The sequence below is a fragment of the Drosophila tropicalis genome, unplaced genomic scaffold (genome assembly GCF_018151085.1).
Source record: "Drosophila tropicalis isolate 14030-0801.00 unplaced genomic scaffold, ASM1815108v1 contig_573, whole genome shotgun sequence".
NCBI lineage: Eukaryota > Metazoa > Arthropoda > Insecta > Diptera > Drosophilidae > Drosophila > Drosophila tropicalis.
Window position 1 is genome coordinate 1,150,186 of NW_027173049.1, and position 139,558 is coordinate 1,289,743.

At 37.1% G+C, this 139,558-nt stretch overlaps 22 protein-coding genes and 2 long non-coding RNA genes across 29 annotated transcripts in view; 16 read left to right on the forward strand and 8 right to left on the reverse strand.

Annotated features, from left to right (window-relative positions):
* Positions 1-5,166: 5,166 nt before the first annotated feature.
* LOC137575400 (importin subunit alpha-like) lies at positions 5,167-6,729 on the forward strand. Its single transcript, XM_068287962.1, has one exon. The coding sequence runs from the start codon at positions 5,286-5,288 to the stop codon at positions 6,657-6,659; it is 1,374 nt and encodes a 457-aa protein (XP_068144063.1). The 5' UTR covers positions 5,167-5,285; the 3' UTR covers positions 6,660-6,729.
* A 2,498-nt stretch (positions 6,730-9,227) lies between these two features.
* Positions 9,228-10,601, forward strand: LOC137575467 (importin subunit alpha-like). The gene has a single exon (XM_068288047.1). It carries the CDS (start codon positions 9,228-9,230, stop codon positions 10,599-10,601), a length of 1,374 nt encoding a protein of 457 aa, XP_068144148.1.
* A 999-nt stretch (positions 10,602-11,600) lies between these two features.
* LOC137575316 (uncharacterized) lies at positions 11,601-13,489 on the forward strand. Of its 3 annotated transcripts, XR_011032144.1 has the most exons (7): positions 11,601-11,739; positions 11,823-12,314; positions 12,373-12,436; positions 12,667-12,821; positions 12,886-12,983; positions 13,044-13,107; positions 13,169-13,489. It is a non-coding gene; the product is annotated as an uncharacterized lncRNA (long non-coding RNA). The 3 variants fall into 3 exon arrangements; XR_011032143.1 differs by having other exon boundaries at positions 11,698-12,314; XR_011032145.1 differs by lacking the exons at positions 11,601-11,739; positions 11,823-12,314; positions 12,373-12,436 and adding an exon at positions 12,591-12,606.
* A 1,188-nt stretch (positions 13,490-14,677) lies between these two features.
* LOC137575354 (uncharacterized) lies at positions 14,678-15,273 on the forward strand. Its single transcript, XR_011032154.1, has 3 exons — positions 14,678-14,934; positions 14,992-15,033; positions 15,095-15,273. It is a non-coding gene; the product is annotated as an uncharacterized lncRNA (long non-coding RNA).
* Positions 15,274-16,134: 861 nt separating this feature from the next.
* Positions 16,135-59,602, reverse strand: apt (apontic). 4 transcript variants are annotated; one of them, XM_068287894.1, is made up of 5 exons: positions 59,449-59,602; positions 17,827-17,932; positions 17,494-17,754; positions 17,187-17,427; positions 16,135-17,121 (listed from the first exon to the last, which is right to left on the reverse strand). In XM_068287894.1, exons 1-5 carry the CDS (start codon positions 59,467-59,469, stop codon positions 16,287-16,289), a joined length of 1,464 nt encoding a protein of 487 aa, XP_068143995.1. In that variant the 5' UTR covers positions 59,470-59,602; the 3' UTR covers positions 16,135-16,286. The 4 variants fall into 4 exon arrangements, with proteins under 4 accessions (XP_068143995.1, XP_068143994.1, XP_068143997.1 ...); XM_068287893.1 differs by having other exon boundaries at positions 16,135-17,124; XM_068287896.1 differs by having other exon boundaries at positions 16,135-17,124; positions 59,467-59,485.
* Positions 59,603-59,820: 218 nt separating this feature from the next.
* Positions 59,821-61,991, reverse strand: Cog6 (conserved oligomeric Golgi complex subunit 6). Its single transcript, XM_068287719.1, has 3 exons — positions 61,214-61,991; positions 60,932-61,152; positions 59,821-60,859 (listed from the first exon to the last, which is right to left on the reverse strand). Exons 1-3 carry the CDS (start codon positions 61,939-61,941, stop codon positions 59,916-59,918), a joined length of 1,893 nt encoding a protein of 630 aa, XP_068143820.1. The 5' UTR covers positions 61,942-61,991; the 3' UTR covers positions 59,821-59,915.
* Positions 61,992-62,337: 346 nt separating this feature from the next.
* LOC137575468 (uncharacterized) lies at positions 62,338-63,042 on the reverse strand. The gene has a single exon (XM_068288048.1). It carries the CDS (start codon positions 63,040-63,042, stop codon positions 62,338-62,340), a length of 705 nt encoding a protein of 234 aa, XP_068144149.1.
* Pi3K59F (phosphatidylinositol 3-kinase 59F) lies at positions 62,973-66,437 on the reverse strand. Its single transcript, XM_068287642.1, has 6 exons — positions 66,284-66,437; positions 65,599-66,220; positions 65,446-65,541; positions 64,193-65,391; positions 63,768-64,129; positions 62,973-63,687 (listed from the first exon to the last, which is right to left on the reverse strand). The coding sequence occupies exons 1-6, from the start codon at positions 66,352-66,354 to the stop codon at positions 63,242-63,244; spliced, it is 2,796 nt and encodes a 931-aa protein (XP_068143743.1). The 5' UTR covers positions 66,355-66,437; the 3' UTR covers positions 62,973-63,241.
* A 754-nt stretch (positions 66,438-67,191) lies between these two features.
* On the forward strand, positions 67,192-68,692 carry Rrp4 (exosome complex component Rrp4). Its single transcript, XM_068287844.1, has 2 exons — positions 67,192-67,718; positions 67,785-68,692. The coding sequence occupies exons 1-2, from the start codon at positions 67,272-67,274 to the stop codon at positions 68,238-68,240; spliced, it is 903 nt and encodes a 300-aa protein (XP_068143945.1). The 5' UTR covers positions 67,192-67,271; the 3' UTR covers positions 68,241-68,692.
* A 382-nt stretch (positions 68,693-69,074) lies between these two features.
* Positions 69,075-75,001, forward strand: pita. Its single transcript, XM_068287555.1, has 3 exons — positions 69,075-69,303; positions 72,892-74,025; positions 74,088-75,001. Exons 1-3 carry the CDS (start codon positions 69,142-69,144, stop codon positions 74,883-74,885), a joined length of 2,094 nt encoding a protein of 697 aa, XP_068143656.1. The 5' UTR covers positions 69,075-69,141; the 3' UTR covers positions 74,886-75,001.
* Dcp-1 (Death caspase-1) lies at positions 69,753-72,151 on the reverse strand. Its single transcript, XM_068288008.1, has 3 exons — positions 71,652-72,151; positions 70,271-70,842; positions 69,753-70,211 (listed from the first exon to the last, which is right to left on the reverse strand). Exons 1-3 carry the CDS (start codon positions 71,825-71,827, stop codon positions 69,955-69,957), a joined length of 1,005 nt encoding a protein of 334 aa, XP_068144109.1. The 5' UTR covers positions 71,828-72,151; the 3' UTR covers positions 69,753-69,954.
* Positions 75,002-75,425: 424 nt separating the features above from the next.
* levy lies at positions 75,426-76,103 on the reverse strand. The gene is made up of 2 exons (XM_068287559.1): positions 75,930-76,103; positions 75,426-75,807 (listed from the first exon to the last, which is right to left on the reverse strand). Exons 1-2 carry the CDS (start codon positions 76,024-76,026, stop codon positions 75,575-75,577), a joined length of 330 nt encoding a protein of 109 aa, XP_068143660.1. The 5' UTR covers positions 76,027-76,103; the 3' UTR covers positions 75,426-75,574.
* A 399-nt stretch (positions 76,104-76,502) lies between these two features.
* LOC137575469 (coilin-like) lies at positions 76,503-81,321 on the forward strand. Its single transcript, XM_068288049.1, has 7 exons — positions 76,503-76,757; positions 76,817-76,902; positions 76,969-77,146; positions 79,990-80,133; positions 80,193-80,278; positions 80,345-81,025; positions 81,086-81,321. Exons 1-6 carry the CDS (start codon positions 76,623-76,625, stop codon positions 81,015-81,017), a joined length of 1,302 nt encoding a protein of 433 aa, XP_068144150.1. The 5' UTR covers positions 76,503-76,622; the 3' UTR covers positions 81,018-81,025; positions 81,086-81,321.
* Nup50 (nuclear pore complex protein Nup50) lies at positions 81,267-83,202 on the reverse strand. Its single transcript, XM_068287558.1, has 3 exons — positions 82,886-83,202; positions 81,767-82,830; positions 81,267-81,699 (listed from the first exon to the last, which is right to left on the reverse strand). Exons 1-3 carry the CDS (start codon positions 83,088-83,090, stop codon positions 81,361-81,363), a joined length of 1,608 nt encoding a protein of 535 aa, XP_068143659.1. The 5' UTR covers positions 83,091-83,202; the 3' UTR covers positions 81,267-81,360.
* A 1,379-nt stretch (positions 83,203-84,581) lies between these two features.
* On the forward strand, positions 84,582-85,728 carry Cpr49Ab (Cuticular protein 49Ab). Its single transcript, XM_068287803.1, has 3 exons — positions 84,582-84,726; positions 84,784-85,250; positions 85,317-85,728. Exons 1-3 carry the CDS (start codon positions 84,628-84,630, stop codon positions 85,570-85,572), a joined length of 822 nt encoding a protein of 273 aa, XP_068143904.1. The 5' UTR covers positions 84,582-84,627; the 3' UTR covers positions 85,573-85,728.
* A 3,677-nt stretch (positions 85,729-89,405) lies between these two features.
* LOC137575551 (microspherule protein 1-like) lies at positions 89,406-90,866 on the forward strand. The gene is made up of 2 exons (XM_068288137.1): positions 89,406-89,583; positions 89,636-90,866. Exon 2 carries the CDS (start codon positions 89,692-89,694, stop codon positions 90,766-90,768), a length of 1,077 nt encoding a protein of 358 aa, XP_068144238.1. The 5' UTR covers positions 89,406-89,583; positions 89,636-89,691; the 3' UTR covers positions 90,769-90,866.
* Positions 90,867-94,687: 3,821 nt separating this feature from the next.
* Cpr49Ac (Cuticular protein 49Ac) lies at positions 94,688-96,307 on the forward strand. Its single transcript, XM_068287930.1, has 4 exons — positions 94,688-94,930; positions 95,000-95,015; positions 95,334-95,497; positions 95,559-96,307. The coding sequence occupies exons 1-4, from the start codon at positions 94,755-94,757 to the stop codon at positions 96,019-96,021; spliced, it is 819 nt and encodes a 272-aa protein (XP_068144031.1). The 5' UTR covers positions 94,688-94,754; the 3' UTR covers positions 96,022-96,307.
* A 6,260-nt stretch (positions 96,308-102,567) lies between these two features.
* Positions 102,568-103,209, reverse strand: Cpr49Ad (Cuticular protein 49Ad). The gene is made up of 3 exons (XM_068288050.1): positions 103,195-103,209; positions 102,702-103,122; positions 102,568-102,638 (listed from the first exon to the last, which is right to left on the reverse strand). The coding sequence occupies exons 1-3, from the start codon at positions 103,207-103,209 to the stop codon at positions 102,568-102,570; spliced, it is 507 nt and encodes a 168-aa protein (XP_068144151.1).
* A 2,292-nt stretch (positions 103,210-105,501) lies between these two features.
* Or49a (Odorant receptor 49a) lies at positions 105,502-106,945 on the forward strand. The gene is made up of 4 exons (XM_068288051.1): positions 105,502-106,340; positions 106,402-106,603; positions 106,663-106,818; positions 106,889-106,945. Exons 1-4 carry the CDS (start codon positions 105,502-105,504, stop codon positions 106,943-106,945), a joined length of 1,254 nt encoding a protein of 417 aa, XP_068144152.1.
* Positions 106,946-109,587: 2,642 nt separating this feature from the next.
* Positions 109,588-111,484, forward strand: Cpr49Ae (Cuticular protein 49Ae). Its single transcript, XM_068287722.1, has 3 exons — positions 109,588-109,685; positions 110,159-110,286; positions 110,599-111,484. Exons 1-3 carry the CDS (start codon positions 109,677-109,679, stop codon positions 110,864-110,866), a joined length of 405 nt encoding a protein of 134 aa, XP_068143823.1. The 5' UTR covers positions 109,588-109,676; the 3' UTR covers positions 110,867-111,484.
* A 596-nt stretch (positions 111,485-112,080) lies between these two features.
* Cpr49Af (Cuticular protein 49Af) lies at positions 112,081-112,542 on the forward strand. Its single transcript, XM_068288052.1, has 2 exons — positions 112,081-112,217; positions 112,275-112,542. The coding sequence occupies exons 1-2, from the start codon at positions 112,081-112,083 to the stop codon at positions 112,540-112,542; spliced, it is 405 nt and encodes a 134-aa protein (XP_068144153.1).
* A 1,779-nt stretch (positions 112,543-114,321) lies between these two features.
* Positions 114,322-115,111, forward strand: Cpr49Ag (Cuticular protein 49Ag). The gene is made up of 2 exons (XM_068287889.1): positions 114,322-114,568; positions 114,637-115,111. Exons 1-2 carry the CDS (start codon positions 114,405-114,407, stop codon positions 114,872-114,874), a joined length of 402 nt encoding a protein of 133 aa, XP_068143990.1. The 5' UTR covers positions 114,322-114,404; the 3' UTR covers positions 114,875-115,111.
* Positions 115,112-115,480: 369 nt separating this feature from the next.
* LOC137575474 (uncharacterized) lies at positions 115,481-116,190 on the forward strand. Its single transcript, XM_068288054.1, has 3 exons — positions 115,481-115,555; positions 115,622-115,942; positions 116,008-116,190. The coding sequence occupies exons 1-3, from the start codon at positions 115,481-115,483 to the stop codon at positions 116,188-116,190; spliced, it is 579 nt and encodes a 192-aa protein (XP_068144155.1).
* Positions 116,191-131,023: 14,833 nt separating this feature from the next.
* LOC137575476 (uncharacterized) overlaps positions 131,024-139,558 on the forward strand; it is a 12,881-nt gene continuing 4,346 nt past the window's right edge. The window contains 3 exon segments of the mRNA XM_068288056.1: positions 131,024-131,066; positions 136,418-136,449; positions 136,452-136,845. Coding sequence (XP_068144157.1) covers positions 131,024-131,066; positions 136,418-136,449; positions 136,452-136,845 — 469 coding nt within the window.

The window sequence follows — 139,558 nt, forward strand, 5'->3', positions numbered from 1 at the left end:
ATAAATTCAGCTTGGAAAATTATTTTTAGGTAAGTTAAAGCCCAGAATGTGAGAAAATAGTACGAAATTCAGAATAAATTTACTTTTGCTCGATTTGAAAAACTTTTGCCTTGACAATGGCCTCAAAATCGTAAGCAGGACGAAAGCCTTAAACTTCCGAATATTCATCCCTGCAAGTCACATTCGGCGAGCCTGCGATTTGTGTTCTTGAACGATTTCAGGCCCTAGTCAAGGTAAAAAAAGATCATGTCGAACAAAAGTGAATAGATTCTGAATTTATTATTATTTTCAAACATTGGTGCTTCATATTAAGTAATTAAACCAATATAATAATAATTCCAACCTGGATTTATGGGACATGTGTTGAATTAAAATGGTTACAATTCTTGTGCCGGACTCTGTTACAATTCCTCCATTGACGATGGTATGGCACATATTGAAAAAGGGACAAACGATATGGTGTGCCAAAGCCATTCCCAATGGAATAAAAGGCAATGAGAGTGTTATTCACAGTCAATCCGGCACCGGAATCTCCTTTGCATGGACCGTACCATTCAAGCGAATCTCCTGCGTAAGTGCAGAGAAACATGATAGGGAAACATTCCTAAGTGAGCATATTCCCCCGCCAATGATGCCAACTGCTTCATTATCCTTGTCGCCTACACAGATAATGAGTAGCAGGCAAAGAGAAGGAACCACACTGTTATTTGACCACATGGAGAAAGTTGCCTGTAAGGACCACACCCAACAGATCGGGAATTTAATAAGTTACCTAACTGTAGTAAATTGTATTTCATTGGCGAATCTAAACTATTTGTAACCAGGAAATACAAATTGTGTAAAAATAAAACCTTACTTCTAATTATGAATGGTAGTTATTGGTTAAAATATTGCATAACCGGAACGCCGGGACTAACTACAGATCTTAATGAAATTCGGCACAGATAGTGCCCAAACTAGTTTGGGCACTATCTGTGCCGAATTTCATTAAGATTTGACAAATGTTTACTTTTATGAGAAAAGTTTAGATAATAACAATAAACGGCAATTTTATGGATAGCGATCCGATCCTGCAGTATTTCGAACCATAAATGCAAACATATACATAAATGCAGAAGATATATATTTATACCCTTGCAAAGAGGGTATATTAATTTTGGTCAGAAGTGTGCAACGCATAGAAGGAAGCATTTCCGACCATATTAAGTATATATATTCTTGATCAGCATGACGAAACGAGTTCATATAACCATGTCCGTCCATCCGTCCATGAGAGTTGATTATGCCTATAAACGACTGTGCCAAATTTGATCAAGATCGGTGACTACTATTTCATATAGCTCCCATAGGAACGAATTACACATTTATTAGTTTAGTATACCTGTTAATGACTGTGACGAATTTGATAAAGATCGGATGACTATATCAAATAGCACACATAGAAACGATCGGTGGAAAACAGTGACTTTGATCAATATCTTCGTTTTTTCCTATGCTAAGATTGTAGGCCATTCTACCGCAAAGATAAGCCTTTTTAGATGAAACGTTCTTCCACATTGATGGCTAATGGAAAAGAGTTAGCAAAAAAGTTGCAAGGGTATACAAACTTTGACGCGGTCGAAGTTAGCCCCGGTCCTCTGGTTCATTTTAAAATTAGTTACTTATTTCGTTTGAAAACATTTTGTTTGATTTTTTTCTAATTTTGCCCTAAGCTTTTTTCCATTTTAATGGGCTGAAATATATTTATAAATTTAAGAAGTTTAAAAATAAATTTATTTTATTTGAATATCCTAATCGTTTTAGTTGGTATAGATAGTAAGATAGTGTCCCATTTATCTGATATGAATAGTTCGATACATAGATATATTGTTTTTAATTTCTGCTCCGACTGGCGGATCTGGTAAACATATATGACTTAGAAATTAAAAAATAATAAACGATCATCACGAATACAAGTGAAGATCTTCCAAGTTGGCGATGCAATTTACTAGGTAAAAACAAAACCAACGAAAGCATAAGATAATTAACAAAACCATTTTGCATTATATGTATGTAAGTATCAATGTCTTTATATAAAATGTAAGAATCTATCTTGAATATTTTCTATTAAGAAGAATTCAATCAAAATTGGATGACAAGTTACTTTGTATTGACTTGTCCTTTGGCGTTCTTTCATACAAAACCATTAACTTTATTCTAAATGTATCACTTCTTTGTTTGGAAAAAAAGGTTGAACACAAAACGGGTTTGAGAAAAAGTTATTTTTGGAATTAATTACTTCAACTCAAAGCTGGCTCCAATTTTATGAGATTTTTGATTCGCAAAAATGTAAAGTTTACTTAAACAAAAAGAAATGAAATACCATATATTTAAAAATGGCCCAAATTACATAGAAATCCTCTAGTCGTATCAAAATCTTCCAATTCTTAACAATATTTCTCGCAACTTTTAGGCAAATCAGTTAGAAATTGATTGCCAATATCCTCAATCTAGCTTTAAATATTTTTTGTTGAGATGACGTTATATATTTGTAGGCAAAGGAGTGAATGCTAACAATTTAAAATATGTCATTTCTCTAAATTTTAAGATATTTTCATCTGCGTTAAAGTGTGATCAATTTTGGAAAATGTTAAGGCAATATTTTTCCATATTTAGTCTGAGAAAAATAATTATCAGTCGCGGTAATTATTAAGTTATCTTTTCAAACGATGCAATATTGTTTAAAATTATTCTTAAATATATTTGGTATTTGAGCTACTTGTATCACGGAGCAGATAAAGTATGAAAATTGTCAGGATCGGACCACTATATCTTATAGCTCTAGAAGGAACATTTTCATGAAAATTGGAGAATCCCCATGAAATTTACTACGGTGATAGTATTGGATATAAAAACTCAGATTCCAAAATTTGAATTTGAAATTTGAATCTGATCGGATAAATAGAACACAAGTTATAGTCAATATAAATCGGTTCAACCGCTGCCGGCATCGCTGCTTGCTGCCTACTACGTCATCATCAAAACAAAAAAGTACATGCATGCATACACACACAGACGCAACGCTACATGAACTGTATGTGTATGCGTGCCGTGCGTTGCTTAGGGAAAGATGGAAAAGGAAGAATAAATTTTAATAAAAATATCAAAGAAGTTAAATTCGGCTATGCCGAAGTTTATATACCCTTGCAGTCCTTGACAATAATAATTTCACATGTTCAAAATTTGTTTTCTGCAACTCAATTCATTAATATACAAACAAAACAATTTTACTCTTCATACTACATATGTACAATTTGTTCTTCTTCTTCCCTCATTCCCTAAGCAAAGCAACGCACGCATACACATACAGTTTATGTAGCGTTGCGTCTGTGTGTGTATGCATGTGCTCTGTTGATTTGATGATGACGTAGTAGGCAGCAAGCAGAGCTGCCGGCAGCGATTGAACCGATTTATATAGACTGTAACTTGTGTTCTATTTATCCGATCAGGGTCAAATTTTGGGATCTGAGATTTTATATCAAATTCTATTATATTGGTAAATTTCATGGGGATACTCCAATTTATGCAAAAATTTTTGTTCCAGAGTTATATGATATAGTAGTCCGATCCCAAAGATTTTCATACTTTATCTCACCCGGGTAAAAAAAAAGCTCCCAAAAAAAAATTTCATCCCGATAGCTCTTAAGATGGCTGAGTAAAACGCGTACGCACCGACGGACAGACGGACAGACGGACATGGCTATATCGACTTAGCTTCTCATGCTGATCAAGAATATATATACTTTATGGGGTCGGAAGCGTCTCCTTCTGTGCGTTACAAACATCTGACCAATTTTATAATACCCTCTGCAAGGGTATAAAAATAATAATGTTTTGTTAGTGTATTGATGAATTGAGTTGCAGGGAAAGAAATTTAAAAAAGTAAATTATTATTGCCAAGGACTGCAAGGGTATAAAAACTTCGGCCTAGCCGAGGTTAGCTTCTTTGATATTTTTAATCTGCATTTAAATCCAAAAAAAGTTTTTAATTTTTTTCATAAATCAGTTCGAAATTAACTAAATATTTTGAATATGCAAGTATTTGATGCTAAAGTACTAATTACTACTAATTACAATTCTAAATTGAGTAAATTCTTCTTCTAATCGGCTGGAAATATTGGATAAAAAATTTCAAAAATTTAGCCACGTCCGTTCGTCCGTCCATTCATCCAGCCGTCTGAATCGACCCGAACTCCTCCTAGACCGGAAGAGCTGCAGAGTTGAAATTTTGAATGTAGTCTTATATATACTGCACAGTTTGTATATCTCGGATCCAGACCGATCGGACCACTATATCATATAGCTCCTATACAAACGCCAAAGTCACGACCAGTGACTTTTCTCAATAACTTCGTTATTTTCTGAGCTATTGTCGAATATGATATTTAATTCTGGTGAATTTTTCACACCTACATACATATAAACGAGTGTGTCAATTTTGTTCAAGATCGTGTGACTATTTCTTATAGCTTCCATGGGAACGATCGATGGTAATCAGTGACTTTGATTTATAAGTTCGTTAGTTGCTATGCTATTTTTTATTTTTATCCGCTGAATATAGTTTGATTACAGTTCACAGAAAAAATATTGATGAAATTATCATCTTAGAGATAAAGGAATGCAATTGCAATTAGTTAGCCAGTTGAATTATATTTTATAAGCTAATTGTAAGATAACTTAGATAAAAGTATAGGACCTCTTTAAAGTTTGTTCTTATAGATTTATTTTATTTTGAAATCCGAAATGAATGCCAAAGCTAGGTTAGATTTATAAGGTGATGACAGAATTAAGCGTAGCTGGTTCTCTACGAAAAATGCGATTCATCCAGATCTTAGAGGAAACGCGCGGAATTTGAAAATTGTAGCAATCTACCCAATGCTAACGTCCAATGATGTCGCTTAGCGCGTTTGCCAATCCAACTCCCTTTCTAGTGTAAATTTAAAACTTTTCCCTCTCCTTCACGTGCTTCTAGGGCATTTCACTCCGTGGATGCATGGAATAAAGTTTGTTTTAGTGAATTTTTGTCGATAACTTTAGCTTTTAATCGAATGCTTCTGTGCGGGAAGGCTAACAGTAAGCTGTCATAGCTCAAAATAAATTCCGAAATATGAACTTCTAGTAGGTCTCCGATTTAAGATTCAGAGGGATTCTATTTATGTTTGATAGTTCGTTTAGTCGAGAACTGATTTGTGACGTCCGATTTCAGTTTCAAAATATAATTTATAGCGTAGAGAAATTCTACCAACATGGACAGTGAAAAGGACTCCGAAAAAGAATTGCAACCGTGGGAACGCTGTGTGATCAACATTACGTTGCGCAAGTCCAAAACCAAAGAAGAGATGGTCCAGCGTCGCACTGCCTTTTTTAAAGAAATGAAGCGTCAAACAACTGGTAAATCACTTTTAGACACGAAGATGGACGAAATGCTGGAGGCGATTAGCAGCAAAATTACAAAGAATCGGATCGAAGGCGTGCGAGGGATTCGCGAATTGTTGAGTGAAGATTCTGCGTCCATTGATTTAGTAATTAAACGCGGCATTGTGCCTATAATGATACATTTTTTGAACCACGGTAGCGATCCGGAACTGCAGCTTGAGGCCACCTCGGTGTTGTCCGAAATAGCGTTTGGTAATATATGGCAGACTGGCTGCATCATTGAACACGGAGCAATTCCTAAGCTGATTGCGTTGCTGCAGTCGAGAAAACCTAAAATTGCCGCGCAGCCTTCCGATGTCACGATTCCACCAGACACTGCTACGCCTCGACTACCATTGCTTCGCCAGTTGGTTAAGCTATTGATGAGTCTCTGTCGCTCTAAGAATCCTCCACCGCGGACTGTCGAGATGAATCGTTTGCTGCCGGTGCTAAGGCAACTCTTGTCGAACTCCGATGTTGAAGTGGTCTCGGATACATGCTGGGCCATCTTTCATCTGTCGGATGATTCCAGCTTCAAAATTCAAGCAGTGATTGAAGCCAATGCTGTGGGTTTGTTGGTGAATCTTTTGGAGAAGCAAGAAGATAGCATCCTCATTCCAGCACTGCGGTGTGTTGGAAACATTGCCGCAAGTACAGATGATCACACTGACGTGGTGCTTCTTAATGACGTCTTACCCAAGCTGGTTCGCTTGCTGCAGCACCCAAATAGCAACATTGTCAGGGAGGCCGCCTGGACAGTGAGCAACATTGCTGCTGGAAACAACATTCAGCTTGAGGCCCTTCTTCAAGCTAGAATATACCCTGAAATAAAGAAAGTACTGGAGACTGGACACTTCCGAGCTCAGAGGGAGGCCATCTGGGCAGTGGCCAATGCGATTGTTTCGGGAACTTCGCAGCAGACCGTGACGCTCGTTAAGGATAATAATCTACTGCCGCCGTTCCTGAATCATTTGAATGCAACTGACGCGAGTCCCAATAATGTGATCCTGGTCGGATTGGAACATTTGTTGTCGGCGGCTGACGAACATGGCATGTTGCACACTTTTTGCCAGACAATCGAGGAAATGGATGGATTGCAGAAACTGGAAGACCTTCAATACAATGACAATGCAGATGTCTCTGCCAAGGCCACCAAAATACTTGATAAATACTTCAACCACCACGATATTGAGGAGCCCCAATAGAAATGGACACAAAACCAATTCACACACAAACACAACCATAGCTATCGATCGATCCCCCCACTACACAAAACTCCCATCCTACTTTTTCATCTTCCTGGCCACAATGACTGGGAAATTGTGAAATAAATTGAAATTAAATTATGAGAATCACTGATCTCAAACAACAAGAAAATAACATTATTCGTCTTTATTCTTCTTCTATTTTGGGCAGAGATTTAAAGAATGGAAAATGTTTTCACTTGGTCCGATCTTTTCTAAACATTTGACAAATGTCAATGGGTCATAATTTTCACAGAAATGTCCTGAAAAATGTCTGAATAACTATAATTCTTATTTTAAAACTCGAAAATCATAAGTTATCTATAATTTTGAATTTTGTTAGTCCTATATTTATAAATATCTTTTGTTGAGAAGATCATAGAATTGATACTATACGATGGTCATCTCATCAGCAACAGCACACTATGGTCTGGATGTCGATTTTTTTGGCATAAAGTCCAAATTTTCATGAAAAGATTCGGTGGTTTTGGTAATTGATTATGAAAGTAGATACCCTGAGCATAAAATACCGAAAAAAAAATTTTTAATGGCATCCCTGCGTTCGTACCAGGGTCTCAAAGTCAGACGTGTGCTTTGTGCGTAATCGACATTTGGAAAGTAAAAAAAAACCTAAAGTTTAAAGTGCCACCATTTGTGGAATTTTGCACATAAAAATAATTTAAAATATGGAAAATATACGTCAAGGTATGTAGTTTTTAATGTATATATTTATTTTATGTGTAGTCCTAGGATTTAAGTGTTGTGTAATGTCCAATAAATGTGTATTTTTTTAGAAAATTGTTTTGCGTTCTCTGTGTTTCGTGGAATAGAACTAACGAGCTGACACCTGCTGACAAAAAGTAATGACACAAGTTGGTACCTATGTATATATGTATGTCGTCTTTGATCGCAAACTAATGCCTTCGCCCCGTTTTTCCCCCTTTTCCATTAATTTGATAATATTCATCAAGTTCGAATTTTGTCATAAAGAACTCATCGATATTTGGTGCAGCAACAATCGAGAAATAAAATCTGTATCAGAATGGATCTACAGTAAAGTCAACAATAACCATCTGGAATACGAAAAAATAAAAGAAATAGATAAAAAAAAAAAGTAATTTTGAATCATTCATTAAAATAACCTATTGAAATGCAACCAAATGTTGGAGCGATTTATGTCCAAGCATTCTAATTGGCTGGAATCTAAAATATCAATAGTTGTTAATGAAAATTGTAAAACACCAAAGACAACAGGACGTCCACCTTTATCTTATGCAAATGCAGGGGCACGATTTAAAAGGAAACTGGCTTGTGAGCTTGCAAATGAGACTAATCTCAACACGTATCTTCTTGTGCATGCAGCAGTTTCTGCTACCAAAGAATGCAGAAAGGATGCGGCTTTTGTTCTAAAAAAACTTTAACAACACCTGAATACTCAACTGAAACGAGAAACCGACGTCAAATGCAAGAACCCATTCCACTTACTCCAGATGAAGCTTTAGCTTAGCTCCTAGAAAATTCACTTAATAAACAGACGATCACATTCAAGGAAAGATAGTCGAGTCAATACAATGAGTGACATTTTTCATAGAGCCATGGATTCCTCGGATCCATTACTATAGAGTGTCTGTTTGAAGGAGAGGGAAAGGAAAAACCAAAAAAAAACCTCTTCCCAAAGAAGTTTTAAGTCTTCTGGAGTTACCGTCTACTGAAGATATAGATTTATCTGGAAATGAATCGGACTTACAATCTGATTGTGATTCTAATTCTGAGGAGAGCATTCACGACAAAGAGCTAGAAGAAGAAGACGATGCCAATGAAACACAACAAAAATTTTTTAAATCTATTTTCTTTATACCACTTTTCTACACTACCAAATATGAGACAAATAAAATTTTTAAACTATTTATTTTGTGCATGTTTATAATTATTAATTGGTCAAAACAGTTCCAAATATTTAAAAACGCAGCCTGAAAGTATGCAATCGGGTCAAATTTTATAGTTTTCGACAAATCGCGGTAAAGCCATGGTGCAATTCCAAAAAAAAAAAAAAATTGAAAATTTCTTTAAGTATTTCCAGCATGCTTGCAAAATTTCAACTCTCTAGCATTCAAACTGTAGTTTATGCCAAAAAAATCGAAATCCAGACCATAGTGCAATGCTAACGTCCAATGATGTCGCTTAGGGCGTTTGCCAATCCAACTCCCTTTCTAGTGTAAATTTAAAACTTTTTCCTCTCCTTCACGTGCTTCTAGGGCATTTCACTCCGTGGATGCATGGAATAAAGTTTGTTTTAGTGAATTTTTGTCGATAACTTTAGCTTTTAATCGAATGCTTCTGTGCGGGAAGGCTAACAGTAAGCTGTCATAGCTCAAAATAAATTCCGAAATATGAACTTCTAGTAGGTCTCCGATTTAAGATTCAGAGGGATTCTATTTATGTTTGATAGTTCGTTTAGTCGAGAACTGATTTGTGACGTCCGATTTCAGTTTCAAAATATAATTTATAGCGTAGAGAAATTCTACCAACATGGACAGTGAAAAGGACTCCGAAAAAGAATTGCAACCGTGGGAACGCTGTGTGATCAACATTACGTTGCGCAAGTCCAAAACCAAAGAAGAGATGGTCCAGCGTCGCACTGCCTTTTTTAAAGAAATGAAGCGTCAAACAACTGGTAAATCACTTTTAGACACGAAGATGGACGAAATGCTGGAGGCGATTAGCAGCAAAATTACAAAGAATCGGATCGAAGGCGTGCGAGGGATTCGCGAATTGTTGAGTGAAGATTCTGCGTCCATTGATTTAGTAATTAAACGCGGCATTGTGCCTATAATGATACATTTTTTGAACCACGGTAGCGATCCGGAACTGCAGCTTGAGGCCACCTCGGTGTTGTCCGAAATAGCGTTTGGTAATATATGGCAGACTGGCTGCATCATTGAACACGGAGCAATTCCTAAGCTGATTGCGTTGCTGCAGTCGAGAAAACCTAAAATTGCCGCGCAGCCTTCCGATGTCACGATTCCACCAGACACTGCTACGCCTCGACTACCATTGCTTCGCCAGTTGGTTAAGCTATTGATGAGTCTCTGTCGCTCTAAGAATCCTCCACCGCGGACTGTCGAGATGAATCGTTTGCTGCCGGTGCTAAGGCAACTCTTGTCGAACTCCGATGTTGAAGTGGTCTCGGATACATGCTGGGCCATCTTTCATCTGTCGGATGATTCCAGCTTCAAAATTCAAGCAGTGATTGAAGCCAATGCTGTGGGTTTGTTGGTGAATCTTTTGGAGAAGCAAGAAGATAGCATCCTCATTCCAGCACTGCGGTGTGTTGGAAACATTGCCGCAAGTACAGATGATCACACTGACGTGGTGCTTCTTAATGACGTCTTACCCAAGCTGGTTCGCTTGCTGCAGCACCCAAATAGCAACATTGTCAGGGAGGCCGCCTGGACAGTGAGCAACATTGCTGCTGGAAACAACATTCAGCTTGAGGCCCTTCTTCAAGCTAGAATATACCCTGAAATAAAGAAAGTACTGGAGACTGGACACTTCCGAGCTCAGAGGGAGGCCATCTGGGCAGTGGCCAATGCGATTGTTTCGGGAACTTCGCAGCAGACCGTGACGCTCGTTAAGGATAATAATCTACTACCGCCGTTCCTGAATCATTTGAATGCAACTGACGCGAGTCCCAATAATGTGATCCTGGTCGGATTGGAACATTTGTTGTCGGCGGCTGACGAACATGGCATGTTGCACACTTTTTGCCAGACAATCGAGGAAATGGATGGATTGCAGAAACTGGAAGACCTTCAATACAATGACAATGCAGATGTCTCTGCCAAGGCCACCAAAATACTTGATAAATACTTCAACCACCACGATATTGAGGAGCCCCAATAGAAATGGACACAAAACCAATTCACACACAAACACAACCATAGCTATCGATCGATCCCCCACTACACAAAACTCCCATCCTACTTTTTCATCTTCCTGGCCACAATGACTGGGAAATTGTGAAATAAATTGAAATTAAATTATGAGAATCACTGATCTCAAACAACAAGAAAATAACATTATTCTTCTATTTTGGGCAGAGATTTAAAGAATGGAAAATGTTTTCACTTGGTCCGATCTTTTCTAAACATTTGACAAATGTCAATGGGTCATAATTTTCACAGAAATGTCCTGAAAAATGTCTGAATAACTATAATTCTTATTTTAAAACTCGAAAATCAGAAGTTATATATAATTTTGAATTTTGTTAGTCCGATATTTATAAATATCTTTTGTTGATACTATACGATGGTCATCTCATCAGCAACAGCATAAGAGCATCTGTAACCACGAGTTCGACAGTTTTCAGTTTTTGCCGAAAAGTATGCAACGAATACTCAATTTTTGCAACACTGCCGTCCAGCTATTAAGTATACTGTTGGGTACGGCTGTTCACTTTACATTTCTCCCTGTCAATTGCTTTGCTAACAGTATCATTATTCAAAATTACGATTACAAATTGTTTTGTTTATATTTTTGTGAAAGTTTTCGTTTAGGCTTAATTTTTTGCGATGGGCCATCTCTTACGACGCTTTATGAATGAAGGCGTTACCATCTGGAAGTACTTCATCAAGAGCAGCATTAATATGCCAAAGGTGTTTCGCAGCGATTCTGGAAACATCGATGCATATTTAAAAGTGGAAGAGTTGCGCACGGTAAATGGGTGAGAATGGGGTTCAAGTTCGAAACTTGCTTACAAACAGTGCCTAGTTAACGCAGGAACGACAGGAGCTCGAAGCGCGTTCCAGGAAACTGTCCATACAGCAGACGAGTCTAGAAGTCATGATTACGGAATTGACCAGATGCATCAAGCAAATGGAGTTCGATAATAAACAGCCTGCGAATGCTGGAAGTGAATTGCTAGAGCAAGGGAAACCACACAAAGATGCGGCCAGGTCGGCGGCCGGCGAGGAGCAACGAAATACTATGTCAAGCAACAAATAATAATCAGCAGCAGCCCCTGAGAGAGAGCCGGTGTTTTGTAATATTTTCAATTGTTATTTAAAAACCTTATCGCTAAGACAACAAAATCCCAATCGGGGAACACCATTCTATACTCTATAGGGCGACTATAAATTGATGATTCTTGAGGGGGATTTCAATCAGTCGGAAACTGCACATCGAAGCTACATCATGAAACTACTGGCACTCTTTGGACTTCTACTGGCACTCTTTGGCCTGTCGGCGGCATCTCGGCATAGTGGACCACTCCAAGCTCCTGGAGGAAACCCCTTTAGACAGCCCCCCACCTCCACCGCGGCCATTTTACTATGATTCTCCACTGCCCAGACTGCCAAATCAACCTAGAACTATGTACGCTTAAATTTTGAATAAAATATTGAGAAAGAGAAAAAGAGAGAGAATATCAATACAATAAAATTTGTGTATACCTTTGAAGTTCATTTCAGTTTTTACTTTATCAAAATTAGCAATAGTCATTTGAAAAAAAAAAAAACAAAAACAAAGCAATATGTGTTCGGCTATATTCATTCCCGGTTCTTTGGTAACTCAAAAATTCTTGCAGGCTAATCATCTTTTTAATCGGCAATGCATACAGTAAGATAAGTGGGTATCTGATATTAAAAATGTTCTATAGTTCTAATCTCGCACTTAGTCGATTCTGTGAGAAGATTTACGGACGGGTGACGTATCAGGAGAACGTTCCTTTTTTGAAATTGGTTAGTTCGGTTAATTTGATTTTTATACCCTGCATCCATGGAGGAATATAGTTTTTTTAAACCGATATTGATCACCTTAAGATGTCAATTGTCATAGTGGAAAAGTTGACTACTGACCAAAGTAGGGTCAAATTAGTAGACTTAGTATACCTTTCCACCTGATGTGCAGGGTATTTCCCAATAAGAGCTGATAAATTCACGTTTATGTATATCATTTTTGGAAATTTCAGCAACGGGAACAATTGAAGAATTTGCGTTCAAAATATAAGGAGGAGAAGGATCTTATTAAGGCTAAACTAGATCGCTTGGACGGGGAAATTGTGGAAATACAGGAAAAACATTTTGAACCTGAGAATCGTAAAAAAAAATAGATGAAATCCATTTAGTAAGTTGCCTAGTATTTAGATGTCTATTCCTTTTTAAATTTGTCTTTACTTTTCGGCTTTAAGTACAATCAAAAAATGATTACTCGAGGATTTTTCTCAATGGGCTTAAGAGGCCTTAGATTATTGAAATCTGAGCCTCAATTGGTTCAGCTGGCAGTGACGTAAGTGATCCTCCTGAATTTTAAATGAAGATTATATTGTGACTGATTTCCAATTGACAGGCGCCACATGAAGGATATCTATGACAAGGGCAGGGGCGATGAGAAAATACATATCAATAAACTTGTATGTAATTCTTGATCTTAACTGGAATCTTTCACAGGGATATATACATCTTTCTTTTTAGCAAATAGAACAGCTTGACAAGCTTAGGAAAAAAAAGATTCAAGAACTGACAGCTGAAATTGATGCCATCAAACAAGAGATCAATGATTTAGTCAAGGAAAAGAGCGGCGATTATCACGAAAGAAAAAAAGGAACTAGAGCAAAAAATTCAGGAGATAATTAAAATTATCAATGACATCATGAAAATTTTGGGGGGAAAGAAACGCTAAAACAATCATATTCTTCAACAACTTGTTCGAAAAGTCTTCTCAAAATGTAAATCAAATCTATGCCGATTGGAAAAAACAATTTTTCGTCAATTAAATCAACCTATCTATACAGATTGTTTTCGTTTCTTTTTCAAAGTAGCTGTCAGAAATAGTTCAAAATATGTAGAAATCAAATCACCTGATTTGTCAGATATCGTTGCAAAATTTAATGTATAACTAGTAACTTTACTTTTTTCTTTAGGCCTAGAACTGTTGCCTTCAAAATTCCGTCTATTTATTCCCATCAAAATTATTTCATTGGCATGATGTCCCACAAACCAATCATTGTCTTGAAGCACCTGCGAACCTGCTATATGCAGGACTTTATGTGAGTTGGCATACATATACACAGTCCTTATCTACGACTAGCTAATCCTGATACCTAATGTACATTCCGCAGGAAATGTAGCATCAGTGAACGAGGCAGGGCTAAAGAGAACATGCACTTCTTGCAAATTGTTGGTATTTGGAGTTTTATTTAGTTTTCCGGTAACCACAAATCCTCGTCCTCTACTTTTTTCAGCAACGTGAACAGTTAGAGAATTTGAGAAAGAAAATGCTCCATGAAAAGCAACAGATTACCGACAAGATGGATGAAGTGGATGAAAAAATTGATAAACTCGTTAAAGTAGCAGATCCTGAACATAAATCTACAGTGGATAAAGCAAACAACAGCGATGAGGATGTGAGGAAGTGACATCCAATTGTTTTCCCAAAGTAATCGAGTCCCATAATCTGAGCCATAGACAACATTCCAATGGCCCTTGAATCACATTTTATTAGATTTACGACGGAAAGAAGGCTAAAAGAATAAAAACAAATTAACACTTTTATTTCGAAAATAATAAAGCAATCATTTGTCATACATGCTTGTTTAATCAATTTCCAATGGCTAAGGTGGAAAGGATCTGTATAGGAAGTTTCTAAAGGGTTCGCCAGGGTCTTTGTTTCGATGGGTGTCCTTTACTCTTTACTCCAAAACACATTGTCAATCCCTTTCAAAATACTTTTTAATATATATTTAGTTGATCGTTAAGAAACGTGAACCGTTCTTAAGAAAAAAACCCCAATAAATTATATACCAATACCCATAGGGTGAAATTATATATTTAATGCGCCGTAATGAACCCGGCAAAAAAAAACATTTCCGAACCGGTCATATATACATATTTCACAGGTGGTCCATACGGACGGAGTTAGCCATTTTGATATAAACATAGGGATTTGTCACTTGATTAAGAGTCAAAATGTAGTCAAACCCAATCAACTTAACCCTGACTAATTTAGATCTTTTCAAATTTCGTAATAGAGAGTAGTCGATTCTCTTGCTTTCATTAAGATTTCCGAATTTTACGAGAAACTCAAATTTAAGATAACAAATTTCTAATTCTTCATCATGTGGAAATGTGTTCGGCCAACACTTTTATATGACAAACGATGTGCAAAAGCGGTGAAATTATGTTTAATAAAGCGTCTGTTATCTGATAATGAAGACCCCACCAGGAGCAATAAAAATAAGGTAAAAGAAAGTCTTTAGAATGATTCGTCAGATCAATGTCCTTTTGCTTTTGTTTAGAATCGTTCTGGCTGGTCGCAGCAAATTCAAATGCTAGTCGAGGTAAGTATAGGCATAATTAGATCATTTAGCTTTATCTATGGCAATTGATTTTCCTTAAAAGAAACGCGAAAAACTGCAAGAGATGAGTTCCGACATTCAGAGGCAACAATCCGACATTGAGGTCCGATTACGTTTGAATGAGCAGCAATTGAAAAAAGCGACCGATGAATATAATAGGTTGAACCCAACTTCAGATAACTAAATTCCACAATAAATTGAATAGAAATTTTTTGAATTAAACTTTTTTTTTTTTTTTTTTATTTAAAATAATTTTGTATTTCTCTCATTTACACGCTTTACGATGAAGCTTTCTTCTTTAAATTAATAATTTTTCTTTTACATATACATATACATATGTATATATAGTTTGTATATATACTATATAGTAGTTTCATGTGTGTTTCTTTTTGTGTGTGTGGTAACAATTTTCTTGGGACGAAAAAAGAATAATTTGAAAATGGTTAGGTTTTTGTTTTCCTTTCCGTATGGCATTTAAACAAAACATTAACATAAAATCTGTACAAAGATAAATTATAAATACTGTCCTTTGTTTCGTTTTTTCAAATAAGTTTGTGACAGATTAATTGATAACTTAGGACTACAAAAAAGGGTTGTGTTTGTGTGTGTGTGTGTGTGTGTGTGTTAGTTAGAAGAACTCAAGTCAAGAACATATACATATGTATGTTTTGTTTTTATAAGTACGTAAAGTTTGAGCAACTTGGAGAGGTTTTTTTACTATTATAAGAACTAAGTGTAAGAACTAGTGATCTAAATATTGAATGCTGGACTGGCTGTCGATGCGAACTCTATCTATTTCCAAACGAACACTTGACTTGGTCAAGTGCATCCTCTACATCTTGTGTGTGAGAGTGTGTCTGTGTGTGTGGATGGTGTTTTTGTGTGAGGTAGCGGGAGTCTAGTAAAAAATAATATGGCATACTTTTGAGCGCCTCCTGGTCCTTTTCTCTTATGATCGATTTGTGTGCATTTACTTTTGCTTATAGATTTCCATTAAAAAATCAAAATAAAAAATACTGTTCAACAATGCCAGGAATGTTGTAGAGTATGCAACTCTCTCTCTCTCTCTTTCATAATCTCTCCTTTTCTATGTGTGTTTGTGTGTGTAAGTGTGTGCGTGTATATGTGGGTTTTGTATGTATGTAAGTGTTACTTAAATAATAACTATGTAAATCATCATTAAATTTAAAACATTAGCAACTAAAACAACATAAAACCAGTTTAAATTTGAGCCCCTAACTGGGCAAACGCTTAGTGGCCAATTCCTGAAGCTTTTGGAGTGCCAATGTTTTGTTAATCTCAACCAGATCTCGATTATGCTTGGCCGCCTGCAATTGTACTTCCAGAATTTTCATGCGCATCATGTGCTCCTTGCTCTGCATGTCCATAAACAGACGCAGCTCGAAGTTATTGTGGCCACTGCCTGCGGATGACGATGTGATTCCTGCTCCGTTACTGCTGCTGCCAGTGGTTGTGGATCGCTCCAAGGCCTGATTGTCCGATGAAGTGTGTACAATGGATGGGCTGACTACTGTGCTCAATGGAGTTGATTGCTCCTCGTTATTTAAGCTGCCGCTGCTGGTGCGCTGTCTCTTAGCCAATGGTTTGGGCAGATCATCGTCCTCCTCGTTGTTGTTGTTATTGTTATTATTGTTGTTGTTGTTGTTTTGATGGAGAGCCACTGCTTGAGCCTGCTGCTGCTGCTGTATGGCCACTGCCGCCGCTGCTGCGCTTGGAAATTGACCCGTTCTCAATGCATTCAGAGCCTCCAATGTGGCGGATATGTTGTTCATATTGAAATTCGCCTGAAAACCAGACATTTCGGCCCCGCTGGGTGTCAAAAATCCACCACCAGAGCTGGCATCACACAGCCCAGAGGCTGTCGACACAGTGGCAGGACTTTCCACCTCACGCATGCCATTGCGACTGTGATTGGGTGATACACTCAAACGTTCACCATTTGATACATCATGATGATGATGATGACTGTTAAATGCCTCATTGAAGGTCTCATTTGTCTCCTCTTCTTTAATATCGACATCACACAGCTCCTGGGGCGGCGTGCGGCTGCTGCTTAAAAGAACAAGAGCCAAGTTAGGTAAAATGAGTAAAGTGTAAACAAAAAGTAAACTTACTCATCCATATCATGCTCATCGGCTGTGTAATCGCCACGATACTCGAAATCTTCTTCCAATGCCAAGGGAATTTTGGAATAATCTATGCCATCCAATGCCTCAGATTTGCAGGCCTTTTTCGCCTCTTGCATGAAATCCCATACCTCAAAGGTAAATGGCGACGGCTTCTTGCGATCGGCCACCTCTGCCCCAAACCTGGCCAAACGATTATTATAGTCCAATATTTCATTACGTGTGCAAGCTGAGGGCGGGAAGAAAATAGATATAAAGAATGCACAAAAAATGTCATCTTGTATGTTGCACACACCTTTCATACGTCGCCATTGCTCCTTGAGGCGATTACAAGTACGATCTGTGCCAAATTGATTAGAGAACTTTTGATGGATTATTTTCCAAGCTTTATTCTTGACTGCCGTTAGTCCTGCATCCAAACGTTTGTTCTCTATAATCCTCATATCCTTGCGACACAAATCCAATAGGTACTTTTTCTCTTGATGATTCCAATTCTGAGTGCGTTCACGTTTCTTATACATGTTCATCGAGGGACTGTTCATGTATTGTGTCATTTCTACAAATCAAAAAAAAAAGTTTAAAATTTCATATTAGAAAAAACTTTTTCTATTAGTTTTGGATTACTTACCCGTCTTCAAGTCGACGCCCTCTAGCAAATTGTGATTGGAATTCTGCCAGTTGGCGGCGATCTTCATAAAGGTCTCCAGATCGTTGGCTGTATACTGTTTGTTGACCTGCATAAGTACAGAGAGAGAGATAGAGAAAGAGAGAGAGAGAGAATGGTTGATTAGTCTTTAAATTATATACAATATACAATAAATGAGCGTTATAATTCGCCTTTTTTATGGCTATGGTTATGGGGTTTCGGTTCTCTCTCTTTTTCTCGTCTTAATGTCTGAGCTACTTGATCATGCAAAACTTGTCCAACAGATTCCAAAATGAAATGAAATGTCTGGGATCTCTGATCCACACACTCACACAAACGCACACACATACTTGAGCATTCAATGAACCTGAGCTTCAATAACAACAAATACACCAAATGAATCGAATCGAAATTTCACATCAATTAATTTTTCGAAACAGAAGAGTCAGAAGAAAAAACAAAAGGATTTTTAAAGCCGACATGAGATGTGAGATATAAAACGGGCTATAGTATTAAATGTACATATAGAATGCAGTCACATTAATTGATTTTCAATTAGCCAATACAAGCAATAGCCGTTGAGTTGGCAACAAATGTTGCCAGACCTTATCGAAATGGGCTAAGAAATTATGAATAACAATCAAATAAATTGCACACACACACACATTCAAACATAAAGAGCGCGATTTAATTTATAAATTAACAAACAAACACACACACACACACACAACAGCTGCCGACATTTTGTTTTGCCTTAAGTGTGTCTGTGTGCTTGAGTGTGTGTCTGTGTGTGTGAAGTGAGGCGATCAAACGTCGCTTTGACAGCCAATTATAGCAAGATCAGAAATACACTCACCAAAAACTTGAAAATACATATATACCTACATATATATTTATTCTTCCAGCATATAAAGCAAATTATATACATATACACATATTAAAGACTTAATACAGTAGAACATGACTAAAGATGAAGGAGCTTTTTAGGCATATTTGTTGAAATGTTATTGGAAATTAGGCGATTAATATGTCTTAAATGCTTAACATACAATTTTTTGTTTGATTTAAACAATAATAAAAATAGTGAAGAAAAAAGGACATGAAAATTGCCTTTTATTCTCAAAAGCTTCTAATTGCGGTTTCGCCATTTTACAAGGATTTCCATTGTTGTTGTTAAAAATTTGTAAGGTTTCTTGAAATACTTTTATATTCAACACTCTTAAAACCAAGTTTATGACTGAATCTACAAACATTTCATTAGTTATATACCCAACAGGCAGCACGATTTGATGATACACTCATATCATACAAATTTAACCAGATTTGTCGCAGGATATTTTGTAGATTTCTATGCATTTTTTAAAATGCTGTCATTAGAATTCGTAAAAGTGTAGAATTTCAAATCGCCCAGGATCAACTACATTTACATTCCAAATACTGAGACATTTTCTAACTATGAAATTCAATTTTTTTTACTTATTAGAAGATCGAAATGAAACCTCCGCTCTTTAATTTGTGACCAAATTCCTATTCGATGATTTGTTCATTTTAGTGTGATCAAACTGTATATACATATATCGGGTTATTTGCTGTTGGCTCACTTAAAACTCTTTCATCTCGCCACTCACCCACCAACCCACCTCTTGGCCCTCACTTCTTGGGAGCAGTTCCACCAGTCGTTATCCATCTTTGAACACAACAAAAACAACACAATCGTCAGAGTCTTAAGTACATTTTATATGTGCTTTATTTCATTTCAATTTCTCAGTTGGCAACCTCCCCCCTTCTACTACTCTTCTTATCCCCGCCACCCCCCTTGCCAATACTCCCCCACAAGTCAAGCATCCACAAGCTGCGCCATGTGTTCAATATTTATGCCGTATCTGATTTACAATTTCTATATACAAACAACATATAAAAGTAAATATATTATGTCTATATGTATGTATGTGTATTTGTATGTATTTTTGTCGTCTATTTGCGAGTATTGAAAGGAAACTTTTTGACTCATTGGCAGAGGCAGAGGCGCGTGCGCTTATTATTATTACTTTTTTCCAGTTTATATTATTAACAATTAATAATAATTATTATATGGTAATGTTTAAATTTTAGTTATGAGCTGCAAAATGAGGTTCTAGAGACTCATTTAAATTCTAGACAAGTGGCAATTGGCTGCTATAAGGGTGTGGTTAAATAAGTGACTAATAATTCAGTTTCGGTTTTTGTTTTTAAAGGGGTAATCGAACTGAGGACGAGACGGAGTACCAAAAACCACAGACATACAGATTCGATCTATCGAACTTCTCTCCACATTTGACACTGAAAATCGTTGCGCGTCGCAAAACAACAATTTATTAAACAAAAAGAAATAATCACTCCAATCAATGTGACTTTAAGAAAACTGGTTTAGGTTTTTGGAAAGAAACTACTACCAAAAACCAAAATAATTACTGGTAGTAGTATGTATATATACATATGTACGTAGATATACTCATGCTATACTTTACAATTGTTGCGGCTGAACCTACACAAAAGTCCAACCTTGTGCCTTAAAATAAAGCGAAGGCATTGTGTTTTGCCCACATTGACGACTACGACGACCGACGTCAAGTTTGTAGTGCGACGAGACTGGAGACCAGAGACCACGGTGCTCGAAATATTTTTGAGTAATTACCACAAATTAACAACAACCAAACAACACACAAAAAACTTAGTACAGTGAACTATTTTTGGCCAGTTATGGAAGCGTCAGAGTACAGCTATGCCCTATGCTTCGAAATCGTTAAACTTTAGCCCATAACTATAGAATTAAATGTAGATTAAAAGTAGTTAATATATGTGAAGGTTTATGCAACGGAACTCCGTAAATCTTAGGGCACAAGTACTTGGAGATTTTGTACTTGAAAACAATTTGTTTAGTTTAAAATTGTTGAAAAATCGATTAGACAAATTTTAGGGATTGGTATTCCCTACTTGGGAACAGGAGTAGTACTTGGAAGGCCAAAGTACTCCAAGTCAACGTACGAGAATACCTCGTTTTGAGCCACTTGAAGTGATTTAACAAAAAACAAAAAATTCTTTTCTTAATTATTATTATTTTTCTTTTTCATTTTTTTTTGTTTCTACACTTTTCCCAAATTTATGTATTATAATAATTACACATAACGAAAGAGAAAGAGAAAAGGGTGCTGCTAAGGAGGAGGGAGAGAGAAACTAAAAACGAAATGTCATCGAACGTTGAAGTGGACGAAAAAGAGCTCTGACTTTGAATGCTACAATTGGTTTTCGGTTTGGTTTTGGTTTTGGGTTTGGGTTCGAGATTGGGTTTGGTTTTTAAAATTGGTTATGGAACTCGAGTGGCTCGGCAAGCAGTTAGGCATTGATTTGAATATGTTTTTTCATGCTTAAACAACAAAAAATATATATGTATATGTACAGATGTATGTGTGTTTATTGTTCTACCGTTTTGGGGGACTGAGGCAGGGGTGGAGTAGACGCACTCATAGTTGTTGCGCTTAAGTGGAGGAGCCGGAGTGTAAAATCCATGCTCGCGGCATAACTGCCGCCGCCTCCCATTAAAATACACTTATTTTCTACCATATGCCACATTTCCATACATTATTTGAACAATTTTGAAAATAATGTAAGGCAAGAGATTATATAAACTTCAATTAGGTTAGTAAGAAACATGTGGGTAAATTAAATTTAAATTTCACATTTCAAAACATCTATTAAAAAATTATAATAACTTTGCGGAATCACAAAACGCTTCTTAAAAAGTCTTAGATTAAATGAAAATGTTTTAGATTTCATAAAATTTCTGTTAATACCCATTATTAGTTCATATTTATCTACATTTTTTTGTATATACATATGTAGATACATATGTATGTATGTACATACTTATTCCTCTTGTGTTCTTTAGAAAATAAAGCTATTTGATTTGTTTAAAAAAAAAAAAACTGAAAATCAACCTATTAATATAGAAACTACACTCAAGTGATTAAAAAATAAAAATTATCCATGAATTTACATTAAGTAACCTACTCGGGTATGTCAATTTACAATACTTTTCCCCAAAACGACATAATTCATAAAGATTCCTTCAATTGACATACTTTAGTGAGTCCAAAAAGTATTGGTACCCTAGAGTTTTGAAACCATTTTTTTATCCATTTTTGGCTATGTTCACGATTTATTGTGCCTACTGTGTTGCATGAATCCCTACTGAAAGATGTCTTTCTTAAGAAATCTTTAGCTATTATTTCTGGTGTCCGCTATTGCCAGGCATCTCCTTTTATATTATGATAAGTCATTGGGAGTGCTTCCAATTATAAACATTTCAAGGGAATAGATAAAGAAAAGTATTAAGATTCATCCGATGTTTTACCTGGTTTCGTTCTATTTTTAAACCAGGTTTTATGTTCAGGGCCTAAACGATATTAGTCAGAGCATTTAAGTTTCGTTTATGCAAACAAACACATACAAACATACATTTATAGATAAATACTTATATTTGTACGTATTTTTGGCTTCGCGGCTATCGTGGTAGTTTGGGTTGAGGCTGAGGCGGAAATTGACTCATGACTGTTGGCAACGAATTATGCTCCAGGTGTGCATGACAGAAACAACAAATTTATTAGAAATTGCTAGCTGCACACACACACACACATAGAGGATAGACATACACGTGCATGCATACAATTACAAACACTCTCGCACATATTTATGCAAACAAATAAACTAATTTCATGACGCACAACGCTGCGCGCCTGCGCAGTTTGCCAAAGCTATGACTGTGTGTGTGTGTGTGTGTGCTACTTACCATTGTAACTAGCTAAAAAAAATAAAATAAGTGTAAGATTTTGTTGGTTTCCCGATTTTTGTCAAACGTGCCTACACCCAAAAAAAAAAAAGAAGTAAAATAAAGATTCATTATACTCAAAATTGAAGTCGACTTGCCAATACCCTCGATCAGGTAGGATAACGAAATTGCCATTGTCTCTTTGAGAGCTGAGACAAAGTTTGACACAATCAGGCAGTTGGTGAGAAATAACCATCCCACTTTCACCCTCTCTCCTCTCAATAAGCAAACTCTTTATTCCCATCGCAAAGTACAGGGTATGCAAGCCCGAAAACAAAGAGTGTAATGGCTAGACAACAAGAGAGTGATAGAGAAAGAGAGTTCATCGACTTTGAGACAAATTGCGTTTGTGACAATTGCCAAGCATTTGGCATCGCCATCGCCATCGACATCGACTTCGGCATCTCACTCGCTCACACTCTTTAAGCTGCTGCTGCTGCTTCTCACTCAGGCTCTGGCTGCTTATGCGTAGGTACTAAATTATTGTTGTATTTTCATTAGTCAGCAGCGACGCCGGCCGCAAAGGCAGCCCACAAAAATACAAACCCCCGAAAATCCAGGTTAGGTATAGAGCGCAGCTGCGCATAGTTTTTACTGCTATTATTATTGTTGTATTTGTTGATGTTGTTGTTGTTGTTGTTGTTCTTGTCGTGTGTGTGTGTGACAGTTACCCAAAAGATATCAGCAAGTAGTCGTCCGACTGGCACAAAATGGATTACCTTTAGCTCTACTTGGTCTACTAGTGGGAAAAAACAAATGGAGCAAAGCCAAAGACAATTTCGATATACTTGGATTTCCTTCTCTACATGTATCTGTATCTGTATCTGTGGCTTTCTTAAGACAGCAAGAGAGCCCACACCCTAAAATCGTTATGACTGACAACAAGTTCATTACACTACTCTCCTTCCTCCCCCCCATTCCTTCCGCACTCCCACCACAAAGAGACACATACATACATATGTACATAGATACATACATATGTACGTACATGTGTTCCTACGTAGATCACAAATTGTGGCCTCTCCCAATATGGTCATATTTGATTGTTATTGTTTTATGATCTTGATGATGATGATTCAAATGTATCTTACCACACACACACACACACAAAGAAATACAACTCTGTTAGTGAGCAATTTGAATCGTTAAATAGGTAATTAAAGGAAACGAATTACACATCAAAAGTTATGCTTAGTCAAGAATATCGAGAGATTTATGGAAATTACCTAAAATTTTATGAGCCAACAATATCGGTGATCAACCAGGATTTTCGGACCCATGTCTGCTCTACCCCGAAATCAGCTAAGATCGACCAAAAACTAGAGCTGTAGCTTGGTATTTTGGGATTACTCTTATAAAATCTTGTTAGTCCATAGTCGGCCCTTCCTGTTTCAGCAACTACACAGTCAAAAACATCAAGGGAAAACAGTGAAATCTATCCCGATTATAATAATACATATGTACATTCCATTTTATGCACGAATTAAAAGTCAAAATAGTCAAGTAAGAAATATAAACTTTGGCGGCCAAATTCTTTGCAAATTTGATTTAGTCACTCGAACTTTTAAAAAGTCCTAATCGATGCCCTTTCTCCTGTTTCTTGCCGGCTTCCTTATGGATTTTCCCTGGGTTTCCTTTGCTCCTTATAAATAACTCATTTGCCATGACATTTTGTGTCGTCCTATTTAAATTTTCAATTTTTGTTTCATTTTGCTTCACAAAAAGTTTTCTTAATTGTATGAAACTAATACATGCATACATACATATGTATATATACATACATATGTGTGTGTGTGAGTGACTACTTTGAGATATTTTTTCTTGATGTGGGTTAACAGCCATTTGGGGTCTTGTGTCTCCTACTCTTAAGCATTTCACTTGGTTTTCAAACTTTTGATTGTTATTATTATTATTATAACTCTTACCCAGTCCCAAAAAAAACACATAATAATAAAAAAAAAAAAGAGGAAAACAACAAGATATACACACAATTCTAAGCACTCGCCGCATTTTTGGTTTAGTCATTTTCAAAAAAAAAAAAAAAAAAAATTAAAATTCATTTGAATATGGTTATATGAATGTATACATATGAATGTGATGTGTTGTATTAAGTGTATGTGTGTCTGTGTGTGTATCTAATTTCTATTTCTATTTCTATTGAGCATTATATTTCTTTGGTTTTATAATCGCATCAAGTCATGATTGTGCCACAACTTTGACTTCTTTTTTTCCATCATCCATCTCACTCTCTCTCTTTCCCTCTCTATCCCTGAGATATTTCTCGTTTTTATTTTCTGTAGCACTTGAAGGCGTTCAAAATAATTTCTGGTTCCATTTAACTTGGTCTTAAAATGAAAAAAGAAAAAAATTTATAAAAACCCAAAACGAAACGAAACTCTTCCACTTGAAGTAAGTAAAAAGAAAGCCTCATCTCATGTCTCGTCCCGGCTCAAAGTTATTTTTTTTATTTTTTCGAGTATTTGGCTTTAATTGTTCCCCAAGCTGAGAATCTAAGATTGATTGAAGGGAGATGGAGAGAAGGAGAGGGCAGAGAAGAGTTGAACGAACTTTACAATTTAAATCGAAATCTAAGCAAATGTAAATTATGGCCCAGTGATTATCATTAGATTGAAGGGGAGTGAGTAGGAATGGGGAGCATATCTCGTCGCTACATTTAGAATGATTTGTGAGCCAATGGCAAGGCAAATATCGTATGCCAAAGCCACGCCCCAAAAAGCAGTAGCAATCCAAGACACCGCCACACCGCTACACCGCCACCGCCGCCCTGTCATGTCGCAATGCGCAATAATAATTACAAATGATCAGATGTCAATTTTTTTTATATTTTTTTGTAGCAATATTATTTTACAGGCTGCTTGTCTCTCCGCCACTTCCATCTCTCTTACATACGCTTCTTGTCTCGCCTCACACCCTGTTGCTCCCTTTGGGGCATAAACTTTTTTAAACAAATGAAATTTATTGTTAACGGTTAGTGACCCGAATTACACGTATCGCTTATTTATATCTACGGGGCCAGACCATACCGCCGGCTCGCCGCCGATCGAAGCGTAGCTCTGATGCGTGAATGTAGTAGTATGAGTACGAATATGTGGCATGTATCTTTAAGTAGCAAAAGCCAAAGAGTCAGACCCATCGACTGGCTCAATCGAATCGAATCGACGAAGCGCGCTCAAAAGCACTTTTAATTGCGCTCCCATCGCCATCCGCCTACAATATGGTACTATATACTATCTTTGTATCTGATCTTAATGTGCGCACACACACACACACACTCTCACACACTGAGATAGTCTTTATAGACTAGAACGAAACAATAGTTTTATTTAATGTTTTAATCACAAAATATTTCAAATACGAAAAATATCAATCGAATATCTTTCAAGATGGAATTTCTTGTCCTTTTCAATTTCAAGTTAAGTTCCTCTCAATGAGCTACTTACATTTCATTGAATTGGCATTTCAGTTATGCGCCATGGCATTAATTAACATGAATGTTTGTTCAGAGCAAAAAAAAAAATTGCTCATATGAAAATGTAGCCACGCAGATTGCTTGAGCTTGTCAGCAAGACAAAACTTATGTGTATCTGTCAGATCTCAGTATCTACATATATCTGTGTATCTCTCTCTCTTTCTCTCTCACGGTCTGTCTCCGTGCATGCGTCCAAGTCTTTGTACTTGGTTCTTGGTTCGCATTGTACAAATATACATACATACATATATAAATGTGGATATGGCATATCTGTAAATCACGTTGCTGTACCATATGTTTCCCCTTCTTCTCTTCTTTTTTTTTTCTCTCATTCAATTCGTATATCTATCTTTCAGATACATTTTTTGGGTTAACTCTTAAATTATTAATCCTTTTTGCCAATGTCATGTCACATTGTGGGAATCATTAGTAGAATTAGATCACACACACACACACACACACACACACACACAACAAATAAATGCAGCTGGGATTTTAATTTCTTTTACGTTCTTTTTTTTTTATTTTCTTGTTAACCATTCATTGTAATCTTCCTTATCGTTATATATTTTGCATTTTGCAATCGGCAATTTAAATGTTTACTTAGGCGTGTTTTTATGAGCTTATCATCTTTAGGTCGCCAGCTTGTTCGTTCAGTTGGTTGGTCGGTCGGTAAGTCGGCTAAAGCCAAAGGAGAAAGAAATTAAATTAAATGCGCATAACGTATAACAAATTGTTTAATTATGCCCTCAGTAAGAACAACAAAAGTGTTAACTTATTCGCTGATAAAAGAAAAGAAATAACAAGAGAGAAACCAAACGAAACGAAACGAACAAAAAAACGCACCCAAAGACATTTGCCTGCTCCGGTGTGGTCTGGCCTAGCCTGGTGACGCCTTCTTTGTATAGTTTATAACTCTTTCCCGTTGTAGTTTTACGTATAGTTTAAAAAAATTGAAAACTAGGAGCGGATGTATGTACTTAGGCTTAGTGATGGTAACGTGACCCAAGTTAATTAAGTCATGTCATAAAGAATTCCGCCAAAACTTATGAAAAATGTTCGATTCTTGAGTTTAAAACTATTCGGAATTGATTTTTTGTAAAGCTGTAAGACCCATAACATGGGAGTAATGCACTGATATAAATTTTAAGCTCAAATTTGGATATAATTTCATTGTTTGAAAATCAAAAAATTCAACATTTTCTATGGATTTCAAGTCGAATGAACTCAAAATTTAGAACTAATGAGTTACAATTATTAGATTTTAAAGAAATTTTGGATTAATATTAAATGCTTCGAACTATCAAACAGACATCACTTGAGTAACTAATTTTATACTAATCAGGATTACATGAAATACATATCCAAAAGTCATGCCATGAAATGACTAATTTTAGGCTAGTCGTAAGTCTATATAAACAACTTTATGGTATTATCTTTAAGATAGTGAATTAGGGGTCGGCACTTTTTAATATAAAGTTTCGTATTTATATGCCGCCTTAAGCAGCATTTACATATGTACATATGTATAGAGACAAGATTTAAGTTTTAATTAGCCACGAAAATTAAATTGGTATCAGTGACGAAGTTAAGTAAATTTACACAAGAAAGTCGCCCCCAATTGATGGCCTCATATAGTATCTACATAAGTTTGTCAATGTGTATGGCTGTGTGTGTGTGTTTGTAAGTTTAGGTGTAGTCATAAGTATTTTCACCATTATACAATAATTACCTTTTTGCCGCTGCCTTATCGAACTAAATAAATATTAAATTGTAATTAAAGTCATGGGAGTGATTTTCGTTTCTATGTCTGTTAAATCAACAACAAATTGTTAAGGCTACATAATTTGTGTGTGGATGTGTGTGTGGATGTGGATGTGTGTGTGTGAATGTTGAGCTCTTTTGTTTATCTACTCGACGCACCTTGTGTCTATATAATTGATAAATAAGTCAACTGACTTTACTTTGCATTAAATTGAACTGAAATTTAATTGCTAATTGCATCGTTTAGAGGGGCTTATAAAATTTTAACTTTAAGAACTACTATGTAGGGTAAGAGACATGTGATAGATGGCGCTAATTAAGTTGTCTTTGTTGTTGTTGTTGGTTTTTCTTTTTCTGGCTGCCTGCCTTTTGGCTGGAAGGTGGGTGACAAATGCCCAAGGCACTCGGTCAAATCGCTAAACAACAAAAAAAAAAAAGTAAAAAAAATAGTCCAACAACTATTTCAGATACATATTTCTATAAATACATACGGACATATCTTTTGTATGATTTTGAACACAGCTTGCACATTTTTTTCCATACATATGTTTGTCTCTATGTAACTGTGTATATAGTGCACACCTGGACGCAACGGTGGGTATCTAGAATCTAGACCCGGCAACAACAATAAGCCCCCAAAACGCCAGCAGCAGCCAAAGCCAAGCCAACCGGCCAAAACCAAGACCTCTGATATCAACTGGACCACAAAATCAGCAACTGCTGCGCCTGCGCCGACGTCTGGCATTCCTCCCTCCTCCGCTATCCTTCTCCTCCCGCAACTATGATGCATGACTCATATAGAGCGAGATATTCGTTTAGACAACATATACATGCATAAATTTATTATTAAGCTTAAGCATTAAATTATTCATAAATTAATAACGGCGACTATTCAATAAAATAAAAAAATTCTGATCATTTAATCTGTCTGAGTAAATTTACAATTGGAAGGAAAATATTTTTATAAGTTCATTTCGCATAAAATGGAAAAAATATCTTCTATCTATCTATAATTACAACAAATGAATGTGCAATTGAATCGGAATGGAAGATCTAGGAATAAATCGATGTATGTATGTATATATTTTGGTGGGTAAATTTGCACATTTTAGGGGGGAAAGTCTTGGATATTGAAATACTCTCAGCTTTATAAGTAAAATATCATTCTTGGGGAAGGAATTTTCCATTATTTTCTCCCCATTGATAAATACATTTTTTGATTACTTTTAAAAACCAAAATTGTTTATCGGTGAACTTTACAAAATTCACATAAATCTATGAATATACATACATACATACATCCTATTTATTATGACAATTTGAAGTGGTTCTGATAATGTATCAAGGTCTAGTCAAAGATGGGTCAAATTTTAGGTCAACGAATCGACTTTGCTGTTTGACTTAGCAGAAGTATCTAGGGATAAAAAAAGAGACTTTAAGGACACGGGTTCCATTTGAGTGAAAATTGACCAAAGAGAGCGTTATGTCACAGAACCCGCTTCCCTAAATAAAATTCGCTGCAGAAAAAGAAAAACTTCGATAAATTGTGTATACGCAAATGTATGATAATTTCTTTCTTTGATAATTTGCCAACCCCTTCTCCTGAAGGGCTCTAGAATAAGTATTTTGTATTTTTGATGTTAACGCATCTGGGTTAAATATAACCAGTTATTGAAATAATGACAGTGCGCGCAGCTGTGTGATATGCTCGACTCGACTCGGCTTGGTTTGTCTTGGCTTAGCTCACATGAAGGCCATTTGTCCTTTTTTGTTTGTATGGGGAGCATTTTAATTCGCAGTTTGATGTCTTTTGTCATATGGCATGGGCATGTGTATATCTGTGAGATACTTTCTGTTGTGAGGAGGCATCATAACTTATGCATCAACGCGTAACTTGAGCATAAATCGCGCGTTGTCACCCCGTTGCAGAGAGAGAGAGAGGGAGAACTCTCTGCTTCAACTTCTACTCCTCTCTGACTGCCTTTTGTCATCCATGTCTTGTCCGTCATCATCGTGATGATCGTCGGTTATAGTGATCGTTTGTCGTTCGTCTTTCTTCGTTGACTTGCCCCCCTCCCCTAGCTCACCTCTTCTCTTGTCTTTTCATTCATTTTGATTGTTTTTTTTTCTCTTTTTTTTGTCGTTAAAATATTTTTGGGTGTGTTCTGTATTTTAATAGCTCGAAACGCTTGCGCATTGCTGCCTGCCACCACTTCCTTTCGTATCGCACTCACACACACATACACCTAGCACACCCTCTTGCCCCCTACCATAATCTACCGCTGCTATATTTTAGCTTGTTTAATTTCTTTCGAATTTGTCAAAAAGAAGAAGTAGAAAAAGAAGAAGAAGGAGTTGGGGGGAAAAAAACGTAACATGATTTCAGTTTTTACTTAAAGTACGCACACTCTCGCATTAGACTCGTTCCAACGCCGCCGACGACGACGACGACGACAGCTAATCCCCTTCGTTTAACAGATCTCACAGAGAGCGAAAGAGAGAGAGAGCGTGTGTGTGTGTGAGCGAGAGGAGTAGCAGATACTCACTTTGAATTATTAAATCCTAATCTTGATTGTACATTTTCAGTTAGAGTTTCGTTCTTCTTTTGGAGTTTTGTGTTTTTGCTTTGGCTTAATATGCCTTCCCAATGCGATCGCACGAACTCGTCGATAATAAAAGGCAGACGATTCCAGAGATTCATTCAGGTAAAACTCCCCCACCTAGCGACGATGACGATGACGACGAAGATGATGATGATGATGACTGGGCACAGATTTCCTGTGTGTGTCTTTGATTTTAGTCTCGATTTTAGAGGATCAACGAAATGTCGTCAGCTTTTTTTATACCGAATTCGCATTGATTTCGTATTTGTATCTTTTAACTCACTCACTCACACACACACACACCCAGCTAAGATTCAGCTCTTAATTCTTGACAAATGATTTGGGTTATGCGATTAAGCAGCAAACTAATAATGTTTGTTCATTCACTCATTTCGAAGAAACTTAAAACAGAAAACAAAAAAAACCCAAAAACAACGATAACTTCAAATTTATGATATAAAATACCTACCGTATACATTTTTTGTATACTTATACTTTTTTTTGGTAATTAAGTTCTCAGTTAAATTCCAAGCAAGTTAGAAAACTGCGTTTCAATTATTCGATGGTTGCTTTAAATTTCTATTTAAAACCCATCTACACATAGAGGCACTTCCCTTGGCATCAAATTGCGCAGTTGTCGACGGAGAGATAGACACTAAAAAGATGCTATCGTCGACACAATGGCACTTTGAAATATTAATCCTATATTATTAGAGTGCACGGAGCCCAACCCCAAATCCAAAAAATACGAGAAAAAAAGTTGTCAAGGCCCAAACCGAGGGTAGAAGTATAAATTGTTTTCTTTGCATTGAATTCATTTTTGTTGCCATCTGACCGACTAACAGGATTCTGTATACATAGAACCCTTACAAACTCACTTTTACCCCCTTACGCAAATCTCGGTATTAATTAAATCACAAATTTCTATATCTCTTATTTGAGACTGCGATATATGCAAATTTGAAGCAACATTTTGATCTGATTAAAGAAAATGCATTTTTTTTTTTTTTTGGAAATATTATACACAAGAAAATGGACGACTTTGAGGAGTGAGATTATTGCCAGGTAGTTCTAAAGTTTTTAAGTCTTTTTGAATTTTAATGAATGAATAATTCACAAGGGATTTTAGTTAAAATGTTTTAGCCATGAATAATAGGTATTTCCTTAGTAAAAAGACATTATGATCAGTTTTTTTCTTTATTTAAATAGTATCAATTCCGCAATATTAAAAGATTGTCTTTAAAAATTGTTGGCAAATGAATAATTTCTGTTTTAAAAACCTTTCTCTTCGTTTTGGCAATGATTAATTGTGAAAATGAGTTATTTTGTTCTGTTCTTGGGTCGGGCAGAGGCGACGACAACTTGGGGCGTTACCAGGTGGAGCTACCTGAGATCCATGGGATTCATAAAGCTGTCATAATTTATGACTTGAAGACGAGAAACAAGAAATAGTTCTTATTAATTGATAGAAGTCCAAACTGAAGAAAAATGTAAAGAAAATGCGTTTTTCCCCCTTCATTTGGTTGGATTTTGTTTTTATTTTATTGTGACTAATTGCGATTGGTTGTCAATTGGTTTGCATGTTGCAGACAAATAAATTAATGGGCTTTTTATTTTATTTTCGGGGGAGAGGGCGGCAGATCGTGGAATACTCATTGTTGTTGTTTCTGTTGACTGACGGACTGACAGTAGGACGGAATCGGTTATGAGGCCCGCATCTGCAGCCATTTGTCGGTTAAAATAAACATTAGAAAGAAATGGAAAAAAAATAAATGTTCCCTAATTTTAGTTGGCGTGAAAAACTTTACCCCAATTATTTGTGTGCGTGTGTGTGTGTGTGGAGTTTGGTTGTTGTTTTTGTTAATTTGGTAGCAAGAGCGGGTTAAGGTCTTTCTATAAGGCAATTGTCACATGAGCTAAGCCTAAGGGTACCCCTATATACACATACATACATACATATGTATGTACATATGTGGATATGTCTAAACTAAATGCTATTAATTCGTTACTTAATTGCTGCCGTTGCCGTTCTTATCGCGCGGGTCTTATGTTAGTTTGTGCGCCTTGAAAGTTGCTCGCTCCCCATTGAAAATAATTAAAATTAATTAAGACATTTTTGTTATGTATTGTATATAGATATATATGTACATATGTATGTACATACATACATATATAGTATGGCCTCCGCCTTTCTCTCAGTCACTGTCTTACTCCGCCCCCCTCATTTTCCATATATTTATTATTATTATTTCTGTTGCATTGGCCAATCGTGTATCTATAAATTTAAATCGTCTTTAATTGAAGCGACTTCGAATGGGTTGTTTTTGGGTGACGACTGACCGTCCGTCGGTCTCCCTGTCCGTCCGTCTATTTCTCTGATGTATACATAACCAATTGGTCTATACATATGTACATATGAAATTGGGGTCTTTTGCCCAATTTTTTTATTTATTTTTTATTTACATTCTGGTGTTGTATTGTAGACATTCTCTTGTTAGATCTAAAAAACACCAAGTACTAAGCTGACTGATTTGTCAAGTTTTTGGGGTCGGCATTATCAAAATAAAAAGTATAAGAAAAAACCATTTGATTGATGGTCAGTTTATTGTTTCGGCTTAAAATCAAATAAGGATGCAATGACTCAAGCCATTTGGCTGACTGACTGACTGACTGATAGATGGACACATGCATTCATTGTCTATGCTTTTCTTTAGAGTTTCCACTAAAAGACTGACTGAAAAGAGTGATGGAACGAATTAGCATACAATATTTATAACCAGAGAATATGGAGTGCATACACATTTGTACATATGTATGTTTATATTCTCGATCTTTATTAAGACCTTATTCATTGGGGTGTGACTTTTAATTCATACGGGAGTAACGCCAAATATAGTTGTCATAAATTTACATTTGAATCTAGTAATTAAAGCCTTATCTAGGTTATTAGTCCTTGAAAAGGATAGTCAAGTGGCTCTAATTTACGAGCTTTGACTGTATCAGCAATACACTGGGTATGTGTGGAGTAGATCGTCTTACATTATAGACAGGGAGACTCAATCGAACATAAACAGAATCCCAAATACCTTTCAGCATTGAGTACTTTAGGTCTCCCATTTTGGCCACACTGTCCCCCGCCTTTTTCTCTCTCTCTCTCTCACTCACTCTGTCGGCAATTGAATGCCAATAAATAAACCTAATTGTTTATTTCATTTAAAGCTCTTTTCTTTTTAAATATTTATAAGCATTGGCTATAATAAATAAGCCAAACTGATTTTCAACGCCATAGAAAATGTGATTGGGTCTACATATTTTTATGGCACTTGGAAATTAAGTAGTCACATTCACCCAGCCACACAGACAATCAGTCGGTCCGGTCCGCCAGATGGTGAAATGAGAGAAACGAATGGGATGATGATAGTGACAAAAGAGGAAGCAAAAGAAGCGCAAAGAAGATGCACATACCATAAAGAAAAATTGTTATATTCAAATAATTGCCATTTGAATAAATTTATTCTTTTTAGGTATACATATATGGCAAATAGCTAGTGACTAATTTAACGAGAAACATATAGATCAGCATTATTCATTCAATATGCACCATGGATTTCTATTATGGTAACAAGTATTTGCCCTTTGAATCCCCAACTCAATGAAAACCTATAAAGCAAAATAGTCATTTTATCGACCCTCTTGTGCTTGCAACTGATATCAAATCAATTTTAAGTTACTAAGTAAAAAGTTATTACATCCAAGAAGTTGACACTTCAGTATTTAGTTGTAAACTTTATCTTCGGAAGTATTTTGAGCGTTAAAAGAATGCAAAGAATGTTTATTCGACCATATGTACATAAATTTTTTGCATATCAAAACGAAAAACTCTTATTACAAAGATTAAATGCTCACATGCCATTTAGATATTTGTATTAAGCGGTCTTCTGATTACAGCATATTTTCTTATCATTGTAATAAATATCGGAATGCCATTTAGCAAAAGATTGTATGAATCACCAAGCAGTAAAGTTAAATGTTGACACCCACACATAGATAGGTATATGTACATATATGTATGTATTTCGGAAGTAAATTGAAAAATAATTTTGGTTTTCTTATAAAAGAAATCAATATTTTTCAAGTTTCAAATGAAACTGCAAACATTTTTCAATGAATAATGTCATCTAAAGTGACCTTGTCTCAGGGCTAAATCCATTGAAACTCAAATATTTGATGATTAAGAATTATTATTTATAATCTATGCCACGATTACCGATCATACATATGTATGTATGTATTCATCTCGATATCGTGTTAACTATAACCAATTAATAAAACAAATGTGGCTATTTTGCATTTTGGGGAAAACTGAAATCGGTATTGGTAATGGGAAATTGGCCTGAGTTCGTTGAGTTAAAACATACTTTGCTTTTAATTATAAGTACAACAACAGCAACAACATTGGACCACATTTCATTTTTCTCAATGAACAACAAAAAAAAAAAAAAAAAAAAAAAAAAAAAGAAGAAAAAGAAAACACAACATTTTCAAACGAATGAAATGAAAAATCAAGCTGAAAGAGACGCAAGAGACGCGCCCAAGGAAAACACGGGAAAATTATGAGAAGGAAGGGAGAGAAAATATGATTTGTGTAAAAGTTTCGACGCTACTCGGCAATATCGGGCATTCAGCTGTGATTAAGCACTTTAAGTGTAATTTCCAATTGCATTTGTATTGGTGGATTGCACTTAAAAATAGCCAGAAACGGGCGTTCTCATAAAGGCGAATCGAGTGGAGCACATGCTAAACCATAACTAAAATCTTTATGGCCAAAACAGATCTATCTGAACGATATCTGGGCATACGGGGGGACCGACGACGACTGTGGTCGGCATTCATATACATATACACATGACATACATACATACATATGTATATTTCTATATCTATCTAGAAATATGTATGGCGGCGGCTGTTTTAAGTCAATTTTTGAATAATTATGAATCGTTTTTCGCTTTCGTTGTTCTCTAATTATAACAACATCATAATCATAATTTCAGTATTCGAGTATTTCTCATTTTCCCCAAAACACTTTTGTGATGTTCTTAATGTGCCAAAATTCACGAATCACACACACGCACACACACACACATAGAAACTAGAATGAATAGAAATTGCAATATGTAAATGTATATGTACATCCCATATGGTAAAAGAATTTTGGTCTATATAAAATTTATACAATTGCACTTTCAAGACGATTAATTTAAGTACGCCTTAAGACATGTAAAACTATCGAGATGTTTCTTTAGTTTCATTTTGATCTGCAAGAACAGTTCATAAAGGAAATGAAACAGAATATTGTAGCAAAATATTATCAGAACTTAATTGGATTGTCCTTTTCAATGGATAAATGTTTATAAGGAAACACTGTTAGTGTCCTTGGTAACTAATATTTAACTAATTTTTGGGCAAAATTTAAATAAAATCCCAAATTCTATCCCATAGGAATGGAATTATTTCAACCAAATTTCCTTTTTTTGCAAGAGAATTGAAAATTTATCAAGGTTTGTGTTGCGTTTCCTTATATTTTGGGCCGGGATATCACCAGTCGAGTTAGGCACTTAAGGGACCTATATTGTGTGGTTAAAAATCAAAGACCCCGGAGATCATTTATGTACATATAGTTTTTAAGTGTTCTAGTGTTTGCATGTGTTTCCTCAATTATATCCGCATAAGTCCAAGCGGAAATTCTATATCAGATTAATGTAGTTTGATTTTATGTGGTGCTAAATTACAAATCTAAGCTCCTTTTAAGGGTCTAAAAACGTATTCTCCGGATATTGTTAGATGCCAATAAATATAATGAATAAAAATCAATTAATATTCAAGAATAAGCAATAGAGATTAAGACAAATTTATATGTATAGTACGTCACTGCAACAAGCAACGAGCAACGTTCGTTCTATGGTCGTTGAATGCGTGCCATAAAAAAAAAAAAATCACAAACACACTCAAATCTTTATAATATGCAATCGTAATATATAGTTTGCATTCTTCTTCTTCTACTTTTTTCTATTTCCAAATGGTTGTTGGTTTTTTTTTTAATGACTAAGACTAAGGAGCGGTCGAACACAACAAAAATTAGCTCATAAAATAGAAATTAGCTAAATGATCCGCTGAATCATATGAATGTACATATATTATTCTATATATGAATATGTACCTATCTACATATATCTAGATTCTAGATATATGTATGTACATATGTATCTGTGAAATTCACAAGGGTTTTTAAAAGTATTTACCATTTTGTTTTGAGGTTTTGATTATCCTTTATTTTTGTTTTGTCGGTGCAAAAGTTTGTTTTGTTGTTGTTGTTGTTCCTGTTGTTGGTTTTTGCTTTTAATCCCAAAGAGTTGCAAAAGTTTTCGATTTTTGTTGTTATTGTTGTTTTCTTTTTTGTTAACACATATTCAAATGTTTAGAGAGAAGTTTTTGCAAAAGTTTTGCAAATTCAATTTAGTGGGTTCTTTTCTTCTTCTTGTCAAGCACTTTGTTAGTTTTGTTGGACGCGTGCAGATTCCGTGTTAAAAAAGGAAATTAACTCTCACACACAAATAAACACAATTGTTGTTGTTGTTGTTAAGACGGAAGACTTTGTTCCGTTTATTACTAAATAATATTAACAAAATATATATTTCCTATTTATTTTTCATTCGCCGCTGCGCGCGTTCGCACTGCTGCACGTTTAGTCAATGACTAAGGGCGGGCAATTCAAAAAAAATGTATTCGCCCAGCCATAGTGAATATTCTCGCCCAGCCATAGTGAATTCGTCGGCAACGACAGCGACGCCAGCGTCGACAGCAGCAAACACACAACAAAAACCAAAAACTAATAAAATCAATTACAAACGCACACACGCCGAAACATGCTACGGAGATTCGTATAAAACCCGAACTGTTTTAGCCCGAAGGCTCAACCAACACGACGAAGTGCTACAAAAGAGAGGCAGAGAGTGCGAGAACATTTAGCCGTCTTTATGCTCTCTCTTATGTTAAGGTATATTAGTGGCCACATATCTAGTATACCATGGTGATAAGACCCAACTATAAACTGAAGAAACTTTGTATCTCTTATCCAGTTAATATTTTTGGTTTTTCGCCTTGTAGATTATATGTACAAAAATACACCCATACTTTGCTTAGTGTTAAGTACCACGGTCAACAAGAAGACTACTTTTTCAAAAATAAATTGAAACAAGTAAACATTTAAAAAACAAACAGAAACTATTGAAGTATTTTATGAAAAATAAAATTACAACTATTTGCTCATTGATAAGCCTTGTGTGGTAAAATAGGCTTGTTTTTTTAAGCTGACTATCATTTACTATTTACATATACTATTTAAAACGATCAACGTCAAAATCGTCTTTTAAAAATATATCTATACATAGTAAAACTTAGTATAAATTAACCAGCCACGCAACTTCGAAAAAACGAAACGATACAAAGCGAGGTTAAGGTGTTTTTTAAGCAAAAGGGAAATAAATTTTAAAATCGAATTAATTAGCCGTAGGCTTTTACTTTTACATCACAAATATCAAACTGTCATTTAAAGTTATATTAATATTAGCAAAAATTGCTTTATTTTCTAATAATATAAGCAATAAAATAATATAAGCAAATAAAAATCCTCCTGTATAGCTGCGTGGTGTACTATTCTTGTGCCCACTATTGTTGGTTTGAATATGGGCCAAAAGTAATGACAATAGCGGCAATTGTTGTAATTGTTGTGCTCTTTTTAGCTCTCTTATTTAAACTCCCTCACGCTCTCTCGTTCTCTCTGGCTATCACTCTCATTTTGAGTGGGTGGGAGAGCATTTCTGTATGTCTGATTATATTTGTGTGTGTGTGTGTGTGTGTACGTTCGGTGCCAAATGAGCCAAGCAAAACAAAAAGGCAAAAAATGCTTATGCTCCACGGCTTGCCCCCCACAATAGAATGCTCTCCCCGCTGCCATCCACATATAATTCGCAAGCAATTCTGATGCATTTATTCTGCTATTTTTGTTTTTATTTGCTTTTCAGGAATACAGTTAGGAAATGTTGCAGCTGCATAGCATAGTTCGGGGAGCTACAATCCCACCCCAACCCTTTTTTACACATTTTTAAAAAATAAAATAAATATCCTTTTACCCTCATGTCAACGACCGTTATTTCGTCGATCTTCAATTGCCCTTCCCATCGTCATTATAATTACACACATACATTCCCGCTCACACGCATACACAATACATACATACATATATACATATATTGTACATAAATCGCAATTAATCAAGTGCAAGCCAATGCCAACTAGAGACACAACGAAAGGAAAAAAAAAACGTTTCTAACTCTCCTTCTAGCTGTTAACCCTGTGAATCGAAGCAGCAGCGGCAGCAGGAGCAACCCTCCTCATGTTCCTTTTCCTACCCAAAAACTAACTCAATCCAAAATCCCAACAACAAGTTGAAAACTCCGAGTTCTGTGAACAACAACAATTACAAGGCGAATTGTTTGGCTCTCACTCACACTCAGATTGCCTCTCCTGCTTCCTCTCATTCCATCTTCCTTCATATAAACGGAGAGCAGCTACTAAAAATGTAATCATTATGCTTTATCGTAATAATCAGCAGCCGCAGCAAAAGCAGCAAAGTTTTGAATACCCTTGGAAAAAGAAAATGTTTTCGAAGTAATCGAAGGGTATATTGGGATTGGTCAAAAGATTGAAACAAACGGAAACGAAGTACAAATGTACATTTGAATATGTTTTGAAACTGTGAAATCATACTCAGAAAAATCGAAGAGAACAATATAATCACGAATAAAAGATATTATGGTATTCACAAAGATGTTTCAACCTAAACCTAAATGAATCCCAAATATTAATATTGATCATATGCTCACATTGTCAACAAATGGGATAATTCTTCACTCTTTGCAGGGGCAAGCGACAAATTTCTATTTCGTTTACTTCCGAGTTTATTAACAATTTTTCCTGATGATATTGTTATAGAGAAAGTATGAAACCAATTACTGGGTATTTAATAGTCCTTTCAGCCCATCATTATTACTGCAATCATCTCACTTGTTTTCCAACTGCCACATAGACGACGTACTAATACAAATAAAGTACAAACGAAAGTCAGAGTTTGTATATATAGCATACTTACATATATACATAAGTATATGTATACTGGCTTACATATGTACATACATACAAATACATAGTAGAAATACTAGCCAACAAACAGGCAAACAAACAAACTAAATTACAACAATTCCAAAAATTTATAATTGTGCACACACACACAGAGCCAGAAAGAGTGAAAGGGCGAGTGGCAGAGTGTGTATGTGTGTTAGAAAGAGAGAATTTCAACCCACCACCCAAAAACAAGAGCCACCACCCCATCACAGCCATCATCATCATCATCATCATCGTCTCCTCGTTCGCTCTGGCTTTGGTTTGCCTTCTCGCCTTACAATTCGCCATGCCCAAACCCAAGCCCAAGCCCAAGCAAGGACGAGGAGCATACAAATTCAACAAAAAAAAAGGCAGTTAAGTTAAAATGTACTTGGAGTTTAAGCGTAACCCCGAAATCCCAATCCCAAACCGAACCCAAAAACGAGATTGTGTGTTTTAAGCGTTTTAGTTTGCCCTTCCTGCCGTCGTCTCCTGTCTTTATGCCTTCTCCTTTTTGTCCACCCCTCCAAGCCCTTCTCCTGTTTCAGTTGAGAGCATTGGCATTGGCAGCGCTGTCGCCGTCGAAGCCGACGCCGACGTTGACTTCATTGTCAGCCATCTTGGGCGGCGGTTATTAAATTTTATACAAATACTAAAAATGAAATCAAAATTTTCTTATTACAATGACTATTTTGAGACTCGGCCCGGCCCATCCACCTACCCTCCCCTTCCCACTCATCGCTACTCCACCTTCTCAATGGAATGGAACAGCTGTGCCTTGACTTGAGTCGGCTGGTATTGGGTTTGGGTCTGACTTTGAGTTTTACTTTGGTTTCAGAATGGTGTGGGATGGGGTGAGGTGGCTCGGGGTGGAGAGAAGCAAGGGGTACTTGCTGGGCTGCTGCTAGCGAAGCATTTCATTTCGTTTCATTTCTCATCGTCTGTATATTTGTTGAATGAATTGTACTTATGCCATACTTATCGACATTGCATTGTTGTTCCTCAGGACTCTAGAAAAAGTTTCGGTTCGTTTCGTTTTGGTTTGCTTTGCTTCGGTTTGGTTTGGTTTGGTTGGTTCTTTTTTTGTTCTTTTTGGGTGTTGGCAACTTCCAGAGCTGAACTGGACTGGAAGTCCTGCAAGTGTCTAGTTAAAATAAAGTTTTCCATAAATATTCCAGGCAGCCATGAAAATGATGAATAAATTGCAATTTAGAAATTGCAAAAAAAAACTTTGCCAATTAAACTCCAATTTATAGTTTTATTTTGTAAAAGAAAGAATAAATGTCGAGAATTGTGAAGAAGATGATCGATCGTACAATATTTAGAGATGTTTTATGGAGTCGGTTGTGGGTGGACAAATAACGCCTCTTAATTCAAAAGCTTCGACTTAACCAATGTTGATTATTTTTATTACCTATATAAAAAGGCGAACCAAAAAAGGGCAATATGCTAAATGTTGTGAAGGAACTTGAAATATCCATCTCTCGAAAGATTTTCCACTTTTTCGGCTCTCGTAGACCTCTTTAGTAAGTGTTCGAAATATACGTGTAAATTAAATACGCTTTGAAGTAGAAAAATTTTCCATTTTGATAATTTTTTGGTAATAACATTTCGGTATATACAGGAACCTCATGGGGGATTTAGGGCATTAATGAAAGTTAAAAAGTTGTGATTGCATAAAGACCGATATCCCATACAATCCGTTAGGGTCAATTGCTATTTACTTATTTTAGTTCAAAGGTAGGATATACATTTGTGACTTAGCCGATAAGTTTCGATAGCATAAAGTCAAGAACTCTCATTTGTTTTTCCCTATGGAAACGCATTTTATGACTTCCTGCCATAGGAAATAGTTTCCAATAACATAGAAATACGAATATCATGTATGTAGGTAAGTAAGTAAATAAGTATTTATTTTACCTACCAGAAGAAACTCATATCTTTACCTGTAGAGGCTACATACTTAAAATTTAAATTAAACATGCCACAAGCACTAAGAAACTGAAGAAAAAAAGGTACAAGTAGTATTTCAGAGCCTAAACAAATTTTAACTGATAAGCAGAGATTCCTAGGACAGGACAAGTAGTGATGAATAATACCAATCACGTAGACAGACAGAAAGCAAGAAAAAAGGGAGAGTAAGAGTGAGACAGGAATAAATTGTCGGGGGAGTAGTGTAGAGAGGTAGAATAGGGGCCACCTTCGTAGCCTAATCAAAAGAGCATTGTAAACTAAGCCAAGACAAGATTGGAATTCTAAAGGATCGACCAAGAAAAAAAAAACATAACAACCAAGCAATCTATAGAAAAGAAAGATCGGGCAAAGGTCGCTCGGTCGAACCTCTGCCTCTGCATATGGTAAAATGCGTAATCTCACACCAAAAATACTTTGTAGACAAATACAACAAATTAAGTGCCAACACACATGCACACACACACACACACACAGAACAGAGGGACTATATCTATATATCTTTGAAATGAAAACATTTTTCATGCGCAAGCGCAAAAGGCTGACGAGCAAGCCAAGAGACATTTGGACAGGCGGACAATTAGTTCAGACAGGCTTCCATCTCCCTTGCATCAACTAAAGAACTCTATCTCCATCTCTATCTCTGTCTTTGGCTCTCTGTCTTAGGCTCTGGGGTCTATGTTAAAAGGTCAGCCGACTGGTCTAGGCCTGGTCCGTGGTTCTTTTGATAGCATTGATCTATTGTGTGTGCATTGCTTTTTACATTTTATACGCTTCTCAATTCTCGGTTTTTGTGTTTTCTCTATTTCTATCTTACTTCTTCTTCCTAGAGACTAAGGTTCGTCAAAATGATTGATTTGTAGGTGATGAATTACAACAACATCAACTTGCATTCTAAGGTTGGTTTTTTCCTCTTTTTTTGGGTTTAGTTAAGAGCAAACCGACATACATACATATATGAGCATAGATATGTGTGAGAAAGGTACAGCCGTGTACCTAGTGAGGATTAAATTGAAATTCCATTTAGGAATCTTTCATTGTTGTTTGAATTCGTTTGCTCTTTTTCCATTTTGGTTTTTTGTTAGGGGTGCAGCTTAGAGAAAAAATAAAAACATTTTTTTAAAGATAAACTGATATCACGATTGGGGAAAATTAATTATTGTAAGTAAAGCCCATAGACAATGGAAAATACAACAACAAAAAGTCATGTGTGAGCAATGATTGTCATTTAGTTGATGGAATTTCATTGGAAGTGCAATGTGTGGGAAATTTTAATCAGTCGGCTTCGTCCTTTTTTGATTGTAGATCAATCAACTAGAGAAAAGACCAATCAGGATTTCATATATGTACAAATAAGTTCTCTTGTATCGGTATGATCTTAGTCCCAAAGAATGAATATCTACCAATGAATATCATGCAAATAAATTTGGCAATTCATTTTTATTACTTTACTTTAGACTAGTTTCTAATTTTCTGGATACCTGTTCAATAGATTTATGTTAGTATTTCATGTTGAACTAAAGAGACAAAACTGACAAATTAAAATTTTTTATGACTATTGAAAAAAGTTTGTGACTTTGCAGTTTGTTTGGAGCCATATAATATATCCGTGATCTGATCCGTCTAAATCCGAAATATACAAACCCTGCAATTTATAGAAGCTCACATGCAAAATTTTCTGTCTGTAGCTCTGGCGCCAATCCACACAGACGTACGGACAGACGGCTGGACATCGCTACCATTGAGAGACAATATAAAATATGTATCATCCATTAAATAAACGAGACAAACGACTTTTACCGTATCATAGCACATTTCGGTCGATTTCAATTTTAATTTCAGCAACGTCATAAATCTACTATAGCCGGAGTAATCGTCGCCCTGGCCCTGACTCAAAATCGAAACGCAGAAACTAAGAGACTAAACCCCCGAGCAAAAATCATTGACTACCTGGAATTCAATTTTTGGTACGTCACAAAGTTCCAAGTAAAAATTTTTGCGTCTTGTGCAAACACAAGCCATACACAGAGAGAACGAAGCAAAACAAAGGGAACACGTTATCCTTTTTTTCTTTAATGGTTCTGGTTTCCTTTCATGAATTGAGGAACGGAATAATAACAGCGCCTAATGCTGAAATCTATGCCAATCCTCGTCGGCTTCTTAAGCTAAATGCTAGGCATATAATCAACAAATGAAATGAAAAACTGTGTGGCAGGAAAGGAATTTGTAGGGAAAACTAAATGGTTCATTGTGTGTGAATCGCTCTCGCTCTCTCCTTCTCTATCTCGTTCTCACTCTTTTGGGTGTATATTTTCTAGTTCTGCTGGTTTTCCTTTTTATTATTATTTCTTCTCTCCTCCTCCTTCTTCCTTTGCTTCTTTTACTTATTTTTTGCGCAGCTGCTTTTGCCATTCGCCAACTATCTATAGATTGTCCTTTTGTTTGAAGATTATTCTACACACACACACACACTGTTACAAACAGATACATAGTCGGTATTTTTACGCATATTTATACATTTTAGAGTTCTTCAAAAATCTATCACGGAAACAGATCGAATTTCCATCATCATCGTCATCATCATCCGAATCAGGATGACAGGTGGCCGTCCGACAACCCCTAGATACCTCATCATCCTCTACCATTGTTTAAAACTTTCTTCCACACTAATAATGCAATCAAAGTTAAAACTGCAACCCCATCGACCCCCTTCGACCCTATCCAATTCCACTGGGTAACTATTAAAAAATCTGAATTCGGTCATACCGAAGTTAATATACTCTAAGCTGTTTATTCTTATGACAACAACGTCAAAAATTTCAAAATTGGAGAAATTTTATTGGACCTTTTGCCATATTTTGCAATCTATTGTTTTGTTTAAGTTTAAAGATTCTTTAAGAATTTTTTTTAAGATCTTATTCTCTTTGTCCGTTTTTAATGACCCCAATTCTTAATAGGTCAATTCTTCCAAAATTTACACTTTTTAATTGTTAGTCATTACGTATGTATTTAAGAAGTTACGTTTTTAAACTATACAATTGAATTATCAACTCAACCTACACAAGGTCATCTCTCTCACTCACATACAGCTCTTATGGAAGACTACAATTGATTCCTAGAAATCTTTTAATATGTATATTAATAAAATTTTTTAAAAAGCTTTGAAAAAATAAATTGAAATTGTGATCAAGAATAATTATACTTTACAAGGTTTCATATTCGATTCTTGATCAATCCTAATAATTTTAATAATACTTTGTTGAGGGTATAAAAAGCATTACTTCTCTCTCTCTCTCTCGCACTTTCTCGCTTTGACTCTGTGCAAATGTAAGGGTTTAAAGCTAGCAAACTATTATTAAACAAATTAAAATGTCTGCCAGAGTTTTTGAGGCGGCTATTGTTTTCTAAGCAAAAAGGGTGGCGGCACAAGCAGCAGCAGCGGTGGCAATGGGCAAAAATTATGAGCTAAAGTGAGGCAAAAGTATCTACGACAAATTCATATCTAGATTTAACAGCCAGCAACAAAGGAACTATTGGCTGACTGCCTAATGAAACTTGACTGTACCTAAAAAATATTTGAAATTCAAATCTAACTGTTGAGAGCGTCGTCGTCGTCATATTTGAATTTCCCTTTTGTGTGAAGTGAAGTGCTGATTGAACGAAACGATTTCAAAATCTAAAGTTAGGCAAATGTATTTACATTTTAGAGAGAAAGAGCAAGAAGGAAGAACGCAAGGGGACGCAAAAAAAAACGCACAAAGATACTTTTAGTGCAGGGTTGCACACACACACACACTCTCTAGTAGACAGACAAAGATAGAGCTCGAGTTAGATATTTACCCTGAGATATGAATACGTAACGTCACACAAAAAGGGGGAACCATCATTCTCAACTCTAAGGGATAGCTGCTAAGGCAATAATCATCATAATACACACAAACACAAATGTATGTACATATATACATATGTATGTATATATTATGTATACATTTATAGCCTACGTTTGTCCATCCATCCATCTATAGCAAAAATAATATTAATGAGCAAGTTTTTGATTACGCAGCCATTAGGCAGGCAAGCAGGCAGCCAGGCAGAGAGTTTGAATTTGAATTTTTAGCTTCGACTTCTGTTACGCTTATGGCGGCTCCTTGTTCGCCCTCTACATCTCCGGCTCCTCGTGCTCTTATTGTTTCATAAATACAATTTTGGTTTTATTGTCTACTTTTTTGTTACTTTTGTTACTCAGCCTGTGCCCGCGCAATATGGCACTGTCAGTGGGTTAAGTTAAGCCATAGAGCGAACGACCACCACCCTTTCCACTTCCTCAATATTTCCTCCATCTATCTATCAAATTTTTATTTCCAAGGTTCTCAAAGAGGGCTGTTGATTTGTCTGTACTTCAAGGGTTGTTATTTTAAAATTTCACATTACATTAAAACTCTGAAACACAAAGTGCTGAAAGATGTGCAAATTAGTTGCGCCCATTTGTTGGTGTTTTTTTTGGCCCATGGGAGAACTAGCAATCCACATTGGTAAATTGTGAAATTGGTGGACCCATTGAGATTTAACCAAACTACAACTACTCACTACATAGGGGATGCTAAAATCCATAGTTATTCAATTAAAAAGCATTCATTGTTTACGCTTTTAACAAAACATTTTCACGAATGTTATTCGTTCTTTTCAAGATGTATCCTTCTAAAATGTTTTCACTATTCCCAATATCGTGGGCTTGCTTTCTTCCAGAAATCATTACCAACTTGGAGCCTTTGTAACAGTGACGCACTTCAATTTCTTTTAAATTTGATTTATTTATTTGATTACCAAGATTTTCTGGAGAAGTTTAAATTTGATTGTTCTCTATTACTTCTTTCAACATCGCACTATTTCACCATCACTATTTCAACACTAAAACCAGTTGAGAATTAGAGCTTACTCCGCCAAAAACCATTCGTGCCTACTAAATCGAAAGAACTAAATAATATAGATTACAAATGTAAATGTTAAAGGCCCATCACGGTGTTTACAAAGCAAAGCATTGGAACATTGTTCCAAAAAATTTAACTTTGGAGTTGTCTAAGTCGGCTTTTTGGTGCAATAGTAAATAAATTTTATTATAGGCTAATACAAAATGAAAAGAACCAAAGAGAACCACATTCTATTATAATCAATATATATTAGGACGATATTTTAAAAGACTTTAAATATGATTACTTGTAATTCTTCAATAAGGAATAATTATCGAGCATTTTCTAGGGATTAAAATTAAAATTACGATCCCGTCCTTCCATCCTTTCTTACTCCCTCCTTGGCTATAACCACAGTCAACATGTGTTTTAGAAGATGCCAACTGTTGACACTCGGCTCTTTCAGTTGTTGTTGTTGTTGGTGGTGGTGGTGGTAGTAATGGTGGTCTTTATTTTTATCATGAAATGCCGATATGGTAAGTTCGGGGCAATGTTGTTGTGACACGCCACAACAGCTACAGCTAGGATAAGGTACCGGTAACCAGTTACCAGGCTAACACTGAACACATGGTCTCTTCTGTCACTCACACTATATAAAGGGAACGAAGGCGGGAGAAGGATACGAAGAGGAAGAAAGGACCACTACATTATATTGCATATTTAGTGGCATTTATTTAGCTACCAACCATGTCCTGGATAGGGCAAAAGAGTCTTGATCCCTGACCTATGCACATGTTGCCAAATGTGAAAAAGAATAGCCAAAACAAAAAAGAAGGAAAAACAACAACATCGAAACGAGGGGGAAATCGTCTTCTGTATGCATGAGTGTGCGTATATATGTATGTATGTGTGTGTGAGTTCACCTTGATACAGGGTTAAGGGACATAGAGCAAGCACACTCGTGTGTGTGTGTGTGTCTGTGCGTACTCCCAGCATGTGTCGAGTGAGTTTCGGTAACAACAACGACGACCTCGGCTGCTACTCTTCTCTCTCTGTCCCACCACCGTCTCTTTTGCCCATGGAGCACGTGAGCGAACGAACGAGTGAGTGAACTGCGTCGACGTTTGTTGTCCTTTTTTTGTCTTTTCCTTTGGGCGCGTGTCTGAGTGTGTGTTAGACAGAGAGAGGGGCAAAAGAGTAAGAAAGTGATGGGGAATACTGCGTGTGTAGCCTCAACAGGTGTTGTTTTGACTATTTTTGACCTGCTCATGATGTCCTATAAATGTATGTATGTATGTACATAACAATGTATGTATGTACATATGTGTGTGTATTTATTCGGGTGTGTGTCCTTGCCAATTCTCAATTCATTCATGGACGAGAACAGATGAGCAGAAGGAATAAGGCCAAACAGCGGAAACAAAAGAATTAAAAATGCAATTTTATCTTCTTTTACGTTCTTATATTTTTGGTCTACACGTTTTTATCAACTACAACAACAGCAGCAACAACCTCAATTTAAACTTGAATTTTCAAAAAACCAATGGCAAAGCTACAACAACAACAATAACAAACAACAATAACAACAAAAAGCTACAACAACAATTACACAAATCAAAATGGGCGCAAGAATAATGGAAAAAGTTACTCAGCCTCTCTCAAAAGTCTCAACAAGTCAGACAACTTTGAGCTATCTATACAAAAATATATACCGACTGTCATTTACATACATACAAATGAATACATACATACACACCTTGTTATATACATTCATTCCATTTATACAATCTATACAAAGATATGTACATACATACATATGTATATAAAATAAGTACCCAAAAAATGACTGGAGAACGAAACTGGCAGAAGCGAGAGAGTAAAAGACAAATTGTTTTCAAACGTCGTAATCAAGAAATGATTTCTTTAAAATATGCGTCGACTACTATTTGAATTTCTTTTGGCTTATTACAACAACAACAACAACAACAATAACATCAATGTAAAGAAAAAGGGGTTCAAGAGAGACAAAATTAGTCATGGACGACTTACAATATACCCTGATTCTAATCATCCTCAACTGATGTTAACTGGGTTTACTTTCTTTTATTCAGTAAAATTTTTAATCAATGCTTTGCAAATTATAATTTCAATTTTATCCTTAAAACTATCCCATAATTAGGAAACGAACATATCTTTTTTTTAAGAATAGGATTGCCCTATGCCCAAAGAATACCAACAGAATGGAAAGAATAATAATTTAAAAAGCTATTCTGAACTATGTTTTTGAATGGAAACTTGAAATTGATTATTGCGATAGCCAAATTTATATAAGGTTTCTCCAACTAGGCCAATAAAGAAACACAATCTTTAAATTGCTAAAATAAGAAAAAACTTAAAGTCCTTATAAAGCTATTCACGTCTAGTCCAATGAATCTTATAAAAAGTGTGACAAACTAGAATGTACAAATAAGCAAAAATTCTCCCCCAAGACGGCATAATTAATTGGACAATTTTCTCATACTTGTCAAACTTTTTGAATCATTTATCAATTCGACCACAAAAATCCATATATCCTTGCGTAAGGGTATTTAAAAACAATGAGAGCGAAAGAGAGTCAAGGCATCACAACAAACAGAAGCAAGATTTCGACATAAACTTTGAATCATCGTCATCGGCATTTTCGTCATTATCATCATTGTCATTGTCCTTTTTTCTGAGGGATGTTAGAGAAGAGGGATGGCCAAAATACATAGTTTGATATAAATCAGAGATAAAGAATAAGGAGTTTCAGCTGGTAAATACATACACACACACACACACACACACACACAAACAGAGACATATACAGACTTGTAGTATATTCTTACAAACAAATTTACAGCTCAAAGTACAGTTTGTTTTTTGAGATACTTGAACCAAATTAAAAGCGTCATTTTGCTTTAAATATCGATGCCGACAACGTCGACCCTAATGGAAATTAATAGAATATAGCAGTACATATGTATATACATACATATATGTATGTATATATGTATGTAGTTATATAAAATTTATGATTTGATTACATGCACCAGCTATGTGTGTGTGTATGTATGCATTTATATGTATGTATCTTTGTATGTGATCTCAAGTGTCGCAGTAAGTAGTCGACGATCATGCTGTGCATCTTGTGTTTTTAGATACATTTGCTAATGGTTTCTGTTTATTTCCGATTTTGACGAAAAGGCAGCTGGTTACAAGGGATTGAATTGAATTGAGTTGGATTGGTTTGCATTGGATTGATTGGTGTAATATTATTGCCCCAGCGCCCCCCGAAGCGGTTTCTCCTGCTGTGATTGCTCAAAAACTTCAGCTCAAATTGTAGGCACTTGACGAGTGGCCCCCCTCAAAAAAAAAAAAAATAAACAACGAAAATTGTCGCATTTTAAATGGTGTGCGCAGTGTTCCATTTTCCTTCTCCATATGTATGGGATGTAGGGCACCCGAAAGTGTTTCATTACATTTTCTATATATGTATATGTATTTACAAAATGATGAAACTTGAAATTCTTGTAATACAGTAAATCAAAAGGTTTTAAGGACGGGAAAATGCATAAGAGTTCTTTCTCGATTCGAGGCACGATCAAAATACAATCGTATTAGCATTCAAGTCATGTTCAAACGATCTTCGTCTACAGGAAATATTAGGATAATATTGCTAGAGGCATAGTCACCCTGTTTGTACTATGTACTAGTGATACCAGCTCGCTCGCACCTTTAAAAAACACTATATATTTGTTAGGCTCCACCCAAGTGTTTGTACTATATACACATATATCGCTTATATGACCAACCACTAACTGGTTTATTTAAATTAGCGAATAAAAATGTATTATTAATGCGAAAACATGTTTATAAAAGCTCGCATACACACACACATACACAAAAACATCGGTGTATTCACTCATACAAAGAACCATATTCTCGCAGAGCAAGCAAGAGGGGTTAGCCGGCACAGTCAGAAAAGTGCGAAAGAGAAGGCTCATCCATTTGTTAAAAAAAAAAAAAAAAAAACACAACCAAATAATTTTTTTGTACGTTTGTGTGTCGAGAGCTTAAGGCGGGGCACGAAACGTAGTCCAAAAAGAACAGAATGCTAAAAGAAACAAAAACAACAACAAAATCAAATTGTTAGCACTTATCTTAAAATGAAATTAATAAATTAGAATGGGCTGAGGACTTGAAAAGAAAGAAGGAGAGAGAAGGCACAAACGACGATACATATATTTGATATTCATTATAAACTTTTTTATTTTGTTTCTTGAATGGCAATATAATCACGTAGTCGCACCCAATATATTGCGGGGGATGCATATTTTATACTGAACGACTATATATCTATAGAAATAAATTCTTAATAAATAAATACAAATGTATTTACATAACGTCTTAAATATTAATCAAAAATTCGAACCAAAGGCAGATCAATCAGATTAATTAGAGATTCCTTAAATTCAAGCAATATACATTTAGTCCAAAATCAAATTCTAAAGAGAAGATTTATCCAACTTAAAGTAAAGAGTTTCTGGAAAAATGTTAAACGACTTCTGAAGATTATTTTATTGTATAGCCTGCATCTTAAACCGTTGCAACAACATTCGTTACACCATCGAAGACATCGAATTGGTCTGTACCCCATTTATGAGATATAGCAAATCAATATGAATTTATAAGTTGGGAATCATAATTTATATTTACTTCATCTAAAGTAAACCCTTTATCTGACAACTTTTCCCGTTAGGATGTAGTTCTTTTCTTATTGTTTTTAATTTTGGGCTCTTGTTTTTAGCAATTATGCTATTAAATGAACTACTTGAAGTAACATGAAACCCAAAATTTGCTCATAATAGACAACATTAAAACTAACATGAGCGGTTTTGGTAAAAAAAAAACTTTGTTTTCTATCTACAGTTCTACAAAAATATCGATACACCCATAGGGTGAAATGGTATGTATATTAAAGTCGCCAAAATGTATGTAACAGGCAGAAGGAATCTTCTCTGACCCCTTAAAGTATATATATTCTTGTCCAGGATCAACAGCCGAGTCGATCTAGCCTTGTCCGTCTATCCGTATGAAAACCTAGATCTCTGAGACTGTAAGAGCTAGAGCCACCAAATTTGGTATGTAGACTCGAGTAGTATGTAAATAGGTCGAGTTTATTTCAAATTTTTGACACGCCCCTTTCCGCCCCCAAAATTAAAAAAAAGCGTTTATCTAAAGAACTATTCTAGCTAGAGACACCATATTTGGTAAGTAAGTATATTTGGTTAGTAAATGCGCACATTATGTGTGTGTAAAGATTTTGCCACGCCCCTGTTCGCCGCCGTAATTTGAAAAAACTCGATTATATCCCGTGTTTTTCTACCTTGTGCAATCAAATTTGCCACATTTAAATTTGATACTAATATCCAGCAAAATACCAAATTTGATCAAAATCGCACATAAAATAGCCGAGTTATGCATATAAACGTGAAAATGCATTTGTTTAATAAAATTAAAATATTTGCTTTACTGGTGTATGGTATATCTAAGTCGGCGAGACGACTTACTTACTTCATTTCTAATAAAACTTAAACAACATATGCTTAGAACGCAGGTCAAATAATAAAATTATGTACAATGGGGATAAAATGTTTTCCAACCATTACACTGGTTCAACTAGCTTAAACTAAATTTTTACTGAGCTAAGTACTTGAGAGTTAAGAAAATCTGAATCAATCATTGAAAATGCCCTATGTGCTTAATTCTTGCAAAAAGGGTATATTAATTTTGGTCAGAAGTGTGCAACGCATAGAACGAAGCATCTCCGACCATACAAAGTATATATATTCTTGATCAGCACGACGAGACAAGTTCAAATAGCCATGTCAACGCAAACTCCCAGACAGTAAGAGCTACAGAGCTAAAATTGCAATGTAGGCTTGTATATACTGCAGGGGTTGTATATCTCGGATTCAGCCGGATCGGACCACTATATCATATAGCTCCCATACAAACCCCAAAGTCACGAACAGTGACTTTTCTCAATAGCTTCGTTATTTTCTGTGCTATTATCGTGCAACTTAATATTAAAGAGTTTATTACGCCTTTAAACGACTGTGCCAAATTTAATCAAGATCGGATGACTATATCGTATAGCTCTCATTGGAACGATCGGTCGAAAACAGTGACTTTTGTAAATAAGTTCGTTACTTTTAACGCGATTGCTTTCAAATTAAACATTTGTTAGTTTAATATATCTGTTAATGACTGTGCCGAATTTGATAAAGATCGGGTGACTATGTATATCATATAGCTCCCATAGACTATGACTATTTCCTACGATTGTAGGCCATTCTTTCGCGAGCATAAGCCTTTTTAGATAAAACGTTCTTCCACATTGATGGCTAATAGGCATGGATAGAGTTACCAAAAAAGTTGCAAGGGTATACAAACTTTGACGCGGTCGAAGTTAGCCCCGGCCCTCTGGTTTTTGTTTCAAATGTAGTTCAAACTTGTAATTTTGGTTACATAATAGTCTAAAAAGTAATGTTTCAAATATCCGTTAAGGCCATCTGAACAAAAATCTGTTATAAAGTTCTAAATAAAATTTGGAAATAAATCAGTTTTTCTCCTCTATGGTATAGACGGCATACATGTATAGAGTACAGTGAACATCCCTGTGAACGCCCAGTATTGAAAATTGTTGAAACGAAATTCAATGATTCTACACTAGTCGTTCAATTGTAATGGTCTCGAATTATATATTTTACAGAATGTATTTTAAGGAGTTTTCGGGGAAGAATTTAAATTTTGATAAAATGATAACCTCGTTACACTGAATCAGTTCACTGTATCGACAGACAACTGTAACAAGGAAGTAGTTCTATTACATACATATGTAATTCCGCAGTATACAGTATAGACATTTTTGAGCCACCATGGTAGAAACTAAGGTTAAAACCAAATTTTAAAAATTTAAAGAAAAAACTACGATTTTTATCCCATGCACCGTCTACGGGTATAATAAATGTACATATGTAAGGCAAAACAGATCGTCATTAGAATGATGATTTCTATCCATATAAATATACATACATATGTATATGTATGTACATACATACATATGTAAAGTCAGGAATGCTTATTGGAAATTTATAAATAATGTTTTAAAGAAAATTCCATTCTATGGATTTTTATTTCGGACTTAAAATATATTTCAAAAACCGCAATATGAATTGATCTACCGGAGTGATTTGGTCGTTTAATCTAATTGAAAAATATTGCATACTATTGCATACTATTCATAATTGTACATATATATGTACATACATACAAACCTACATACATATGTACATATGTAGATACATCATACATATATAGTAAGTAAAGCTAATACTTTTCGGTAAGTTTATGAAACTAATGGTTTTACTAATATGTATTTACAATTTATTTATAAACTGACTGAATTAGTACAACCTTTGAAATTTAGTGATTTTATATTTGGTTGATGTTTAAGCAAATGTGCTTAAAAACAAGAGTTTTTAGATTAACTATTTCAGTTTAATGCATTTTAAAGTGACTTGTATAGAATGGCAATTAAACATTTTGCTTAATTTAATTGGTGATTTCATTTAAACAAATAAACAAATAAATAATTATGAAAATATGGTAGTATTATTACTTATTTACCCTTTGTTAAGCAACTAACTTTTAACTTTATTTATAAAACCGATCTACCAATTGTTGAAGAGTCGAAAACTAAGCAAGACTGGATTGCATCCGCATTCGGGGTAAATTAATTTACACAATAAATATAACAAAAAAAACAATTTTTGATACTAAATCTTGCTTTTTGTTGTCATACTACAAAAATCAAAAACACCCAATATAGTAAGCAGATCGAAATGACATAACATTTGATCGCCATAATGTTTCGAAGAGTTTTTAACATAGCCAGCATTTTTGAAGATCAATAATGTATGCAAAAACTTGTATTTTTAAAGGAAATAGTAGTACATATAATTTCGGTTATCTAAAAGTCAAAGTCAACAGCGTTTGCTATTTTAATGGACAAAAAATTGATCACTCTATATCCTCGTACTGTTCAGAATTCCCTTCGCTTCGAAAAATCAAAAATCCACAATTTCGTCGTCAAAAACTAGTTTTGGGCTTTAATTTTTTTGGTTTTTTTTTTTTTTGAGTCGAGTTGTGAGTTGTGTGGTTTTTGTTGTTGTTCCTTTTTGGTCCCCATTTTTGCATAAAAAGGCAAACATTTTAATTTCAAGTGACGCACAAGCATTTTTGCCTACACATTGGGCACGTATCCACACACACACACACACACACACACACAAACACTCTCAAACACTCACACACCCAGAAGAGACTAAGATACAGATAGACATGTATCGTACCGATACAGAGAGTCAGACAATACATACCTTAGCCGCATACTTAACGCACTCGAGTGACAATAATTGAATTCATTATTACCACAGAAAAAAATAGACGAAAAAAACAAAACTAACAACTATTTTAAAAGGAGAGGGGGGCATTAACTGAGCTTGATTTGCTTTTGGTCTATAGGTAGGATTAACAATGGTTAGGTAATTAAACTGATATACATACATACACAGATATATCTGTGTGCATATGTATGTATGTACATAGATTGGCCTTGGACAAGACAAAAAAATAACTAGATTTCGACTTTGCGTTCCAACAGCGATTCTAATTTTCTTGTCACTCCATTTTAGCATAAGTTCTGTTACCATTTTTATTTGTTCTACGTGTGCGGTTTTACTTATGAGCCAAAGCTCTCATTTCCAAGTTGTGTTCTGTCGTTGCTTAATTACCATATAGTCAGTCCATCTCTCTCTAGGCATTCTTTCTATGGTACACACTACTTATCCGAGTGCGTTTTAGCCATAAAAACAAGAAACCAAAAAACCTTATTTCTTTTTATATTGACAAGATGATCTTCGTGCAAAAGTTAGCGGTCTTTATTTTCTGCAAAATCTTTATCAGACATCGGTTGGGGTCAACAAACCATACAAATGGGTATGCGTATAGCCGGTGTATGCTCTTTCTCTTTATCAGATAAAGAGGCGGGCGGGCGGGCGTCAAAAGACGTAATAATCCTCCACACTCTCCATGCTAAGAGTATGACTCAAGCATTATAAAGATAACTTGCTTTAGATGTAAAATTAAGCCACTTAAACACTGATTCTCGTGATTGCTTTTCAAGTTTAGACACTTAAAAGATATATACTTTGAAAGGGATATATCATGCCTAATATTGCTTCATTTTCAAAAGAAATTGAATATTCTTCGAAAGAAACTGGATCGAATTTCAAGAGCATTTAGTAAATATAAAATAAAATTTTTTGTATGTTTCTTTAATGTTTATTTATTCTAAATTTAAGTCAAATTCGGAGGTTCTTTCTCGTACTCCAGCAAGTACTGGGGCTAACTTGAACATTATTGGTATGCAGTTTATCTTAGATTACCTAGATCTACAACTTCATTGAAGAATTCACATGTCTAACCATAATATTAAATATTTTGAAGAGACTGGGCTAAACCATTGACCGAATATTGAAGGGGGCTTTTTGTTCAAACGCACCTGTAAAAAAACGTCAAAAGCTGACACGACAATAATCACGGATCATCATCTAAATACACTAACCAACAAATAACTGAACAAATTTATTCACTAAATTTCTTGGGAGCCGAGAAATTCAAATACAAAGTTAAAAAAAAAGGGGCTAACCTACTGACCACCACTGTATATCCACACAAAAATTATTCCTAGCTTCATATTGAGTTTAACTTATATTTAAATATGACACAAAATGGCGCATTTTCTTGATCCAGCATGCATTGAAATACCGGTAGAAAATTGCAAACAAATTTAACCAATCCAGATTTTCTTTTATAGGTACATATGTATATTGTATACAATCCCATGTGCCGGCTATTACGAAATCGGTTTAAAACATATGTACATATGTATGTATGTATGTACATGTTCTTCAAATCAAATTTCCGTAAGTGTTTTATAGTGAAACTTACCATAAAAATCTCATATATGTATGTAATTTGGAAAATTCTAACTTTTAAGTGCAGATTAGTTAATGTATACGATTAAACGTCCAACACCTTAAGGGAAAACATACTTTTTTTATTTGCGAAAGTTGTCGAACTATCACTCGAAGAGCACCGATTTGCACTGATCGCGGCCACTAGGAAGGATGGAATTTTTTTTGTCGATTTGTTTCTTTTCGGTATCCGAGACCTTAAAGAGCGTGCGCTGGTTCTCATAAACAATAAATAATATCTAAAATCATAAAATGAAAAACTGCAAAATCCAAACTAAACAAAAGTCTCTCATGTTGTTGTTGTTGTTCTTGCTACTGTAATATTTTGTTTTTATTTTACTCTCTTCTCCGCTCTTCCATTTGAAGAAATTTTTGCTGACAATTGCAATAGAATTGTGCTCCGACTAGGGTTGGATGGTGTTGGAGATGGTGGCGATTGAATGGATGTTGACGACGACGACGGAGTGTGGAGTGCTGTGCGGAGGAGGTGCTGCTGGTTACTTGTGGGTCTTATTTCAATTTACAACCAAGTGACGAAGTATCACAATTCAATGTTTAAAGTTTTTATCACGTTGTGTGGACGCCACACACACACACTCTCACTTCACTTTCAACCGTGTGTGTATGTATAGACTGAGCCAATACAAACAACTAAATATGGAGCAGAAAATGCAACCCGCGAACGCGAACTGTAACTGAGGGATGGCTACTGAGGAGTGAGGAGAGGGATGTGAGGGACAAGGGGGGGACCCTCTCTTTTGCACGGCTTGCGAAGGGGCTCTTGTGAGGCGACTCTGGTTAATATGGCGCGACAGTTCGCTGGCGTCGTTTGCCGTTCGCTTAGTCAGCCCGCTTGCTGGGCACTAAATGTTTAGTAACCCAACTGAAATAGTAGCACCCGTGTTAGTATGGGTTCATGAAAATAATAAAAATAACAAAAAACGAAAACCATTTCGGTTTACATAGAGTTTCGCATGTAGCTACACGACTTGCACTTGGATTTGAATATGCACACACACACACATACACATACGTAGATTTGGCGAAGGAGGAATAGGAGGAGAGGTTAGTGGGAACCAAAACGACGTCAGCGTAAACTGATTACCCCCGACGACGTCGACGACGACGACAATCTATGGAGCTGCACAAGCGGCACGTACATAACGTTTGGTTGAAAGCGCGCTATGGGAAACCTTCATTTTGGGAGTTTAATTCTCAAAAGTAAAACACAAACAAAAGAAACAACAACAAAAAAACCGTCATCAACGAATGACTACGACACAATTCTCGGACGACACCCAAGATAGTCAAGTTCTAAAAGTATTGCATACCCATACGAAATCTGTGTCATACTATAGGAAGTCAAAGTTAACACTAGAATTACATTAAAAGCATCGTATTTAATAGAATTGCAGTTCCTAGACTGGAAATTTGTTTAATTATTTAGAATTAAATGGGTTACATTACATTACTGAAAATTATTAGAAAGTTTTGCAATGACTATGATGTACATACATACATATGTATGTTTTGAATAAATTACAAACATAATTTCGTCACCTTATTTATAACATCAATTTTTTACAAACTCTATAAGAAAATAGGGGAAAAGCAATTTTCGAAATTAAAAGAATTAGTGAAAATGGAAGACCTTTTTGGTCAAAATGCATATAATTTGAGCTGTATTGCCAGACATTTACATTGATTTAATTTCATTATCTGAATAAATCAAAAGTTATCGTTTCTTATCAAAAGACAGAAAAACAATGACCGTTAAAAATTGCACGTAGTGAAATTTAGCTGCCAACTTTTTTACTTCTTTTGATCTGGTAAACACTTACACACACACATGTAACTCACAGTTACATACATACATACATACGTGTGTAGATTTGCACACACTCAACCGCGGTCTGCCTGCCACTCAACTTGGCATTCCAAGTGACTTTGCACGAAAATGAACACGTGCTGCAAGTTTGTGCCTGTCAGGACGAATCTGGAAGAGAAGGGCATGGCAGTGGAGAGCGTGGGGGAAAAACTCCTAAACTATAGTTTGGTATTACGTCGTCTCTGACGCCAGACAAACCGACAATAACAAAATGCAAAGCCCAAAAGTTGAATGCATTTTTGTTGTTGTAGGTGACTCACTCTCTCTGTTTTTTGTCTTCTCTTGCCGCATGCATTTGCCTGCTCTCTTGGTCCGTTAGAAGAGAGCGAAAGACAAAGAGAATAATACTAAGAGCACACTGCATTTATAAATTAGTAACAAAACTAGCAAAAATGCTTGTGCCAAGTTTTTGCCCCAAGTCCAATTCAGTTGTTATGGAGCTTTAGATCCTAACTCCGTCCTGCCCCCTTTTTTGGAATCTACAGGGACTGGCAAATGTAAAATTTGTGGTGGTGCGTCAAAACTTTAGTGGCCCCGGCTAACTTTTAGCAAAAACTTTTGATTTGAGTACCTGCCACTAACTAAGCAGGCACTCACACACACATACAAACATTTGTACATACATACATACAAATGTACATAAGGAAACAGTGAAGATAGGAATGGGCTGAAAAGTTTGCCGGCACAAAAACCACGCATTGAACTGCACTGTTATGGCAAAGAAAACTTTACAGACAGAAATTTAAACAAAGCGTACAATTTTAAACTTACCGCAGTGCTCGCCATTACCATTTAAAAAAGGAGAGTTAAACCCGAGACAACAAAAAAGTATGAAGGAACTGCTGTAGAGTCTTGTATAAATCACAAATTACAACTAAAACAATAGTCAGTTTTTTTCAAAATATTGCGGTACTTGCTGTCAAATGCCGTTTTCACGTCAGCAAACGTAAGCGCTGTCAGTATTGTCGTTATCGATAAATACTTTAACGTCATTGCTGATCGAATTCAAATTTTGTTCTTATGTGACTTGTTCATGATTAAGGAAATCGACGTGCCAGATTAAATGATTTGCAAACATATTGCACTGACTTTTCGACAAAGATTAAATATTATTCGATTCAAAAGAAACGCAGAATGATCAACTGCAATTGATTTACTTTCTTTTTATTTTATTTAAAATACGAATAATAGGTATGTACATGTTAATTATAATTTTCCCCACTTCTCCCCTTGTCACTTTATGGGCTCAGGAGTATGTGGGACACCTGTTCTGGGGTCTTTTGGAGCATCTGATCGGGTTGAAAACCATTGGCAGGATCGTGGACACGATCATAGATTTGTTTATAAATAGCAACAATTACATTGAATGCACGACGCTGGACAGTAGCTCGATGAGAACTTGACATAATGAGCTGTATTTGTGGCAGCAATAGCACATCGGGCAGCTCAAGGAATGCATCCATTTTTGACATAAATATCTTTAAAAGATTCGTTTCTATTTTAGTTTGATTACTTTGCAAAATGGTGTAAATGGGTCCCAAATTTAGATTTGCCACCAATGAAGATGCCTGCTCTGAGGTAAGGGTGTCCAACTGAGCATCCGACTGGGCTTGCAGACGTTCCACTCGTTCATCCATATACTCGTACACGGCCAGAGTAGATTGCATGTGGTAAAGACAATTCAGTAGGTAAACACCCATATCAATAGTGGGCAAGTGTGCAGCACTCTCTTGGACTGATTGCAGCAGAGGATCGATGACGCAGCTAACAATTTTGGTTATATCTGCCTGACGACCATCTACCATAGTGGCCACTGAAAGTATCTCCTTCAACATATTCAGCAATCGAGCAACACTTGCAGGCGGTACTAGGTCCCGCTGAGGAGGCTCCAATGCCAATGTAGATCCAGCAGGACGCTGCAAGACACTGCGCACCTGGCTCGCCAAAGCGTTCAGATAGATTTGCTCACTACTCTTCTGCAGATCAATGAGACACTGTTCCAAGCTGCCACCGAAGACCACTTGCTTCATGATTTGTTGATAGAAACGCAACAGGTTCGATATGGTAAACAAAATGATGGTGTCCTTCTCTGAGCTGAGAATTGTATCCACGCGCACTTTCAGCGGATGACATACGCCATCGACTATATAGCACAAAGCCTTTTGCATCTGGTCCGAGATATCTGCGTGGAATAAGAGAAAGGAAATGGGAATAATGTCTTATCCAACAGGGGATTTGGATGCCATCTACTTACCATGCTTATCACACTTCTTGAACAACATAGCCAAATTCTCTTTTTCGTTGGGTATGCTCTGATGAAGCCAAGCGAACATATCACCAATATATCGCTTAGGATCATGAGCATGCAGCTCTATTGGTCTGGGATTGCCGCCGGGTCCACCCTCGGTCAGAGCTTCAATAAATAGACGCACCAAAACTGCTCTCCGAGATATGGCGTATTCGTCTATGACATATCTAAATTATGGAATGGATTGTTATAAAGGAAAGCCAAAAAATTTGGTTCAATCAATCTTACTTAAAGAGCACTGGTCGATCCTGTAGACGACTCATTGCCTCCACAACTAGAGGACCAATTTCGTTATTTTCAAGACTTCGACAGTGATTTTGAGTCCATCGATATAGCCTTTCTAGTGCTCCCTCCTGATGCAGTGTCATCTCCTCCATGATATCCAAGGCAGCCGTTTGATAACCACATTGCATTAAAAGCCGACATTCTGCATGTATGGACTGCACCCGATCCAGAACTTTGAAGAACTCTGGCACAATTGGTGCATCCTTGGCCGTTCCGTAGAGCAATTGATGTTCAGGAACGCTCAGTTGAAATCTCGACAGGAAAGCCTGGGCTATCTGTTGGTGCACTTCCAGCCGCTCGCGTTCTTGCTGCATTGTGTTTGTTTGCTCAATGAGATCTTTAGTCAATGCTTTCGAAGTCTCCAAATCTGTTTTCATTGTCTGCACAGATGTAGCCATGGTATCCAAATCGTCGCAAACTGCATCCAAGGTCAGTTTTACTTCCCGAAATGCTTTAAGGAAGTTCTCATTGATGCCCACCGATCGATGTTCAATCTGGGATCGAAGATTTCGACGATTTTTCAAAGTGTTTTCGCCAAAGAAACTGGACAGGCCATTGAGGGCATCAAGCGTGTCTTTGTCCGACTCCAGACGAGTCTCGAGTATCTTATTGACACGTCTCTGTATCCTATCCTGGTCAGCATCCTGAGATTTCTCCTGTGCTGAAGTCATTTTGTCTATTTCAAAGAAATAATTTTTTTTTATTAACAGAACTGACACATTGACACAACTAACATAATGTTAACTTACAGTAGATGACAAAACTCCGCAGCCGATATTCTTTTAATCAATTAATTTTTTACCCGTACTTTATCATTTGCCTTAAAGACTATATTGAATGTTTTTTTTTAAATTTTTTTAATACTGTATTTAATTTTTGTACTTTTTATAGAGATTAAAAATTTGATGATGTAGTCATCACTTATTATCGATATTTATCGATACTTTCAAAGCAATTCAAATTTTTTTTTTGCAATTCGGTTTAATTAAATATTGTCATTTTATCCATAAATTTATTATTTCAAAATCAAACAAATGAGTTTTTAACATCCTCATAAAATCTATTTACTACACATGGGGGATAGATAGTTTTATATCCGCATTTTGAATAGTGTGGGTGGATTGCTGACGGCTTCTGAGCATATTGGCCGACATTAAATGGAACCATTTAAATCTTGATAAAAAATGTTCCACCCCAATACTAATGAAATACAATTTTAATGGTCGCTTACTCCTTTGCGGATGCTTCCTTATCAAATTAGAGGATCGATGAGTGTACATCAGGTCCAGGGCAAATGTGCAATGCAAATAGAATATAGCGGCCGTATATAAGGCTATTATGGCATTCTTTTTGCAGCAAATAAAGAACCCATGTTGATGTTCCTCTAGATTTTTAAGAAACATCAATTGAATATCATGCTCGGCCAGATACATATTCGCATAGACGGTGAGCATGTGAAGAGTACCCAGCAGACCACTCATTGCTGCCTCCAATTTCATCGTTGGCTTTTCGGCATAGAACATGCCAACTATGGATAAGGCACAAATAATGGCCGATCCTCCATAAGTGGCACACAGCAGAAATATATGCGGAGTTCCCTCGGCTTGAAAGCATCTAATATGAATGTAGCAGCCAACCCCACTGAGCATTAGCTCGAGCACCTTAAAAAGCAGCCATACTGGCTTTTTAGAAAGAGTGTGCATTGTTAGGGAATTTAAATTAATATAATCTCTAGGAATATGCACATACAGAATAAATATATACAACTTCATGACATACTACAACAGTTTAGAAATGTAATCTAAGATCTCATTCGATTTGCGCAAGACATCGTCAGATGAAATGAGTCAATAACCAGGGAAAGCGAAAGCAATTGTCAGGCAACTCATTATTATACAATTATTCACCCAAATTGCATTCCCTGCCTATCACATAATAAAAGAGTTATTCTTCTCTTCTCTCTTAAGATTTCTACTTTCTCCAGTATTGAGTAAATCGATGAATCTGCTCTACCAGTGCCGGCATTACAGCGGTGATAGATACATCAAGCAGGCTTTGTAAGTGTTGCACAGCTTCTTCATCTGTTAAACCCAACTGCAGATTCTCTTCCACCTTTTTAACGGCCTTATCCGGCTCCAGAGCTATATCTGGCACTGTGGCATCCACCATAAGGGAAAACAGATTTAACATCACATTGGCATGCCGACGAAGATGCAAATATGCCGTATAGCATTGCTTGCGAAACTCATGATGATGCTCCGAACTGATCCCGCCCATAGCTTCGACCATTTCCTTGCTTAGTTTCATGGGTGGTGGCATTGGTTTGGGATCCCGTCCCAATATATAACCAAAATCAATGTGAAAAAGTTTGCCGTTCGTTGTCAATAGAAGATTATCCAAATGCCTATCGCCAACGCCTGCAAGCAAAAATCAGAAATTGCACATATGTACATGTGCTCGGATCTACATTTATTTGGTTCGACGTGGAATTACTTACCCAGCAAATAGGTTATCACGCAGTACCCAGCACAGCTTTTTATATATGTGTCCATCACCTCAGCTGATATGCCATAAGGGCCATTATCGCAGGGATGATGACGTCTAAAAAAATTGTGTATGTTGCCTTCTCGGGCCAACACATCGGCCACAGTGCAGGAATCAATGTACTGAAGGAAGCCATGCTTTGAACTGGTGGCCAAAACTTTGTATGGGGTCAATTTAAGATCAAGATTTTCGCGACGTAACAGCTTATCCATTAGGGTTATCATTTGAAGGATTAGCTGATCCTGACGCAAATCATCCCCATGTTTAAAGATCGCCACATACTCATGATGAGCTATAGATGTCACAAACGAAAGCCTGTTAGAAGAGGGAAATATTGATGCATTAGATATCTCATTAATCCTTTGCTGTTTCACTTACTTGGCGGGCATTAATGCACTTTTAAAGAGCGACGTGCGCATCGGAACAATTTTGGTGATGCAAATCTCTGGATCTAGGGGAAATGGTATTGGCTCAAAGTTGGTAAAGTTCACCTTGAACATGTCCTGTTCGTTGAGAAGTTTTTGAAATTTCTCTGTCTTCTTATTCCGATTGCCTGGCTCCTTTGCCACCAGCTTCACCAATTTAACCAGTTCATCAATGAAACGGCGTTGCTTGCGGAGATTATAGAAAATTCCTCGTAAACTGAAATTTCCATTTTCCAGGACTTTAAGAAACATTTTGAGGACCATGGCATACATGTCATGGGCCCGTTCATCCTGTTTACGTACTGATTCCGCCACATCTTCCACTTCAATCGACAGATACCAATAGAAATAATTGGCTAGAGTTGGATTCATGCAGGCTCGCTGTATAAGGAATGTACACAGATTGGACGGAACAGTACCGATGCTGATACCCTCTGGTAGAATCAATGCATTCGATGTTGAATCAGAGGCTATGGAAGAGGCATCCCCAGTACCAGCTGCTGGACTCCCACGTCCTCCAGTGCCAGCCGGACTAACTCCAGTTGCCGATGCTCTCTGACTGGATGCAACAACCGAATTGTGCAATGCACTGCTTGCCCCACTCAATTCTGAAATGCTGCTCTGATCTAGCAGGGAGCCATTATCATCGAGTATAGAATGCACAACATCCCGCTCTGGAAAAATGCAATTGTGCAAATGAAGAATATTTCGCGGATCCTCATACTTTAGCGCTTGCACCAATTGCAGCAAATATAAGAGTAAATCCTCATCTGGTGCTTGAGCCAGACGACTTATGGCATACTTCCGAACCTGAGCATGGGTAAATTGTGGACTTAAAAGTTCCAAGGCATCCTCAACGTCGTTTGGTGCCCAATTCGCCAACATCCAAAGAGCTTGCGTTACCTCATCTTCAAGTTTCCAGTTGATGCACTTGAGAAATTTGGTCAAAGCCTTTTTGTGGGACGATAAATAAAAGCGGAATTTCCACACCAAATCCTGCTCCTCGCTGCTTAGGACATATGTAGGTGGCTGGCGATAGACAATGGTATGAAGTTGATCTCGAATATGAGCTGTTGGCTTGGCATCACGATCCGATATGCCAGAACGCTCTGAACGAGCCAAACGATGATGTTTCCGTTCCACAAGATTTTCCTAACAATGAAAAGTAAAATGAGATTAAACTCTTCCAATATAGTTAAAGTTTACCATTTGAATTTCTGAATCTGGTACAGAGACCAGTTTTGGTTTTGCTGGTAGTTTATATTTGGCATCGCCATCGGGCTCAAAGTAGACGACAGCGTACTGAAAGGAATAAACATTTTGATTAAAAAATCTCTGTCGTTAAACATGGTAACTCACATTGTACTTATCATCAACTATGATGGCGGGAAACTCAATCATTAGAAACATGTAATCCGACATTCGTTTCTCCTTTTCATTGATCACTTCAATTTCACGAAATGTCAAACGATCCAACCAATCGACTTTCTGGATCTGACCATTGCGATGCTTTTTGGCCAACTTTCCTAGGCGTTGCATTTGCGATTTCGATGATTCCTTGCCCTTGCCAGGCGTCATACTTGGAAAGCTGCCATCACCCTCCTGACCAAGCCAAACTCGCAGATCGTACATACCCTGGCGGAACATTGCATCTTTGCCAAACATTGATATAGCTGTGCCCCCAATCACTGTTGTCTGTCCTGCCCCAGAGCAATCTAAAATTGTCATTACCAACATAGCCGAGCGTGGCAAGTCGGAAAATTGCAGGGGCAGCGTCACCCATTCATTCCAACTCCATCGTTTACCAAAAGCCTTATAGGAACTATTTACGGGCAGGCAATAGGGCCGACCATTATTAAACACCTGAAGGCGCACCTGAAAGGATGGATATTCCTCGGAATACAGACCAGAGAACCGTAGTGTAGGATCGTCGAGTAGTTTCTCATAATCTGGCTGGCGTTTCTTCCCCTCCAGTGTTCCTCTGAAAATGAGAAAGGATTAAATTGCATTGCTTTCCTTAAGATGGTAGCCGAACTTTGCATACACTTTAATCTGTACTCGCTCATGGAGTGATGAGCTATGTATATAACGAAAATGGTCATCGGGTTGATCCATTTTCAATAAATTAGACACTTTTCAAGAATTGTGAGCACAAAGAAGAAAAACCCTTAACATTGCTGATGGCCAGCAATGTGACCGTAGCATATGTCGCAACAGCTGTTTACAATCCTAGAGTGGAATACACTTTCTGAGGCAAAGAGTATATTGATTTTGCGGACCAGCAGGCATACATTTAGACTACTAATTGAGTTTTAATATATTATTAAATACCAATCAGTATCTTGTGAGAAAATTAATAAAAACAATACCTCGCGGTAGTCCCGCAGTAGCTTGTTTGAGCCACACCTCCAATAACTATGTGAAAATACAATTATTTGAATTGTAAAGTTAATTAAAACTTTCTTTCAGTAATATTTTGATTTTCCAACTCGATTGGGATTGAAATTGACAACAAACAATTACAAGTGTATAAGTTCAAAAATAAGTTTTTTTCTTAGATTATTTAAAAGTGTAATTTTAATATATTACAAAATTTTAAATTTTAAGGGTTTAAAACCCAAAATAAAAACACATAATTCGAGTCTGGAGTACCGTTTATTAAATTCCTACTGCACTTGCAGTCCCTTACATAAAAACAAAATTTAGCGATTTGGAAACAGAAATAAGCTTTAAATTCCGGACTTTAACCAGATATGTACGTATGTATGTATATTAAAGTTATTTATGATTTTAAATTTTTTGGTTAAAGTAAAGTAATTTAAGCCAAAGACTTCGCAATCTAAAAGCGAATTTACCACTCATTCCAAAACATTGTGGGAAATCTTCATAAATTGTAATTAAAAATAGAGTATTTGCAATCGTTAACTTCAACATTAAATTCTAGGCGTGTGGTGTGACCAGGTATTGCTTACCCTCGTTCCCACGTTTTGTTTTTGTTGAGATCTTTCAAATAAATTCAATTTAAAAGTAAAATGTCTATTAATGCGACTATTGGGCTGGCTTTGGATCGTGTAGACTGGAATGATCTTGCCGAACATCAAGATCGTCTGCCCCGCATTTACACGCCCGGTGAGATTCTTATGCCAGAAGCTGGTTACATGCGGGGACATGGCACATTTGTGGAGGAGGAGAATATCAAGGCTTCAGTTGCCGGTGTTATAGAAAAAGTAAACAAATTGATTTCGGTCCGCCCTCTCAAGAGTCGTTATGTGGGTGAGATTGGTGATGTAGTGGTGGCCCGTGTCATAGAAGTGCAACAGAAACGATGGCGGGTAGACACAAATTCTCGCTTAGATTCGGTGCTCCTTCTTTCATCGGTTAATTTACCAGGTGGAGAGCTCCGACGTCGCTCAGCCGAGGATGAGCAAATGATGAGACGTTATTTGGATGAGGGGGACTTAATCTCAGCGGAAGTACAGGTAACTTTGAAATGAGTGATAATAATTAAATTTAGTATGAATGATGACTCTATTTCCCACATGCAGAATATATTTGAAGAAGGCACTCTTTCGCTCTACACGCGCAGTTTGAAATATGGAAAACTTTCGCAGGGCATTCTGGTCAAAGTTTTCCCCGCCTTGGTCAAGCGGCGAAAAATGCATTTCCATAATCTTCCCTGTGGAGCGTCAATTATCCTTGGTAACAATGGCTATATTTGGATAGCACCTACAAAGGCTGAGAATCAGGAAGGCGGCGAAGGAGGCTTTGCCCAAAATCTTAGCGAAGTAGTTCCACGTCCCGAACGTGAAGTGATTGCCCGACTGCGCAACTGCATCCTGGCACTGGCTAAATGTAAACTTATGCTCTATGATACGAGTATTCAGTATGCATTCGACGAGTCTCTTAAATACGAAGCCTATGAATTGCTTCAGCAAAATGTTATCCATGATATAGGCGAACAGACGCAGGCACGTCTGAGGGATGCTGGCGAACAAAGTTAATAAATATTGTTGAAAAAAAAACTGATTTTATATGATTATATGAAAAGACATACATACATATGTCTACACTAGTAAATAAGTAACTCAGTATCCTTTAAACAGATGCACAGGTGAAAAATTTACTTTTACGAATTTTTTCAGTTCCGTGCATAATGTAAACAGATTTTGCATTCGAAGGCCTAAATTTTGTATACATATTGTGAAATATCAATTCAATACTATGGTCATAAAGTGAATAATTTTATTATATATTCAAATGGATGTTAACTAAATTTGATGGTATTGTTAAACTAAATTTATAGTTTGTTTGTATAACGTTCTGCATTATACACCCTTGCCTTAACTGAATTTCTGCCAGCAATGCAATTTTATCTTAAATGGTCGAATATGGCACAATCATTAATGACTTTAATAAACTAAAAAATGTTCAACTAGGTATGTGTTAATCCCAACCCAATTAGAATTAGAAATGTTTGATTTAAAAATCTGTCTTCGACAAATCATTCCTATGTGTGTCCGTATTAGATAAATCCTAGATGAACAAGATCTACATATGTACGTATGTATGTATGTATGTTCATATATGTATGCAAAAAGACTGCATTAAGCTGAATAAGAACGTATTCATATGTACATATATAATTTTAAACTTTCATGATGCGATTTTCTAATAGAGGGGATGCTCTAGAACATTATTGTAATGTATTGTATAAAAAAAATCCCCTTTTTCAATATTTAAAAAAAGTAAAAATAAATTTAAATGGGTAGAAAAAAATTGACATTCAATAGGGGCTGCCACATAATATTTTTCATAAAAGGTGGCAACTCTTCGGGTTTGTGTATTGACGCTGCATCTTTTGCCGTTTTGTGTATTTTCAGAAAAGAAAAGTATTTTTTTACCATGGCCGAAACAACAAAGTTACGCGAGGACGAATTAAGTAAAAAGCAAATTTGCCGTTTTTGTTTGGCGCAGAACAAACTTTCGTCAATTTTCCGGGAAAATCAACGTATTAAATCAACAGCAGCTCTGCCGCTTCAAATAATGGCTATTACTTCGATCGAGGTGGGTACTGTAACTTACTAACCAAAAAATGGTTTCTGAACAGACTGATTGCGTGAGAGAATTGGCTAAGAAGCTAATCCGACCAAAAACAACCAACTCCAACTAGTGCTTGAACATTTATACCCCACACAATAAACAAATTTCACAAAACTACATACAATTAGCCGAAATTGTTAAATATATGTATGTATGTACATTACACACACATGGACACTCGCATGTAAAGGCATAATGACAGCTGTTTGGCGTTACCAGTAAACAAAAAAAACCCGCATTATTCAAAATTGTATTCAGATTTTTATTTTTCTTATCAAAATTGTTCTTATATATATATATATATGTATATATATATATATGTATATATATATATATGTCTGTGTATATATATAAATGCATCTCTTCAGGGCATTTTCTTGGTCTTATAAACTAAATTTGTGGAGATTGTGATATGAGAAAGAAATTATCATGTAATGGAATAGAATGAATTTTGTCAACAATAACATTTCACATAATGTTGATTAAGTCTCAAGTCATTAACTAAATTAAAGCGAAGCAAAATTAATCCAGATATATTTGTATATGCAAATCATTGGAAGAATATGGTGGGAGCGGGAATGGATGAATGGTTGATGATAGTGATGATGGTGATACCTAGCCAGCTTTATTGGCACTTGGTTTATCTGTGAAACGCAATATGCGCGTTAGCATTGAAGTGACGCAGGGTATTTGCTTCTGCCGATCCATTAAAGGTGTAGAGGGCACGTTTGATTCAAAATCAATGGCCACACGTTGACTAACAAAAGTGAGCAGAGTGAGAATGTCATACTTTTTACCATTTGTGTTTAACTCTTGAATAAGCGATTGCATATACCAAGATCCATTCGTTGTATTGCGCCAGGAGAAGTAGCCTACAAAATAAAGCAATAAGTTTTAGGACAATAAAATGCCTATTCCATTTATTGCTTACCTGGTATCGTTGAATATGAAAAGAGGAAGTCAGCATGTATGGGGATCTTATAGCTCATTGAGGACTCGCCGTCCGTTTCAGTAACCCCGTTTTTCTCCAGCATCACGCCCGCATCCAAACGATCGCCTTGACATGCCTGTATAAAGAACAACTTCGGTTTGCCGGCCAATGTGGGGCAAATATGCGCTGTAAAATAATGCCAAATGGCATCCAATTTATATTGCACATCTTTGGCATAAATATAACCATGCTCGCCGTGAGACAAAATGGCAATGGCTATGCAATCATTATCTGTATGATCCAATGAGGCGGCTTTATCGATATATTTCAAAATATCTCTCAATTTGCAGTCCTTATGCACTGAAACATCAAATCCCAGACTCTTGAGTGCTTTGCGCAGTTCCTCGGCATCAACATTAGTTCCAGCTCTTGATTTCAGAGAGGGTATATCGAAAAATTCATGATTAAAGATTATAGCTTGGCCGCGATATTTGTGATTCATATTATATTCACTGGCATAGCGATCCACTGGCATCCGGGCTACATATTTATTTATTGAGGCTGGCGCAGCACTAAAAGAGCCAAAAAACAACAAAAAATTGGCAAAATAAATGCGTTAATAATTGTAGTGAGATTAGATAGTAGGTGATAAGCAATCAATCTACGGACAATGGTGTTGATGATTAAGTTCTACATTTAACAAAGGAAAACCAACGATTATACCAAAGTTTTCTTTATATAATTAAATCTGGTTAATAATTAATCATGCCTAAAGCAGCCTTTTTTAAGAGCAATTGGTCGTATTTTCTAATAGAACCTCAGAACCTCAGTATAATTAAATTTTTGCTAAAATTGTAAAACGCTCGTTTCTTTCGGCTTAGATAACATTCTAATATTATTTTCACCGGCTCCCTTCATGAATTTCAAAATTTTTACTATTTGAATAGAATACCATAATAATTTTAAACTTAATTCTCACTAGTAGAATGTGGTTAACTATACAAAGATATCGATTAAATGAAAATTGATTTTTCTTTTAACATATTAATTCATAATTTCCTTCATCGATTATTAATTTGCAGTTTGTGGGATTTACATATACATTTGTATTTCTTTTAGTAAGCAAAAAAAAAAAGAATGAATTAGAATTAATACTTTGGGGGAAATCCAAATTAGTTGGTCAATAACCACTTCACCCGATTTGGCTTTTTTCGGCCTTTACTTTCTTAACTCTTTGTCGCTCCTCTTCTTTGGGCATCACTGTTTACCAAGGGCACAAAACAAACACAAATAGGAAAGCGGAATAAAGACTGCAAGTGCGAGAGGGAAGCAAAGACGCGCGCACATGCACTAGCATATGCATGCATACATATGCATTTACCTCGCCGATGTTATTCCCGTTCCTGTTGCACCACCACTGCTTCCTTCCATGCAGCCCTTGGCGTCAGTGTTATCAACAATGCTGCTGCGATTGCTCTTGGTTTGTCCATTACTGCTGCCGCCGCTGTTGCTTCTATTGAGAAGACTAAAGTTTCTGGTTATGCACTCGTCCGTCATTCTCTCGATTCTCTTTTAAATGTTCAGTGTCTGCTTTATGCTCTCCTTGTGCTTGGGCCCTGCCTTCCTTTTGTTCTCTTTCTCTGTCCCTTCCACAGTGCGTGGGTAGTGGGGGAAGAGTACTTCACTATTGTTGTTTTTTACTTTTAAACTAAATAAACAATAGCCAAACAGCTGTTTCTAATGTTTTTGTTAACTATATTAATGCAAATCACAATAAACGAAATGTCCTTTTTTGGCAAACACGATTAGCGTTATTTTTTGTTGTAATCAATTAAATAACGGAGGTTAAGCGTGCTCAGTCGCCGCCGCTTAAAAATCATATGTTTTTTCGCCTCAGTTTTTGCTTTTTCGCGGTAGCTTTTTGCCGTAAATTCGTGCCCTCTCGCCGTAAATTCGTGCCCTCTCGCCGTAAATTCGTGCCCTCTCGCCGTAAATTCTTGCCCTCTCGCCGTAAATTTTTGCCGTGTGAGTAGTGTTGTCATTTCCGCTTTTTTCCCGTCAGATTAAAAATCTAAATTGCGGGAAAAATTCAAAATATTTCATATTTGTAAATTTAATTCTGTCTAGTTTTACTTAAAGACTGTTATGTGTAACTAATTAGTTTGCAAACTCCAACAAAATTATTAAACAGAAATTAGCTTGTTGCATTCCTCGAAAACATTTAATTAGCACTGATCGCAAGTCATCCAAGATATAAAAGATTATTAACTATTTAACGTTGCCACAAAATAATATAAAATTAGTCGGTAAATCATCAAATCGAAGAATGATATTTTATCTCTATCTTGCTTATTATCTTTCTTTTCGTAAATGGCATCACTGCAGCAGTGTTGTTAACTCATCAAAAACAACATTTAAAATGTAGCTAAAAAGAGCTAAAATATTAAAAAAATTCAAAAAAAAAAAAAAAACTGTTTCAAGTCTATTTTTTTTTTTAAGTACGTACTGAGATCAATTTATTTAGTAATATTTGGATTTATTTTGGTGCGCAACATTAAGTCATCCCATAACTCTAAAGTAAACGACAATAATTTTGAATTTTAAATAACGGTTTTTCTTAGGTGATTAACGACGATGGGATGCCTTCTTTAATTTGCTTGGACTGCAGGTTGCTTTTCGAGCATTGTTATCGCTTTAAGCAAATGTGTAAGCGTGCAGAGACATTACTGAGACAATATCCATTGACTGGGTCATTGCCTGAGGAGCCATTGGAAAAACCACGAGCTCCTCTTATAGCAACTCAAGCAAAAAAGGACTTGGGGCTTAAAGATGGACAACCAAAGAAATTATTAAATTCGATGGTTAAATCGAATCAGTTGGTAATAGAAGATGTTCAGGTGATGGAGACCAGCTCATTGACAATTGCCTCTACTATGCCCACCTCGAAGAAGGGTAAATCTGCTTATCAAATGAAAGTAGAAAATAACCAAGAATTGTCCATGGATGATGTTCACAATTTGATTGCTGAGCTCGAGGAAGAAGCTCTAGGCACTGAACCCGAAGACACTCCGCCTATTCCAAATCCAAGTCCACCATCTGTACGGGCTCCGACACCCGCCACTGCTCCACAGCCAACTTCTGAAGTCGTACCAAGTAGACCCAAAGTATTAAACAAATCTTCAATTCGAATTTTAAATAAAGTAGCCTCTCAGCCTGTCGAGCCACGACTTTCAACACCCCAAATTCAAAGAGATGAGGATGGCAATGTGGCGGCCATAGTTACGGAAATTATTGATCCACGTGATTTGGACGGAGCCGAAGATCCCACAAAAAATGCTGCCCCTGTGGCAACCAATGTATTCCCCTGTCCAGATTGCGAACGCTCGTTTCCTTTGGAGCAGCTGCTGGAGATTCATCGTCTGAATCATTCACGAAAACGGAGCTTCCAGTGCCCGGATTGCGATAAAAGTTTTTTCTCGAAATACGATCTGCAGAAGCACAACTTTATTCACACCGGCGAGAAGCCATTCCAATGTACAGCGTGCGATAAGGCATTCACCCGGAAGGCCCTGTTGCATCGCCATGAACGCACCCACACGGATATACCGAAATTTCTGTGTCTATACTGTGAAAAGCCGTTCCTATCTAAGGAAGAGATGATGAAGCACGCGGAACGGCATACAAAACAAAGGAATTTTCAGTGCGGCGTATGCAACAAGTCCTTTGCTTTTAAGCAGGGACTGGAGCGGCATGAGGTGAGAAACTGCATTTCATTTAAACGAGAAACTGTAATAATTCTTTATATCTTGCATCTCAGGTTATCCACAGTAATAATTTACCATTCTCGTGTCAGCACTGTAATCGAAGCTTTGTTACTGCCTGTAAATTGGCCCGTCACCTGGTGGCCCATGCTGGCAAGCGTGTCTATCCCTGTAAATACTGTAATAAATCATATTTGCTTTCTCATCATCTGTCCCGACATTTGCGAGTGCATAAACAGGTATCCGGCACCTCATTTGTCTGCAGCATTTGCCGCGAAACGCATCAAACATATGAAAGTCTGGTGGATCATTCCTCAGTTCATGCAAAATTGGATTTGGTTTGCCCCCTGTGTAAGGAGAATATCCTAACCGACCAAATCCAGAGTCATCTGCAAACTCATAAGGACAACGAGCGATTTGCTTGCGAATTTTGCGATTATATTTTCCTCAATCAGAACCAACTTCAAAAGCATATTGAAGATGATCATGTGGTGGATATGGTGCCCTACCAAGAGGCCGATAAGGAAGCTAACGCTGTTGTGAAATCTGAAGACGAAGCGGAATTCCTTCAAGAGCTCCTTGACGAGGACTTTTCACCCACAGAGTCTACCGCTTCACCGCCAGCGAAAATGATCAAATTGTCTCTCCCTAAGAAAACCACAACAACCTCATCCTCTTCCCCTGAAGACAAGCGCCAGACACGTAGTCGAGATGGTGTTAAAAAACAAAAGTCACACGAAACGGCGAAGAAACCACAAAAGGACAGTGAACCAAAGAAGGAAGTTATAAGCAAACAAGGTCGCCTAATTAGGAATGGAAAATCAACAGGCCATGCAAAAAAACATTGCGCTTAAGGCAATTTCATTTTCTATCATTCACTTTTATATACATAAAAAGCTTAAAGAGTCGATTGTTTTCAATTCGAATAGTAAGTTGATTAAATTTGAATAAAAATTTCATATGCTCAAAATATTTTGCTATTGGTTATACCAATATAATTGTATTAAAATAAGCCTCTAAAACATTGGTCCATTATTATGGATCATTCGCCAACGAGACCGACAGTAATTCCAACGCACTATAAGCAAATGTTTCCAAGAACATAATACATTTATGATTCGTAGTCAGTTGTCCAATATGTCTGTGGTTGAATTTAAACACAGGGATTAGTTTTTCTTGATCATCTGTTGTTTAGGACGCAATAAAATCATGGTGCTAACTAAACGCTTGCCAAGACTGTATTCTTTAGAGTTCGTGCTTATTAGGAGGACGGTCATGGTTCACTATCGAGATATGCATATAAATTGATCGATTTTAGAAATTGATGTGTCTATTATGTCTACCCCGAGATTGACTCGATTCACTGATTCAGTTTTTATTCCATTTCAATAAGATTTCCATAGGGCAGCGGCAACATGTGTCTGTATATTTCGCTTATCTTAACAACTTGAAATGTGAATACGCCAGGCCAGTTTTGATTACCAAACAAACTACATAATCGTCCTCATCTATCCTTCTTGTTTCTCCTCGCGCACACGCCTATTTAATGCTCATAACCATCGGGCAATGGGTTAACATGGGGGTTGTGGAACAAACTCTTTTGGCCCTCGCCCCAAGGGAAACGCTTCTCACGACGACGCAGATACTCGTATTTGACGAATTCCTGGCGGGGGTGGTCGTGCTCCTCCTGGTGCTTTAGGTAGGCATTCAACATGCACAGACCTACGGCTGGAACAGCTACAAAGAAAGACAAACGCTTCCAGACCTTATAACCACCTAGAAAGATGCACAAAGAAAACAATTATAAACTTCAATCATAACTCTTGCCCAATAGCAACATTACATAACCTTAACCTTACAAACTTGAAAGGATATTTAAATAGTTTATGGATATTTACCGGAATGTTCACCAGCCACGGCAGCAGTACCGGACATGTTCCTGGCCCCAGTTGCCACCAATTGGCGGCGAATTGCGTGATTTAGAACAGCAGACATATTATTCAGTTAAATCTCTAGTCTCCAATAAAATTTTTTTATTTTTTTTCTGAACAGTGTGACCAGAAGCTGTCACTGCTAGAAATCCCAAATACCACAATTTATATCATAATAACCCTAGGGCTGTCGCCCCTATGCGAATTAGTCTGCGATGCAAAAAATTGTGGATTTCTGCAGGAATGAATTTTCAGTTAAGCTACTTAAAACAACCTTATGCCATACAATGAGTGCATCTGGCGATTTATTGCCTAATTTTAATTGTAATTAACAAGATAATATTTATACTTTCTGTCAGATGCCACATTTTGCTGCCAGATAAAACGACAACAAGTTATATATGAAGATAAACTGGCTAACATTTTTCCAGGTTTAACTAAGAGGATTCAAACTGAAACGCCGAAAGTGGCACAGTTTAAAATACGCGCCAAAAAAACAACAGACTGGCAACGCCAAAATCCATAAAAAACGGTTACGTCAAACAACACAACACATAATGAAATAATGTACAAACTTAGAAGCTTTCAACTTTCAACTCAGATCCACTCAGTTTTTTAAAAATTCTACTATTGTGCATATTGTTGCACTAGTTAGCCACAATGCACAATAAACCACTGAGATTAGACCTTTCCAATTTCTTTACCGACGAAAGAAAATGCTCCCTAATCCTTCTCGATGTGAGCTGGAAAAATATCAAGAACTTGCAAGATCATATAGAAAATCTTTTTCATTTGGTAAGTTCTAGGAACAATCTTGTAATTGCTCATCCGTTAAACCAATTTTACATTCTCAGAATGGCATCAGCCTTTTGGACAGCGATGGCTCTTATTTGCCGCCAAAGAAATCCATAGAAGTACTAAGAGATACCTATGCCCTGAAGTAGATATACATTAAATATTAAATAGATATGTATGCACATCTAAATTTGTTCTTAAATCCTGCTAGGGCATTTCAATTTCAAAATCCCACAAAGGATAACACGAGTGTGGAAATGGCTTCCACTTCTACAAGAAAATCAACCAAAAGGCGAATAAATAATTCATCAGATTTGGAATTAGCCAGTTCCACTCCTAATAATGCGAAGCGATCGAGAAGCCAATTAGAAAAACCAAGTTCTACATATATTAGCCATGACTGAGAAGCAATCACCTAAATAAAAAGCCACTGTTTTTATGCTCTGTATTGAACTTTAATTAGCGTTTAAGAACAAATAACTGTACTTAATGCCTTACATTTCAAATTGCTTTTGTTTTGACAAGTTTTTTCATTCTCTTGAAAACATCGCAATGGGCAATAAGTCTAAAGAAATTGATCCCGATTTAAAAAATCTCATCCTTAAACTGCGGGATGAGAGGAAAACTTTACGGGAAATCGGCAGTATTGTTGGCAGAACACACTCTTTGACCTGCTCTGTCAAGTCCCAGCCTCGTACTGGATGGCCATCATTGCTGACCGAACTAGAGAAGAGAGACATTTTAAAGACTGTGCGCTTAAATCCTGGCATATCAGCTCCAATGATTGGTCAGGACATAAGGGAGAAGTTTGGCAAAGATCTCCATGCCGACAAAATCCGAAAAATACTCAAAAAGGACGGGTTATATGCTCGAGTTGCACGAAAGAAGCCTCTCATATCTGAGGCTAACAAAGTCAATCGGATGGATTTTGCCAAAAAATATGAAAAAAATGAACCCACCTGACAGCTGGCTACTACCCGCTAGCAACTCAAACTTTACTAACAACGATTTACTTGACTTTTTGAATTCCCGCAACCCGGACTCAGCAAAAGGTCCAGACAATATATCATACAGAATGCTTCTTGCCTTACCACCCTCAGAAATTCAAATTTTGGTATCCCTGCTAAATGAGACTCTAGACAACGGTGACATACCAGCTAGTTGGAGAAAAATAAAAGTAGTACCTGTCCCTAAAAAGAATCTAGACTCAGCTATAATAACAAACAATAGACCTATTGCCTACTAAGCGTAGTTTTCAAATGCTTAGAAGGATTGGTAAAAACAAGGATGGAAAACCATATAAACAACAACAATATATTGCCCCCGAGATCTTACGGCTTCCGTAAACACCACTCCACATCGCACTGCATCAATGACGTTTTAAACAATATAGCAAATCTGAAAGCTAGGGGCATGCACGTTTGTGCATCTGTATTGGATCTAAGCAAAGCCTTCGACTCTGCTAATATTCCCATTCTAGGCAACAAGCTAATAGATTTAGGTTTCGATCACAGACACATACAATTCATTTGCAACTACATACCTTAAAGAAAGAGTTTTGACTATGGGAATAACAGAAATAAAAATAATAGAGTAAGTCAGGGTAGCTGCCTTAGTCCAATACTTTTCAATTTATACACAGCTGAGCTGCACAAGATAAGCAACCAAATTAACAGCATACTATTTCAATATGCTGATGACTTTTGCTGGTATGTTACCATAAAAACTTTTCAGACGCTAAAAACATATTAGAAAGACAAGTTACAGAATTTAGTAAAATGTGCAATAAAATCAACCTGTCATTCAACCCGAACAAATCTGCTGCTTTACATTTTAATTTAAGACGTAGCTATAAGGGACGTAGATAAAATTAACTACTTAGGAAGACTGATTAGCACCAATAATTCTTCGACCCAACACATAAAGGAAACAATTGCTAAGTCAAACAAAACAAATATGTTTCTTTATATGATTAATGGCTGTCGTTTTGGCACCCATCCCAAAAGTGCAATTCTTTTCTATAAGGCCTTTACAAGGAACAGGTATGAATATGCAAGCTCTTCATTTGCAAAAGCAACTAAAACAGTAATGGGCATCATAAATACTCATGCTAACTCACACTAAAGGAAGGCCTTGGGGCTTATTAGATCAACTCCAACTAATATAATATACCACCTAGCGGCCGAACTTCCACCAGAGTATAGAATTAAATTTACCACAGCAAAAGAACTGGTGAAGGTCTTCGCTTATGGCCTGCCAGCGGCGTCGCTTCTGTCCAGTGTCTTTCATGCTAATAAAACAAGTTATGCCAAAGTGTATGCTGAATTTAAAGATGTCCTGGACAACATTACACCCATAGAGTCAACTCCTATACGCACACGAAAAATCTTCGTAGATGCCAATTTTTCGAAAGGTGCCTTTAAAAACAAAAGAGATGCAAATGAAACAATGATCAGTGGAATCACTTCTGCAAAGTAGCGTTCCTAACAGACACTCTTGGAGCAACCCAAACAATTAGAAACCCCAACAACAATAATTGCTTTCCTCAAAGAATCCTTAAAAATATAGAAAATAGTTATAATATCATCTCAGTCGAAGTACACCACATACCTAGTCACTCAAACATAAGAGAAAACGATTTAGCGGATACCGCAGCCAAAAATGTCAGACACGATGGAGTGTTCACGCACATAAGCTGGACAATCAACGATGCTATCAATCATATGTACAACAAAATAAAACTGAAATGGGAAAGAGCGTACAATGAATTTTGTATAAATCGAAACAAAGGCTACTGCCTTCTATATCCTTATGTGTCATCGCAACCATGGTTCCAGAGAAAAGACCAATTCCTTAGACTGGAGATAAAACAACTAAACAGAATACTAAGCGTTCACGCATTTGACAAAAACACTATTCAAAATGAAAGTCGTTGACAACAACTTATGCGACACCTGTAACATTGCAGAAGATATATCTCACATATTATTTTAAATAGTTCAAAATACACAAACACCCGAATGAACTTCCCAAGACTAACAAAGTACAACGATATATATCGATTACTCGCGCAAGAGCCTATCGCCAACTACAAATCGATAACAAAATTTACTAAAAATAAATTAAAAACTAAAACGAAAATACGAAACTCATCATCAGGAATACGCTGTGACGTTAACCTGTTAATATCAAAAAAAAAAAAATTCTACTATTGTGCATATTGTTGCACTAGTTAGCCACAATGCACAATAAACCACTGAGATTAGACCTTTCCAATTTCTTTACCGACGAAAGAAAATGCTCCCTAATCCTTCTCGATGTGAGCTGGAAAAATATCAAGAACTTGCAAGATCATATACAAAATCTTTTTCATTTGGTAAGTTCTAGGAACAATCTTGTAATTGCTCATCCGTTAAACCAATTTTACTTTCTCAGAATGGCATCAGCCTTTTGGACAGCGATGGCTCTTATTTGCCGCCAAAGGAATCCATAGAAGTACTAAGAGATACCTATGCCCTGAAGTAGATATACATTAAATATTAAATAGATATGTATGTACATCTAAATTTGTTCTTAAATCCTGCTAGGGCATTTCAATTTCAAAATCCCACAAAGGATAACACGAGTGTGGAAATGGCTTCCACTTCTACAAGAAAATCAACCAAAAGGCGAATAAATAATTCATCAGATTTGGAATTAGCCAGTTCCACTCCTAATAATGCGAAGCGATCGAGAAATTTGTTCTTAAATCCTGCTAGGGTATTTAAATTTCAAAATCCCATAAAGGAGGATCTTAGCAACAAGGAAAATACTCTCGAGATTGCGGTCACGGAGCAGGAATCTCCTTTAGTATCTACACAAAACCTAAAAGCAGACTTAAGTAATAAAGACGGCGTGATAGACCCACCAATTCCTAGGTGCCCCGAAGTGGTCCTGCGTTGCGCTCTTTTGGAAATAAGGTTGGATACTCCACGGGTATTCAAATTGCCCAGACAAGAGTCGCCTGTTAAGATCTTGGAACTAAAGGACATTGAACCCATTCGAGATGCAGCAAAAAAATCTGAAACCGAGGATCAAACTCCTGATCTGGAAACTTCAACTGAAACCCAAATCAATAAAATAGAATCAACAGAGAAGGAGGAAGAAGCCATCGAAGAGGTCAATACTGCCAATGTAGTACAATGTAACTCTGATTCCGAGGATGATGATGTTATGGTACTGGAGGATTCAGATTCTGATGTACAACCCGTTGCCCATTAACGTTATCTGTATGTAAAGTTTTTCTATTAAGCCAACGCTGATTCATTTGTCTATTTTTGCAATTGCAGCATATCCTAAACATCTTGTAAATTTGCTGCGTCAATACAAGAGCAATCTCGATGAAAGCGAAGTAGATGTCCCCGTATTGAATGTAAATATTAGTGATCTTATTGAGGCCAGTATTTGCGTTGCAACAGTAGACTAAAAGAACATGCCGACCCTTCCATCACTTATACACACAACGATAGATACATTCCTTCATATGTAATAAACCCACAATAAAAGTAAAAATGATACAAAAATGCGTGTATATGTGTATGTATATGCAATGCAGAAACTGTTTTCACTTAATGTGTTGCTTTATCTGATCCAATAGCTCATCGGCATCGTCGGCTGTCTTAACTCTCAGCAGCATAGTGGTCGGCTTCGACTCTTCTGGAGTGGGTACACAGACCATCATAACATTATTTTTGCCCATGCGTTCGGTGGGCAGGGCCTTGCTTAGAATTAGATTAACCAGGATGTTGCCTAAATTGGTATCAGCTCGCACCAGAAGTTGAGTTTTCTCCGTATCCTTCACTGGTTTCAAGAAAAGAGTGCCCACACCACGATCTACAAAGTCTGTATCCTTTTTGACATACACTTTGCAACGCTTGGAGTATACAGCATCATCCTCAACGACCTAAACAAGCAAAACAAACTAATGAGTTTGAAAGAAAAAAAGATTGTCAGTTCTTCCAAGATTTTACCTGCTTAAATTCCACCTTGGGTGGTGTGTCTTCTTCCTCGTTTTCAGTGGCTGCAGCCGTTGGTTGTGCTGGTTCTGCGGGTTTGCCAAAGGAGAAGAAACCTGTTGCTGGAGCTCCTTCGGATGCTGCTGCCGGTTTACCAAAACCAGAAAACCCTGAAGTACTTGGCTTTTCATCACCGTCTGTCTTTAAGCCAAAACTGAATCCATTAGTTTTGGGCGGCGATGTTGCATCATCTTTGCGTCCAAGGCTAAAGAAACCAGGTTTAGTGGCATCTGCACTTGCAGATGTGGCCGGCGTGGAGGAGGAGAGACTAAATATGCTTGTTGCAGATGATGTTGTGGTAGATGTGCTACTGGTGGCTGATTGGCCAAAGGAAAACAAAGGCTTGGGAGGTGTGGTGGTCGATGTTCCACTAGTAATTGTACAATTTGGTTTCTTTCCAAAGAGTAACGGTTGTGTCGAACCACCAATCGGATTGGAAGGCTTTCCAAAGCTGAAACCTGGCGCAGTCTCAGCTAACGAAGAAGTAGATGTTGTTTTGTCAGACTTAGCCACCTCTTCATCTTTAAGCTCCTTTAGGTGTTTGTTGTAATTATCAAAGACGGGCGTTAATATACAGTACGGATTCTCGTCTATCTTATCTTTGATAAATTTAATTACTCCACGATTCAGATCGGCGACATTCTCACGATACTCGGATGAAGGCTGGCTATTACTAGATGATAATTTTGCTACTACTGGAGAATTCTCCGATGGCACAGAGGCTTTAAACATAGACGTGGATGCGGCTGTAGTGGCTACGGCCTTTACTGGCTCATTGCCAATTTTGCCAAATATGGAGGTGGAGGTGGAGGAAGACGATGTACTTGTTGCTTCCTTCTTTGCGCCAAAAGAAAATGTTCCCGCTGGTGCTGCCTCGTTCTTTGGCTTCGCACTATCGCCGCCGCCCAGAAACGAGAATGTCGATTGCGACGATGTTGTGCCGACTTCGCTGGTTGATGTAGGCAATTTTGATAGAAATGCATAGGGGGACGATGAAGATGCCGCCGGCTTACCGAAACCTGCACAAACAAATCAATCATCATCATGGTCACAAAATAATTCATTTCAATTTACCTGAAAACCCACTGAACACGTTTTTCGTTTCGCTTGCAGTCTCGTCTTTGCCGGCGCCGGCAACCTTGCGGCGTGCCTTTTTCATAACGCGCAAGTTCAGTTCTTCTTGGGTGGCTGTCTTAAAAGTCCCGCGCTGCTCGGGCTCCTCCTCCTGATCCCAGTTCTCATGGTTGAGATTGGATGTGGCTTGTCGCTTTGCAGACATTGTTAAAGGTTTGCAACTGTGCTAGCCTGTTCTTAAAGCTATGCGCTAAATAAAAAAAAACTGCGGCAATTTTCAGACTGTCCTACGGAAAATAAACTGTGCTAGCGATTACACCATCGATGTTTTTTTTGTCATCGATGCTACACCTATCGATAACAAATCGACATTTTGATGAAACTATATATTTGCGCCGACAGCCGATAACAACTAATTGCCTGCACTGGAAAAAATTAAAAACAATGAGTGAATTATAAAAAAAAGGTTTTCGTGTAACAATTGGGCAGTGGGCAGCGGAACAGCTGATATTGGGGAACGAGGAGCAGCAGGCTTTGAAGGATGAGGTATTTAAGCACGGGCACACAGAGCAACCAAACCAGTCAAGGTTAACTAAATGAATAGTACATACATTCATATGTACATATGTACTTATGTATAAGTTAAATTTAATTAAATTTTCTAAAGTGGGACCAGGAGGATGATACCACCGTCGTCCATATATTTAAATTTGCTTCGTTTTAGGAAAGATATGTAGTTTCCTTAAAATTGAGTCGAGTTATAAATTATCTTAATATTACTAAAAGAAACAGCCGTTAAATAAGAAGCTGTATTTGAGCCCAACCAGTTTTTGAGGTTTCATTTGTCCTGCTCAATCATACTCTTTGGAGTTCTCTGGTATGTGTGAAAGAAGAAAATTCAAGAAAATTTACGGGTATAGCGATATAGAGAGGGTAACTCGGCATTAACAGTGTGGCTAACTTTACGCACATATAGAAAGGGACACAGTGAGAGTTGTCTTAAGTTTTTTTTTAAAAAGCTTATTCACCAATTGTTTATTTACTTGTAAAATTTTGGTGAAAATTCTGAAAAAGATCGGTCAACTGGTTTTCCGCTAGAGTGCTCACCGACTTGGGAAATGCTTTTAGTCAGATAATCGACTTAAAGTTTCTTATACTCGGAAAATTAAAAAAAAATTGGAAAAAAATAAAACTGAAAGTTAACGCAACAACTGTAAACAACTGAAAACAGTTTTACCAGCCTGGTGCTTGTCGAAAAAATAAACTAAATCTAATAAAAACAAATTTTTTTTAAAATTTATTTATTAAGAGCCTTGACCGTTTTGCATGGTCGCATTAATCGGAAATTTTTAACTGGACAGGCGGCCAAGAGGCATCTTTCTGGCTGAATGTGAATTTTCATTGCATGCAATCGGGGATTGTACAAAATATTTGAAACTCTTTAATGAAGTTTTGATTATAGACGAGCCAAAGCAATGACAAAATCACATCAAATGAGGTCGCTTATAAAATTAATGTAATTAATCTTAATAAAATTGCGGCATCTTCTTGAAATTTTTATATACTTGTCCAGTAAACAGGCAACAAATTATGAATTAATCGGATCGTAAACCAAAGTGCTTAATTGATCAAGTTTTATATATATGTATGTATATAGTATGCATTTAGAATCAGCAAACAGTTAGGCAAACTCATTTGCATATGCGAGAGTGAATCTCAGTCTATCTTCTGGCGATCAATAGATGGGCGTTGCAACGTGCAGAGATATAAAACCAGCGGCTCGAGGCTGCATCTGGTCATTGCTCATCTTGCACTATTCCACTATGTGGTGGCATCTAACGGTAAGTTGGATTAAAATCAATAATCAATTAGAAGTTGACGAAATATCCTCCTTTAAGATTTCCCTGCTGATCTGCTTCGCTGTGGCCTTGGCTCAAAACGATGGGAGATACCGCCCGCCCCCAACATCCGCAGTAAGAGCAGGAGATGGCCGTTATCGTGATGGCAACGATGGTCGTTATAGGGGAGGCAACGATGGCCGATACAGTGGAGGTAATGATGGGAGATATGTTCATGTGGACAACAAATATCAACACGATAGCCGCCTGGCCGACCCATATTCGGGAGACAACGGACGATACGTGGGTGGAGCTAGTCGATCAGGAGCTGGAGGTGGTGGAGGTGGAAGCGGAAGTGGGCGTGGTGCCACAGCCACCACGAGATTGTCAACACGACCCACAGTTGCGACAACATTGCGTCCAGTCACAGCAAATTTGGGCAAGGGTCGTGGAACGGGAGAAGGCGGTAACGGCTGGGCCATTATACGCCAAGAGGATGATGTCGAGGTAGATGGCTATCATTATCTGTAAGTATGAGTTTTAGATATCAAGTGTGAATTGATTTAACTTTCCTGCAATCATTTGCCAAAAAGCTATGAGACCGAAAATGGCATTTTAGCCGAAGAAAGTGGCCGCATCGAGAAATTAGAGGTAGGTGAAGATGGTCTACGGTCCAAGGGATTCTATGAGTATACTGGAGACGACGGACTGCTCTATCGTGTCGACTATACAGCCGACGATAATGGGTTTGTGCCAAGTGCTGAACATTTGCCTACTCCTCCGCCTCCTCCTCCATATGTGGCTAAATTGTTGGCCTACTTGGAGGCAAATGCTGCGAAAAAGAAATAATGCATATTGAGTGATAATAAATAAATGAGCAATACATGGACATAAATGCCAATAAAGTTTATTGGACCTTAAGTTTAAATCCATTCAGACTCTGATGAACTTTGAGATTAAACAAAATAAAATAATTGTTTATGAAATATTTGGCCATTACAATAATTGTTGATCTCTGCTACGTTTTGGGGACTTAAACAAAATTGATGATTTACCATAAAAACAAAACTTGCATAATTTGCTTGTTACATCGAATTAAAGCTCCAATCCAGAGCATTCTGTATTGTAGCAAAAACTGGCTTATTTCAACCACTATGGGGCACAAATCCCATCTATAATAATAATATTATTGAAACATGATTAAAAACGCATAACAAACAAGTGAGACGCGTCTCATTTGTCTTAATGAGCCCCTCCCAAAGCTAATAACCGACTATTAATCATGATCATGTCGGAGATCGGTCAACAAAAAACAGTTTAATCATACTGATCATCACTTAACGCTGGGCCTTGTCAGGTGAGAACAGGAAAACTCGTTTTGCCAATTGTGTGTGAGATCGGAAGCGGCTTATATTTTGACAAGGTTTTAGCTGTGATAGATAAGTCGGTTGATGATCCATGTTTGAACTTTGCTAACAGAATTCCTAACATAATTCGAATGACTCAATAGACCTTAAGAAGGAGGAAGCAAGGTCTATGATTGTTGCCTTCCCTCATGGCTAAAGGTTTGAAGGATTAATTCATGTCAGATACGCCAGTCAGAATGGACTAATGCATAATCCTATTCCTATTTCTGGAATAGCAAGACATATGTACGAATTAGTCCTGAATCTTAGCTTAACTGTCTATTTTATTAGTTGCCTGGAGGAGAATAAGAATTTACTGATCTCGCTCGTTTAGTCTTTAAATTGGGGTTCCCATTTATGAAAAGGTCCTTGAAATAAACTATTCATAGGGTTTTATTTACAAGACCTATTGTAATATCAATTAATTATTGACTATGTCAAGTTGCATTTAATCATGGTAAATTGCAGTACATGAATTTAAGTAAATATAAATATTTTTTAAGTAGGTACTCAATGATAATTTATTAGAATAGATTACCGTTACCCTATAATAGAAGGTATAGTGTTATTCTCTCGCCTCGTCTTTCTCGCTCCCTCTCTCTCCCCCCTCTCTAACTGTCTGTCTGTCTGTTGCTCACTTGCCTTCTCTGTCTGTGAACCTAAAGGAATCTGTTAACATTTTAAATTATTCATCGAACCAAATGAACAAATGCAAGCACACAAAATAAATAAGATCTGTGCGTAATTTGGTGTTTTGCATGCATTAATTAATTTCAGAAAGAAAGAAAAAAAAAAAAACAAATAATAATAACAATGAAAAAAAAAACAACAACAACAAATCGCGACAACAAAACACAATATAAAATGTGTAAAATTCCAATTTCCCTCGCGGGCAAAAAACAATTTATATGCAAACGCAAATTACCACAATTTTTTAAAACAAAATTAATGAATATGGCAAAAACAATTTTTATTAACCTTTAACTAGTAAGTGACTAACTTTGTCAGGGTCTAGATGGCGCCTACCAAAAATTTATTTCAACTTTAATTACTTTAAGCTGGAAAAATATGAGTACCCATGGGGATTCTTTTGGTGGCGAAATTCCTTTTGGGTGATGTCATTTGTCATTTTACACATTTATTTTTATATTTTTCTCATTTGTTGTTCATTTCTCTTTTTCACACTTGTCGAATGTTGAAGAAATTTATGTTTCCAAATGCAGATCTGTCCAATTTGATATTGGGTTTCACAGTTGGCAATCAAAATTATAAAATAACCAGAGAGTCGACCAAATTTCGCAATGTGACTAAATTTGTATACCCTTGGCAATGGCACTCGAAAGTCAAGTTGGTCCTTCGGTCTTAGTCATGGTTTATCTAATATCAATCTGACAAAGAACAGACCATAAGGGCTAATATACATAAATCCCACATAGATTAGTCCCCAGATAATGTTTTAGTTCATTCACAGATTTGTCTTCAATTCGTAAGGGCATTGAAATGTCGATGTAATCGCACTTGACGCAGTTACCTGGATCATTTTGAACTTCTAAAGGTATGATTCTGGAAGGAGATTTTGGGAATTTGGGGGGTGACAAAAAGGGGAAGAGAGATTGTATAAATTTATAGCTCTGCTTAATATATGTTTGTGTGGGAGCTTTGAACTGATGCCTGATACCAGATTCAAATACTGATCCATCCAAAAAATATATATGTAGGTATCTAATTACAACTCATTGTGCTCGGATAATTTGTTTCATTGTTTTCGTTTTTCAAACAATTTTTGCTCCGATTTTCATGTCAGACTTTGTAAATTAAAACAAATGTTCGCCAATTAATGGTCTAAATCATTTCGGTTTAATTGAATCGATTAAATGTGAATATCACTGCGACTGGCTACCAGAAACTCATCCATCTATTTCTTATATGCGGTTGCTAAACTGGCTTCAGTTTTTGCCTGCGTCTTGAATATTTATGGCCGTACAATTTTCGATTTATGAGATGCCTCAATCTGTATTAATTAAGTAAAAGAAACCCAATTCTCTCTAAACTCTCTTGAATATTTCACTCAATTTCACTCGAAATGGAATTCCAAAGTCGGTCTCTCTTACTAATACCCTTTGTTGTGGCTTTTGTAAAATACTTTTTACTTTCATTTGATAGTTATTTACATTTACTTTTAAATTAGACCTAAATTCCCTAAACTTGATGATTAGAATATACAGAATGCAATGGAAAATAATTTATTTTGTTTATCATACCTTGATATACTCTTCTTGCCTATGGGTCCCAGGTATGTACATACATATGTACATATGTATATAAAATCAATGAACTTTGGAAACCGGCCACGAGAAACAAATTTATAAAATCTGTGTGTGTGAAAACCCACGCAAAAGTAAGTAAGAAACAATTTATGGTAATATTGCAAAAAAATTGCAATTTACATAGCCGAGGCGAATTGGGCCGAATTTTACACACTCTTTTTTGTATTCCGAGTCATTGCTCTATTTTCATTTGAAATGAATAAATAAAACAATTTCTATTAAGTAATTTAAGTGGAAAACTAATTGGATCCGAAATAGTTTTATTGAAATAGTTCCAAGTTCAACAAAATTTTGAAATCTGTCCAGTGCAGGGTCGAAAAGGATATTTTGTAGCCCTCAAACTATATTTATTAGATACAAATAAACCATCACAAACAATTTATCTTTTGCTTTCGCAAACATAAACATTTCATCATTAAACGGCTGCGAAAATTGGCGGAGAGTTGAACAGACCCGTAAATCATAAGTGGAGCAATTGCAATTGGAGACGAAAAGGTGGAGCTCCAAAAGAACGAACAATGCTGTCATCGGAACAGCAGCTGGAATTTTCTAAAGTCAACTGAGTTTGCGCCGATTCGATTAGTCAAGCAGGTTTTGTTTTTGGTTTTTTTTTTTTATGACAAAGCAATACAATTTCGAAAAATATTGAACTTTAAGAATCTTTTAACTTTGGTAGTGCAGTTTATTTATTTTTATTTGTTTATACTGTGATTGGGCAGTGATTGTAAATTAAAGCCAATCTTCTTACTAGCTATAGCTACTAGGCCTTAAGCAGTTAAACCCTAAGGAATCTGCCAATTTGATGACCATAATCATCGTCATCTGATGTAATCGATAATACCTGTCACTTTTACTTGAATCACAAAAATACATTTAAATCTAGTTGCCTTTGATGTCACATTGTCGGAATCAAACTAGGCGATTGTTTTACTATTAACAAAAGTTTCATTTGAAGTTGGGAAACCGGCAGTGAGAGAACAACTCAGAACAAGGCAGTTGAAGAGAAAATATTTTCATTGAACCTTCAGAAAATAAAAATTTGTGGAATACAAAGTTACAACACCAGCAATCGGTAAAGGAGAACTTACTGAAATTACCCAAGGATCAGAGACTCTGCTGTTACTGAGGTTGGTCCTTTGCCTTGTAGTGAAATTCAGGTAACAACATCTTCCATTACAGCTTTACCCTCTTTAGGAGCAACCGCAAACCTTCTTTGGATATCTTCATTGCCTACAATGGAAAGGAAGCATCGGCGTATTCAGGTGCGACGAGCAATTACTAAGACCCAACGTCGCCATCCAAGTGCTATGGCCACAAAGGATCTAGGTCGTTGGAAGCCCATCGATGATTTGGCCCTTATCATAGGTGTTCAGCAAACAAATGATCTGCGTACGACCCATCTGGGAGTCAAGTTCTCGTGCAAGTTTACGTTGCAAGAGCTGCAGCAGCGTTGGTATGCTCTGCTGTATGACCCAACCGTATCTCGAATTGCTGTCTCAGCCATTCGAAATCTGCATCCGGAACTGGTGGAATCGGTCCAACGAAATGCCCTGTTTAGCGAGCAAGAGGAGGAACTTTTGGGGACTATCAAAAGCACAGAGTCCCCTAGCCTAGAGCAATTTCAAGAGCTCTTAAACCTGAACGCATCGGTTTTTTATCCGTCTCGCACCAAGAAGTCTCTGCAGATTCATTGGTTTCTTCTTAAGCAGTACAGCCTGCTGCCCGATCAAAGCGTCAATTCTCTCAATGGAGACGAGCCGTTAAGCTTCTCGGATGCTGAAGAACAAATTGACGATCATGATCTGCAAGAGCCTTATGATGAAGCCGTGGAACAAGAACTAATCCGTGCTGATCGCCGTATAAAACGTGATATACGTCTTCTAGAGAACGAGCTCTCCCGTTGGGGTGTCCTGGTGGGCACATCTGCAACCTCCAATTTGGACACTCAAACATTGGCATGTTTGTGTGGCCGCAATGTACGTTACTTGATGCGCTCCAAGGAGATCACCTTCGGTCGTGATTCCAAGGATCTTGTGGTCGATGTAGATCTTAGTCTAGAGGGTCCAGCGGCAAAGATTTCTCGCCGTCAGGGCACCATCAAGTTGCGCAGTAATGGCGAATTCTTCATTGCCAATGAGGGTAAGAGGGCGATCCTCATCGATGGCTCTCCACTTCTGACTGGTCACAAGAGACGACTAGCCAACAATTGCACTGTGGAGATATGTGGACTACGTTTCACGTTCCTTATCCACTATGACCTCATCAATGCAATACGACAGGAAAGTGCCAAAACAACAAATCCTCTTGTCTAATCGCTGACAAAGTTATGCCAAACATAAAAGAAGAATAACGAGTTCTATAAATAAAAACATTATCCAGATTATGGAATTTCGAACAAGTTCTCATAAAATTGATGAATTCTTATTATATGTAGGTCTGGTTTTTGACATACAACCGTTTCTAGTCCATCCTCCTTCATACACCTCCATTACAATGGCCAACTCCGACATTACGGCCTTATGGCTAGGGAAATATTTAATGAATATTTCAAGTCTTTAATTCGCTTTTTACTTATTTGTGGGACATTTTTGATTGCGATAGCAAAAAAAACATGGGGGAGTTTGTCGGATTATTCTTAATTCTGGTGCGGAAGTGGGTGTGTGTTGAGATGATGCTGAAAAATATACATATACATATGTACTTTTTTGAGAATCTTTATCTTCTCTCTACTAAAGATAGTATAGACAATAAATTTTAGTGAAACAGCAGGTTGTGTTATACGAGTCAGTCGGTTTCGGTTCAACACAATCACAGAGACCGGGTAGGTGACAAAAGTGGTAAAATGAAGGCTATTATTTGAATTTTGAATATTCAATGCATTTTAGTGCTCGGTTTTGGATTGGACATTTTCGGGCAAATATTGGGACTAAGAAGTATTTCCTAATTGCCAAAAACCCTGAAAACATAAATAAGGCTATCTAATATAAAAAAAAAAAACATTACATCATATACTCGATAGAAAAAACTATTTGTCTCTATATGAGGGTTTGAACCCGGTAACAACAATAATGTAGACCGAATAGGTGCCCATAGATCCACCGACCAGAATAGTTAAATTTTATAGTAACATATATTTCAAAAATGTAAAATGCAAAAAAATACTATATACTAAAAACCAAAATCGGGATTGGAATGCTTTTGAATCATAGCAACCAATTGTCCTTTATTCTAACTCATTCAATTCGTTTTGTTTCGTTTGAGTTTTGTGCGACTGAAATTGACGTCAGCAAAGAACTTTTGGAGCGATATACATACAAACTTCGGATTGACCTTTGTTAGGCCGGATCCCTTTAGTTGTTTATCAGATACTCAAGTGAAGTAAAATTAATTTCTTGTATTAATTATTAATTTCCTCAAATTCAAAGCAAAATGTTACAAACAAAAGTAAAAAACCAAAAATAGGAAGCATCTTCAACCGTTTTAGTGTACATTGATTCGAATGTGAAACTCGTTTAACTATTTCAATTGCAGTCGAGTATCTAAGGCTGGTGTTAAGGGTGTGTCAATAGCACTTCCTATTCGTCTAAGAAGCTTATAGATAAATCGCAAATCAATTTGGAAGACAATCTCATTTCGATGAGCCGATAAGCAAAGTGTGACATTTGCGTCTTTCCGACTTCTCAATGTACAATCATATATGAGTATGTATGTGTGTACATATATTTATATGTGTAAATGTCAACAAATGGCAATATCAACCCCGAAAATTGATCTTTTAATTGTTTGAGAGAAATGTTGCTTATTTGAATATTTATGATGTAAATGCAGTAATTTGTTGCTTCTTTATGGATTCCGAATGAATTCGAGCCAAATGATTCAAAGCCCCAATAACAGCACGCGTCGTGATTCATTCTGATCTCTCTTTGGCAATATTTTGATTTTTGGTTTTCACAATCGACTTCCACTTTAATTTTCTGTCTCGAATCGGTTTCGATTTCGTGTTTTTTTAGGGTTCAGCGTACGACCTTTCGAGTGCAGTGACTGACGAAGCAGATCTTCAAACTTTTTAATCACTGTTTATGTTTATATTTATGGCTGGTTATTAATTGTCTTAAGCTCGGCTGCCTAGTCTGGCGGCGCAGGCGAGGAGCGAGGAAAGCAACCGTTAAGATGTTAAGGACACATTCCAAGCCCATCCCATGTCTTGGCCCAAAAGTCTCGCCAGTTTCCATGTTTGCCCCGCAATATAACAATTAAAATCCACATATGTATGTATTTATTTTATTTCGCCGTCAACATAAGACCCGGCAACGACAAATTCCGGTTCCAACTTCATCTACATTGTCCCCAGATCTTAATGCATTTCTCATTGTGGCAGGCGTGCGCATTGTTTTGAGTAAATTTTTTTTAAAAAATTGCCTTTTTTTTTTGTTGGTTGTCTGTATTTCCGTTTCTGTGTTATTTATGATTTCATTACGGCACTTTTATGGCGCTTCCGAGTGCCCCTAGGTAGTTGATGGAATTTACCGAATGTTGTCATCACATCCCATCCTCCAAAAGAAACAGAAATACATATTTAAAAAGTGTAATCTATATTAAGACTGGCTATTTTCCATGACTCATTGATTAATAATCCGTTTTGGTGCATAGTCAAATAATAAATTTGATTATATTAGACATTGCAGTGACATGTACTAAATTATAATTAAAAGTAATTATTTAATTGATAAAATATGTAATTCAAATTAGGCCAGACATTGATACGCTACATGTGCATATAAATTATGGCAATAACAGCAGAAAAAAAAAACAAAAGAAATAAAAAATAAAATAACAATTAACACAACAACCGAAGGTAAGAAGACACTGCCAAAAGAGAAGAACTCGTCATCATCATCGTGAAGATCATGAGCTCGTTTGTCTAAATCAAAGGGAAGAGAAGCTCAACTGAACTGAAATGAACCGTAACAGGCAAATTCTCACTCTCCCTGTCTCTCGCTCGATTGTACTCTGAGAATTTTGAGGAGCGGCAGAATTGGAGAGCTCGGCTCGGCTCAGCTCAGCTCAGTTCAGATCACACTTTGCTATATAAATTCGGTTGTACTTGAACGAAAATCAAACATTCCTGTTCCAGTTGCCTGAACAGCAAGCAGGATTATAATATTATCTCTCGAACAGAATTAACTCTGAAAAGTATCCCCAACAAAAGGACACAAAATGTTTGTGAAATCGTTAATTTGTAATTTGGTGCTGGTGGTGAGTAAGCCGAAGATCAAGGATTTATACTGAAATCGTGAAAATGTGATAAAAACAAGTGCAAGTGCTTAAAAACGTAATAACCTGAACAATATTTAAATCGAAATCGCTTACACATCACAATGGAATTTAATTAGCAAAAAAAAAAAAAAAAAGAATAAACAAATGAAATCACCCAAAAATTAGAAAGTTTATAAATTAGAACTCAATCAAAAATATTTGATTATTCAAGTTCGTTTTGCCTTTTCGTAGGTCCTCATTGCAGTCTGTTATAGTCTGCCGGTTGATAACGATAATGGCAAGTATACGGGTGCAGGGCATAGTTTAAACGACGGCAAATATCACCCACAAGATGATGGACGCTACCATGGTTCTGGTGCAAATGAAGGTATTTTCGTGATGTTCTATTGATGCCGCCACGCCTACTGATCGCATGTTGTTGCCGCCGCCCACTAACCATGAGAGAAACGAAACAAAAAAACCTCTTGCTGTGAAATATTTACTAACATTTTTGTATAAACTTATTGTTGTACAGACACTAAAACCCACACACACACACACACACACACAAACTCACACACTTGCACAATATTTTTGATAACACACAAATTAATAACATCCAACATTAACCTGATAAGCGAAATACGAAATGAGGACGGTGGCTCAAGCTCAAGGTTTTAATATGCAAAATTAATGACTCAAAATTCTCTTGCTGCGAGCTTAAGTGATCTCTCTCCTCTATCTCTCTTTCGAATTAATCCAACGCATTCAATGTAATTATTATTTTGTCACATATGCATATTATATTAACATTTGATTTCTTATAGGCCGAGGCTCACCGGATTCTTTAGGTAAACCATCATATAGAATTCAATTCAACACAAATCACGTTATATATCACATATGTAGTCTATCATTGATTTAGATTGAAATAATTTTCCTAAATTTACTAAAAGTATTTTTACTTGATGTAGATATTGTACAAAATTTTTAACATCACTCATCCGAATTCGCCCTCCCAATAGATCGATAAGTTTATCAAATGCAAACAATTTGTTTCTGTCTAGGTCGTTATCATCACATGGCCCAGCCATATCAACATGTGAGCGATCATCGTGAATTGGGCGCTTATCACCATATTCCATATCCTTACGATGGAGGTTATGGTCCTTATGCTGGTCTCAATCTGCCCTATATACATGATGCCAGACCATATAAGTAAGTCGAAAGAAACTGATTAAGGTGATGTAATATGTTCTAACCAAAATTCTTTCCTTTTGCTTTTAGCCACGATCTGTACACAGTAAGTAATGCCGATTACAAAGTGCCTGAAATACGCTTGGAATACGGCTTCCCAGATCATGAACCGCATCACTAAACGCCACCAAAGGAACCCACCCACTACCCCCCAATCCACAAATCCCCCAGCTTTCATAACAATTCAGAAGCCTTTTAGTTTTTATTTTTAACCACAAACGAAAAACAAAACAAAATTCACATGAATCCTGCATGATTACAACATCCCACCACACACCCCCCGCAAAACCCCACCGCGAAACCACCCAAAAGCGCATGATGAAACAAAATTTTCAAAATCAAAAACCCAAATCAATATAAACAGTCCACAACAACGAAGAAACCCACTACAACCACTGAGCGAACCACAACTACTACAACTACCACAACGACAACACCCAGACCCATTCTGTTCAACTACGATGACGAGGGACGCCACAAGATTCTGCACCAAGAAGAGATCCGCAAGAAGGACAAATATGATCACGCGTAAGTGTGACAAAGGAACTCAAATCGCTTCTCGATCCTATAAACACTTTCCACTCCACAGTTTCCTGACTGAGAACGGCATCTACGGCGAGGAGCAGGCTAAATTGCATCACACCGGAGGCACTCACGCCAAGGGCCGCTACGAATACACAGGCGACGATGGCAAACTGTATCGCGTCAATTATCACTCAAACGACGGCGGCTTCATGCCCGAGGGTGAGCATATACCCACTCCACCACCCATTCCAGAGGCTATTGCCCGTGCCCTCAAGTATGTGGAGGAGCAGCATCGACAGAATGGCGCACAATTCGATCATCGTGGCTTCCGCATTAATCATATGACCAAAGACATTAAAGCTCAACTCAAGGCCATGCATTTGGAGCGAATGCCCAAGGAGTTGGGTGATCAAATTCGAATGCTCGAACATGAAGTTGAGTTGGCCGAGGAAGAGGAACGCGAAGAGCAAGCCGAGTTGGAACGTCAGGAACGCAAGCGTAAAGCAGCCCAAGCCAAGAAGGCTTAGACAAAAGCAATAGACCATCATCCAGGATTCCCCATAACACCTCCTAAAACCCTACCCCCAAAGTCATAACACCTACCCACCGCCATCCACTCCAATCTCCCCCACATTCCCCATGCAAAAACAGAAAAAAAAATCATAAAAAAAAGCAAATGAAAGAATGAGTCAAACACTGAGAAACTGAGTTGCATCTCTGTGGATGATATATATGTTATTTTTTATTTATTGAAACACCAAGCTATAACTATTTAATTTGTTGTATATTAAATCAAAAACCCCAAAATGTTTATTGAAATAAATCTCAAAATAATATTTGTTACATAAACAAACCAAGAGATTAGTAATTGAGTCATTGATATTTGTCAAACACTTGAGCAATATACTCTACGAAATGAGGAATATCATAGGTCTAATTACATTCCGTCGGCCTGATCCGTCTTGGTTTCCTCTTTTATGACCGGCGTCTGTGGAATATAGAAATACAGAATTATTAAAAAAATTGTGAACAAATTTAAAAAATTTACTAACCTCTATAATCGCCTCCATGGCGCTTTCGGCGAGTGCATTTACCCTTAAATAACACTGAGCTGCACCTTCCATGAGATTCAGCAATTCTTCCATCTAAAATAGAGAAGAAAATAAGTGAACTGTTAAACAAACTTTTCAGATACTTACAGTTTTGATGGTCTCACGCAAAACTTCGAGGGCAACATTCTTGTTCGAGCTCATCCTTCCTTTTTTTTTTTGTCTGAGGAAGAAGGAGACGTTACAAGAGACAATAAAAATGTTGAAGTAAAAAAAAAAAAAATCTGAGGCTATAGGGGGAGGATTTAGTGATACTGTAACTGAATATTAATGGTTTTTGATTTCAGATAATCCTGCAGTGATCATATAATGCCTTATATTGAAAAAAAAAACCCATAAAACTGGAGCTACTGCCTAGGCGTAAGGCTCATCCTCTTAGTTTGAACTGACAATGAGTGCAAAAATTTGGTTTTTGGTTACCATAAATACTTAAGTTAGGTGAACACGATGGGTAGCGCTATTAAATTCGCGATTTCGCGCCCCAAAGCATGTCCACGTGCCCATAAAACATGCATATGTACATACATATGTACGTATGTATGTACATATGTACAAAACGATGTGGCATTGTTAGAGGCACAGAAACGATGCCATTTGGATAGCATACATGCTTTTTTTAATAATGCTTCCAACCATTCAACAAAACTCACAGATGCTTATGTAATACTCACAACTAATAGGTACAGTCAGGCACTTTGGTGGTATCTTAAAAATTTGATTGGTTTTTAGCTAGAAAAGTAAAAAAGTATATGTAAATACTTTTAATATAAAAACTTTTTGTACGTACCTTTGCCAATTTGAAGTCACAGAAGACAAGTCTACGCCGCAAGTTTCAAATTGAACTTTTTTGCTCGTTCGCTCGTTTCATTTTAAAATTGCAGAAATGTTCCATTTCCATTATGTTCAATTCTAACACCCCATCTAATACTAAATTATAATCGCTTACATTTCTAGTTTTTTCTAAAATAAAATATTATTTAAGACTACTTAAAACTAATTTCCCAAACCCTTCCAATTTATTATTTGAAGCATTGTTGCATAATATTTGCAGTATGGATTCTTTGGGCAACAGTTGCTAAGGATTGCTTGGTCATGGTTAACATTTTGACAATATTCCCGGCCCTTGCTATTTTTTTTTTGAGGTGCTGGCTTGTAATTTTAAATAATGTTTATGTATCTTTGTAAAATTCTTTATTTTAATTTCAAATTTTCTCCCATCTCATATATCGGATAAATTTTCTCCCATCTCAAATGGGATAAATTATTTTCTCCCATCTCCAATTGGTTTTATTTGGCGAAGAAGAGAACAAAGATGATTGGCCGAGTGCCAGAAAGGAATCGAAACAAATGGGCGATCGCCGGGTTTTTGAAACTGTATGAAATTCTAATCCTTTTCAAACTGCTTTACGATTTCGAGTAAATCATTTAATAATAATAATAATAATACAAAATTCACTACCCCCGCGGCGGAGGTCATAACAACGGAGGCGTATCCAACAACGAAGGACATAACAAGGGAGGCTCTACTCCACCGCCCATTCCAGAGGCTAATGCCCGTGCTCTTAAGTACGTGGAGGAGCAGCATCGACATCGAACGGCGTACAATTCTATCATCGTGGCTTCCGCATTAATGACATGTCCAAGGACATTAAGCGAATGCCCAAGGAGTTGGGTGATCAAATTCGAATGCTCAAACATGAAGTTGAGTTGGTCGACGAAGAGGAACGCGAAGAGGAAGCCGAGTTGGAACGTCAGGAACGCAAGCGTAAAGCAGCCCAAGCCAAGAAGGCTTAGACAAAAACAATAGAACATCATCCAGGATTATTCATAACACCTCCTAAAACCCACCCAAAGTCATAATACCTACCCACCGCCATCCACTCCAATCTCTGTGAGTTGCATCTCTGTAGATGATATATATGTTATGTTTTATTTATTGAAACATCAAGCTATAACTATTTAAATTGTTGTGTATTAAATCGAAAACCCCAAAATAAATTTCAAAATAATATTTGTTACAATAACAAACCAAGAGATTAGTAATTGAGTCATTGATATTTGTCAAACACTTGAACAATATACTCTACATATACTCTACGAAATGTGGAATACCATAGGTCAAATCACATTCGTTTGATAATGAAACAGTCAGTCGGCCTCAGTTTTTGTCAAATTGTTATACCGAATGCGGGCTCTGCTAATAAATTAATGGGTTTCTTGAACTTTTTGTTGAAAAAAATAATTATATTATTAAAGTAGCGTAAGCAAGTAATTCGGGTGTCGACTACGGGGATAACCTGATGTGGCGATAAGAGTGAGATGACATATATTCAGCCAAAGAAGAGAATTTACATTTGTTAATGTGTATAAATTTCAAAGATGAGTGAAATGCAAAATGTCCATTTGCAAGTGTCAAATAGTAATTTTTAATCTCTAGCATACAAAATCGCATAGCTGATATCAAAAGGTCCTTATTATTAGCTAATGGATAGCTGACTAATGTTTATTTCCTACAGTTATTCCTGTTTTCAGAAGAAGAATCCGCAATAGAAACTACAAATAATTACGTACCTATCATATTTTAAATTCAGTTTTGGGAAAATAAAGTAAGCTTTTGCCAGGAGTGAAAAGTCTATCCCAGAGTCAATAAGATAAAATTATTCCTTTTTCATGTTACTCAGGACTTTTTCAAGGAGCATACATCTCATAAGCTATATCTTCTTCTTCTTCAAAGCATTATATAGACTGGGGATTGGGGATCGATAAATTCGAAATTAAGTGCCGGAAGTGCAAATCAAAAAAAATCACGAAAAAACAATTTAGATAAGAAGCTGTTTAATAGCTTATTTTAGTGTTTGTTTTTTAATGGTGATTAAGAGTTGCAATAATTTAGTAATTAATTTTAGAAGAAGGTTGAATATCTCGATTTTCGGTGACATGTTTAATGATATTTGTCAGTGATTAACAAAATCAAGATATTCAATAATCATATTTGTATATACATACATATACATAGGCCATAATTAGGAACTTGGAGAATAAACATGGCGAACTGCATACTTAACTTCAACCACTCCGAAAGGAGAAAATCAAAAACGGGGGTCAAAAAGACATGGCAAAGATTTAAACAGTTTAAGAATAAACATCGTGTTTAAGTCATAAAGATTCATATTCATTATTGCTTAAAACCAAACAAAACATGCATCCACACTCCGTGGAAAACACTTAAGATTATAACATCGGCGTGTTATCAAGTAACCGACGCTGAGCATGAAATTTAAACAATTTCCAACCCCCGAAAAAGTGGGCCATTAGAATAAGTATTTTTAAGAACAATTGTCGCCTCCTAAAGTCTATTTATTATATTTTGAATTTGACGAATAAAGACTGGATGATTTTCCTTCTCTCTGGAATCCCTAGTGTGTATACTAACAGTATTGGTACGATTAATCAAATGACACGCAATAATCGATTTTATAGTGTTCAAGTTTGCGATTTTGTTTTTACAAAAAATGGCGATTATTGGGCCATTTGGCCATTCATTAATCGTCTTACTTTAAATGTCCTACTTACTATAGTTTCAGATAATATAAATAACTTAACAATCAATAACAAATAAATGCCCAAGAGGTCCAATGACACTTACCAAATTCGGGACAAACTCAACTCTTTACCTTTAACCTAATCCATGTGGTTTCATTCTTTTTAAAGCCTCTGATCGTTCCAGTAATAAAGATACCATAATTAAGGATGTAGGGGTCCTACATATTGAACTCCCTTTCGCATTGAAAGACTAAAGACTGAATTAGCAACTTGTTTCCTCAAATGTTGTTGTCGTAGATCGGTACATGTTAGTGAATCTTGTTTTACATTTTTAATGAATGCTATTAATTTAATATTGTCAGTTCCATTCGTCCTAAAAGTAGGCAAGAATGAGATCGCAAACTCTGACTTGAAATAAACTTGAAAACAATTGAGTCGAGCTTTTCCAACGCTTAAGCCACATTAATTAAGCTTTTTTTGACTAATTTGTTGTCGCCACTAAAACATTCTGAGCCGAATGCTGCTATCGTGTTTGAATGTACATATGTATGTACATATCTATATCAGGTGTTGAGATAATTGCAATCTTATGCCAATTAATTTAATTGGTTATTTTAGTATTCTGCTGATTCATTTATATTACATAATTTATATAAATTAATAATCAGAATATTATAAGTTACTCTTATGTATAGAGACACAAGCATTATCCTCCTAATAGACGCAATTGGTCGTTGTAATCAAGAAGGTAAATTTATCTATTAACTGTCTTAAATAACAACGTATATCAAAAGCGAGGCCTTATCCAAATCCGAATACTATATCTCATAGGTCCCGTAAGAGTAACCAAAAATTTATTCATTTTTTACATTGGTATCATGCGCCAACAGAGTAAAAGGACACAATTAAGTTGCCCAAATGGATGTTGATACATCCTTAAGAAAGATTTTTCGACTTCGTAAAGATTTTCTAATCAGTTTCGAGTCTTAATTTGGTTAAGCGTTTTTAACCGATTTGTTGGGGTAAATACTTAGTATTTGATTAGCTAATTGTTGTACTGACAGTTATCAAATTTGAAAGCTATGTTGAATATGAAAAGGTCATTGTCAATGTTTAAGATTTAACACCGAATGATCTGAAGCGCTTTCACATCAGATACACTAAATAACCAGAGGGCCGGGGCTAACTTCGACCGCGTCAAAGTTTGTATACCCTTGCAACTTTTTTGGTAACTCTTTGCTTACCTATTAGCCATCAATGGCTAATGTTTGCCATAGAATGGCCTACAATCATAGGAAATAACGAAGATATTGATCAAAGTCACTGTTTTCGACCAATCGTTCCTATGGGAGCTATATGATATAGTCACCCGATCTTTATCAAATTCGACACAGTTATTAACAAAAATATTAAATTAAGAAATGTTTAATTTGAAAACAAACACGTTAAAAGTAACGAAGTTATTTACAAAAGTCACTGTTTGCGACCGATCTTGATCAAATTTGGCACAGTCGTTTATAAGCGTAATAAACTCTCTAATATAAAGTTTCACGGTAATAACATAGAAAATAACGAAGTTATTGAGAAAAGTCACTGTTCGTGACTTTGAATCTGAATCCAGCTGAATCCGAGATATACAACGCCTGCAGTATATACAAGCCTACGTGCAAAATTTCAGCTCTGTAGCTCTTACGGTCTAGGAGGAGTTTGCGTTCATCCAGACGGACGGACGGACGGACATGGCTAGTTGAACTCGTTTCGTCGTGCTGATCAAGAATATATATACTTTGCATGGTCGGAGATGCTTCGTTCTATGCGTTGCACACTTCTGACCAAAATTAATATACCCTTTTTGCAAGGGTATAAAAATATAATACACTTGTACTTTTGCTTAGAAATATTTATAAAATGTAATCTAACCCAAAATACCAAAATGGAGTGCCAAGAGGCCAACGCCGAGAATAAATTAAAAATACGATTCCACGCCCGAAAACGTGACTCATTAGAAAAGGAAAGCCACCTCCTGGAGCCTAAGATTTCCTAAACTTATTAAAAAATGATAAATTCCAACCCTTTACCTCAATGTAACTAAGCCTCAGCAATCAAAAATAGTCAGAAAGGAGATTGAGGAGATATCGGAAGTATGTGCAGTTATTGAATTAATGTGGCTACTCTCATCATCATAAAATTTCCTTATTCGGGTTAGACTCGAGAAGAGGACTACTTCCTCTACGCATTACAGTGTCCTCGAAGGAAGAACCTTGTAGTTCTTAAAAATATTTGTATAAATGAAACATAAACTTTATAGTTGAATATATGTATATTGTACTTTAATTGAAGAAGGCTGATCATAGTGAATGGTAAATATTAGATATATGTATGTATATAAGCTACCTAGTACATTTAAATTATGGATCATTTCTAGTGAAGGGTATGAACCACATTGGCTGCCGCTGGCTGGCTGGCATAGAAGGCGGAATTGACACCGTCATCTGCAAAGAGAATAGTTTTCTGTCACGACTTTGTCCCTAATTGAAAATGAAATAAATAATTACAAGTGATCACAGGGCGGAATCCGTTGGCATCGGCCAAATATTTAACTCCAACTCGAAGACCTTCGGGTGAGATGTAGGAATAGGCTCCTTCCACCTGTTCCTCCTGCTCGCCGTTGCCAATGTTCACGGGAACACCTTGTTCCTCACCGTGGAGTCCATTCTCTGTCTCGTAGCTGTATCGATAGGCACCGGAGCCAGTATTGACGTCATTCGATTGCTGTACAGCCCGGGCCACGGCATTGGCAATGAAAGGATTGTACTTGGTGTAGAAGTTATCATAATACCGACGCAAATTGTATAGATCGCGATTCTTGTAGTAAAGATCCCTATAGTAGGGATTCCTCAGATATGGATTGTATTGGGTGGGTTGGGCATCGCTGGCTACAATCACAAAGATCAATGCGGCCAAAATGCAGGATATCTGGAAGAATTCAACACAACACAGAAAACAAATTTCACGCATTCCTTAATGAATCGCTCTCCAATTTGTTACCGTCTTCAGAGACATTGTCAGAACTTTCGATGCTGATGGATTAAAGAAAACTGTAACAGATCCAACCAACCACTCAACATTTTATATAGCCAAAAGAAACGCACAAAAGCATCAAATTTCGGTCTATAAACTTAATCTTTTGTTTCGCCTTTTTTTTTTTGGCTTTGTCAATTTCCGTTTAGAATTTTGATTGTTATTTAAATTTGTACAACTCGCCAAATTGGCACAAATTGACTCGCGCTGCTTATGTTTAATCAAATATTATAAGCAAAAACGGTTAGTTAACAAAAAAAATGAAAGAAAAATGCGGTTAGCACCCGCTAGGAGGGCTTAAATCGGAAGCGGTTAATATGTATGTTTGATTTAGTACGCTCCAGCATAAAATTAGAATGAATATTTTGTAATTAACGTAGTGTTTCCTTTTTTTCTTGTTAAGATCAGCATGAATGAGTGACTTTAATGAATGAATGCATGAATATGAATGACAGAGTTGACAAGGTGTCGATGCTGTAAGGGGGAGCAGACCAAGGCAATTGCATTGATGATGCGGCCTTCACATTTCGCGTGTAATTTGAGATTGCCAAGAATAGCTAAAGCTATTCAGCTCCAGCTCTGAGATTGCCCACAATTTCAACTTCATCTCGAGTTCATCTCAAATTCCAACCAGACAACAAAAGCCACCTCTCAGAATTAGTTATTTCTCCTAGATGATGAGAATTATACCCTCCATTTAATGACAAAGGCAAAACAAATCATCAAAAGCTCTAACAGTTTTGCATAATATGAATAGGGCGGGGATATCAGCAGACGATATTACATTTGTATACCCTGCAATGAAATTTACTCAATTTATTTGATATGATTTATAACGAAGTCTGGTCTAGATATATAGCCAACAATTATATGGTAGTTCGATCTATTAGTTTTCCCGACAATGTCTAAACGTTGTCTAATTTAAGTAATGATTACTTAATTTGGGTTTTGAGTAGGGAAGAAATCTTTGTCTATCTCTCTCACTCACATTGTAAACTTCTAATGGGAATCTATATAAAATATGCGGCTTTCGCTGCCAGACAAACCTTTTCACAGAGTGAATATACTCTCATACTACATCATTATGCAAAAATGGGAGAAACATACAAATTGTGACCAGCAGGCAATCAGAGTTTGACACCACAAACCATTTAGATTATATCTATCGGATTAAAATAAAAGCAATTCCAGCATCAGATTTCAAACAAGTTCATTCGCAACCGAATGAATGTCTACAGAATGCGTTAAATAGATTAAACTCAAAAGGCAAACAAAAGATATTTATTGTCATTTTGCATAAATTAGAGGTTTTATCGTTTTATTTATACCCTATTCGCCATGTTGGGTATAAACCTAAACCTAATTTCCTAACGTTTATCCATCTTATAATTTCTTAAAGGGGTGTGTAACTTCTGAAAAACAACCAATTGGGTCAAGGGTCGTGTTTGCAGGTATAGAAACGATAAGGGTGAGTTTGTAGACTGAGGATCAGCGAACCAATGGCATCCTGCATTCTTCCCTATCTAGCGTAGTAATTTTCTAGACTTGAAAAGGGAAACTTTATATTGTATTCTTGAAAATGTTTATATAGGATTCGTTGCCTCTTTACTCGAGCAAGTTGGGAATTATAGGGTGAAATTTCTAAGACAAATAATATCTAAGGATTTCTTAATGTATTTAATTAACTCTTTCAAATTCAAACAAATATTTGCTAAAACATATACGATGACTTTGTTAAACCTGAAACTGATACCCTGCATTCGCTTTTTGTTAGAGTATACATATAAATACTAGAATTCTTTAAGTTTATGGTTTTATCGATTTTCTTTTGTGTTCGTTTCTCATTTAATTAATTGGCTCGAATTTATTTATCGCTATTAGCTTTGGAGCTTCTTTAAATATTTTAATATTCATTGGAACATTATGGCATCTCCATTGAGGCACACAAAAACACTCACACTAAAATTGGCATGAGTAAAAAAATAGATACATATGTGTATTAGTGGAAGACAATGGGCATTTCTTGTAATCAATGACAACAACAAATTATTGGCACGTGGGAGGTTAACTAAACGGTTATTCACAAATTAATAACTTATTGTTGCGTGTCAAGTAACTAAATTATGCAACGCGTTACTTGTGCGACGTCAAAAATAGGAAAAACCAATTATCACTAAACAATTAGGCCATAAAATATTCAAAAGATATCCTTTTTCCTGTGGGTATAAATTGACAAGCTTGCCCTTCAGTTCAAACCAGTTGAACCTTAACGAAATGCCAAAAGTCGAGCAACTGCAGCAACCGGCGGAGCAGCAGCAACAACAACAACGATGTGACTATGATTACGATGACTTCACCTACATACCGAACATGGTATTTAAGACAATGGGATATGATTTTCTATCGGGCAGCAAACCGTTGTGGCAGCATCTCCTGCTGAGTGCATACTTCGGATTGTGTTTTATCAGCAACTGTTACATATCGTATTATATGATCCTACGGATCCTGCAATGGGACACTTTGAGTGACAATCCCAAGTTGATAATGCGCTATGCCATCATGGTTTTCTTCATGCTCAATTCGGATGTGAAATTTTTTGCATTTCTGGCAAATCGGAGACGAATGCGTCTACTAAATTTGGCCCTTAGAAGATTGTATCCCTCAGAGCAAAGGGAACGCTTGGATTACCAAGTGAACAAATATTTCTGGTCGAAATTTACTCGTTATGCTCTTTATTTGTATTACTTTGTGGTATTGCTAGTGGTTTTGGGTCCTATTAGCCAATCGACGGTATCGTACTTAATCCAAAGGCACAAATTGGGAAACGATGCTAGATTTCTGTTCATAAGGGCTTTTCCCATGGAATTTGGTTTCAGTACTAAAACCCCAATTGGTTATGCAATTGCCCTAATAGTCGAGTCAACCTTTACTCATTTGATAATGAATGTGAATTTGGGTACTGATCTCTGGTTGGTGTGTCTGTCCACACAAATCTCCATGCACTTTGACCATGTGGCTAAAAAGCTACATCAATACAATCCGGGCAGTGGAAACGAGCGAGAAAATAATCGATTTGTGATTGATCTTGTTAATCAACATCAACTGATACTCAGGTGAGTGGTCTACAAAGATCTTGAGGACCTGAATTTTGCTCTGTTTAACATCTTCGATTAGCTTGCATAAGGAATTAAATCATATATTTGGAATGCTTCTGGCCTATAATCTCTTTAGCACGGCCAGCACACTTTGCTGTGTGGCCTTGTATACGATAGTTCAGGGCTTGAATCGGGAAGGATTCTCATTTCTTTTGTTCTTTTTCACCACAGCAGCTCAATTTTATATGGTTTGTCATTCTGGTCAGATTTTAATCGATTCGGTGAGTCGCCGAGAGTGTTTACCTTTACCAATAGTTTACCTCTATATCCTTTCTGTTAGAGTAAAAGTATCGCAACGGCTGGCTATATGCAAAATTGGCATGACAGTGAGACAAGTTATAAGAAATGTTTACTCTTAATACTTGTGCGAGCTCAAGAGCCAGCCGAGTTATCGGCCAGAGGGATCATCATCATTTCCTTGGACACATTTAAGATAGTAAGATGTGCCTTCAAGATTCATATGTATATGTATTTCTATAATTAATTATTTCGTTAATTATTTCCAGTTGATCAACATAACATTTCGCTTCTTCGCCGTAGTACGTACCGTCTTGGGCAAGTAGTTTATGATGATGGATATGCTAATCGATGACTCGAATAAAATGTCTCTAAATATGCTTAGCTTATGTCTTGTGTCTTAAAATATGCAGAGAGATCAGACTCACACCCAGAGCATCTGACATTAATTACACATATGCCGTATCATTTGAAACGCCCACAGATATTTGCTTTGGCTGAAATCCCTCTGCCATTTAAAGTACGAGTATTATAATTTGCATAAAATGCATTAAACGTGGGGCCAACCAGCCCAAGAAGATACTCAGGCGGCTAAGCCAGCCTTGGGAATTAGGTTCTGAAGTTCAGAGATCTCGGATCTCACTCAAGCAAGGTCAGGTTCTCCTTCAGCCAGTGGCAGCTGTGAACCAGTTTCGCATGGAAAACGAGAGCATGTCGACCGATCAATCGACTAACTCTTCCTTGACCATGAAATAGGCTTGCAAAGATTAGATTATCTAACAACCTATCTGCATGCATTTAAGCCCAGTTCATATGAGGAATTGCGGGCCACTTATTGTTAGATAAACTAGCAGCTGAGAGAGTGAGCGAGAGATCTATTGACTTGTGAGATGTGACCAAACCGCTGACATTTAATCGTAACCAGTTACAACCTACCAGTTAGTTAGTTGTTGGCATCGGCTATCTGCAATTATTTATTAATGCTACATTGACATTAGCATTAGTATTAGCATTAGCCCAGTGTAAAGTGTGCCAAATGGGGTCGGTCGGACTCCGGCTACTTGCGAAATTCTCAAAGTCAAATACCCTTCAAGATGATGCCAGTTGATCGTTTGATGGAGCGAATTATAATTTTACTCAAAAATGTTTGCCTTTTTTGGGGCCTCATAAAAACCCATCATATAACTAGCATCTATGTATGTACATACATACATATGTATGCATGTGTGTACCTAGACGACCTTCAGCAGTGGTCAGCGGGGTGCAAGAACAGGTTACAGATTACATCCAAAGAATGAGAAGATGAATACCCAGAACAGAACCGGACAAACCCAAACAACTGACATTTTCGATGTTCGTTGGTAATGCGTAACGATTCAAGGTTTACTGCTGCCGATAGAAACTAGAAAAAAAACACATTAAAAGATAATATAATAAATATTAAAATTAATGCAGTTGAATGTCTTCATAAGCAGAATTAAAAAACCAAAAATAAAACAATGAACAAGCCAAAGTAGCAGACTTTGACTTCGACTTCAACTTGATTACTTTAGACACTTCTTGTTGTTGTTTTCTTTGTGCAAAAAACAGAAACAAAAATTCTCGCTAACTGGCAATTGTATTTTAGTTTAGCAACAACAAAAGCAATGGCAACAACTACAACAATAGCAATGAAATCTTTGGGACAATCTTGTCACGATGTTCTGTCGCCATCGCCGTCTGTCTGTGTTGGACTCGAAGTTGGAGCTGAATTTGAAGTTGAAGCCGCAGTCGCAGACTGGCCCCATCTGCTGGCCCAAAAGCCATAGCTATTCATTAGACGCGCCTACACTTTGGCAGCGACGACGGCGACGACGACGCGTTTAGCAATTTTTTTTTTTGGCTTTTCGTTTTTTTGTTTCTGTTTTTCTTTTTTTTTTTTGGCACTTTGACCTCATGGCATGGCTTTAACTTTAACTTTAGCTAACTTCATCATGGACTGGCTGCAGCTTTTAACCTGCATCTTGCCATTCCCTGACTGACTTTGATTGCATTTGCCGATTAATGGCCACGTATTTAAATGCAATTTTTCACCCGCAAGCTTGGCTTAATTTTATTACCATTTTCATTTCGAAGCAGGTGGCAACTTTTGCTGCCGTTGCTGCCGCTGCTTCTGCTGCTGCCTGTGGCAAGATATTTTACTGATAATCTTCATTTGTTATGTTTGTCTCAATGTGGTATTTGGCGGAAGAAAACGTTTGCCTCAACGTTAATAGAAATTTTTAGATCAAATTCCCCCTGAATCACAATAAAGTAAAGAAACCTTTCCCAATATTGCTCTATTAAGTTGTAATTCGCAACTAGTTTTAGCTAGAGAGAAGTGAAATGATGTTCATTTCATTATCAATATTAAGTACTAATTTGATAATTAATGCAACTCCCAAGGGTTAATTAAACAGTTCAACTTTGGAACTCATTTCTGTTTCATCATCAGCCATCACCTTACATACCAACCTACTACCTATCTTACCTGCCTATACGAGCAAAAATATTGTTTCTGTTTGTTCAGAGCAAAAAAAAAAACATCACGAAATGCCATAAGTCTGCCCTTTGCTTGTGATGCAATTTTGAGACCTGTAACTCTTTATTATAAATATGCATACAATGCTAATACACACACATACATACATACAAATATACTTGTGCATATATATTAATTGCGATTTAAATTTCATTCTAATATTCTCATTCTCAATTATACAGACTTGTCCAGATCTGAGCGATGCTATGGCTATATGTTGTTTTGGCCAACAAAATTTTAATAGAAGCTTTTGCGCTCTTCTTCCTCCGGTTTCTCTTCGGAGTCTAACAGCTTTTTGAGCTCCGCTTTATGCAGTCTTCAAGTTGGTGTAAAACTGACATTTTGCAGCTTTGTTCCAATGCAGTTTAGTATAAATAGACTGCGCAGCCGGCAATGGACAACATTACAATCAAAACGCTTGTTCATTGAACAACCAGCAACAGCTCTTAGAACAATTTGAATTGTGACACCTTCCAGAGGATTACGCATACGCAATAATGAGGAATGTAAGTGTGGAATGAGTGTCCTTAATTGTCCAGGGACAACCCTTGGGCAATTCGTGCTGCAAGTGATTAAATATGTTCTGCATCTTCGAAAGGCAAAAAAAAAAAAAAAACGTTAAAATCTTTTTTTTTTTGCAACTCGTCTGGCGCGTTTCATAATTCATCTGTCAACATAAATCAATCAGTGAAACGAATGTAAGCACTTTTTGCAAAATCCCTTTGCATCGTGTCTGCAGATAACCAAATATTACAAAGAGAGGCGACACCCATAAAGTTAGAGTTAACGTGTTTGCCATTTGGCCGACGGACCAGACCGGCCTGGCAATTACGACTTGAAAACATGCATTTCCAAAGGTCACAAGAAAAGAGCAAAGAGACAACTGATGCAGCTGATGCTGCTCAATTCGGACTGTCCGAATTCTGGCCCAGCGCAAAAGTTATTACTATTTTCCTCACTCAATTCATTCGTTTTTCAGCTTGCTTTGTGCCTAGTCGCTGCTGCATGGCTATCCATGGTCCAATCCGCACCGCAGAGGGCCGAGGAACCGATTGCCATTATAAGTCAGGAATCGAACATAGAACCCGATGGTTCATACAATTACAAGTAAGTTAATATACTTTAAAGCTGACCAAAGCAAATGGCTACCGCAGCATGGTATACTTTTTGGCGGGATGAACGAATTGGATAATCCATAGTATACTTAGCCATTGAGGGAGTCGACAGATTCCGGTTTTAATCTCAAGCTGTCAGGTTTCTCTTTATTGAGCTAAATTATCACCAATTATAGTATTTGGATATAGCATTTGGATTTATTTAATGATAATGCGAAAACCCACGGCTTGGCGCCATTAAATGACGCATAAAAAATGTGGCAAATATTTAATTATTCTATTTTTTTGTTTTTGATTTTGCCAGCTATGAAACCGCAAATGGCATTAAGGCCGAGGAAACCGGAACTTTGAAGAAGGCTACCTCCCCGGATTCAAGTGATGTGATCATTGCCAAAGGCTCCTTCTCTTACACCTCGCCGGAGGGCAATTTGATTACACTAAACTATGCGGCAGATGATGAGAACGGATTCCAGCCACAGGGTGATCATTTGCCCACACCACCGCCAATTCCACCAGCAATTCAGAAGGCTCTTGACTACCTGTTGAGTTTGCCACCAGCCAAGCGTCGTTAAATTCGCAGCCACTGGGCACCAGGAATAGGAACCAGGAGGAGGTGAAAGTAATGACCAAATGCCAATTCCCGATATGCTATGACGACACACTCTAAACGATCTGCACCCTCTAGCAACATCTGCTGTCCCCTACATCTATATCTGACTGAAAACAACAACTCTTAAGATCCGACACCTGTCAAACCTCCACACACACACATACACACTTACACACACTCCCTCTTACACACACTTGCCCTGTTCCCTCGCAAACTATCAATGTATCTATTATGTGAATTTAGATACTTCCTTCTGATCTTTAAGTCGCCGGAACTCTGCCATTTTTGGACCACTCATGTGATACATCTATGAATGAAAAGGAAATCAAGAAGAAAATTTCAACAAAAAAAAAAAAAAAAACAAAAAATGAGAAGATTATAATAATAAATATGCATTTTTATGCTATTCAGTCTGTAATATATATAAAGAACATCTAATCTAAGCTATTTAGTTGATGATAATGTTGAACTTTGTTGGTTAATTGTTTTGTCACTTGAGAGGATGGATAAAGAGGAACCTATTAATACATATCTTTAGCCTTAGCTGCAAATAAAGAATTAAAGATTCTTTCAAAAACGATCTCCAGTTATTTATTTCGAAACTGAAAGGAAGAAGAATGTTTTCCGATACGACTCTACTTGGTCTAGGGTATATTGAAGTCAGCATCTTCTCTCTAGTTGGTTTTGCCATGTTTTGATTTGGACTTTTGCATATTCAAGGCAAATGGACAAATATATTTTATGCAAATTCCATACATGACTATGGCGTTATATATAGACAGGTTGTTTAAGCAGAAGCAGAACCAGAATCAGAATGTCATCTCGGGGTATGACAAGTTCCCATCCATACTTCTCGATGTGTTTAGCATATTATTTTGATTTGTTTTTGTTTTATTTTTGAGTTTTTTTTCTTTTATTTATTTAGTTAACGTTAATGTTTTAGGTTGTCTGCACCAAATTTCACACCCATTCACGCCAAATGCCAAAGCTAAAGCGAAACGGAAAAAACAAAACAAGTTCAATATTATTTATTACTCAAATTTTGAATAGATTCTTGTCGGAATTCGGGAATATGTATATAAGAGAGTTTGTTTAACTAAAAGAGTTGCCAGTCGCCCCAGAGACCTTTGAACGTTTGGATTGTTGTATTTAGTTTTCTTGTTAATTGTTGCTAAAATGAAGACTATAGCATTAATTGTTGTTGTTATTTCTGTTGTCATTATCGGATGCCAAGCACTTGGCAATAGTCAGAGCCAAACGGATTTAATATCTCAGGAATCGAATGTGGAATATAATGGCAAATATCATTATCAGTGAGTTATCCGACAACCAAGCGACCTGCCCTAGCATTAATGTCATTTTTAATTCAGCTATGAGTTGAGCGATGGCTCAAAAGCAACCCAGGATGGTGTCCTGAAGACTGTGGATGCCCAACACGATGGCGAATCGATTCACGGCAAATATTCATTTGTGGGCGAGGATGGCAAAACCTATGTGGTTTCCTACACAGCCGATGAAAATGGATTCCAAGCTGTTGGCGATCATTTGCCCACCCCGCCACCAACACCCGAATGGATTGAAAGATCCTTGGAATATCAGAGACTGCATCCCTATCATCCACCGGAGCAGAAGCATTAAGTAAACCATCTTCAGCATAACTGTGACCAAAAAAAGAAGAAGAAACAAACGGAGCATCAAGTATAAACTAAATGTGAAAATACCTGAACAGAACTGAAATAATATAATAAAAAAAAATCAAAAGATTATTTAATTTCTTAGTAAATCGTAGTTTCTACCCATAAAATTTATGGCTAAGAAATTTAGAATATTCTTCAAACTACTCTCAAAAAAGTAAGAGTTAAGCTAATTAAAATCAAACACTTAAAAATAATCGGTGTAAGTCATTATGAAATAGATGAAGAACTCGACTCACAACTTGTTGCACAGTGTTAAAATATAAAGTATAAACTTATACCCTTGAAAAGATTAGCTCTTTAGGAACAGAAAACATAGTTCCACTCGTATCCTGTTTCTTTTAGCGGTCCTTTTAAAGTCGGCTACAAAAATAGTTAATTTAAATTTGTTGCCTTCTAATAATCCATTATCGCCAAACTCTAGAATGATAACCCTTCTGAGTACAAGTTAACTTCTATTTTTGGGGGTGGGACAAGGCAAGAAAACCTATTTGGTAACGCACTTCTTTGAACTGGAAGTGCAAATGAGAGAGTTTCAAGTGCTTTTGGTCATAGTACATAACTAAATTGGAATTAGCTGCGGCTGACCCAATGATGTGTGTTAAATCGGTTTCATTTAGCATTTGGTATTTAGTGTTTTTTGGCACTCTTTGGCACACAAATCTGCAGCGAAGAGAAGACTTGCTAAACAGTCACTAATTGAGAGCTAAGTGCCTGAATAAGCAAGTATTTGAGCCAATGCTCTGATTTGGGCGTCAACTCAAGGTAAAATGGCTCAGATTCAAGTTTAGGTTAGGAATTAAGCAAAACTGCGAATTATGTAAGTCTGGAGAACGAAATTGAAAGTGAGATCTTTCTACACTTTGGTGGGGTGCAGAAGTCTTAATTTGTTGTTAAGTGAAACAGCAATTACATGGACTCAAAGAAATTCCAACACCTCAGTTTTTGTGAACTGGAAGAAAGTGTGTCGACAACAAACACACTTCGATTAGAAAAGTTCATTGACCATTATTATTCAACATTTTCCACTCGCTGTGACATAAATTGTGGTTTATATTCCTAGCATACGTTCATAGTAGAAACAAATAGGCAGAAATATCAACTTTGTTTTATTGCCCTGATTGTAGACCGTTGACCGTTAGATCTATTGGACATTTGGCAAATTGTTTCCATAATTAAAACGTGCCTGGAATTTACCATCAATAGATCATTTTTCTCTGACAAAACCCTTAACGGAACAGAATTCAAGAACTCAACGGAACTTGGCCCCAAGAGAGAGAGAGAGAGAAAAAGAACGACGATGTCTGCATACCCTTACCAAATCGACAGATGATTCCACTATTAATAATAGTTCCAACAGTGTGAACCTTAAATTATGACAGAAAACGAGTACCCCCGCTTTGTAGGAAGGGTATCATAAGAAAAATATAAAACAGAATTATACGCAAATCACGTAGAAATCAGGGAGAGACAGACCGAAAGAGACATGACGCTCTGTCGTTGGCATGGGCATGTCACCTGTTGACATCGTCGCTCTTCATCTTCATCTCTTTGGCGGTATGGTTCCGATCTGATGTGTGTATGTCTTGGTCTTCAGTTACTCATCGCGCCCGCTCGTTATTTAATTGCGAGAAGTACCGCGAAGCTTATCTAAGTGCGCCCATCGGTAATGGAGACGAAGCCAAAAGTGTGAGACGAGAACTATAAAAGAGCTGACATCTGCTTGGTCAGGCATCAGTCGCCAAATTCACCAGTTGCCAAATAGAACCAGCACCCATCCAGGGAAAAAAGGATACACTCAACAAAATGTACAAGTTCATTTGCCTCGTCTTCTCAGCCATGCTACTAGTAAGCTGTGCCCTGGCCCGGCCGCAGGATCAGCGGGCAGCAGCTCCAACTACAACCACAACACCGGCTTCAATCATCAAACAGGAAAATGTGAACAATGCCGATGGAACATTCAATAGCAGGTAAGATATACGGAGGGACCCAGGAATGACCAATTTATTCATCCCTCCTCTGTCGTCCATTTCTCCAGCTACGAAACCTCGAATGGCATTCGAGTTGAGAATATTGGAACATTGAAGAAGATTACCATACCGAGGAGTGAAGATGCCAATGGACAGGTCATTGAAGAGCACGAAGCCGTCATTTTGGTCCAGACTGGCTCCTACAGCTACAATGATCCCGATGGAAACGTGATCAGTGTACAATACGTGGCCGATGAGAATGGCTTCCAGCCTCAAGGTGATCACTTGCCAGTGGCTCCTCAATAGAAATCCTCCACCGAACTACCTACTTACCTACCTAAATTGAAACTCAGCTACTACTCATCTTTCGCTTCATAAAAGTATTAAGCACTGCCTGGAATGCCAAAAAAAAGAAACCAACGCGAGAAAAAAAACTTCATTTTAATTTCCATAAATTTGTAGGTTTAAGTAAATTTATCAAATTACACCTATTGCACACCCGATGAGCAAACGAAATCGAAAATAAATAAATATTAAACGCAACTACAAGTTTTGATGCAATTTCCCAGCCTCGTGTGGCCTATAATATTACCAATGACAAAAGTGATGCCCTTCACGCCAATGATCTCATAATCTCATATGCGTAACCACATCGCAATGGCATTGTGTGGATACCGATCTGTGGTCAGTGAAGTGCACTCGAAGTGTAAATCAACTTCTCTTTGCTTGACTTAACCAAAACCATTTCCATTTAACTTTTTGCTCAATCTGAAATTTACGCACACGTAAATGGCCCAATCGATTACTCTCACAATTAAACGGCCATTAGACAAAAATGCTTTTCAGCCATCACCAGTGGAATGGTTTTGGATTATGTACTTACCTAATTAGTCGACCCTAAGAGTTGGAGACATGTTGTCATTTGGCTTACGCTTCATCGTTTTGGCCAGCATCTGGCAGCTTCACTTAACGGCACAACTAATACCTGTAAGACGATCGATCGATCAAGCAAAGGTGTAATCCGAGCGTTAGTTTAAACAAAACATCTTTCAGCACATGGGATATTTTATAGAGATTCATCAAATGGATTGTGAGTCCAATCAAAGTTATATAAACAACTTTGTTTGCAAAGTTTCGGCTCCACGAAATCGAAGTCTTGATGCCTCCCTCCGAATTGTGCAAAAGCTAAGCGTGTTAACTGGATCGCTTAGGGTGTCTATTCCCAATTCAAAAAAAGTCTTTACGAAAATCTTCGACTTGACCTTCGACCTATGCAAGATCCTGCGAGAACGTAAGCGCAAGGCATTGCTAGACCTACTGGTTAAAAGTTTAAATCGTGGCTCAAATGCCATAATAAAATGTCCTTTCGGCAATGTATGTATGATCCCATAGAACACTTTATTTTTGTTTATCCCATTGTCCCACCGTTCTCTTTGCAGGGTAATTATTTTTCCAAAAACATTACAGCTGGCGACTCGTTGCCTCCACTCTTAACTGAAAGCGATTTCCTAGTTCATTTTGATGTGTTTATTCCAAAAGTGGCTCAAGTGGCAAATGTGACCGTTTTGGGCCGATTGTTTGATATCTCAAAGGAGCAGGCCAGAAAGAAGAAGTTTTTGTAGAAACTAATTTCTTAATGTATTTCCTACATTTTGTGGTGGTTAAATTTATTACAAATACAAATATATGACTTCAAGATGTTAAATATTAGTCAGCAATATTAGCGTTCATTTAATTTTAAAATTACAGCTGTATGCAATGCATTGTGTGTGTATGCGTGTGCTTTGCCTAATCGAGCAGTGCCTTAGTAGGCTGCTCTCAGTGCAGCCAGTAGCGTTTGAGCAGACCCGATTTATATGGACTGCTACTTCTGTGTTATTTATCTGATCAGAATGATTTTGGGATCTGACGTTTTATATCCAATATTATCAGATAAGTGAATTTCATAAAACTAAATAATATAGTGGTCCGATCCTAGAGATTTTCATACTTGATCTCATGTAGCTAATGAAAACGCAAAATAAAAAATTTTATACCGATAGCTCTTAAGATGGCTAAGTAAAACGCATTTGCATTATCAAGATGAATTCTTCATGGTGACATCTGACAATGGCCGCAGACAGTTGAGTTAAACAATTTAAGTCAAACAATTTCCGTAGGCATTTGAAAAAGCGGAGAATCTAGTTGTACCAGAACTAGATATTCAAAACCGATGGAATTCTACGTACTTGGAATGCTGTTTGGATTTTAAAAGAGACACTGGAGCCAACTTCATTTGGCCGATTTGATGTCAACCAAAGCTCTAAACACTTAGTATAGCGTTATCCTAGCAGAACAGGTATTTTATATATTAAATATCCGGAAAGGAAAAATGAAAAAATATTCAGCGATAATACTCCACGTTCATCAATCAGGACATCATTGATTAACGTGCAAATTTAAAACAACGACAAAGGCTAACTTTGAATTGATCTCGAATGTCCCATGTGTATGACAAAAATGTGGAGTTCTTGGATTATACACAAATGTGTGCATAATTGATTACGGAGTGCGTACACTCTATTGATCAATGGAAAACAGTGACTATTCCATTAAAACAATTACCATTAAAAAGTATTTAAATAATTCCAAACAGTGTAATATCGAACTAAGAAGCCCAACATCAAACAGATCCGTCTAGCTTCGAACCAAAACAGTTCCGACGAGAGACTTTAGCCATCTGGCGGACATATTTCAAATTCCACTGAAATGGCTGGTCACACTTTTTTCTATTTGTGATCAAGGACTGAAACCGAAATTGTTGTATGGGAGATATTTGAGTTCTCATAGGAATGGTAATTGATATTGGAGTATTGTCCAGTTCCTCATGGATGAATCATTATCGGCGTCTTAAATGAGGAGTTTGTGGTTGGCAATTAATGGGAATCCAATAAATGAAACAGTGCGAGATCATTTCTGTCTCATTCATTTATTTCCAGGATGTAGCATTCATGAGGGGCACACAAATGACACATTCTGCCATATTTATTCCTTGGACTTTGTCAAATGAACTTAAATGAGTAAGAATGCAAGGAAATGTACCCGCAGACCTTGAAGAACATTATTCCACGAATTAAGTGAAAGATGCAGAATGATTAGTTTGCAAAATAATTTTAAATCTAAATTGGAGGTTTTTAAATTCATTTTAAGTGCTTTTCAGCAACATTTAGAAAATAAAATAAGTATAAACAGTGATAGTTCGGAATGAATGAAGCACTTCGACTCGTGCCTGAAAATAGTGGCAATAGTGGCTCCACTTGATACTATCGATAGTTGCATGGACAATTTGAATTTTCTAAAAAGAAACGCTGAAAAAGCTGATTTAAAAGTACATTTATATATTTTTGGACGGCCCCCTTATGAAAATTAAACAATATTTGGTAAATATTCACTTAAGTTAAACTACATAAATTTGGTATCAAACGAAAGAGAAAAATTCCACAACCACAACCTCAGGTGCACCCTGGCGATTTATTTCGTAGTTTTTGTGTAATTAACAAAAGAAAATTTATGCTTTTAGCGGGATTATAGCTGAAAGTAGCTATTTCAGGCTGAGAAAACTGTCAAATTGTTGAGATAGTGATGCCAGATGCCGAATTTTGAGTACTCAAATACGCGGGCATTTTGAATCTTTTGTTTGTTCTATTTTCAACAAACTAAAATATTGTTGAGTTTACAACATTTCTTGATTTTATGGAACATATATAGTTCAGAATACAATATTCGGCTGCCAGAGCAGCTTTAATATTTTTACAATTTTAAACTTCTTTGAAAAAAAAATTTGGTTCAATTTATTTTTTTATAAACTAAATGTAGATTGTTTGATTCTAGTCATCTAAACCAAGTTAAATTTTGGTGTAAACTTTAGACTCTACAGAATTGCAAGTGCTAATTGTTCAGTAGCCACTGGTTTTTGTTCAGAAATAACAAAATAAGAGCAGCTCGTCGCCCTAAAACTATAAGTACATAATATTTCTATGATTAAATTTTGATATTTTTTTTCCACAAAACACGTTTGGCGTTTGTCAATAAATTATCGATAGAAGACCTATCGATAAATCGTCAGAGTCCAAAACCATCGATATTATCTATAGTCCCAATCGATGGACTTGCAGCTCTAATTTTTTTTTTATTCATTTGCTTGTTAGCAGGACCACATGTGGTCCAATTTTCAATCGCTTTAAATAATTTTTACCTGGGTATAAAATTAAAATGATTAGATGGTTAGTCCGTTCTTCTGTTCAGCACATACTTTTTAAATTTGTAGTATGTTTCTGGATTTTCTTAGCCAATTGGGACCGATAAAAATATGTACATACATATACATACATATGGATGCGTATATGTTTTTTTTCAATTTATTTTAAAGAAACTGTTTGATGTGTTCACTTCGTGGTGTTCATTTAATTCAAACTTAAAGTGTAATAATAAAACTTAACAAAAACTATTGCCTTCATGGCAGTATTGAGATCTTTTAGTTACCAATTTAAAACCCATTGGTTTTTGTTAAGGAACGTTTTTTTTTTTTTTTTTTGACAGCGGCGAAGCGAATTTGGAATCTGTCCTGGGACAATCAGCAAGTTTTCTTGGTTGAAGTTGGCGGTTACATGTTTTAAGGATAAACGGTATTACATGAAGGGTGTAGGGTGATTAAATATTGGGTGAGAAGGGAATAGAGGGGGGGGACGAATTAATACAAATATAGATCTTATTGATGTGAAAGGTCCAGCGTGTGGAGTCTTCTTAGGCGCCTGATGGTGGTGCTGTTGTCCAACATGTTGATGGCATATGGGTTCACATGCGAGGCGCTCCAGATAGGCTGCAGTTAGCCTGGAGATCTCCTGATCCACCGATGGGATGTCCAGTTCTGAGTGTATTTCTCTATTTGTCGTTAAGAAGTGGGCTCCCTTTTCCCTATGAGCCACATGTATTTCTTCAGCCTAGCATCGAGCTGTCCTCTTTTGGTCTTCAGATGTTCTATCCATCGTCAGGCCCAGGTATTTGGCTGAGTCAGAGTTGGGGATGGGGGTTCCGTCGAGTGAGATAGGTGGACAGTCGCCTCTCTTTAGTGCAAATGTAGTTTGTAACACATTTTTCAGTATTGACCGCCAATCCGTCAATCCGGCCTCGTCCATTATTGGACGGACTCTACGCAAAAGTAGTCTTTCGACTACTTTGGAGAGTACCGCCAATAAACTAATCGGACGATATGAGGCGAGTTTGGCTGCAGGTTTCCCAGGTTTTTGTATGAGGATGGTTTTGGCGCACTTCCACTGGGTGGGGAAGTGTCCTATCAGGAAGCTTTTATATGTGATCTTCAGTATGAGCTGTATTCCACTCGGAGGCAGGGCTTTGATGGCTGGAACATCGATTCCGTCGTGACCAGGCGACTTGCTCGGGTTTAACTTCGCGATTTCTAGAATTTACTCATCAGTTTCAACCTCTTGGATGGGGAGGGCCATTTGGTGGGGCACATTCAGGAAGTCTTCCGTTTCTTGGGCCTCTTCTTGGGAGCCTCTCTTGAAGGGGGTGTACGCTACGATAATGATAGGAAAATTCAAAGGTCAGGAAGTTCTCATTCCGAGGATCCCGATGTTCCCAACCGATATGCCGTTTGAATTTAAAAGACTTCAATTTCCGATACGTCTTGCATTTGCCATGATCATCAACAAATCACAAGGCCAATCCTTAAAAGTTTGTGGTTTAAATCTAGAACATTCATGTTTTTCCCATGCTCAATTATACGTGGCATGTTCACGGGCCGGAAGACCATTTGCGCCTGATAATAAAACAAAAAATGTCGTGTATCACAAGGTACTTAAGTGAAGAGCAACCTATGTACTAAATACAGAAATAATAATGAATGATTAATATAGTTTTTTAATTTTTTTTTTTGTATTTTTTCAAAAAAAAAAAAAAAAACACAATCTGCTTATTTATTGTCATTATTAAGATTTGTGTTTATATTCTAATTATATACTTTGATAAAATAATTCATTTATTTTTAAAGCTTTTCCTTTTCTTACATTATTGTCATTCAAAAAATAACTAACAAAAAAAAAATAAAGAATTAGAGATCATTTTGATCAAAAGCTTTTTTACTACACTCAATTTCAGGGAGCATCGTCTATCCGAAATCAATTTTCCAACCTTGCTAAATAGCCGTTCGGACTCCCAGGACGACTCTGTGTCCGATGAACAACCCTAAAGAAATTTTGTAAATAAGATAATATTTACTGTCAATTAGTAAAATTTACTTTCTTACCTTTCAATATTCTAGTGGATTGCATTCTTCTGATGCAATTGGATTGTCCAAGTGCTGTCGCAAAACAATTATATGAGTGGTGTTGTTGTTGGTGACGATGTTGTTGGTGGCGTTGGTTGAGAGGTTCGCTTGAGTTTTGAGATTTCAACGGAAGTCTATTCGGCATTTAAGGCTGACAAAAAGCCATCTTTTTTAAATCAAGAATCGATAATGGTGGCAATTCTGGGTATCGTACATGTCTCATATTGAAATAGGCGTGTACGCAGGCGTTCCTTAACGTAAATACAAAACAAAAAATTAAAACTTACATGCTTATCCCTCGAACACTTTTAAAAGAAAGAAAAAACATCGATAGTGCTGGCCAAGCATCGATGTTTTATAAAAATTCGAAACCATCGATGTTTTCTCCAGCTCTACTTCTATGCACGCACCTACTCCATTCAATTTCAAACGAGTCTATTCATTTCCTTGTATGTATAGAGTGAAGCCATGCACCTTTTTAGACCTTTTATGCCTACACATAGAGTAAGCACAAAGGCACACTAGCGCCGCCACCAGCCATTGGCCAATTCCGAACCAATTAGTAAAAAACTATTTTGACTATTTTCAGACCGATTTTAATCACATTAGGTATGACGGTAGTCAAAACTTTGCAAGAGGCAAAGGGGGGCGGAGGTAGGCGTGGCAAAATTTTGAACAATGATAACAATTGAAATTTATTTAAAGAACAGAGCGGAATTTAAAATAAACTTGATTCATTTGCCTCTAGCTTTTTTAGTCTCTGAAATCTACGTGGTAAGGACAAACAACTTGGGCACAATTGTTTGCTTTATTTGCTAATAGAATGATCCCACAGTCCTGTACAGATATCGAGCACTAGATGAGGCCTTGTGTTTACTTCTAACTGCTGTGAAGCAGACATATTTTCTTCGAAATGCATATTTTGATAGCTAGATGGTGTTTTTCGAATTTAGTTAAAACTATTCGATGTTATTTATCCTAATTTTTATCCGGCGACCGTACTGTTATACTCATAGGTGGCGCCACAAAGTTGGAAGCCAACCGTATAACCCACAGTAGAGCGCCATCTCTCAGCAGATAGCATTAGTTTTAAGGGTGCGAGTAATAGTCCTAAGGGTGCTTTTAAGTCTAATGGCAGGAAACCTAGATGGCGCCAAGAGAGGCGTTATGTCGCCCTCTAACTATCGTTTCCCAAAGTTAAATGATACCCAATACTGAATTCTTAATTCTTGAGAAAACTGGTTTGCGTTTAAAATTTGTGTGATTTGAGTGCTGCGACTTATCTGTAACGATGCGCTTTAGCCCTGAGTGCAATACATATAGATCGAGCTCACAAAGGACAATGAGAACAGCTTGGTGATTTATGGAAAACGGGTAAAATTGTATATTAAAGTCACCGAAATGTATATCAGTATCAACATTCGGCTCGTCTGTCATGTCCACGTAGATCTCGGAGACTAGAAAAGCTAGAGGCAAGTGAATCAAGTTTATTTCAAATAAATAAATGTCAATTGTTATCTTTGTTCGAAATGTTTGCCACGCCTACCTCCGCCCCCCTTTGCCTCTTGCAAAGTTTTGACGGTTCATATTTAATGTGATTAAAATCGGTCTGAAAATAGTCAAAATAAAGTTTTTTACTAATTGGTTCGGAATTGGCCAATGGCTGGTGGCGGCGCTAGTGTGCCTTTGTGCTTACTCTATGTGTAGGCATAAAAGGTCTAAAAAGGTGCATGGCTTCACTCTATACATACAAGGAAATGAATAGACTCGTTTGAAATTGAATGGAGTAGGTGCGTGCATAGAAGTAGAGCTGGAGAAAACATCGATGGTTTCGAATTTTTTATAAAACATCGATGCTTGGCCAGCACTATCGATGTTTTTTTCTTTCTTTTACAAGTGTTCGAGGGAAAATCATGTAAGTTTTAATTTTTATACCCTTGCAGAGGGTATTATAAAATTGATCAACGCACAGAAGGAGACGTTTCCGACCCCATAAAGTATATATATTCTTTATCAGCGCGAGATGCTGAGTCGATATAGCCATGTCCGTCTGTCCGTCCGTCTGTGCGTACGCGTTTTACTCAGCCGTCTTAAGAGCTATCGGGCTGAACCGAAGACCCAAGAGTGCTCACAGCCACGTATGCAGACGATACTGCCTTTTTAACCGTGGATCAATCGTCACAGACTGCTGGCAATCTAATGCAAGAGCAAACTGATTCCACTGGTGCATGGCTGCAAAGATGGAACATGGCGGTTAACACAGAGAAATCAGCACAAGTTACATTCACCCCAAAAAGAGGAAACTGTCCCCCCGTCCAGCTGGATGGATGCATAATACCTTAATCCGACTATGCCAAATATCTGGGTATCACTCTGGAGAGGAGACTGACCTGGAAGTCTCACTTGAAAAACAAGAGGCTATTGCTGGATTTAAGGCTCAAAAGCTACATGTGGCTCATAGGCAGAAGGTCGACACTGCGGCTGCGCATGAAGATGATTATTTATAAGTCCATCATGAAGCCCATGTGGACATATGGGATTCCAATCTGGGGTACAGCCAGCAGCAAAAAATGTGAGCTCATACAGACATTCCAGAACAAGGCTCTCAGAACAATATCGAATGCGCACATGTACACCACCAACATAGAGATCCACGAGGAACTCAACATGCCCTGGGTTCAGGACGAAATAGCTAGGCTCAGCAAGGGTCATCTGGAGCGTCTCGACAGGCACCTCAACCAGCTGGCCATAAATCTTCTAGACAACAGCACTACCACCCGCCGCCTAAGAAGACTCCATCATTGGACCTACCATTCCGCAAGGAGTGATCAGCACACTGGCTCTCACCCTTCGCCCCACCCACATAACCCTAACCACCCTAAATACCCTAGCCTTAACGATGATTTTGCCTAAACATCATAGTCTGTTATATTTGTTGTAAAATACAATTCCCTAAGTCACTGTCACGCCCCATAATTTACTTATTGTCCACAAATCGGACAGATTGTAAATGGGAGATCCCCGTTAAAAAAAAAAAAAAACCAACGATTCTCGATTTAAAAAAGATGGCCGAACAGACTTCCGTTGAAATCTCAAAACTCAAGCAAACCTCTCAACCAACGCCACCAACAACATCGTCACCAACAACAACACCACTCATATAATTGTTTTGCGACAGCACTTGGAGAATCCAATTGCATCAGAAGAATGAAATCCACTAGAATATTGGAAGGTAAGAAAGTAAATTTTACTAATTGACAGTAAATATTATCTTATTTACAAAATTTCTTTAGGGTTGTTCAACGGACACAGAGTCGGAAAAATTGATTTCGGATAGATGATGCTCCCTGAAATTAAGTGTAGTAAAGAAGCTTTTGTTTTTAAACAAAAATATTCAAAATTATCTCTAATTCTTTTATTTTTTTTTTTTTTTTTTTAATGACAATAATGTAGGAAAAGAAAAAGCTTTCAAAATGGATGAATTGTTATTTTATCAAAGTAGTCGCTTTGTTTTTATTGAATATTGCTTTAACTATTGTTGCTATTTCGCTTTATTCCAGCGTTGCATATGAACGAAGATCTTTAGAAACATTGATATTAATAAATGATTTTGAAAATTTTGCGAACATGAATGATTTTGAAAATACCGCGCTAACATCGAAACATCGATGTTTGATGTTGAAAACGTCGATGGTTGCAAACATCGATGTTTTTCCACCTCTAATTCGAAGCCAACCCCTTATTTTCACGCACTAAACCAATCTAACATGTTCGGTCTAGTGCTCCACAAATATCGCAGCTATATCAATTTTATCGATTTTTTTGAACTTTCGGAAAACATAACATAATAAAACAGAACAACATAACCTAAGCAAAGTTTAAGGATGCGCAACTTTTGAGCACCAATACGTACAGTCTTAAGCAAGAGGATCCCACCATATGGAATAGCGCTACTGTGATGAACGAAAGAATTTTGACTACCAAAGATGCTCTTGCTAAAGTTCTATTAAGCACGGCTACGGCACCGCCACCCCTGACAGCAGAGGAAATTGATATAAACAAAAAAGTCCTGTTCTGCAAATGCCGTAACGGTTTCCATAGTAATTCCTCTGGTATGCAAACTCACACCACGATGTGAAAACATCAAACAGTAAAATAAAGTTAAAAAAAACAATACAAAAACATGAAATTTTTCGGATTATAGATGTGTTTTCTGGCTGAAATTTAATGATTTGGCATACCCAAAACAAAAACCAATGGGTTTTAAATTGGTAACTAAAAGATCTCAATACTGCCATGAAGGCAATAGTTTTTGTTAAGTTTTATTATTACATTTTAAGTTTGAATTAAATGAAGTGAAAAATAAAGTGAAAAAATAAAGTGAAAAAAAAAAAAAAAAAAAGAAAACTAACCAGGCAACTTTTGGGACTTTAGGTGCGTTTCCTGCCTGAAATTTAATAAGGTGGCTTCGGTAACCGAGTACCATGGATGGCTGTTCGCTGCAGCCGCTGATGGACACCATGGAACAAGTTGAGACGAATATTTGTTCTAGGGCACAAAATAAGGCCTGTTTTCTTCAGTTTTTACGATGGAATCATTCAAAACTACGCTTTTTACAGAGGAATGCGTGAACTGTTAGTCGAAAAAATAGATTCAAGATTTCTTGACAATGAATACCGCACAGCAACTCGATTAGGAACGTTTTTCTATCCAAGATTCAAAAAGGAAGGATTTTCGTCACCGTTTCACATAAATGAGGCAAACAGAGGACTGCATCTTGCAGATGATATCTCAAATCCGAATGAGCCTGATGAATCAAACCAGGCATTTTTTAAACGAGTTAACAGAATATTAACCGAAAAATACGAACTGACCCATCTGATTCCATGGATGAATATGAGGACCCTCTTAAGTATTGGAAGATAGATATTTTAGTAATATTAATGAATATTATATTTTTGTAAACGATTTATTTTTTCAGAGCGCCAACAATGTTCAGCAAAGCAGGGCTGATTGGCATTTCTCAATGTGCATCCTTAAAGCCGGATACTGTTAATGACTTAACGTTCCTTAACAAAAACCAATGGGTTTTAAATTGGTAACTAAAAGATCTCAATACTGCCATGAAGGCAATAGTTTTTGTTAAGTTTTATTATTACATTTTAAGTTTGAATTAAATGAACTCCACGAAGTGAACACATCAAACAGTTTCTTTAAAATAAAGTAAAAAAAAAAAGAACAAAAGAAAACTAACCAGGCAACTTTTGGGACTTTAGGTGCGTTTCCTGCCTGAAATTTAATAAGGTGGCTTCGGTAACCGAGTACCATGGATGGCTGTTCGCTGCAGCCGCTGATGGACACCATGGAACAAGTTGAGACGAATATTTGTTCTAGGGCACAAAATAAGGCCTGTTTTCTTCAGTTTTTACGATGGAATCATTCAAAACTACGCTTTTTACAGAGGAATGCGTGAACTGTTAGTCGAAAAAATAGATTCAAGATTTCTTGACAATGAATACCGCACAGCAACTCGATTAGGAACGTTTTTCTATCCAAGATTCAAAAAGGAAGGATTTTCGTCACCGTTTCACATAAATGAGGCAAACAGAGGACTGCATCTTGCAGATGATATCTCAAATCCGAATGAGCCTGATGAATCAAACCAGGCATTTTTTAAACGAGTTAACAGAATATTAACCGAAAAATACGAACTGACCCATCTGATTCCATGGATGAATATGAGGACCCTCTTAAGTATTGGAAGATAGATATTTTAGTAATATTAATGAATATTATATTTTTGTAAACGATTTATTTTTTCAGAGCGCCAACAATGTTCAGCAAAGCAGGGCTGATTGGCATTTCTCAATGTGCATCCTTAAAGCCGGATACTGTTAATGACTTAACGTTCCTTAACAAAAACCAATGGGTTTTAAATTGGTAACTAAAAGATCTCAATACTGCCATGAAGGCAATTGTTTTTGTTAAGTTTTATTATTACATTTTAAGTTTGAATTAAATGAACACCACGAAGTGAACACATCAAACAGTTTCTTTAAAATAAATTGAAAAAAAACATATGTATACGCATCCATATGTATGTATATGTATGTATGTACATATTTTTATCGGTCCCAATTGGCTAAGAAAATCCAGAAACATACTACAAATTTAAAAAGTATGTGCTGAACAGAAGAACGGACTAACCATCTAATCATTTTAATTTTATACCCAGGTAAAAATTATTTAAAGCGATTGAAAATTGGACCACATGTGGTCCTGCTAACAAGCAAATGAATAAAAAAAAAATTAGAGCTGCAAGTCCATCGATTGGGACTATAGATAATATCGATGGTTTTGGACTCTGACGATTTATCGATAGGTCTTCTATCGATAATTTATTGACAAACGCCAAACGTGTTTTGTGGAAAAAAAATATCAAAATTTAATCATAGAAATATTATGTACTTATAGTTTTAGGGCGACGAGCTGCTCTTATTTTGTTATTTCTGAACAAAAACCAGTGGCTACTGAACAATTAGCACTTGCAATTCTGTAGAGTCTAAAGTTTACACCAAATTTTAACTTGGTTTAGATGACTAGAATCAAACAATCTACATTTAGTTTATAAAAAAATAAATTGAACCAAATTTTTTTTTCAAAGAAGTTTAAAATTGTAAAAATATTAAAGCTGCTCTGGCAGCCGAATATTGTATTCTGAACTATATATGTTCCATAAAATCAAGAAATGTTGTAAACTCAACAATATTTTAGTTTGTTGAAAATAGAACAAACAAAAGATTCAAAATGCCCGCGTATTTGAGTACTCAAAATTCGGCATCTGGCATCACTATCTCAACAATTTGACAGTTTTCTCAGCCTGAAATAGCTACTTTCAGCTATAATCCCGCTAAAAGCATAAATTTTCTTTTGTTAATTACACAAAAACTACGAAATAAATCGCCAGGGTGCACCTGAGGTTGTGGTTGTGGAATTTTTCTCTTTCGTTTGATACCAAATTTATGTAGTTTAACTTAAGTGAATATTTACCAAATATTGTTTAATTTTCATAAGGGGGCCGTCCAAAAATATATAAATGTACTTTTAAATCAGCTTTTTCAGCGTTTCTTTTTAGAAAAGTCGAAGTGCTTCATTCATTCCGAACTATCACTGTTTATACTTATTTTATTTTCTAAATGTTGCTGAAAAGCACTTAAAATGAATTTAAAAACCTCCAATTTAGATTTAAAATTATTTTGCAAACTAATCATTCTGCATCTTTCACTCGTGGAATAATGTTCTTCAAGGTCTGCGGGTACATTTCCTTGCATTCTTACTCATTTAAGTTCATTTGACAAAGTCCAAGGAATAAATATGGCAGAATGTGTCATTTGTGTGCCCCTCATGAATGCTACATCCTGGAAATAAATGAATGAGACAGAAATGATCTCGCACTGTTTCATTTATTGGATTCCCATTAATTGCCAACCACAAACTCCTCATTTAAGACGCCGATAATGATTCATCCATGAGGAACTGGACAATACTCCAATATCAATTACCATTCTTATGAGAATTCAAATATCTCCCATACAACAATTTAGGTTTCAGTCCTTGATCACAAAGAGAAGAAAGTGTGACCAGCCGTTTCAGTGGAATTTGAAATATGTCCGCCAGATGGCTAATGTCTCTCGTCGGAACTGTTTTGGTTCGAAGCTAGACGGATCTGTTTAATGTTGGGCTTCTTAGTTCGATATTACACTGTTTGGAATTATTTAAATACTTTTTAATGGTAATTGTTTTAATGGAATAGTCACAGTTTTCCATTGATCAATAGAGTGTACGCACTCCGTAATCAATTATGCACACATTTGTGGATAATCCAAGAACTCCAAATTTTTGTCATACCTAAGGGACAATGGAAATCAATTCAAAGTTAGCCTTTGTTGTTGTTTTAATTTTGCGTGTTGGTCAATGATGTCCTGATTGATGAACGTGGAGTATTATCGCTATATATTTTATAATTTTTACTTTCCGGATATATAATATAAAATACCTTGCTGGTAAAACGCTATACTAAATGTTTAGTGCTATGGTTGACATCAAATCAGCCAAATGAAGTTGGCTCCAGTGTCTCATCGCTTTCAAACATTTACACTGAAGATGTTGATTTTTTTATACGCATGCAGAGTGTATTATACAATTTGTCAGATGTTTGTAACGCACAGAAGGAGACATTTTCAAAATTCACATTCTTGATGAGCATGAGAAGATGAGTCGATATAGCCATGTCCGTCTGTGAAAATCAACTTCACGCCGCCATCTGAAGAGCTATCAGGATGAAACTTGATATTTGAGCTACTTTTAGCCCGAAGCAGTATGCAGATTGTCAGGATCGGATCACTATGTCAGATAGTTAAAGAAGAAATTGGAGTATTTTTATGAAACTTACTAATATGATAGTTTTAGATATAAAAGATCAGATTCAATCAGATCGGATAAATAGAACACAAGTTACAGTCTATATAAATCGACAGAAAAAATCGTATGCTTGTTGCGGAACTTACTGGTATAATGCATGTAAACTTTGTAGATAATTGTTTTTTTTTTTTCCAGAAATCTAAAATATTTGTGTCACAAGAATCAGTCATTGCTAAATATTTATCAATTTCTATTTTTACAGAACTTTTTTCTATTTTTACTTGTTTTGGAACAGCTTGTGTGCAAACAAGCCTACTTATCGATACTGCCATTTTTGAATTGAAAATGTTGACAATGGTTCTATCTGTACCTTGCTATTCGTGCCTGCCGTGCATCTAAACTTTGACACTGAAAATCACGATAATTTTTCGTAAGCGACCCAATAGGCATCTCTAATTGCAATGGACTGAAAATAGTATTTAAAACAATGAAATGATGCTAATGATTGAGCAACTAAGCGTTACATTAAGGATATGAGCATCCAAGTCATATTCTTTTCTGGGGCTCAATATATGAGCCACACATGAAACCACAAATTATTTTAAAATGTATCTGTGTAAAGTCATTGAAACCCAAATAGATAATTGAATTTCAATGCCAACTCCAAAACATAAAGTCATTTAAGAAGAGTAAAAACTGTCAGATGACTGAGTTGGTAGTGCTGATCTCAATATAAATTGGAACTTATCCCTATGCGTTTCAACTAGCTGTTGTATTTGGGGGAGTACGAATGAAACAATACAATGTTTGAACTAATTCCGACAAAAGAGGAGAGAAACCATAATTGTGTTGTTGAGTGAAAATAAATACATACTATGTATGATCCCACTTCAGCGACATCAACTGCATCAATCACCCGCTGCTCCTTTACACTATGACGAAGCATTCGCACGCCCTAACAGATGTTGTCCCGCTGATGAGAAATCGCGAATCCTTGAGTCCACATACGCAAAGTCAGTCAGCACCTTGGCAGACTCAGACCCCCCATACGCACGTGCGAAGGTCGTGAAGTTAAAAAGTCCCAAAATAATTGGACTTGACTTTATAATTGCAGCAAGAAGAGGGCGAAGAAGCTGGAGGAATGTCTCCTACTGCGTTCTGGGACACAGCATGTGACTCACCCATTGACTCACGATTGGTGCAGGCGCACCCCACTCTGAAGGGTCTCTAGGGGATGAATGAACCTAAAGCAACCCCCTTTGGGAATAGGACTGAAATGCTTTTGCCGGTCTAAGGAACGGACTGGGACGAACGCTTGGGTGGCTCTCCCTTTCTCTTTTTCGCGGTCGCCTTCTGGCGTCACTCTCGCTCCCTCCCTCTTATTCTTTGAGTGTGTTTTTTCTCGTTGGCACCGGCATTTCTCTTCCTCTCTCTCTCTCTCTCTGCGCCTGCTTGTTGGCGAACCATTTTGTTTTAAGAGCTTTGCTTCTAACAAACAGACAACAAATTCACAAAGTCAGTCAGTTCGTCGCCGACGTTGAAGGCGCAAGGATACGCACAGCGCTTCCAAGAGGAATTTCAGCATTTTTATTACCCGTACGTGTTTGGCGCGCCAAATTGAATCGTTTCGAAAGTGAATTTGAAAGACAATTAAAAACAAAGTGTATTCTATCTGAACCAGTTTGCTCTGGCTTTTAATCATCCTGGCCATGTCGCGACGAAAGCAGGCAAAACCGCGAGCATGTCTTAAACGTAAGTTTAACATAATTCGCTTCCCAATGACATCGATTCCTTGACATTATATATGCGATTGATTTGCTTTGGTTGACTCAAAGGTGTTCTAGACGGTATCGGACTATAAGAGCACTATCCTGACAAATCTTTGCTCATGGGACCATAAAATGTGACGAATGCAAATGGCCTCAGTTTCAGTCTCAGCTTAGCCCCTTCGAGCATTTGCTCCTGGCTCTTGACTGCAAGGTAGTAGTAGCTTGCAGGAACATTCATTCCTTAGGGAACACCACACCTAAATGCAAGACAGGGGCGCCTAGGAGTGGGGGCAAACTGTATAAAGTGCCATGCCTTTGGCCCCCGAATGAGTTTCAAACAGTTGAGTGTTCTGGTTAACCAACAAGTTATACTCTATACAAAAATATCCTAGGGTAGACGACTAGTCGATACCGTGTAATGTGAGAGGCGAAATCCAACACTATGCGATAGAATAATTGACCATTGAATGGAAAGCAATTGAAAAATCCATAATAGTTACTCTATTTATTTGGATTATCTTATCACAGAGTTACCCATTCAATTGCAGGGTATTCAAAAATTGTTTGGCCCCAAAGTTGTACCATTTGGGAAATAGTATTGGATGGAGCCCGGACTTGGGTTCCATTTCCATTTGTACATAGTTGCTGCTGCTGTTGCTATTGCAGTAGTAAAGGCAACCAAAGTGCCGTTAATTTTTAATACAATTTCAAATTGTGTCAGTGTAAATAACAACAACAACAGCAACAACAATGATAACAAATAAAATTGACAATAAATCCAATGCCCATACATACATACATACATACATAGACACTCAGTGGCAGTGGAGAGTGGGTGGCCAAAGAGGAGGAGATGGGGGGGATCAGCTGTGTCAGTGGGTCTGCAACCTCCAAAGACAGCTGGAAAATAGACACAGACACACACACACATACATTTGCCTCATGCTGGGGCATACAAATTTCCCCAAAGTATAAAAAAACGAAACGAACTTTGGCTTGCGCATTTTTCTGTACTCTCTCTCTCTATCTCGCGAAAAAAAGCACAAAACACAGAAAACCCATTGCCATGTATTTCTCAAGGGAGTCGGCAACGGGCTTACTGGCCAATCCCCAAGGGGCAGCAGCAACAACAACAACACCAAAGAGGAGGCTTGGGCAACACAACAAACATGCGCCAACTCCCATGAGAATTCTCATTTGTTGACGGCGTTGGCAGTTTTTGCATGTGTACGTCCTACATATGTACACCCATACACATTTACTATACATACACACATATGTACATGTACATATGTATTTATTCATACCCTCAAATAAATACATGGGTATATGTATACATATGTATGTATGTACATATAGATTGTATAATTCCCTCGTTTGGACAAAACTCAGCAACAACAAAAGGCATTGGCCTTGTCATATTCCAATATTTTCTTTGGCTTTGATTCTGGCCCACTATTTTCACACCTATGAAAAGTACTCACAGTGATCCCCAAAAATGTACACTCACATTGGAATTGCAAGAAAAACCGTTGAGTATCGAGCATTTTCATCAGATTCAGCAGGAATTGTCAATACCTACCTCCATCTCTCTTAGCAATTGAGTCGTCAATAGAAAAATACAATATATACCTAGCAAAAATCGTTAATATTCTATGTATTTTAAAGAGCTAAGAGGTAGGACTAAGTTAACTCAAAAAACACCATTTAAGTTAGTTGGACAATACTTTCTTTTATTCATTATCCTTCTGGCGTTCTGGGGGTTGTTGTATGATTGATTGAATATGCGTGTAATTCCCAACTAGTTAAAGCGTAAAAAATTACAAAGAAGAGAAAATTTTGCAATTTTTATTGTAAAAAGTACAAATATAATGTCACAATTTTAGTCCATCTGCATTTTTAATTTTCTTGACCTCGAGCCGCAATGCCATTTGGAATATCTTTACATTTAGATGAGTTGGTACATATTCGAAAATAAATCAAAATTTTTTGTATATCAGTTTGGCGGTTTGGGTGCAAAATTGACCACTGTACAACCGAAAATGCTTTAAAATCCCTGAGTTGGAATTCCCTTAGCTGGGAAAGGCTTAGGATTCCAGCTGCCATAAGTTGTCGCCGATGTTGCCTGCTCCAAGCTTCTACAACGGTAGCATCCTTTTGCCGTTCGTCCTGCCCATACCAAAGTCAACATGAGCTGAGCGCGGGTCCTTAGTGTATTGGCAAAAATATTTGCCATTGCCATTGCCATTGCAATGCGCGCCAAAATAGCAACAGCATCAGCAACAGTAACAGAGCCAGCAAAAGCAAAAGCAACATCAGACCCAGCAGCAGGAATTCGCTCTGGGCATAGGCCATGTGCAGTGGCTTTTCCTTATATAATGTGTTTGTGTGTGTGTGTGTGTGTGTGTGTGTATGGATGGGTTTCTCAGTCTGAGGGGGATATTGGCTGCGTCTAACGGTAACTAGTTTGGTAAATAGAATTTGCTGTGGGCGATATAGCAGTGGCTGGATGAAAGGATGGTTGGATTGGGCGGTGATGGAAAATGAGTGGGCCAAATCACATTGGGAATTCGGGTAAAGCGTCGGCAATGGCATTTTGACAGCTCCACCAAAATTCCTTAGCATACGTTTGCTTCAGCAGAGGTTTACTTCAAGTATTTTCGATGAAATGCAAAATAAAATTGGAAAATATCGTTGCGGGCACCCAGAAAGCGGTAACATTTTCTTTCATAATTTCACTAGAGAACCTAGAATGTAAGTCTCTTCTTTACTTCAATAGATTTTGGTTAGACTCCTGTGCTCCTTTTCCGATGTCCTTCGTCGTAAGTTGAACTTGTATGTAGTGTCTGTTTTAGTAATTTTACTTGTTAAAGCATTATGTGAAAGTCGGTTAGTTCCAATCTTTTCTTTGGATTGAGCTTGAGCTAACAACTATTGATAAAATTTATTGTTTGTTGCTTTTTAACAACACCTTCGGGTTTGTAATTTCATTATTTTTTTAATACTTCACACACATACATACATGATAAATATATGTATGTCTATTGCCATTATAAAAGTTGCAAGCGCGTTTTGTTTTTACTCTTGGCTCCCAGTTTCATTCCCATTCCCGTTCCCAATCCCAGTTCCACTTCCTCTCGCCCGCTGCTCACTTGTGCCCTCTACACACGCTTAGTAGCCATTTGGGAGATGGAAAACGTGGGAGCAAGCATTGGGGTATTTGGTGAGGGGGAATGGGAAATGGGAGGGGGGCGAAGGCAAAGGCACTGGTAACGGATTGATGGGTCAAAGGGGACGACGCTTATTATTACGTTTACAAATACATGTGAGTGTGTATGTGTGCACCTTTTTGGCGGTGTTGGTGTGGTGGCTGGTGTGGAGTAAAACGCTTAAAAACATGCCACAGCCGAAAAACAAGTAAGAAATACTCACACACACACACACATACTCATATCCATCCACAGCATAGCCATACATGAGTGTGAGAATCATTCCCTCACACTCACGCACATATACAGAGATACACACATTCACACACACACACACACACACAGCGACCGAGTGCGAAATGCACTCTTGGGGGCTTTAAACAAAAATGAAAATCGCTTGCATACATATGGGCGCTTACACACACACACAAACAAACACATACACAGACATCCTTTTTGCCTTGCACAAAAAGGAACTTGACTGCGACGTCGTAGTGCTCGATGGTGGCGTTGTTGTTGGTGTTTTTGTTGCTCTTGTTATTATTGTTGTTGTGGTGCTTCGACAATTTTAACGACCATAACTGGTTCTCCCTGTGCTCTCCCCCCCGCGCCTGCTGCTGTTTCTGTTCCTTCTACTTCCTTGCACATTTATTTTAAAATACGCGGCACTTCCGCCGCAAACGGCACACAGTTGCCCGCACCAACAATTCGCTCCCCCGCCCCTTCACACAATCCGCGGGCACCCATTCCATTGCCTTTCAAGTGGCTCTCAGCGCGAGCCTTTTGCATGGAAATAATAACCAAGTTTCGCACTCCTTACGTCCACATCCATCTCGCCACATCCTTCGTTCGTTGCTTCCATACTTCCATTATGGTGACCATGCATAATGTTGATTTCCATGGCGGCGATTCCTTGCGGTGTGATTCTGTGCTGGCATGTCCTTTTTGGCAATATATTTTGTAAGCCATGTTACCTTGCGAGGGTCGGTCACCAATACGAAATGAATGGTGAAAGGCCTGGCTCACGTTTTTCATTTTCAGTTCAAATCATTCACACTTGCTTCTTAACCTACTAAATAGCTATAATTTTAAAATTGTAATATCAAATATCAAGTTGAAATAAGCGTAAAGTTTTTCTTTTCGATTCATCAGATCAAAAATGTGAAATGTTTTTTTTTTTTTTAAATTTTTTTATTATTTATTTTTAATTGAAAATTGTTGGATTTTGATAACTTCAATTTAAGATAGATGATCCGATGTAAGAAACAAAGGAAAACAGAATTCAAAGACAAATTTGTAAGATCTTAACGGCATCTTGATCAATTACTGAGGCATTGCCATTCATTTTGTAAACGATCGTTACTTAGGGATCAACTTGATTTAGGCCTTAGACTGTACCTACTTATTTCTAAATTGAGTTGTGGAATAAGTGGAACCAGACTAACTAGTCCAACTTAAGTTAGTGCATATGTAAATGATTCATCCACCTGTGGCTCATCCAGACCAGAGTTTTATTTCTCCGCACACACTTCGAATGCGAGAGGGAAAGAAGAAAAATTTTATGAAAAATTCAATTTAATTGCCGAATTACACATGTTCCACATTCTGAGTTTTGTTTCTGCCGCTGTCCTTTTTTCTGGTTTTGTGGAAGTTGTTGCACCCTTGCAATTACTTTTAAGGCGGTCTTGTGGTCGTCGTTGCTTTTGTTGCCGTTCGTTTTCTCCTTTTTTTGTTTGTATTTTTGGAAACGACACCCCCAAGGCTCTTGCAGGACCATCGATCACGGGCAGCTTTGACCGAGAGCTGGAGTTGGTTGTTTCGTTTTTTGTTAGCTATTGGCAATGGTTGGATTGTTGGTTGGTTCGTGTTTTTGGTTTTTTACTGGAGACACCACCGACAATAAAACACAAAACCTGTAAATAGAATTTTTAGCACGATTACCGTCTGGGGAGTACTTTAGAATAATCTGCAAAGTAGAGCACCCGACGACGACGTTAGCAGCAGATACAATTTGGAGATAACACATCTAACTAAAAACCGTTCAGCAATTCGTTCAAATATACTGAGAAAATGTTATCAATTAGATTTTAACTATTGAATTTGTTACTTGATTTCTATTCTGCAGTTGGCGAAAAGGAGGAGGACGAAAATGGTGGGGGGAGATCTGCAATGTGGAGGATCTGCTAGAGCCCAAAGAGGAAATGCTTAGTGCGGACGAATCGGATGATATTGAAGACGACGACAACGATGATGATGATGATAATGATAATGCTGAAGGGAAGGATGCGAGAGGAGAGGAAGGGAACGATTTCAAGTCAATGCAAAAACCCAATGAATCACAGCCCAAAAGCTGGAGAACAGCTGATGATGATGCTGCTGCTGCTGATACCACAGCTGCTGTAAAAGAAGATGGAGACGAAGAAGTACAACACCCTGGAGAGAAGGAAGTTCCATGCACCACTGCTTTGACTGCTCCTGCTGCTTGTGTTGTTGTTGCTGCCTCAGTTGCCAACGGGCACTGCAAGTCCTTGTCCGTGGGCGACGTTGGCGTTGGTAAGTTTGACTTCAATTTGCATATTTTATTGCCCCTAGCCGAAAGATATATGCGATATACTATAAGCCAAAACGAAAACTACTGCCTCTCAAGTCTGCACTCCGAGTCTTAGCCAGTCATCGTCGTTGGCCATTGTCGTAGTTGGTTGGTCATCTTGGGCCTTTCCTCTGGAGTATTCACATGTCCGGCTAATAACTCTCGACAGTCTCATAAATAGCAAATGTTAGTTTTTGTTGGTGTACTTCCATTGCCGTTGACCCAGCAACCAGATGTCCCAACCCTCGGCCCCCCCCTTCTTGTGTCCCCTTTCTTTTGGTCCAGTCTCTGGCCAAAGCCGTAGGTGTATTGGTGCCTAAATACTAACGGTTTAAAAATGTCTATATGTGTGTGTGTGTGTGTCTATGTAGAGAATACTTGTGGAGTGGGTTTTGTAAATTGGATAAGGTTAATACTTGTAACCACATGACGATATGGTTCAAATACAGGGTGTCATTTAAGGAAATGTGCCAACTCGATGATAAGAGATTTGACTTTGTATATTTATTTGAGTTTTTAACTCAAATTTCCTAGCATTTTTTGTTCATTTGTCTTTGCTTTATAATTAATAAATTGAGTTAACCTTTAAGAAAACAAAAAACAATTACGGACTACATTAGAGGGCCAACATATTTTAAACCATTTTTAAAAAAGTTAATTTTATTTGTTAATTGAAAAAAGAGAACTTTGGAACATTCTGTAATAATATATTCTCATTTTATTGTTAACGACCATAAAATAATTTTAAGAAGGAAAGAATTGTGTACTCTCCGCTGTTTTTTTCAATTTTTGTATCCTTTGTGGGCACCCTGTATATGGGTTGCCCATTGTGGCCCTGCGAGCGAAGCACATAAACTTTGATGTCTCCATGTGGCTCCCGCCATACAGGCACACACATTTACATATACACAAAAAAGACACACACACACACACACACACACATGTACATGCACATGCACGTGTATTCCTGTGCGTCAATGGATTATGGCACTTGGGTGTAAAACCATCGATTCCAATGACCAAAGCGCCATGTTTAAATGGAACGTAAACACACACAGACACAAAAATACACACACGCACACACACATACATATTCACGTAGGCATAATCATGTGTTATTTGTTGCTTTTTGCTGTTGTAGTTATTGTCAGGACGTAGAATTCCCGGGAGTGATGCGACAGCATCGTCATAGAACATCATCAACAGGAGCAGCAGCAGCAGCAGGAGCCCGCCTTCTCCGCATGTCCTTCATGTTTGGACTTACTGGGTGCCGCCGCATGTACCTGAGAGTTCAAGTTTGCGTCTCTCTCCCATGCTGGCCAAAGAGTCGATTTAACCTCACTGTAGCTCACGGCGGGCGAATGGAGGAGCGAAGCCTTCACTAACGGCACTATGGAGGGCCAAACTTTATCACCAGTGCGCGTTCTCATATTCGTTCCTTCTCGCTTTCGCATAATATATGACAAGTACACTGCTGCACTGCTCCTTGTTTGGTTGTCGAGTTGCCGCCCCTCCGTTTACTGTCCTGGCCCGGTCTTGGTGCTCGTCCTCGTCTGGTCTCGTCCTGGCTTCAACTCCCTCGTGTGTTGTATAATGTTCTAAAGGGAAATCGAGAGGCTGTGATAAGTTTGGGGATCCGAAAATTGTCTTTCTGCTTGGCATTACTGCTGCTGCTGCTGCTGCCGATGCTGCGGCTGCCATGAGAAACTCCGGCGAGAATGAATTGGCCCTTTTGTGCGCATCACCAACACGGCCCAAGTTGTGGCCCAAGCATGGCACAGTGGTTTGGAAATAAATTAACTGGAACTCACCATTCACTTGTCATAACTCAATTAGAGCTCAAGAAGCATGTGAAGCAACTTAAAAATAACTTCTAGAGCGCCCTAAAAGTATGCCACATTTTGATGATCAAATTTCGAACGATCATTCTTTCATTGGAATAAGCTAATTCTAAGACTCTTTAACAAAGACTTTATATAAAAATCTAGAGCGGGTTAGCCGAATCGATCAATCCGAGTCCATCCGGCTGTCCCTTTGAACGAATTTGGAATACCACAAGATGTTGCTATGGCCCCATCCGCCTCCTTAATTTGAACCAAAAAGATTTTCTCAAAAATCATTAAAGCTAAAGACATCAAATCTGCTATGTAGACTATGTTATAATTATTAATCGTTATATCCTATTGATATGAAAAGAAGACTATATTAAATTTGATGAACTATTATTATTATTATAAGTATACGATATAGTTGTAAACTATCAACCTAACTATATTTTACAAGCACTGGCAACTAAGGCCTCCGGCTTATTGTTAGCCGAAAACTACATCCATACACTAGCCTGGGATTCGAACCCGGGTCCTCGTCGTTCAGTTGCCCAAATGACTGGTCCATTTAGACAACTCATCTACCGAGGACTGCTTGATGAATAAAAAATGTTATTTTGGAGAAACAAATCGATTCATTTCAGTTTCAAAATGAAGCCAGAAGTATGGAAACTTTTCAATTTCATGAAATGTTCACAAGATACAGATATATTTCTTAAATTCAGCATTAGAAATTATGTGACGCTCAAAAATTTTGTCATTTTTTTCAAAGGATGACTCTGATTAATCTTTAGACTGGCAAAGGTCAGCTGACTAACTAGCTAGTTTGCCATATCAGTTGCTTCTTCTT

What these genes read in the sequence shown, in the direction of transcription:
- LOC137575400 (XM_068287962.1), top strand. Translation starts at nt 5,286, where the DNA reads ATGGACAGTGAAAAGGACTCCGAAAAAGAATTGCAACCGTGGGAACGC.
- LOC137575467 (XM_068288047.1), top strand. Translation starts at nt 9,228, where the DNA reads ATGGACAGTGAAAAGGACTCCGAAAAAGAATTGCAACCGTGGGAACGC.
- apt (XM_068287893.1), bottom strand. Translation starts at nt 59,469, where the DNA reads ATGGTAATGGCGAGCACTGCG. An exon ending in TGGTAATGGCGAGCACTGCG is followed by an intron (nt 17,933 to 59,448) that starts GTAAGTTTAAAA and finishes GTACTTATGCAG; the next exon opens with GTCAACAAACAGTATACAGC. An exon ending in GGGCGTCGACTTGAAGACGG is followed by an intron (nt 17,755 to 17,826) that starts GTAAGTAATCCA and finishes TTTGATTTGTAG; the next exon opens with AAATGACACAATACATGAAC.
- Cog6 (XM_068287719.1), bottom strand. Translation starts at nt 61,941, where the DNA reads ATGACTTCAGCACAGGAGAAATCTCAGGATGCTGACCAGGATAGGATA. An exon ending in GATCGACCAGTGCTCTTTAA is followed by an intron (nt 61,153 to 61,213) that starts GTAAGATTGATT and finishes TCCATAATTTAG; the next exon opens with ATATGTCATAGACGAATACG. An exon ending in CAAGAAGTGTGATAAGCATG is followed by an intron (nt 60,860 to 60,931) that starts GTAAGTAGATGG and finishes TATTCCACGCAG; the next exon opens with ATATCTCGGACCAGATGCAA.
- LOC137575468 (XM_068288048.1), bottom strand. Translation starts at nt 63,042, where the DNA reads ATGAAGTTGTATATATTTATTCTGTATGTGCATATTCCTAGAGATTAT.
- Pi3K59F (XM_068287642.1), bottom strand. Translation starts at nt 66,354, where the DNA reads ATGGATCAACCCGATGACCATTTTCGTTATATACATAGCTCATCACTC. An exon ending in TAGTTGATGATAAGTACAAT is followed by an intron (nt 65,542 to 65,598) that starts GTGAGTTACCAT and finishes TATTCCTTTCAG; the next exon opens with TACGCTGTCGTCTACTTTGA. An exon ending in CAGATTCAGAAATTCAAATG is followed by an intron (nt 65,392 to 65,445) that starts GTAAACTTTAAC and finishes TTTCATTGTTAG; the next exon opens with GAAAATCTTGTGGAACGGAA.
- Rrp4 (XM_068287844.1), top strand. Translation starts at nt 67,272, where the DNA reads ATGTCTATTAATGCGACTATTGGGCTGGCTTTGGATCGTGTAGACTGG. An exon ending in TAATCTCAGCGGAAGTACAG is followed by an intron (nt 67,719 to 67,784) that starts GTAACTTTGAAA and finishes TCCCACATGCAG; the next exon opens with AATATATTTGAAGAAGGCAC.
- pita (XM_068287555.1), top strand. Translation starts at nt 69,142, where the DNA reads ATGGCCGAAACAACAAAGTTACGCGAGGACGAATTAAGTAAAAAGCAA. An exon ending in TGGCTATTACTTCGATCGAG is followed by an intron (nt 69,304 to 72,891) that starts GTGGGTACTGTA and finishes GGTTTTTCTTAG; the next exon opens with GTGATTAACGACGATGGGAT. An exon ending in AGGGACTGGAGCGGCATGAG is followed by an intron (nt 74,026 to 74,087) that starts GTGAGAAACTGC and finishes CTTGCATCTCAG; the next exon opens with GTTATCCACAGTAATAATTT.
- Dcp-1 (XM_068288008.1), bottom strand. Translation starts at nt 71,827, where the DNA reads ATGACGGACGAGTGCATAACCAGAAACTTTAGTCTTCTCAATAGAAGC. An exon ending in ACGGGAATAACATCGGCGAG is followed by an intron (nt 70,843 to 71,651) that starts GTAAATGCATAT and finishes TGGCTCTTTTAG; the next exon opens with TGCTGCGCCAGCCTCAATAA. An exon ending in TTCATATTCAACGATACCAG is followed by an intron (nt 70,212 to 70,270) that starts GTAAGCAATAAA and finishes TTTATTTTGTAG; the next exon opens with GCTACTTCTCCTGGCGCAAT.
- levy (XM_068287559.1), bottom strand. Translation starts at nt 76,026, where the DNA reads ATGTCTGCTGTTCTAAATCACGCAATTCGCCGCCAATTGGTGGCAACT. An exon ending in CGTGGCTGGTGAACATTCCG is followed by an intron (nt 75,808 to 75,929) that starts GTAAATATCCAT and finishes GCATCTTTCTAG; the next exon opens with GTGGTTATAAGGTCTGGAAG.
- LOC137575469 (XM_068288049.1), top strand. Translation starts at nt 76,623, where the DNA reads ATGCACAATAAACCACTGAGATTAGACCTTTCCAATTTCTTTACCGAC. An exon ending in AGAGATACCTATGCCCTGAA is followed by an intron (nt 76,903 to 76,968) that starts GTAGATATACAT and finishes AAATCCTGCTAG; the next exon opens with GGCATTTCAATTTCAAAATC. An exon ending in AGAGATACCTATGCCCTGAA is followed by an intron (nt 80,279 to 80,344) that starts GTAGATATACAT and finishes AAATCCTGCTAG; the next exon opens with GGCATTTCAATTTCAAAATC.
- Nup50 (XM_068287558.1), bottom strand. Translation starts at nt 83,090, where the DNA reads ATGTCTGCAAAGCGACAAGCCACATCCAATCTCAACCATGAGAACTGG. An exon ending in CGTGTTCAGTGGGTTTTCAG is followed by an intron (nt 82,831 to 82,885) that starts GTAAATTGAAAT and finishes TTGTTTGTGCAG; the next exon opens with GTTTCGGTAAGCCGGCGGCA. An exon ending in CCAAGGTGGAATTTAAGCAG is followed by an intron (nt 81,700 to 81,766) that starts GTAAAATCTTGG and finishes TTGCTTGTTTAG; the next exon opens with GTCGTTGAGGATGATGCTGT.
- Cpr49Ab (XM_068287803.1), top strand. Translation starts at nt 84,628, where the DNA reads ATGGGCGTTGCAACGTGCAGAGATATAAAACCAGCGGCTCGAGGCTGC. An exon ending in CTATGTGGTGGCATCTAACG is followed by an intron (nt 84,727 to 84,783) that starts GTAAGTTGGATT and finishes TCCTCCTTTAAG; the next exon opens with ATTTCCCTGCTGATCTGCTT. An exon ending in GTAGATGGCTATCATTATCT is followed by an intron (nt 85,251 to 85,316) that starts GTAAGTATGAGT and finishes TTTGCCAAAAAG; the next exon opens with CTATGAGACCGAAAATGGCA.
- LOC137575551 (XM_068288137.1), top strand. Translation starts at nt 89,692, where the DNA reads ATGGAAAGGAAGCATCGGCGTATTCAGGTGCGACGAGCAATTACTAAG.
- Cpr49Ac (XM_068287930.1), top strand. Translation starts at nt 94,755, where the DNA reads ATGCAAACAATTTGTTTCTGTCTAGGTCGTTATCATCACATGGCCCAG. An exon ending in AAGGACAAATATGATCACGC is followed by an intron (nt 95,498 to 95,558) that starts GTAAGTGTGACA and finishes TCCACTCCACAG; the next exon opens with TTTCCTGACTGAGAACGGCA.
- Cpr49Ad (XM_068288050.1), bottom strand. An exon ending in ATTCCGCCCTGTGATCACTT is followed by an intron (nt 102,639 to 102,701) that starts GTAATTATTTAT and finishes TTCTCTTTGCAG; the next exon opens with ATGACGGTGTCAATTCCGCC.
- Or49a (XM_068288051.1), top strand. Translation starts at nt 105,502, where the DNA reads ATGCCAAAAGTCGAGCAACTGCAGCAACCGGCGGAGCAGCAGCAACAA. An exon ending in CAACATCAACTGATACTCAG is followed by an intron (nt 106,341 to 106,401) that starts GTGAGTGGTCTA and finishes ATCTTCGATTAG; the next exon opens with CTTGCATAAGGAATTAAATC. An exon ending in GTCAGATTTTAATCGATTCG is followed by an intron (nt 106,604 to 106,662) that starts GTGAGTCGCCGA and finishes CCTTTCTGTTAG; the next exon opens with AGTAAAAGTATCGCAACGGC.
- Cpr49Ae (XM_068287722.1), top strand. An exon ending in GATGGTTCATACAATTACAA is followed by an intron (nt 110,287 to 110,598) that starts GTAAGTTAATAT and finishes TGATTTTGCCAG; the next exon opens with CTATGAAACCGCAAATGGCA.
- Cpr49Af (XM_068288052.1), top strand. Translation starts at nt 112,081, where the DNA reads ATGAAGACTATAGCATTAATTGTTGTTGTTATTTCTGTTGTCATTATC. An exon ending in AATGGCAAATATCATTATCA is followed by an intron (nt 112,218 to 112,274) that starts GTGAGTTATCCG and finishes TTTTTAATTCAG; the next exon opens with CTATGAGTTGAGCGATGGCT.
- Cpr49Ag (XM_068287889.1), top strand. Translation starts at nt 114,405, where the DNA reads ATGTACAAGTTCATTTGCCTCGTCTTCTCAGCCATGCTACTAGTAAGC. An exon ending in GATGGAACATTCAATAGCAG is followed by an intron (nt 114,569 to 114,636) that starts GTAAGATATACG and finishes CCATTTCTCCAG; the next exon opens with CTACGAAACCTCGAATGGCA.
- LOC137575474 (XM_068288054.1), top strand. Translation starts at nt 115,481, where the DNA reads ATGTTGTCATTTGGCTTACGCTTCATCGTTTTGGCCAGCATCTGGCAG. An exon ending in TAACGGCACAACTAATACCT is followed by an intron (nt 115,556 to 115,621) that starts GTAAGACGATCG and finishes AACATCTTTCAG; the next exon opens with CACATGGGATATTTTATAGA. An exon ending in TAAAATGTCCTTTCGGCAAT is followed by an intron (nt 115,943 to 116,007) that starts GTATGTATGATC and finishes TTCTCTTTGCAG; the next exon opens with GGTAATTATTTTTCCAAAAA.